The following is a 144,179-nucleotide window of genomic DNA, read 5'->3' as shown; positions in this document are numbered from 1 at the left end:
TTCTGAATTAGAGGAACCGTCTCATTTAAACTGAAGTTATAAGTATTTTTTGTGCACACACTCAGGTTTGAGCACAGCCACGCTTGAAGAAGCTTTGGTATCTTTCCCTCTCTCCATCTACTTCTTTGCCTCTATCTGAACAAGTCAGTCTGGAATGTTGCAGTCAAAAAAATTATAACAAGGAGGCTCTCTTTAATAAATGGTGCTGGGAAAACTGGGTTGTAACATGCAGAAAAATGAAATTGAACCACTTTATCTTACCAGAAACAAAAATCAACTCCAAATGGATCAAAGACCTAGATGTTAGACCAGAAACAATCAAATACTTAGAGGAAAACATTGGTAAAACAGTTTCCCACCTTACCTCAAGGACATCTTAGATGAATCAAACCCAATTGCAAGGAAGACTAAAGCAGAAACAAACAAATGGGACTACATCAAATTGAAAAGCTTCTGCACATCCAAAGAAACTTAAACAAAGAGTACCCTCAGAGAATGGGAGAAGATCTTCACATGCCAGACATCAGACAAGAAATTAATCACCAAAATATAGAAAGAGCTCAGCAAACTTAGCACCAAAAAAGCAAATGACCCCATCCAAAAATAGGCAGAGGATATGAACAAAACATTCAACTCAGAGGAGATCCAAAAGGCTAACAAACATAGGAAAAACTGCTCTAGGTCACTGATTGTCAGAGAAATGCAAATTAAGACAACACTAAGATACCACCTCACTCCTGTAAGAATGGCATACATCAAAAAGGACAGCAGCAACAAATGCTGGAGAGGTTGTGGGGACAGAGTAACCCTTTTACACTGCTGGTGGGAATGTAAATTGGTCCAGCCTCTGTGGAGAGAAGTCTGGAAAACCCTCAGAAGGCTAGACATGGACCTTCCATATGATCCAGTAATTTCTCTCCTGGGGTTATACCCCAAGGACTCCATAATACCCAACCAAAAAGAGGTGTGTACTCCTATGTTCATAGCAGCACAATTCATAATAGCTAAAACCTGGAAGCAACCCAGGTGCCCAACAACAGATGAGTGGCTGAGAAAGCTGTGGTATATATATACACAATAGAATACTATGCAGCTATCAAGAACAATGAACCCACCTTCTCTGACCCATCTTGGACAGAGCTAGAAGGAATTATGTTAAGTGAGCTAAGTCAGAAAGATAAAGATGAGTATGGGATGATCCAACTCATCAACAGAAGTTGAGTAAGAAGATCTGAAAAGGAAACTAAAAGCAGGACCTGACCAAATTATAAGTAGGGCACCAAAGTAAAAACCCTGTGGTGAGGGGTAGACATGCAGCTTCCTGGGACAGTGGAGGGTGGGAGTGGGTAGGAGGGATGGGTCACAGTCTTTTAGTGGTGGGAATGGTGTTTATGTACACTCCTAGTAAAATGTAGTCATATAAATCACTAGTTAATTAATACGAGAGGGGGAAAATTAATTGTATGTCTCGAAGTTTTTCAAAACACAAACTGAATCTTTTCAATATATAGGCTGTGTAATTGATATGCAGACTCTCTCAAAAGCCTAGACCAAGTAGATCAGAAGCAACCAATAGCACAGCTATATACAAGATACTGGGTACTGTACAGCAAACCCTAACAAAAGGACTTTTCAAAGTTAACCAATTAACAAATAATGTGATGATAACATTAACTATCGATTGTCTTTTTGAACCCTAAGACAGCAGGAACCTCACATCTCCACTATAGAGCCCCTACTTCCCCCAGTCCTGGAACCCTTGGATAGGGCCCACTTTCCAGTATGCCTCTCCCAATCCATATCAAATAATATTGCATATGCCGATCACAACCTAACCAACACAATGATTGCCTCAACATGCTTCACTTCAGACTATGTCCAGAGACTTAACGTGTGGAATGACAGCCCTTCAACTTCATTACTCGGGTGAGACCGTTCCTTTCATAGTATACTCTAATTTCATCTCAGGTGGTTCACTTTCTAACAAAGTCCCAAAACCTAGATATACACCAGTTTCTGTGAGAGAGAGCATATGTTCACACGTATCCATAAACTAGTGCAAAATATATACCTGAAAGCAGAAGTGCACTAGAGTTTGCAGTGAGTACCCCCCTAACATTTCCTCTCCACTATTCCAAGCTTTGGGTCCATGATTGCTCAACAATTTGTTTGGCTTCCTATGTTAACTCTCTTTTCAGTCACCAGGTTCCAGATGTCATCAGGATGCCGGCCAGGCTTCCCTAGACTGAAGATCCCACCAATGTGTCCTGAAGCTCTGCTTCCCCAGAGCCCCACCCTACTAGGGAAAGAGAGAGGCAGACTGGGAGTATGGACCGACCAGTCAACGCCCATGTTCAGCGGGGAAGCAATTACAGAAGCCAGACCTTCTACCTTCTGCAACCCACAATGACCCTGGGTCCATGCTCCCAGAGGGATAGAGAATGGGAAAGCTATCAGGGGAGGGGGTGGGAAATGGAGATTGTGTGGTGGGAATTGTATGGAATTGTACCCCTCCTACCCTATGGTTTTGTTAATTAATCCTTTCTTAAATAAATAAAAAATAAATTATAACAATGTAATTGGAAATATAGGTCTATAACTCTAACCACCATCTGATATTATATATGATGTAATTTTTAGTGGTTTTGGTGATGTCAAGTAGTCTGTTTACAATTTGTTCCTGCAGAGGTATATTCTCAGTGCATCCTCAATTTAAATTTTGGGCGTTTTGTTTGTTTGGGTTTAGCTTATTTGTTTGTTTTTTGCCTCCAGGCTTATCACTGGAATCCACTGCCCCTGGCAGCCTTTTTATTTATTTATTTATTGAATAGGACAACAAGAAATTGAGAGAGGAAGGGAAAAGAGAGGGAGAGAGGAAATAGACACCTGCAGACCTGCTTTACCCCTACTGAAGCGACTCCCCTGCAGTTAGGGAGCCAGGAACTAAAACCAGCATCCTTGCATGAGTCCTTGCACTTTGTACTATGTGCACTTAACCTGGTGTGCCACCACTCAACCTCCTCTCAATTTAAGTTTTATAAGTCATCTTATACTTGTAATAACTAGTTCAGTTCTGCTTTTCCTACACTCAACTTTTAAGTTCTACAAAGACAGTATTGTTCTTTGACAGAAAGGAAACCATTAGATGCCATACCTTGTATGTACCCTGGGAACAGTGCCAGGAAAGCTAGGTCTCAAGCTGTTGAATGAAGACATGTCCCTTTTCTCCAATGTCAGTGGTGAGAACCACACCAGAGAAATTTCCAGTGCATGGTAGTCAAGCTCTGTTACACCAATACAATGAATACATCAATTTAAATCACTCAGTTGACTGGGATGCATTGGATCGACCTTCTCGTGGTGCATCCCGTGAGTCCCCATTCATTGGGGAAACTGAGGATCCTTCCTAGCCGACTGAATCCACAGGGATCCCAGTCATTTTCAAAGCCAGCAACAAGCAGCTCCTGACAGCTTTCAACCTGATGCTATTGACTGACTACGGAAGAAGGGCAAACGCTAGAAGAAGAACTCAGTTGACTAATAGCATGGCTGTAATTAAACTTTGTAGTTCTCATTCCTATAGTTTCTCTCTTTCATATTCAACCACAACATTCACTCCTACTAAATATCTGCTCAATCCACCCTAATGTGGAACAAATTGTGCCATTATCTCAGGTATACTTTGAATGTGAGTTTGCCATTACTGAAAGTGTTATAAAGCTTTTGAAATATAGCTTGATATTTGGAAACTAGAAAGACTTAGACTCGGAAAATATCTAGCCAAACAGAAGTCCACTAATATTTTCTCCCTCTATTCTTAAATGCCCAGAGATGTATATCTTGTCAAGGTCATTAGAATTGGTTCTGAAATTAAAGATGCAGCTTATATGATTATATTTTAGAACTGTAACAAAAAAGTACTTATCTGAAAATTCTGAACATTAGGGACAACAATTTTTATGATGAATACATCTGTCATTTACAGAAAGCATGTTGGGGACCAGATGGTGGCACACTTATTAGAGAGCACATATTACAGTATGCAAGGTTCAAGTCCCATGTACCCACATACATACAGGAGAAAACTTCCAAAGTGGTGAAGTTGTGCTATAAGTCTCTTTCTCTTTCTCTCCCTCTCCCTCTCTCTCTCTCTCCCCACTACTCCCCCTCCCTCTCTCTTTCTCGTCTCTCAATTTTACTGTCACTATCCAAAATAGATAAAAATATTTTAACACCATAACAATGACCTTATTGTGTATGTCTCTCTCTCTTCCATTCTCTCTCTCTCTCTCTGTTTCTCTCTCGCGCTGTGTGTGTGTGTGTGTGTGTGTGTGTGTGTGTGTGTGTGTGTGTGTGTGTTAACCAGAGCACTGTTCAGCTCTAGTCTATGACATTTGTGAAATTGAACCTGGGATTCCTGGGCCTTAAACAAGAAATTCTGATGCACAACTGAACTATATCCCCAGTCTTGTGATTTTTTTTCTTAATATTTATTTTCATTTATAAGTGAGAAACTGAAGAAGAACCAGAGCAACATTCACACACGTGATACCGAGGATCAAATTCAGGACCTTATTATGGTTGAGAAATCAACACTTTGCCCACTACTGAGTCATGACCTTATTTATTTTATGTATTTATATCATTCTTTTTATCAGAGCACTGCTTAGCTCTGGCTTCTGATGGTGGAGAGGATTGAGCTGGGACTTTAGAACCTCAGGCATGAGTCTCTTTGCATAATCATTATGCTGTCTCCCCCACCCACATGGCATTATTTATTTATTTATTTATTTATTTATTTTCCCCTTTGTTGCCTTTGTTGTTTTTTTTTTTTGTTGTTGTTGTTATTGGTGTTATTGATGTCATCGTTGTTAGATAGGACAGAGAGAAATGGAGAGAGGAGGGGAAGACAGAGAGGGGGAGAGAAAGACACCTGCAGACCTGCTTCACTACCTGTGAAGCAACACCCCTCTAGGTGGGGGACATTTTTTTTTAATTTTTATTTATTCCCTTTTGTTGCCCTTGTTGTTTTATTGTTGTAGTTCTTATTGTTAGTGATGTTGTCGTTGTTGGATAGGACAGAGAGAAATGGAAAGAGGAGGGGAAGACAGAGAAAGGAAGAGAGAGATAGAGACCTGCAGACCTGCTTCCCCATCTGTGAAGCGACTTACCTGCAGGTGGGGAGCCAAGGGCTCAAACCGGGATCCTTCTGCCAGTCCTGCGCTTTGCACCACATGCACTTAACTCGCTGCCCTACCACCTGACTCCTGGGGGACATTATTTTTTTAATTAACTTACTTTGATGAAAACATATAAGTATTATCTCCCTTTATTAATGCTTTTGCTTCTTGACCAATTAAGTTCACTGAAATGTTGATTTGAAGACAGACATTTTTATTTCTCTTAATAGTTTCCCTCTTATTTTATTTCACTAAGTACCAATAATTACATTGCAAAATAAATCAATAAATATATTTTAAGTTTAATTAACTGAGAAGTACTATGTTATATCACTTCCCGTTAGTTGCTGATGAAATAATATGGGACTCACCTTTAAACAAAAAAAAAAAATCCAAGATTCCTACCATTAACAATAATGTAGTTTTGATATACTTCTCATTCTGTGTACTGTGCTGTACTGTGAAATCTAAAATCGGTATTGAAAAAACTAAATTATATGCCTCTGCTTATATAAATCATGTAATGATTCATATAGTAGATTATTACAGAATATTACCAATTCATTAGTTACAATAAACTTCTTTTCCAAAGAGTTATATAAAACACACATAGAATTACTTCATCTTGAGTTTTCCCCCACAGTATAAACCATTTTTCTCTTGCCTAAGATGTCACTATCTCTCCAGCAGGTTAATCCCAGGAGGTTTAGCAACTGCAATTACTACATTTAAATATTCCACATATCTGTCAAGATTTAAAAGAATTCTGTGGTGTCAGTTTAAATATAAATATATATAATTCTAGTTAATCATCACTTAAGGCAGTTTTGAAAACCACATTACTTGCTGCTGCAAATTTTAATGTTACATTTTGTGTGTGTGTGTGTGTGTGTGTGTATGTGTGTGTATGTGTGTGTGTGTGTGTGTGTGTTATAGTTTGCTACAATGCAACTCTCTATTGATTTATTGGTTAAGAACTGTCCATACTGATTCTTCCAGGCATAAATGTTCTCTTTATATAGAAAATACATAGTTTCTCAATGAGGTAAACTTGTCAAGATCATTTCATGTAATCGTTGAAGAGAAAAGAGCACCAGAAAAATCACTTTACATAGAGCTCAAAGTGAGGTTGAAAATCTCATATAAATACAGTATTTCAAGAAAATACTAGCAAAACATATTACAAGCTTTCCATTTGTTTCCCTTGCTTCTGTAAAAGACCTTTTTATTTACCAGTGACCATACTAACAGTCAATAGCTTTCATTCTTCTTTTGCCTTTTAATGTAAGTACAGATTTTGTGCATTTTTTAATTTCATCTTATAAACAGCCTCAATGACCCTACAATGAAAATCAAGCAGTTTCATGGTATAGAAACTGCACCTACATAATTTTATACCAAGATGGGTCACAGGGTTGCTATATTTACCTTTAAGTTAGTTTTGTTCATGTGTCTGTATTTATTTATCCTACCTGGATAGCCCTTACAGTGAAGATACAAGTGTAATTATTTTACAACAATACATGATTCAGGGTGCCAGAACCTAATATCCTAGTGCCCAGCAACCATAACTAGCACCAGTGAATAGCACTTCAAGGCTTTTAATCTCCATGACAACCTACCTTGCGTTCTTCTATAAAATACCACTTTGCATGCACACAAACATATTCTTTATGCATAGACTACTTCTTGTTAATAAATATCACCTGTGCTGAACACCAAAAGAATTTTTTTCCTTTTAAATAACTCTCAGTTCTCCCTATAAAACTAATTAATTGAACTGAGAAGGAACTTAATTTATATCTTTACATCTCTTTCACACCTACACATTAAACCACCAAAAGACTTTCTGAAATAGATGCTGAAACTGATACCTTCTTCAGTTTGAAATACTATAGAGACACTACTTCCAAAACCCTGTTGGGTATTGTATCAGTAGTACTTTCTTGTGGTGACTAGGTAGTTTCACTTTAGACCTGCCTGTTGCTTATATTCTACCATGGCGAGGAAGGGGTTATGGGGGAATCTTCTTTAAATATTCAAGTTTAAGACTTTGTTTTTACTTTAAAATAAAATTAAATTTAAAAGTCCTTTGTTTTAAAGGACTCCAGTTTTTAGGGTAGACTCGCAGATCTGTTGATCTAGTTCTTGACATTTTCTTCAGGTGACAACATTTTCTTTTTTTTTCTACTTGGTTATTACAATAAGATCAGATCAGGAAAACTCTGGAGACAAAATCTGAAATCTTCAGTAGGCTTTTTGTCTGTTTTATTTGAAGGTGCTGAGTGGAAGTTAAATAATATTTAAAGTGAGATTTGAAAGTGTCTGCTACTTTGGTTTATCAGTATCTTTTTTAAGAGAAAGAGAATTAGTACATTGCATGAAGCCTTATAATTAGTATAAAGTGACTTCTGTAGAAATCAGAGATCCATCAGAAGTGAAAGATCTTAGAAAGCTACCTGTATCTCACTTAACATGAAAAGCAACTTTTTATTGGACAGTATAATTGGGTTATTTTTCCTGAACTGACTGGTTGTGCATATACAAATACTTTCTAGGGTGATAATTATTACATGACAATGACAGACAACAAGGCAACATGTTTTTTTTTCAGGATTCTGAAAGTTTAGGCAAATAGGTATATTTTAAAAAAATATCATGAAGCCATTTAAGGCTTATCTAAGACCTTGATAAAACTGTGGTGGTTATCATTACTAACATGGGGGCACAGAATTCTGGTGGTAGGCATGGTATAGAACTATATCCCTAGTGTCTTGTAATCTTGTAAATCACTTATAAAAAATATACAGAAAAATCATCTAAAATATAAAACCTAAAGTATAGGGGCTCACATGGTTGAACATGAGTCTTGTCATGTATATGGCCATGTTCAAGACCTTGAATGAGGTATGTTTTGGGGTCCAGGGAAGCTTTGATGTGGTGAAGTCTCTTCCTCTCCCTGAATCTCTGTATATGGATATAAATGTTAGCCTACAAGCAGTGAAGTCACCAATGTAGAAGGCCAAAACTGAGAAAAGAAATTTTTAAAAATGTCCCACTTAAGCAATTTCCAATTGCTTTGATTAGTCCATTAAAACTAAAATATCAACATTTCTATTTTTGTGTCTTTAAATGTTGAAGGAAACCATGGAAAGATCATATGATTTTCTTCTGCCTTCAGGAAAAAACAAAAATAATAGGATGCTGTTATCTGAAAAGTCCCCAAAGAAAGAAACTTTAGGTGATTAATTGTGTCACACATTCTAGTGAATCATACTTATATAACCAAGCTGCAAATACTGTAATGCTAAAATGTAAACTTATCTTTTTTAAATTAGTCCTCACTGCAGCTAGTAAGACTTCATATATAAGGAATAAGATAATCCTCAGTTCTTGTATAACCTTACTTGGTCCTTATTTTGCTCAAAGGCAAAAAAGCCGAGAACTACAGTTATTCATTCATCCCAGAATTCATTACCCAACTAACCAGAAGTTTAATGTGTTCATTATTCCTAGTAGGTCATTTGCTAAAGTTGTTTGTGGCTGGTGGTGGGTGTGGTATAGAACCATGGGATTACCAAAATGAGGGCTATGTAAATGCATTCCCTTCCTAATCTCATATGTTTCTGTGGACTGGCTAGTTGTGTCTAAAGCCAACTGGTTATTCTTTCAATTTACAGAGATAATAGTTGTCTATGGTGTTTTGGTAAGCACACTCTCTAAAACTAAGCCCTTGTTTTGTTCATTTTTCCCACCTGACAGGGCTTTTTGGTGGGACTTGGAACACATATGATTCTACTCCCAGTGGATTTTTTGTTTGTTTTTAGAGGGAGAGAAACAAAGTGAGCAAGAGACAGAGGAGAGATACCACAGCACTGATCCACCCCCTTGTAAAGTGGGTATTGTGCCCATAATACCTTCTTGTGAAAAGTAGGTTATGTTCCTTTAGTTCTGGATGATGACTTTAGACCTGCATAGTGCTCCCATGTGATAGGCAGGGGTTCAAATTTGGGTTCTTGTGCATGGTAAAATGTGTGCTTCTGCCAGGTGAGCTATCTTCTGGCCCAAAGTTCTAATTTTGTTTGTTTATTTTTTTTATTTATTTTTGCTAATGGGGCTATCACTGGGACATAGAACCTAAACTATTTCACCATTCCTGTGAGCCATTTTCTCTTCTTTCTTTTTTATTTTTAATATTTATTTATTCCCTTTTGTTGTAATTATTATTGTTATTATTGAGTTCGTCATTGTTGGCTAGGACAGAGAGAAATGGAGAGAGGAGGGGAAGACAGAGAGGGGGAGAGAAAGATAGACACCTACAGACATGCTTCTCCACTTGTGAAGGAACTCTCCTGCAGGTGGGGAGCCAGGGACTTGAACCGGGATCCTTACGCTTTGCGCCATGTCACTTAAGATGCTGTGCTACCGCCCGACTCCCTTCTTTCTTTTTTTTATAGAAGGTGATAGATAAGGAGAGAGAGATAAGAGACATCTGCAGAATTTCTCTACCACTTATGATTTTTCCGACTCCCTTCTTTCTTTTTTTTATAGAGGGTGATAGATAAGGAGAGAAAGATAAGAGACATCTGCAGAATTTCTCTACCACTTATGATTTTTTTCCCCACAGATGAAGACTGGGGGGCTTGAATCTGGGCCTTTTTACATGATAAAGTGTGTGTTATGCTAGGTGAGCCCCCACCCAGATCCTCAAATCCTGGCTTTTAATGTTATCAGTTAGTGTAGTGTAAATTCTTCTGCTAGAGCTGATTTCTAGTTACCAGCATGCAGTCACTAAAAAGAAACCTGGGAAGAAAAGTGAATAATCAGAAGCTCTGAATAGAGAACAACTAGTTGGTTGCCAGTTATTGGTTGCATACCACAATTGGTTGCCAGCCAGCCACTGTCTAGAAATATTTTTTCTGATTGCAAAGGTAATAGGCATTTAAAATAATATTTAATAGAAAGAAGAAGTGGTGAAATACTCTGGAATTATAAAAGCCAAAGAAAGTCATCATTAGTATGCTACATGGCACTGCCATGATAATATCTACTTGGAATTCTAGAACATATGGGTTTATTTCAGTATACCTATTTGGAAACCATAGAAATTTCAATATATGTTCAAGCTGGAGACACTCCTGAGAATAATACCAGGAAAGGAAGAATTTAGAACTCAAATGAAAAAAGAAAAAAAAAACAGTTATGAACTAGTAGAGGATTTAGCAAATGAATTCTAACTGAAAGCTAGAAGAGAATAAACTCAGAAGTAGAACTATAGTTCTGCAGCTGTTTGCTCAACAGAACTAAGAAGAAAGAGATAACGACCTATACTTGGAAAGATAGCATTAAGACAGACATTGGATAATCTTACACATTGAGGAGAAAGTCTAAAAAATATGAGCCTACCTAGGCTGAGTTAATTAAATAATGATCACCCAAAAGATTTTTCCATTTCAAACTCCCAAATAACTACAGATCTCTGACACCAAAAACATGACCCTCAAACTAGGAGTTGACAGTTCTGACTCATAATATCACAATTAAGCACAAAAAATGTAATGCTTCTTATTGTGCATATTCTCTGCAACATAGCAAAGCAAATTTAAAGAGCAAGATGATAACAAAAACATTGTTACAAATTCAAGATATATAAAATGCCATTGAAATTATATTTGTCATGCAGTCTTGATTTTTATTTATTCTTTAATGAGTTTCAAAAACATCGGCAAAGCATTATGATACACACACATACACACACATAATTTTTCCATTTTATTGCAGGGTGGGGGGGGTAGGTGTTGATTTACAATACAGTTTCTAGACACTGATACCTCTCATCTCCCCAAAATAGGTGTCTACAGGGCACTGTCTCCCCCAACCTAGGTCCTTTTTATCATCATACACCAGGACCCCAGAGCCCCTCCATCCCCTTGTCTTCCTTCACTAAAGTCCTTTGCTTTGGTGCAATGCACCATACTCACACCAGTTTTCACCATGTGGTTTCTCTTGCTTCTTAGGTTCCACCTTTGAATAAGATCATTTAGTATTTGTCCTTCTCTTTCTGATTTATCTCACCCAAAATGATATCTTCAAGATCTATTACTTCTTACAGCTGCACAGTATATATATATATATATCACAACTTTCTTGTTGAGCATCTGGATTGCTTCCAACTTAAGGCTATTAAAAATTTTCCTGCTATGATTATAGGTATGCATAGGTCTCTTCAGATAAGTGTCTTTATTTCCTTCGGATAAATCCTCAAGAAAGGAATTCCTGAGCCATAGGGTAGGTCTTTTTATTTATTTTTTATTTAATAAAGGATAAATGAACAAAACCATAAGGTAGGAGGGGTACAACTCCACACAATTCCCACCACCCAATCTCCATATCCCATCCCCTCCCCTGATAGCTTTCCCATTCTCTAGCCCTCTGGGAGCATGGACCCAGGGTCGTGTGGGTTGCAGAAGGTAGAAGGTCTGGCTTCTGTAATTGCTTCCCCGCTGAACATGGACGTTGACTGGTCAGTCCATACTCCCAGTCTGCCTCTCTCTTTCCCTAGTAGGGTGGGGCTCTGGGGAAGCAGAGCTCCAGGACACATTGGTGGGGTCTTCAATCCAGGGAAGCCTGGCGGGCATCCTGATGGCATCTGGAACCTGGTGGCTGAAAAGAGAGTTAACATACAAAGCCAAACAAATTCTTGAGCAATCAAGGACCCAAAGGTTGGAATAGTGGAGAGGAAGTGTTGGGGGGGTACTCACTGCAAACTCTAGTGTACTTCTGCTTTCAGGTATATATTTTGCACTAGTTTATGGATACGTGTGAACATATGCTCTCTCTCTCACAGAACCCGGTCTATATCTAGGTTTTGGGACTTTGTTAGAAAGTGATCCACCTGGGATGGAATTAGAGAATACTATGAAAGGAAAGGTCTCATCCGAGTAGTGAAGCTGAAGGTTTGTCATTCCATACCTGAAGTCTCTGGACACAGTCTGAGCTGAAGCATGTTGAGGTGGCAATCGTTGCATTGATTAGGTTGCAATTGGCAGATGCAATATTATTTGATATGGATTGGGAGAGGCATGCGGGAAAGTGGGCCCTATCCTAAGGTTCCAGGACTGGGGGAAATATAGGCTCTATAGTGGAGATGTGAGGTTCCTGCTGTCTTAGGGTTCAAAAAGACAATGGATAGTTAATGTTATCATCAAAAAGGACAGCAGCAACAAATGCTGGAGAGGCTGTGGGGACAGAGGAACACTTTTGCATTGGTGGTGGGAATGTAAATTGGTCCAGCCTCTGTGGAGAGCAGTCTGGAGAACTCTCACAAGGCTAGACATGGACCTTCCATATGACCCAGTAATTCCTCTCCTGGGGTTATACCCCAAGGACTCCATAACACCCAACCAAAAAGAGGTGTGTACTCCTATGTTCATAGCAGCACAATTCATAATAGCTAAAACCTGAAAGCAACCCAGGTGCCCAACACCAGATGAGTGGCTGAGAAAGCTGTGGTATATATACACAATGGAATACTATACAGCTATCAAGAACAATGAATCCACCTTCTCTGACCCATCTTGGACAGAGCTAGAAGGAATTATGTTAAGTGAGCTAAGTTAGAAAGATAAAGATGAGTATGATGGAATGATCCCCCTCATCAACAGAAGTTGAGAAAGAAGATCTGAAAGGGAAACTAAAAGCAGGATCTGACTAAATTGAAAGTAGGGCACCAAAGTAAAAACCCTGTGGTGAGGGGGAGGGTGGACATGCAGCTTCCTGGGCCGGTGGGGGTGGGAGTGGGTCAGTGGGATAGGATACAGTCTTTTGGTGGTGGGAATGGTGTTTATGTACACTCCTAATAAAGTGTAGTCATATAAATCACTAGTTAATTAATATGAAGGGGAAAATTAATTGTATGTCTCGAAGTTTTTAAAACACAGACTGAGTCTTTTTAATATATAGGCTGTGTATTTGATATGCGGACTCTCTCAAAAGCCTAGACCAAGTAGATCAGAGGCAACCAGTGGCACAGCTATATAAGATACTAGGTACTATACAGCAAACCCTAACAAAAGGACTTTTCAAAGTTAACCCAATTACCAAATCATGTGATGATAACATTAACTATCCATAGGGTAGGTCTTCTGACTGGCATTCTGATGAGTCTCCAAACTGTTTTCCACAGGAGTTAGGGCAATTTACATTCCCACCACCAAAGTAAAAGAGTTCCTTTTCCTCCACAGCCTCTCCAAATGTTGGTGTTTCTGTCTTTTCCATGGTATGACATTCTTACAGCTACAAAGTGGTATCGTTTTTATTTGCATTTCCCTAATTATTGATTACTTTGACTTTTTTTCATGTCTGTAGGCCTTTTGGATCTCTCCTTTGGAGATGAGTCTGCCCATGTAGTTCCCCCCAACCATTTTTAATGGACCGTTTTTATTGCTGAGTTTGGTGAGTTATTTATGTATTTTGATTATTACCCTCTTATCTGATGTATATCATATAAATATTTTCTCCCACTCTGTGGGGAGCCTCACCGTTTTTGTGGTGATTCCTTTTGCTGTGTAGAAACTTTTCAGTTTAGTTTATTTATGGTTTTGTTTTCCTTGCAGTTAGACTTGAGTTAATAAAAATATTTTGAAAGCTTACCTCAAAAAGAATTCTGCCAGTGTTTTCCTCGAAGTATTTCATACTCTCAGACCTAATATCCAAACCATTTATCAATTTAGAACTTACTTTTATTTTTTTGCCTCCAGGGTTATTGTTGGGACTTGGTACCTACACTATGAATCTACTCCTCCTGGAGGCCATTTTTCCCATGTTGTTGCCCTTGTTACCACCCTTGTTATTGTTGTTATCACCCTTGTTATTTGTGTTATAGTTGTTGTTGTTAGATAGGACAGAGAGAAATGGAGAGAGGAGGGGAAGACAGAGAGGGGGAGAAAAAGAGAGACACCTGCAGACCTGCTTCACCTCTTGTGAAGCGACCCCTCTTGCAGGTGGGGAGCCAGGGGCTCCAACCAGGATCCTTGTGCCAGTCCTTGCATTTTGTGCCACCTGTGCTTAACCGGCTGCGTTTCCACCTGACTCCCTGAATTTCCTTTTTTAAGCAGTGAAATGTCGTGGCCCAGTTTCATTCTTCTGATCATTTCAACCCAATTTCCCCAACATCATTTGTTGAATAGACTTTCTTCTCCATTTTATATTTTGGGCCCCCTTATCAAAAGTTAGATATCCATTGGAGTAGGGGGCTTATTTCTGGGCTCTCAAGTCCATTCCACTGGTCTGTGTGTCTATTTTGGTTTCAGTAGCAAACAGTTTTCATTAAAGTAGCCCTGTGGTATGTTCTTAGCTCAAGAAGCATGATGTCTCCATTCTTAGTCTTTTCTATCAGGATTGCTTTGGTGGCCTAGTTATTTCTGGTTCCAAATGATTTTTTATCTTTTGTTCCCCTCTTTTAAAGGAATTTTGTGGGGATCACTCTTTTTTTTTTTGCCTCCAGGGTTATTGCTGGGGCTCAGTGCCTGCACCATGAGTCCACTGCTCCTGGAGGCTATTTTTTTCCCTTTTGTTGCCCTTGTTGTTTTATCATTGTGGTGGTTATTATCATTGTTATTGATGTCATTGTTGTTGGATTGGACAGAGAGAACAGGAAGACAGAGAGGGGGAGAGAAAGACACCTGCAGACCTACTTCACCGCTTGTGAAGTGGACCCCCCCACACCCCGCAGGTAGGGAGCCAGGGGCTCAAACCGAGATCCTTGCTCTGGTCTTTGCACTTCATGCCATGTGCACTTAACCCACTGCACTACCCCACCAGCTATTCCACTCTTTTAAAGGAATTCTGTGGGGGCCAGGTGGTGGCGAATTACAGTGTGTAAGGACCCAAGCCCCTGGTCCCCCACCTGCAGGCGGAATGCTTCACGAGTGGTGAAGCAGGGCTACAGGTGTCTCTCTGTCTCTCTCTCCCTCCTCTCTCAATTTCTCTCTGTCTTTATCCAATAATAAATAAATAAATAATACTTTTTTTAAAATAAGGGAATTTTATGGGACCTTGATAGAGATTGCATGAAATCTTTGTGTGGCTCTGGTAGAATAGTCATTTAGATGATGTTATTCCTTCCAACACATGAGCATGAAATGTTCCATTTCTAATGACTCATAGTTTTCAGAATATATTTCTTTTACTTCCTAAAGTTCTTTTATTTCCCTATATAGTCATCATAAATGAGGTTCACTTTCTATAGCTTCAAAACTATGGAAATTATTTGGTGATGCACTTCCTAACAAAGTTATAGAACCTAGTTTAGACCAGGACACATGAGATAGGGCACATACATGCACATGTATCCATAGGTTGGAGGGAAATATGTACCTTAACGTAATAGTGCACAATAGTCTACAGTGACTTAATAAATGCAGCAAGCAGATAGAAAGATTTTTAAAAGACACCATAAAGTACTTAATCAAATAATTACTACTTGGACCTAGATACCCTCCTCCTCACCTACTTCTTATTTCACTTCCCTCAATTACTCTAAGTCTAACTCTGTTAGATAAAACAAGGACTACAACAGCTGGATAAGGGCAAGAGACCAGCACACTTTAATGATGGTCCTTTTGGTCACTACCAGGCCATCCCATCACCAGGAGCCATAGTCAGAGAATCCTGGATTCCCACATAGATATGATGGACCTAGACCTCTTACAACTCCTCTTTCCACCATCTCTGGTCATCTCCGCCAGGAACATCATAAACTCTCTTGTGGGCCTCTTCAGGGCATTGCCTGTAACTCAGAACAATGGTGATGGGAATTGCCCCACTCTCTGAAGGGAGACTGGGTCAACATATTCTGAACACTGGTCTTGAAATGAGTGCAATCTAGAACGTTCCTAGCCATGACCATGGAATGTGAGCTCAGACCTACAGGGATGCAGAGGTTACACAGGCTCCTGTACTAAATATGAATAGACATGGGCCCTATGTCAGATTGATAGGGTTCACAGTTAATAGTACTTATATACTTTTCCCATATTTGGGAGCATATCTCTGCCCTGATCCAGCTTTCTAGTCCTATTTTTCACTCTTACACTATTTTCCCAGACAATACCCCTAGCCCACCTGCATGCTAGGCTCATGCAACAATTAGAGTAATGGGCCCATGGAGTATACCTAAAATAGAATTCCTAGCTCCTTCCAACATGAAGATCCCAAATTTCATCTGCTATATTCTTACCTTTAGGTTCTTGATTATTAAACAAATGGTTCTGTTTCATATCTTTTTTGGTTTTGTTTTGTTTCCTTTATTGGGGGATTAATGGTTTACAGTCACTAGTAAATACAATAGTCTTTACATGCATAACACTTCTCAGTTTTCCATGTTCTGCTTTATATCTTAATGCTTTTCAGCCACCAAGTTGCAGTTGCTACCATGACACCAACCAGACTTCCCTGGGCAGAAGAATTTACCAATGTGTCCTAGAACCCCACCCCCCCAGAGGCCTGCCACACTAGGGAAAAATAGAAACAGGCTGGGGGTATGGATCAACCTGTCAACACCTATGTCCAGTGGAGAAGCAATTACAGAAGCCAGACCTTCCACCTTCTGCACTCATGTTCCCAGAGGGATAAAGAAAAGGGAAGCTTCCAGTGGAGGGGAGGGGATATGGAACTCTGATGGTGGGAATAGTATGGAATTGTACCCCTCTTATACCACAGTCTTGCTGATCATTATTAAATCACTAGTTAAAAAAATTTTTTTAAACTATGGAAATTCTAATAAACTTAAGTTTCATCAATGAATATTGCTTTTACATATTTACCTCAAATTACACTTTTTTCTGATGTATTTTATTTATTACATATGAGTGAGAGAATTTACATGAAAGAGAAAGAGAGCCAACCCAGGGAACAAATCTAGTACAAGCAGCTCAGGGATCAAAAAAGAATGTCTGGCATGCAAGCCCAGTATTATATCAGTGAGCCAACTTCCTAGTCTCAAAATATTCCTTGCACTAATGGCCATTTATTCCTGAGATGATTCATTCTGTGGTATCTTTCTAGATTTATATAACTGAAACCTAGCCCATATACATAAAGAATCATTTTACTGAAGTTTAACAAGCACAGAGAAGAAATATATTACAAGACTGTAGGACAAGAGGGGTACAATTCCATATAATTCCCACCACCAGAGTTCTGCATCCCATTCCCTCCATTGGAAGCTTCCCTATTCTTTATCCCTCTGGGAGTATGGACCCAGGACCATTATGGGGTGCAGAAGGTGTAAGATCTGGCTTTTGGATTGCTTCTCCACTGGACATGGCCATTGGAAAGTCAACCTATACTCCCAGCCTGTTTCTCTTTCCCAAGTGGGGAACTGCTCTGGGGAGGTGGGGTTCTAGGACACATTGGTGAGGTCTTCTCTGCCCAGGGAAGTCAGGTTGGTGTCATGGTAGAAACTGCAACTTGATGGCTGAAAAAGCATTAAGATATAAAGTAGAACAATTTGTTTAATAATCAGGAACCTAAAGGTAAGAATATAGCAGTTGAAATTTGGGGTCTCCATTTTAGAAAAAGATTTTTCTATTTTAGGTATATTCTAAGGGGCCCATTACTCACTAATTATTGCCTGAGCCTGACAGTTAACATGCAGATGGGATAAATGTATTATCTAGGGAGATGGTGTCAGAGTTGGAAATAGGACTAGAAAGTTGGATCAGGGAAGAGTGCATAATTCTTATGTGTCAAAGTTCATTTGAGCACTCAAGTGAAGAAACAACAACAGTATTCATAACATCAGACTTGTTTGTGCCCTTACTAAACCCCTACTCTTAACGGTCCTCCCCAAAGATACACATCAATCAATTGCCATCTTCACAACAAACCTCATAGATTATTTTTTCCTTTTTAAAATGTTTATAGGGAGACAGACAATAATGTGCCTGGTTAAGCACACATAGTACTAAGAGCAAGGATCTGCACAAGCTTCCAGGTTTGTGCCTCTGTCCCTACTGCCTACAGGGGGTCAATTTCAGCAGCCTAGCAGGTCTTCAAGTGTTTATCTTTCGCTCTCCCTACCTCCCCCTTTCTCAATTTCTCAGTCCTATCCAATAAAAAATGGCCTCCAGGAGCAGTGAATTGCTAGTGCCAGCACCCAGCCCCAGCAATAACTCTAGAAGCAAATAATTTTTTTAAAAAATTAACTATATATAAATAAAGCCAGAGATTGTGCATTTTTTCATGTAACTGGCATTTTAATTTATTTTGGGAGAAAAATGAATGTGTGCATAACAGCAACTTTTATTTTTGTTGTTGTATAGAATTTCACTGAAAACTATTTTTCTCGATTTCTAAACAAAAAAAAATTATTTACTAACGAGAAGAAAAGAGATGTCTGGGTTCCGACTTGGAATCTCAAAACTTTTGAGTCCAATACTTTACCCAAGGTGCCACTTCCCAAAAATATCCCCTTTATCACTATTTTTAACTAAAATACATTTTCATATTTTATTTTTTGCCAATTATGTATTTTTACTCTTTCCTTGCAATTTATCTCTATTTTTCAATATGTAGATAGATCCCTTATAAATAGCATGTAACTACTTATTGTTTTAACTTAAACAACCAGACAACCTCTGCTTCTTAACTGAAGTATTTAATCCAATTGTGTTATTTAGTGGTAGGCCTAAAATTAACCACATTTAACATAGCGATTCTTGTGCCTGGATTTACACCTATCATTTTGCTATTTTGTTCGTTCTTATTTATCTCCAGATATCTTTCTTTCACCTTCATTTCTGAGAAGTAGCTTCTTTAGTTCCAGAATTCTTGACTGAGCCCTCCTTCCCCTCCTCTACATCTCCTTCCCCTTCCTCCTCTTCCTCCTCCCTTCCTCCTCTTCCTCCTTCTCCTCCACCCAGTGCTTTTATTACATTGTTTCATTGTCAACCTTGTCAACTGACCTCAGATATTACAAACAGGAAGGTAGTGAAACAAATTGCTAAGAGTTGTCTCCCTTTATATGTATATAATATATTCATTTCTCTCACTACTTTCAATATTTTTCTCTTTGGCTTTTATCAGTTTGGCTCTGATGTACTTTGGTGTGGTTTTCTTTATGATAATTCTTGGGGGCATTTTTTCTTGAATCTGCACATTTGTTTTCTAAATATTGTAAGTGTTAATCATTACTTCTTCAAATTGTTCTTTTCATTGTCCCAGTCTCTCCCCTCATTTTCTGGAACTTCAGTTTCAGCCTCTTCATACTATTCCACTTTACCCTGAGACTACTTTCTTACAATCATCTTCCCATTCTCTTCAAATTAATAATTTTTATTGTTCAATTTTCAAGTGTGCTGACTTTTTTCCTTCCATCCCTAATCCGTCTTCATCTCATCCAATGAATTTTTTTATTTTACATAATGTATTTTATGGATTATATTTTATTTGGTTATTTTACTTAAGTTTCTGGTTTTCTACTAAAAACTTATATCTGTTAAATCATTATGCTTACTTTTATATGTTAATGCATTTATATACAAAAGCTTTTGAATCAATTTATTTATTTTATTTTTTTATTTATTTATTGGCCTTCACTCAGACTTTACTGCTCTGCACTGACTTTTTCAGATAGAGACAGAAAGTGAAGAGGCGGAAAAGATGCCTTAGCACCAAAGTTTTCCCCAGTATAGTGGAAGCTATACTCAAACCTATGTCAGATGCATGGTAAAGCAGGCACCCACCTGAGGGAGCTATCTTGCTGGTTCTTCTTCTTTCTTTACAAATCTTTTTTTATTGTAATTGCAGCATTTTTTGCATTACATTTTAATTATTAATTTATTTTGTAACTAGAATGTTATAGTCTAATTCCTTTACACTTTTGACCACCTTTAAACCCCCACCATTGACAAATCCCAGCTGCGGAACTTGGTTTATTTTTGAGATTTTTGGTTTTCTTTTCCGATTTCATTGATGAGATCATAAAGTATTCATCTTTCTTTGACTTACTTTATTTAATGCCATGCCCTCAAGGTCCATCCATGTTATCTCTATTGGCAAACTTTCTTTTTGATGTTTGAATAATATTAGATATAATAATATTAGGTATATCCCATATTTTCTTTATAAATTCATCCATCAATGAAAATGGGTTGTTCCCATATCTTGACTAATTAAAATAATGCTACAGAGGCCAGGCAGTGGCACAAGTGGTTGAACATACATGCAGCCATGCACAAAGACCCAGGTTCAAAGCCCTGGATCCCACCTGAAGGGGGAAACTTCATGAGCAGTGAATTAATGCTGCAGGTGTTTCTCTCTTTCTCTAGCTCTCCATCCCTTCTAAATTTCTCTTTGTCTATTCAAATTTAAAAAATGGAAAAATGACTGCTAGTAGCTATACATTTGTCATTCAGGCACTGAGCTTCAGCAATAGATCTGCTGGCAATAAGCATTTTTAATTAAAAAATAAAAAAATAATGCTGCAATGAATATGGGAATGCATATATCTTTTCTAATTAGTGTTCCTATTTCCTTCAAATAAATACCCAGAAGTGGAATTTCTGGATCATATGGTAGTACTACTTTTAATTTTTATTACAATTTTCCATAGTAGCTACACTAATTTACAGTTCCACTAGTAGTTTACAAGGGTTCCCTTCTCCATTTTCTTTCCAACACTTGTTGCCACTTGTTTTTATTGGTAATAGTAAACCTACCAGGAATGAGGTGGTATTTCCTTGTGGTTTTGATTTGTATTTTACTAATGATTAATGATGTATACCTTTTGTGTACTTGATGCATATCTGTCATCTTTGTGAAACTGTCTATTGTTATTGTCCAATTTTCAGTTGGGTTAATTATAGCTTTTTTTTTGCCCTTAAATTATTTTAGAGTCTTTAAAGATGTATTTATTTTTGTGAGACACAGGAAAGAAGAAACTAAAACACCATTTTGCTCCAACATATATGGAACTAGGGATTGAATCCCTAGCATACAAGTTCTGCACTTGACCTGCTGAGTCAGCTCCCTTTTGCTGGTTTTGTTGTTCTTCGTTTTGCTTTGCTTTATTGCCACCAGTGTTATTGTTAGAACTCAATGCCTGCATGACTGGTAGATCATACCCAGTAACCCATTTTCCCCCATATTGTTTTCTTTTTCTTTCTTTTATTTGATAGAAACAGAGTAATAAAGAAGGAGGGAACAAAGAAGGGATTAAAAAAGAGAGGGAGAGAAACACCTGCAATACTATTTCACCAGTCTAAGCTTTCCCCCTGTAGGTGGGGACTAAAAACTTGAACCCAGGTCCTTGTGATATGTATTTTACCAGGTCATCCTCACCTAGTCCCATCTGGTTGCCATTTGAGTTCTTTACATATTTTGGATATTAACCTCTTAATAAATACATTATCTGCAAACATTTTTTTCTGTTGGCTGACAACCTTTTCATTATGTTGATTATTTCCTTTGCTGTGCAGAAGTTTCGTAGCTTGATACAGCCCCACCTACTCATATTTTACTTTTGTTATCTTTGCTTTTGGTGTCAAATTTTTTAAAAAGTCACCAAGACTACTGTCAAAAAGCTCAGAACCTTGTTCTGTCTTCAAAGAGTTTTACAATTTCAGGACCTTTGTATTATTTATTAAGGTTAATGGTTTATAGCACATTTATTGATACATAGGTATAATTTCTTTTATATATATTTAATGAGTTCACTTTTTAATTTTTATTTATAAAATGGGAATATTGACAAGACCATAAGGTAAGAGGGATACAATTCTGCACAATTCTCACCACCAGAACTCCATATCCAATGCCCTCCCTTGACAGCTACACTGTTCTTTATCCCTCTAGGAGTTTAGACCCAGGATCATTATGGGATGCAGAAGGTGGAAGGTCTGGCTTCTGTAATTGCTTCCCTGCTGAACATGGATGTTGGCAGGTGAATCCATACTCCTAGCCTGTCTTCCTCTCTTTCCCTAGTGGGGCAGGGGTCTCGGAAAGTGGGGCTCCAAGAGATGGTGGAGTCATCTGCCCAGGGAAGTCAGGTTGGCATGAGGGAACCTGGTGCCTGAAAAAGAGGTAAGATATAAAACAGAACAATCAAGGATTTAGATGTTAGACCAGAAACTAGCAGATACTTAGAGGAAAATATTGGCAGAACTCTTTTCCACATAAGTTTTAAAGACATCTTCAATAAAACGAATCCAATTACAAAGAAGACTAAGGCAAGCATAAACCTATGAGACTACATCAAATTAAAAAGCTTCTGCAAAGCAAAAGAAACCACTAGCCAAATCAAGAGACCCCTCACAGAATGGGAGATCTTTACATGCCATACATCAGATAAGAGGCTAATAACCAAAATATATAAAGAGCTTGCCAAATTCAACAAGAAAACCAATAGCCCCATCCAAAAATGGAGAGAGGACTTGGACAGAATATTCACCAGAGAAGAGATCCAAAAGGCAGAGAAACACATGAAAAAAATGCTCCAAGTCTTTGATTGTCAGAGAAATGCAAATAAAGACAACAATGAGATACCACTTCATTCCTGTGAGAATGTCATACATCAGAAAAGGTAACAGCAGCAAATGTTGGAGAGGTTGTGGAAGCCTCCTGCACTACTGGTCAGAATGTAAATTGGTCCTACTTCTGTGGAGAACAGTCTGGAGAACTCTCAGAAGGCTAGAAATAGACCTTCCCTATGATCCTACAATTCCTCTCCTGGGGATATATCCTAAGGAACCCAACATATCCATCCAAAAAGATCTGTGTACACATCTGTTGTTAGCAGCACAATTTGTTATAGCCAAAACCTGGAAGCAACCAGGTGTTCAACATCAGATGAGTGGCTGAGCAAGTTGTGGTATATATACACAATGGAATACTACTCAGCTATAAAAAATGGTGACCACCATTTTCAGCTGATCTTGGATGGACCTTGAAAAATTCATGTTAAGTGAAATAAGTCAGAAACAGAAGGATGAGTATGGGATGATCTCACTCTCAGGCAGAAGTTGAAAAACAGCATCAGAAAAGAAAACACAAGTAGAACCTGAACTGGAATTGGCGTATTGCACCAAAGTAAAAGACTCTGGGGTGGGTCGGGGGAGAGAATACAGGTCCAAAAAGAATGACAAAGGACCTACTGGGGGTTGTATTGTTATATTGAAAACTGGGAAATGTTATGCATGTACAAACTATTATATTTACTGTTGAATGTAAAATATTAATTCCTCAATAAAGAAATTTTTTAAAAATCAATAAAATAGATAAAGCAGAACAAACTATTGAATAATCATGAAACTAAAGGCAAGAATATTGCAGATGAAGATTTGAGTTCTCCATTTTGGAAAAAGCTAGTAGGTCTGTTTTATGTATATTCCATGGGGCCCATGACTTTACTAGTTTTTGCCTGAGCCTGACAGCTAATATCATGGGTACAGTTTCTTATCTCTCCATGACAGATGTCTGCAAAATACTCTTACCCCCACCTTGGGTCCTTTTCCACCATCATGCACCCAAAGCCACCTGCCCCAGTCCCCGCTCAGCCCTCCTTCCCCAGAGTTCTTTGCTTTGGTGCAATGCACTATGACCCTACAATTCCTCTCCTGGAGATACATCCTAGAGAAACAAACATACCCATCCAAAGAGGTCTGTATATACCTGTGTTCATAGAAGCTCAATTTGCAATAACCCAAACCTGGAAGAAACCTATGTGTCCAACAACAGATGAGTGGCTAAGAAAATTGTGTGAAAAAAAAAATTATATATACCATGGAATATTACTCAGCTATTAAGAATAATGAAGATACCTTCCTTCTTCACCTCATCTTGGATGGAGCTTGATAGTTCCAGGTCTTATAGTAAAATCTTTAATTATTTTCAAGTTAAATTTTGTATATTGTGTAAGATATTAAGATAGTGTCCAATTTCATTCCATTGCATGTGCCTGTGCAGCTTTCTCAGTAACCTTTGTTGAATAGATTGTTCTCTTCCTGTTACACATTCACTTTTTTATTATAAATTAAGTGATCACATATGAATATATTTACACATATGAATATATTCATATATATTAATATGTGAATATATTAATATATGTGAATATTCTCTATTCCACTAATCTATATGTGTTTTTATTTATTTTTTATTTTTTTATTTAAGAAAGGAGACATTAACAAAATCGTAGGATAAGAGGGGTACAGCTCCACACAATTCCCACCACCCAATCTCCATATCCCATCCCCTCCCCTGATAGCTTTCCCATTCTCTATCCCTCTGGGAGCATGGACCCAGGGTCTTTGTGGGTTGCAGAAGGTAGAAGGTCTGGCTTCTGTAATTGCTTCCCCGCTGAACATGGACGTTGACTGGTCAGTCCATGACCAGACTCCCAGTCTGCCTCTCTCTTTCCCTAGTAGGGTGGGGCTCTGGGGAAGCAGAGCTCCAGGACACATTGGTGGTGTCTTCAGTCCAGGGAAGTCTGGTCGGCATCATGCTAGCATCTGGAACCTGGTGACTGAAAAGAGAGTTAACATACAAAGCCAAACAAATTGTTGAACAGTAACGGACCTAAAGGCTGGAATAGTGCAGATGAAGTGTTGGGGTGGGGGGGTACTCACTGCAGACTCTTGTACTTCTGCTTTCAGGTATATATTTTGCCCTGGTTTATGGACACGTGTGAACATATGCTCTATTTCACGGGACCTGGTCTGTGTCTAGGTTTTGGGACTTTGTTAGGAAGTGAACCACCTGGAATGGAATTAGAAAATACTATGAAAGGAAAGGTCTCACCCAAGTAATGAAGCTGAAGGGTTGTCATTCCACACCTGAAGTCTCTGGACACAATCTGAAGTGAAGCATGCTGAGGTGGCACTCGCTGCGTTGATTAGGTTGCAATCAGTGGATGCAGTATTATTTGATATGAATTGAGAGAAGTATGCAGGAAAGTGTGCCCCACCCTAAGGTTCCAGGACTGGGGGAAATACAGGCTCTATAGTGGAAATGTGAGGTTCCTGCTGTCTTAGGGTTCGAGAAGACAATGGATAGTTAATGTTATCATCACATTATTTGGTAACTGGGTTAAGTTTGAAAAGTCCCTTTGTTAGGGTTTGCTATATAATATCCATCATCTTGTATAGAGCTGTGCCACCGGTTGCTTTTGTTCTATCTAGTCTAGACTTTTGAGAGAGTCAGCATATCAAAGACTCAGCCTATGTATTAAAAAGACACAGTCTGTGTTTTAAAAAGTTTGAGACATACAATCAATTTTTCCCCTCTCATATTAATTAAATAGTGATTTATATGACTACACTTTAATAGGAGTGTACATAAACAGTATTCCCACCACTAAAAGACTATGTCCCATCCCACCCACCCACCCCACCCCTGCCCCGGGAAGCCGCATGTCTACCCCTCACCACAGGGTTTTTACTTTGGTGCCCTACTCTCAATTTAATCAGATCCTGCTTTTAGTTTCCCTTTCTGTTCTTCTTTCTCAACTTCTGTTGATGAGTGGGATCATCCCATACTCATCTTTATCTTTCTGACTTAGCTCACTTAAGATGGGTCAGAGAAGGTGGGTTCATTGTTCTTAATAGCTTCATAGTATTCCATTGTGTATATATACCATGTCTTGTTCATATCCTCTGCCAATTTTGGATGGGGTCATTTGCTTTTTTTGGTGCTAAGTTTGCTGAGCTCTTTGTATATTTTGGTTATTAGTCTCTTGTCTGATATATGGCATGTGAAGATCTTCTCCCATTCTGTGAGGGGTCTCTTTGTTTGTGTAATAGTTTCTTTGGCTGTGCAGAAGCTTTTCAATTTGATGTAGTCCCATTGGTTTGTTTCTGCTTTAGTCTTCCTTGCAATTGGATTTGTTTCGTCAAAGATGCCCTTGAGGTTTAGGTGGGAAAGTGTTCCACCAATGTTTTCCTCTAAGTCCAGCTTTCTCAGTAACCTTTGTTGAATAGATTGTTCTCTCCCTGTTATACATTCACTTTTTTATTAGAAATTAATTGACCACATATGAATATATTTACACATATAAGTTTTTAACCTAAAGAACATTAGATCATTATAATAAGAACACATCAAAGAATACTACTTCAGTTCATTTTTTGAGAAGTATGTCAGGTGCCTAAAGCCAAGTAGTGAAAAATTGAATATGACAGCAAAAAAAATTTTTTTAGCAACAGCAATCAAAACATTTTTTTGATTATCTGGCAGATGCTATAAAATATACACATATACAATACCAAAGAAATACTATATTTGTGAATTTACTGCCTAACACACCTCTGTGCTACTCACTCCCTCCCCCATATTTTTTTTACTTCTTCTTTGACTCCTTCCTCATGTGGCAATGATTTGTTTTTTCAGCATTCTGTGTTATAGGAAAAAATACAGTACTGCTATGAGTTTGCACATAGAAGCAAAGATATGAAACAAGTCTTACATAATTGTTACCAACAGAGGTGAAGGGGGAATACATGGAACATTTGTGTTCATCATTGCTCTGTTGTCTACTGTATTCCTTTTAAAAAAAACTTTTATGTATTTATTCATTATTGGACAGAGACAGAGAGAAAAATTGAAAAAGGAAGGGGAAGATAGAGAGGGAGAGAGACAGAGAGACATCTGCATCCTTGCTTTACCACCCATGAAGCTTTCCCCCTGTAGGTGGGAACCAGGGGCTTGAACCTGGGTCCTTGTGCACTGGAATGTGTGTGCTTAACCAAGTGTGCCACCACCTGGCCCCTCAAATATATTCCTTATAGGAGGAAAAACATTCTTGTTGATTGGAGCCATTGAGCCAAACTTATAATTTCCACATATGCTATTGGGATGAAATTTTCAACAGGTTAGTCCTAATGTAGTTCTCCTCCACTACTCAGACGTTTACTGGCAGTAGCCTGTCAAGACTATCCCAAGCAAAAAAACAAACACTACAGGCCTAGAAAGAAAGGGCCTGTAGGACTCTGAACAGTGCTTACTCATCTAATTAACATTTCACAGAAAACTTGATAGCATGGAATTGTACTGTCCCTATCCTTTACTGAGAATAGTTTACAAGGAGCAGCATACTACTGTGAATCTACTAAACATGTCACAAAGCGGGGTATTTTCTTCCTGAGGAAGGTTTGTACTTTTGTAATGGTGTTTTTATGTCAGCAAAATTATGGAAAAAACTATTTATCTCCAGTAATTCCAGGTAATAATGTTTTGCCTATATACCCCCTTTCCTTAGAAAATTCTACTATTAAATACAATGAGCTAGTAGTACATACCAAATTCTAAACAACTGAGAGCATTTCTGTGTCCCTCGGAACACTAGTTTCCAACAGTGTTTATAATAGGTAGTAAAGAATATACTGCATACATCTCTGTATTGTGATGTCCTGAACCAAGTTTTCCACAGATGTACGTGCATATAAATATGGGAGAGACAGAAAGAGAGAGAGAGAAAAAGACACAGAGATAGAAAAAAAGACAAAGAGAGGGAGAGAAAGAAAGAGAGAGAGAGAGAGAGGAGAGAGAGAGAGAGAGAGAGAGAGAGAGTCTTCTCCATCCCAACAAGCAATTTTTCAATATCAGCAGTGTGTCTGAGAATACAACTCAATTCTCACATTGTCTACCATCTCCCAGGACCATCCTACACCTCAGACACTGTTACATACCCAAGCTACCAAATGGCCTTTGGCCACTGACTACAGATCTGAGGTTCCAAGACCCACCACTTATTATCTGTCCTATAAATCAGAGAGCGGTTCCTAGAACACCACAGTCAGTTTTGTTTAATTTGCTATAACAGCACATAGAACTCAGGAAAGATGTTTACTCACCAGATCACAAATTTATTACTAAAGGATAGAAATGACCAGCCAGATGGAAACAGATACTTCAGGCAGAGTATAGAGAAATGAGTAAAAAACTGTGTCCAGAGACTTCACGTGTGGAATGACAACCCTTCAGCTTCATTACTCGGGTGAGACCTTTCCTTTTATAGTACACTCTAATTTCATCTCAGGTAGTTCACTTTCTAACAAAGTCCCATAACCTAGATATACACCAGTTTCTGTGAGAGAGAGCTTATGTGCACACGTATCCATAAACTACTGCAAAATATATACCTGAAAGCAGTAGTACACTAGAGTTTGCAGTGAGTACCTCCCTAATACTTCCTCTCCACTATTCCAAGCTTGGGATCCATGATTGCTCAACAAATTGTTTGGCTTCGTATGTTAACTCTCTTTTCAATCACCAGGTTCCAGATGCCACCAGGATGCTGGCCAGGCTTCCCTGGATTGAAGACCCCACCAATGTGTCCTGGAGCTCAGCTTCCCCAGAGACACACCTTACTAGGGAAAGAGAGAGGCAGACTGGGAGTATGGACCGACCAGTCAACGCCCATGTTCAGTGGGGAAGCAATTACAGAAGCCAGACCTTCTACCTTCTGCAACCCTCAACGACCTTGGGTCCATGCTCCCAGAGGGCTAGAGAATGAGAAAGCTATCAGGGGAGGGGGTGGGTTATGGAGATTGGGTGGTGGGAATTGTGTGGAGTTGTACCCCTCCTACCTTATGTTTTTGTTCATTAATCCTTTCTTAAATAAAAAATTAAAAAAAAAAAAAAAAGAGAAATGAGTAAAAGCTTCACAGACATTGTTCTCTTCACATGTTCAACCCAGAAGCTTCCTGAAGTCCACATTCAGTTGGACTTTTATGGAGACTTTTATTACCTAGCCATAATACATTGACTTACTGGTCATTGAATTCAGCCTCCAGTTCCTCCTACCACTCCAGAGATAAGGGTTTAGGGTTAGAGACAGATTAGCAAGCAACCTGTCCCCAACCTTAAAGGTTTCCACCTCATCCACATGACAAAAGACACTTTTGTCATTCTAAACACTTAGAAAATGCTAGAAACAGTAAATGAAGGCCAGATTCTTATAAATCACAGTAGTGCAGTCTCTTTTCTTTGAAAGTCAAAAACACTGTATGTTTTGCATAATAAGTGTATTTAACACCACTTAATGAAGTTTTTCCCAAATTTGTTTAACACTGGATTCTATCACCTCTCTCCCCTCCCACTATCTCACACCTGTATTTCTGGCTGTAAGAGGGAGAGTTATATTAATAGGTTTTTTTTTCTTTTTTTAATGGAACTGCTATAGAAATAGTTATGATATATATAATATAGAAATAGTAATGATCTGTGGTCATGATTTGGCAAATGATCATGTTCAACAAAAGCAAAACTAATACTGAACGAATGATAAATTTTAGGTATGGAATTTTAGTCATATGAAGACTAAGTCTTCTCATAGACAATAAATTATATTAAGGAGACAGTTATTTGTCATTATTCAATATAAAGGCCCTGACTGAGTATTGCTTTGTCACTAATTCTAAAATGGTATGCCCCATAACTAATTTACTAATCCCTGCAAATGTCTGCACCAATGTGCCACACAGGAAAACTAAAATAAATGGTAAACCACAGACAAAATATTCTGTTTATTCATTGAATTTTATATGCCAATTTTCATGATATATGTAGTGGTGTGGGGTTTTTTGTTTGCTTTTTTTTTTTACTATAAGGTTATTGCTGGGGCTCAGTGTCAGCACTATGAATCCACTGCTCTTGGCAGCCATTTTTTCCATTTTATTGAATAGGACAGAGAGAAATTGAGAGAGGAAGGGGAGAGAGAGGGAGAGAGAAAATAAACACCTGCAGATCTGCTTTACCGCTAGTGAAGTGTCCCCCTTGCTGGTGAGGAGCAGGGACTCAAACCCAGATCTTTGCATGGGTCCTTGTGCTTTGCACTATGTGTATCACCACCTGGCCCCTATACGTAGTAGTGTTTTTGGCTGAGTAGTAATAGCCCTAAGTCCAACATTAGTTCACATTTATTATGAGAAATGCATAATATAATAACAAAGACTCTCTTTGACCAAACCTTAACCAGGCTCTTCTAAATAATTTTCTTAACATGGTTACAAGTATTAGACTTCCATATGTAGCTTTCTAGGACCCATTTTTAACAAAATTCTGTGGAATTAGTTTAGTAAGAATTAGGATTCATGCTGATCATCCTCCATATCTGTTCCAATTCTTCACACCCCTGAAGGTGATGGCAGATCATCCTAGTATGCCTTCTGAAAGAAGCCTCCCAATTTGGTTTAGCTAGAATTCACCTTACCCCTAGTGCTTACTCTTATTAAGTTTTCTTCCACTAGTCCAACATCCTACTTCTTGGTTGTAAATTCCCATTTAGCCACCCTGCAATTGGGATTGATCCTGGTTTTAAACTGCCATCTCTTTTTTCATATTTCAATAGTTCCTGAATGGAATCTGTCTTTGGTGCCTTTAAATATTATCCAGTTCTGTTTTTGTCTTTAATAACATGCAAAATTACAACAATTAATTTGTAACAGAAAGTAATGAACACTTACATCAACATAGGAAGGCCTCATTAAAAGTAAATGAATATGTTGAAAAATTAGACTTACAGCTTTGAAACACAATGGCCTCTGTTTATCCATAAAACATATATATGATTGCCATCAAAAATTCTAAGCTTCTGTTAGGAGTGAACCTCTGCCCTTCTAAAGAGTGAGAAGAGGGTTCAGATTTCAGGCCCATTCGGTTCTTGGCTCCTCTGCTAAGACTGCCAATTAGAGCAGTTCAGGATGTGGACATCTGTCCACTGGACTGAGACCAGCTCATTTCACAAAGCAGTTGTCAAATGGCATCAACTTCTGTGACAACCAGTGTTAGATTCAAACCCATGCCCTCGGTGATCATATAAGGCTTCCTCACCTATCACTTAATCCTTTAAATACCCAGAATGATGATCCACTAATTTTCAGAACTAACTAATTAAAAAAGGAGGAAGTCACCCTCATTTCCCCTAATTTGTAGAATTTTTGTTGATGTTTGAATTTATTGTGAAAAAAATTATGTACTTAATATTGTTTCAGTGAATGCTTTTTGAGCAATTACTACCCATCAGGTATGAAAATATGGTTAAGTTTCCATCACTTTTATGAATAGCTCTACTGAGTAGTTGAGAAATTTTACATCTTTATCATAACTAGTTCCTTCTGAACTTATCTACTGAATAGCTGGGAGATTTATTATACCTCTTTACCATAACTAGTTATTTTTCTTTTTATTCAGTAGAGTACAAGGTAAGAAAAGCAACAAAGTTTTTTGGGTAATGTTTGAAGTTACATTAGTTTGAATGTAATTTAGTTTCTCAACTACATATAATTACTTTGAAGGAGAAAAATCATAAGAATAGCTTTTATTGTTATATTTTTTGCCAGTGGGTGTGTGAAGCGATTTAACTTACAGGTAATGATTATGTAATTGTATTGATACAGGGCATACAACCTACCAAGCTTGGTGAATCATCTAAACTGACAAGAGGAGGTGTGAAACTTCTGCTTTTTTTGTTTCATATTCCTTCTATAAAGAAGTGAAGTCTTTCTCACAATTGAGTAGGCCAGAGATGAAGCACTGAAGTTTAAGGTCATAGATTAAAAACACATCAAGACAATGTATTAATTTTTATGGTATAATTTAAAAATTAATTGGGTCTCTGTAGCATACAGTATAGGTTGAACATAGGACTTACAGGCATGAGACCTTGGGTTCAATCTCTGCATTGCATATACCTGACTAGTAATATGGTTTCTCATTCAAATAAATAAATAAATCCATTCTTTAAAATAGGCTCCACAGATTTTTTTTTTTTCGGTCAAGGGGAGGGGGAAGGAGGAACATCTCCAGTGCTTCACCATTCCAGGCTGACTTTTTCAGATAGAGACAAAGAGGCCAAAAGAGGAGAGAAACTATAGCACCGAAACTACGTTCAATATAGTGGGAGCCTGGCTGGAACCCAGGTCACTCACATGGCAAAACAATACACTCTCTAAGTGAACCGTTTTTTCAGCCCTCAAGGTGGTAGCTTATAAACAAACAAATATATATATATATGGCTGGGTTCTGGCGAAATAACCCAGACCAAATGATGACTAAAGGATATGATGCAAATGTCTGTCAGTAGCTATTACCATTCAAAAATGAAGTTCAAAACTTTACAAAACAGAACTAAAATACAAATTAATCTCACTGAACTTTTGCATTTTGTTTTTCCCTGTTTTACCTCTTTAGGACACATTTGTTGCATAAACTAAACCATTTATTTGGACAAGAACAAGTAACACAAAATATAAAGGTCTAGTGGTAGCACTGTATCCTCAGGTAATTAAAATTTCTATTTTGCAACCAATGTCCCTTGCAGCCATAGCTGATTAAAAGTAGAAAAATTTAGATCTGTAGAATAATTGTGCCAAGGACAATGCTTGACCAAATGTAATTAGCTGAATTTAGATAAATTCTCAATCTGGCTTTCTTTAACTTGAATAGAAAAATTATACACTTCGTTGAGCATGAATGAATTTGAAAATGAACATTTGGATTATATGTGAGGATACTCTCCCAGAATAATAAGCCCAAGATTTTTTGATGTGCTAAGTAGAAACTCTTTGTTGACCCAAAGATTATATCAGCCTTCTGTTTTTACTTTCTAGTTCTATTTGCTGATTTTGTTAATATTTATAATAACAGGAATAGTAGGTGAGGGAAGCAGGAGAATAACAGATCCATTTAAATACTTACTCCTTGTTTTTTTCAGTGCTTCTTGTTCTTATTCTTAGGGATAATTGGAGATAAATGGCATGGTATTATATTTGCTCAGATAGCAATATAAAAATGCCTATTTCCATCATTTTCTGTAATAGACTTTCAAGCTATATTTTCCTCAAACTTGATCCTCATTATTCTAGTAATACTTAAGCTATTAATTTCTCCAGAGAGTGCTTTTTGAAAATGGTAAATTATAAGACAAATCCCAAAATTACATTTTCTTTAATTTACAGTATTGTTCAAGCTCTACTGTTAGCATAAATGAATAGTCTGAGCTGCAATCTGAAATAAAGCCTTCAGCATTAAACAGTTGGCTTGGAAACAGAAACATTAAGAATATGATTGAAATTTTTTATGGAAGATGAAATAACAGCATGCGCAAAAGCTCATTTATGATAATTCTAACATTTCTGCTAGAGTTATAGAAAAGTAACAACATTTACCAAGAAAAAAAGGAAGAAAGAAAGGTGAAGGGTTTCACTTTCTAACCAATTGCAATGATATCAATTTTGCCCTTAGTGAAAAGTAATTTTCACAGTTATATAGATTTCATTTTTTTTCTAAGTTGCAAGTTCACCTTTTGAAGGAACACAAAAGGCTTTTCAAAACAAAAGTCAATTGAAGTAAAAGTTGTCGCTTTTGATGTCTAAAATGCAGTCATAATATAAATACACAACAATAATAAATTCAGTCAAAAATCATGTTACTTTGAAAGACATTACAGTCTATAAGCATCAGAATATTTGTCTTAGATTATTCAAAGGTATTAGTTATGCATTCAATGAAACCATATAAAATATCTCTAAGTCTAAACGCATATTTTATGACACATTTTCTTCTCTGGTGTATTTCACACCAGTTATGCCTCTTAATTGTATCTTGTTTTGTCTTTGTTTAGGATGGAAATTTGAGAAAGGTAGAAAAAAACAATTATAAAGAAGACTAATCTTCTTAAAGATATATATAACCTGATGAATTTCCATCAATAACCACCTAAGCCTTAAAAGTATTTGTAATCTTCAAATTAAAAGCTTCAAATTCATTCAGACTAAGAAAATCACTTCCTCCATCTAGTGGTAACTGATTGTAACTTCCCCAAATTCTAAAATACATTCCAATTTTTTTTTTTTTTTTTTCTTTAAGAAAGGATAAATTAACAAAACCATAAGGTAGGAGGGGTACAACTCCACACAATTCCCACCACCCAATCTCCATATCCCATCCCCTCCCCTAATAAGCCTTCTCATTCTCTATCCCTCTGGGAGCATGGACCCAGGGTCTTTGTGGGTTGCAGAAGGTAGAAGGTCTGGCTTCTGTAATTGCTTCCTCGCTGAACATGGACGTTGACTGGTCAGTCCATACTCCCAGTCTGCCTCTCTCTTTCCCTAGTAGGGTGGGGCTCTGGGGAAGCAGAGCTCCAGGACACATTGGTGGCGTCTTCAGTCCAGGGAAGCCTGGCCGGCATCCTGATGGTATCTGGAACCTGGTGGCTGAAAAGAGAGTTAACATACAAAGCCAAACAAATAGTTGAGCAATCATGGACCAAAGGTTGGAATAGTGGAGAGGAAGTGTTGGGGGGGGGGAGGGGTGCTCACTGCAAACCCTAATGTACTTCCGCTTTCAGGTATATATTTTGCACTGGTTTATGGATACATGTGAACATATGCTCTGTCTCTCACAGAACCTGGTCTATATCTAGGTTTTGGGACTTTGTTAGGAAGTGAACCACCTGGGATGGAATTAGAGAATACTACGAAAGGAAAGGTCTCACCTGAGTAATGAAGCTGAAGGGTTGTCATTCCACACCTAAAGTCTCTGGACACAGTCTGAGCTGAAGCATGTTGAGGTGGCAATCGTTGCGTTGATTAGGTTGTGATCGGCAGATGCAATATTATTTGATATGGATTGGGAGAGGCATGCAGGAAAGTGGGCCCTATCCTAAGGTTCCAGGACTGGGGGAAATATAGGCTCTATAGTGGAGATGTGAGGTTCCTGCTGTCTTAGGATTCAAAAAGACAATGGATAGTACAATTCATAATAGCTAAAACCTGGAAGCAACCCAGGTGCCCAACAACAGATGAGTGGCTGAGAAAGCTGTGGTATATATACACAATGGAATACTATACAGCTATCAAGAACAATGAACCCACCTTCTCTGACCCATCTTGGACAGAGCTAGAAGGAATTATGTTAAGTGAGCTAAGTCAGAAAGATAAAGATGAGTATGGAATGATCCCCCTCATCAACAGAAGTTGAAAAAGAAGATCTGAAACGGAAACTAAAAGCAGGATCTGACTAAATTGAAAGAAGGGCACCAAAGTAAAAACCCTGTGGTGAGGGGGAGGGTGGACATGCGGCTTCCTGGGCCGTTGGGGGTGGGGGTGGGTGGGTGGGATGGGACACAGTCTTTTGGTGGTGGGAATGGTGTTTATGTACACCCCTAGTAAAATGTAGTCATATAAATCACTAGTTAATTAATATGAGAGGGGGAAATTAATCGTATGTCTCAAAGTTTTTAAAACACAGACTGAGTCTTTTTAATATATAGGCTGTGTATTTGATATGCAGACTCTCTCAAAAGCCTAGACCAAGTAGATCAGAAGCAACCAATAGCACAGCTATATGCAAGATGCTGGGTACTGTACAGCAAACCCTAACAAAAGGACTTTTCAAAGTTAACCCAATTACCAAATAATGTGATGATAACATTAACTATCCATTGTCTTTTTGAACCCTAAGACAGTAGGAACCTCACATCTCCACTATGGAGCTTCTACTTCCCTCAGTCCTGGAACCATTGGATAGGGCCTCTCCCAATCCATATCAAATAATATTGCATCTGCCGATCACAACCTAACCAACACAACGATTGCCGCCTCAACATGCTTCACTTCAGACTGTGTCCAGAGACTTCAGGTGTGGAAAGACAACCCTTCAGCTTCACTACTCGGGTGAGACCTTTCCTTTTCATAGTATTCTCTAATTCCATCCCAGGTGGTTCACTTTCTAACAAAGTCCCAAAACCTAGATATACACCAGTTTCTGTGAGAGAGAGCATATGTTCACACATATCCGTAAACTACTGCAAAATATATGCCTGAAAGCAGAAGTGCACTAGAGTTTGCAGCAAGTACCCCCCTAACACTTCCTCTCTATTCCAAGCTTTGGGTCCATGATTGTTCAACAATTTGTTTGGCTTCGCATGTTAACTCTCTTTTCAGTCACCAGGTTCCAGATGTCATCAGGATGCCGGCCAGGCTTCCCTAGACTGAAGACCCCACCTGGAGCTCTGCTTCCCCAGAGACCCACCCTACTAGGGAAAGAGAGAGGCAGACTGGGAGTATGGACCGACCAGTCAACGCCCATGTTCAGTGGGGAAGCAATTACAGAAGCCAGACCTTCTACCTTCTGCAACCCACAATGACCCTGGGTCCATGCTCCCAGAGGGATAGAGAATGGGAAAGCTATCAGGGGAGGGGGTGGGAAATGGGGATTGGGTGGTGGGAATTGTTTGGAACTGTACCCCTCCTACCCTATGGCTTTGTTAATTAATCCTTTCTTAAATAAAAAAATTAAATTAAAAAAAGACAGAATCAGAGACCAGCACCCTGTTAGCAAGAAGAGAATAAGTTGTAAAAAAATATATATAAAAATAGAAAACAAAAAAAATAATTAAATTACTGTATTTTTATATACAGACTGTCAGAAAATTATATTGATGTAAGAAATTATACCACATTGTATTAGTTTTCTGAAAGAAACATAATAAGTATTGTTGATATCATACTATGTCGCCCTTCAAGCAAACCTGTCTTACAACTAATCAGGAAAGCTTGACATATATGTATAAAGAAACGAATAAAAGAGAGCCTTTGAAATTAAAGGGAAAAAAATGCCCAGATACCAACAAAAGTGAAGAGATGAATTATCAGATACCAGGGTAGGTAGAAAAAGCAGTATGAAGAGTGAAGTTTATAGCAATACAGGCCCACATCGAAAACAAGAAATGTTTCAAATGGGAATTGGTCCAGCCTATGGAAAACAATATGGAGATTCCTTAAACAAATAAAAATGAAAATACCTTATTATTCAGCAACACCACTCTTGAGCATAAATCCAAAGGACAGAAAAACACTGATTCAAACAGATATATGCACCCATATGATTATGGAAGGAACCTAGATAGGCAGTGACATATTAGTAAATAAAGCAGTTATGGGATATATATTCAATGGAACACTACTGTGCAATTTAAAAAGATAACATTTGGGACAAAAATGGATGGCACCAGAGCTGATTCTGCTCAGTGAAATAAGTAAACAGGTGGACAGAGGGAGACACCATAATGGTTTTGCAAAACACTTTTATACCTGAGGATCTGAGGTCTCAGATTCAATCTCCAGCACCACCATAAGCCAGAAATGAGCTGTGCTCTGATCTCTCTCTTGCATGCTCTTTCTCCCTCTCTCCTGCCTCCTTCCCTCCCTTCTTATTTTATTCCTTGTTCCTGGACTGGAAGAATAAACATTATTAAAATGGTCATTCTACCAAAAGCAATCTAAGTTTCAATGCAAGAGCATAGTTGCACATCACACATCTGAAAAAAATGACTGATACCAAATAACTATATATATATATATCAACTAAAGGGCAATTATTGCCCCCTATGACAACCTCTCTTATAATCACCAGACAAGTAAAATGCATTAAAACTTAAGGTTAACTTAGATCCCACTTAAACCCTAGGTATGTTCCCTCCCCAACTTGAGGCCAGATCACATAAACCAATACCAGTTTGGATACAACAAATGGCACTCAATAATTTGACAACTGGGAGAAGTGACCAATAAAAAAAAACTACAAAAGCTGGATAAGGGCAAGAAACTGGCTTGCTTTAGGGATAGCCTTTCTGGTCAATATCAAGCCACCTGAACATCTGGGGCTCTAGCCAAGGAATTCTTATATTCCCACATAGATATGATGGGCCTAGTCCTCTAATAGATCCCTCTCTCCACCATCACTAGTCACTTCCAGCAAGAGCATCATCACAAGTCCTCTTGTGAGCTTCTCCAGGACCTTGCCTTCACTGTACAGCAGCAATAGGAGGGACTACCCATTCTCTGAAGGTAGGCTGGGTCAGCCTACTCTGCCGCTTGAGGAAGACCAGTCCTAAAATGAGTGCAGCCTAGAATGTTGCTATCTGTGACCAAGGAGTAGAAATAGTATTTGAGGAGATGACAATAATTAAAGAACTAGAGTGCCGGGCTAGCTTTGCCGAAGAGAGAGACGAGGAACTCATGGTGGCATGGTAATACAATTCTTTATTGATGTGGACGTCCCAGATTCGGGTGTAAACACAGCAGATTTAGGCCACGTGGAGCTAGCAAAATGGCCTCCTCCCACTATGCACGCCAGCCCTTTTCAGGTCTTCTCCAGGTCGGGATGCTGAAGAGAAAGAGAACGATACCAGGAACAGCAGTGGGCTTTACAGGGTAAAAACCGAAGTGGCAAGTCGGGAAGAGGATTGGCTAGGAAAGGGGGTCGAGAAAACAAGGCACTCTGGGAAGGTAGAAGGCTGGCAGGATTAATGTACTCTGCAGGCATGAGTGGGGATCTTTCAGGCAAAACAATGATTATGTAAATAGGCCATAGTATCAAGCAATGCAGGGGAGCTGGCGTAATGCCCACCACTAGAGAAGACTAAGAAAGGTTTTTCAGGTGGAAGGAACAATGACCAAGGAGATCAGGGAACAAGAATGCATCTGGCTCTGGCATTTTAGGAAGATGACAGATAAACCTATTCCCTGGGGGGAGATGGGGAAATGAGTTCTTTGTTTGTGGTTAAGAGAAGTGTGGGGCAAGGGAATGTGAGGGAGGTAGAGGGTGTAGGGTAGAAGGTAAAGTTGAGGGCTAGATAGTGGAACACCTGGTTAATCACTGACATTACAGTGCACTAGGTCCCAGGTTGAAACCCCTGGTCCCAGCCTGTAGGGGGAAAACTTCACACGTGGTAAAATAGGGCTTTAGGTGTTTCTGTCTATCCCCTTCTATATCTCCCCATCCCCTCTCAATTTCTCTCTGTCTTCATATATATATGAAAGTAAAGTCCATGTAAATTTATTATTGATTTAATAATGAACAAAAAGACTGTGGGATAAAAAGGGTACAATTCCACACAATACCCACCACCAGAGTTTCATACCCCATCCCCTCCACTGGAAGCTTTCCTATTCTTTATCCCTCTGGGAGAATGGATAAAAATTCTTTATGGGGTGCAGAAGGTGGAAGACGCTGCCTCTCTAATTGCCTTTCTACTGAACATGGACTCTGGCAGGTGAGAATATGACTCAGCAGAGACCAGTAGCTAAGTCCTTTAATGTACCCTGGTGTTTTCTAACATTTTCTAGCATACTATTTAAAAGATATTGTTCAGAGTGACTTATTAAAGTATTTGTAACCAAAAGTATTATGAAAATACTGATTCCTTTCTCTCCCAGTATTTAAAAATGCACATTAATATTTAAATCTGAGAAGTTCTGCAAGCAAAGAACGGTTGGGTAAATCTGCTCAAGATAGATTTTCTCAAACTTATTTGGCCAGACTAACTTAGTCAAAAACTTCTACCAATGAGTTGTAGAACATCATTCCATGTTTGGAAAGCACTGGCTATTCCAATGGCAGGCATATATAATCTACAATGCTACAAATAACTCCCCATCCTATCTTCCAGTGGAATTATTATAATAAGACCCTTCAGCAACCTAGAAAATTGAGTCTATCCACCCATAGGTATTTCATATGTTCACTTTTCCCAAATGACAGAGTTGAAGCATGGTGCATAAAAAATATGATCACAAACCTCATAGAGACACACAAAAATTATAAATCACAAATTGTAGAATAAATGTAACTGCTGCTTCAGTACTTTACAAAGTATCAACCGATTTTAAAATATAATTTCCCAAACAAAACTAATTAAAACAACTCAGAGAATAACAAATTATAAAACCATTATTTTTCTTATCAACTATAAATTGTAAAAAAAAAAAAAAAAAGTGAGAAGAGTGGGAAAGAACAAAAAAAAAAGCTTCACTGGGGTGCTAGTCAATCCTCTTACTTTGATCCCCCCTCTGTGTCACTTGGGGAAAAGAGCCTGTCAGGAGGTTAGCAGGGAACTTGGAATTCCATATCCTGAGGGGAGGGCAGGAGCAAATGGGAAATTCACCATTTGGGCACTCTGTCACACTTTCTTGAAGACTCTGTTTAAAACTTAGAAATTACATTTTGAGGGGGAGGGGAGAATTGTATTTGGGGCAGCTCTACTCATAAAGTCTTTTTTGAAGTTGCATCCTACCTACCATCTATCACATATGTTTAAAACCTCAAGTTTTCTCTTTCATCTTCTCTTTGGTCCCTGTATTCTTGGCACCCAAGTCTGAATTGACTGTTCTCCCTCTGGGAAACAGCTTGCGTGCCTTCTTATAAGCAAACACCACCTTTTTACTGGGGTAAGGGAGGTGGGTAATGGTTTACAGTCCAATCTTTTTGCACAACCTGTCATCTCCCCTTGATAAGTGTCTGGGAGTCACTCACTCCCCCAACCTAGGGCCTGCCCCCCCATCATACACCAGGACCCAAATGTCCCTTCATCCCACTCCTATCCCTCCTTCCCCAGAGCACTTTGCTCTGCAAACACTACATTTGTACCAACCAGTTTGCACAGTCCGGGTCCCTTACACATTGCTCTGTGTTTCTCCATACCCAGAGAAATTCTAAGATCTTGGTGGCCCAGGGTTACTTTAGAGGGTGCTCTGCTTCCTTCTCTGCAATTTGTCAGGCCAGTCCTTCCTTCTTTCTCATAGAAGATGTTCCTTCAGGGAGTTGGGCGGTAGCGCAGCGGGTTAAGCACATGTGGTGCAAAGCACAAGGACCCGTTAGGATCCCGGTTCGAACCCCTGGCTCCCCACCTGCAGGGGAGTTGCTTCACAGGCGGTGAAGTAAGTCTGCAGGTGTCTCTCTGTCTCTCTTCCTCTCTATCTCCCCTTCTCTCTCAATTTCTCTTTCTCTATCCAAAAACAAATAAATAACAAAATGCAAAAAGAAAACTTAAAAAAAAAAAAGATGTTCCTTCTTCCTGCATTTATACCACCTGAAAAAAATGACTCAACAGTTTTCTGAACTAGTTTCACTGGTGATAATGTTACTTGGGAGTTTAATGATATATGATATCCATGTGCTCTTCATATATTCTGTTTGCAGTTGAAGTTCATGACAAAAGTCGTCTGGGGAAAGATGATCCAAAACCTAGAGGGAAGAAACATAAGAATACCTTCATGTTTCAAGCTTACAAGAGTATTTGTCAAGTTAGCCTAGAGGAAAAAAAATATCCCTGTGATGTGAAACCCTAGAAGGAGTTTATCATGAGTGTTCTATTTATCATTTTTTGCTAACTTAATAGACAGTGATTTAGTTCTTGCTTTGTAGAAAATACAAAAGAGTTGATGAGATTCTTAGCTTTAAAAGAGATGGTCTCCCATTTTTATAGTTTATTTTGATGTATATGTATATATAGTAGTTATTGCAACTAACATTGCATAATGAGTGGCAAGCTCAAAGTGACAATAAATCATGCATAATTTATTCTTTAGAATGTCTATATATACAGTGTGAAGTGTTCAGCTTGTTATTTGATGCAACATCTAAATCAAATTGCTCTGATGCAAATGTTTATCTCAGTGTAATAATTGTGGCATGAATTCTTCTGAATTTACTTTGTTTGCAAAGAGCATTTTATTAACTAGTTACACTAATCTCAAGGATATTAGGTTGTTTTTTTTTCAGAAACATCCATGCCAAAATTTCTACAAATATAAAATTACTTATTTTTAACTTTTATTACTTATTTAATAATGTCTTACAAGATTGTAAGATAACAGGAGTATAAATCTATACAGTTCTCACCACCATAGTTTCATGTCCCATCTCCTCCATTGGAAACTTCCCTATTCCTTATCCCTCTGAGAGTTTGGAACAAAATTCTTTTGGGGGTTCAGAAGGTGAAAGAACTGGCTTCTATAATTGCTCCTTTGCTGGACATGGATATTGGCAGGTCAATCAATACCCCCAGCCTGTTTCTGTCTTTCCCTAGTGGGGTTGGGCTCTGGAGAGGCAAGACTTTGGGACACATTGGTGAGGTGGTCTGCCCAGGGAAGTCAGGATGGAATCATAGCAGCATCTGCAACTTGGTGGTTATAAGGCAGTAAGATATAAAACAAGACAAATTGTTTAATAAACAGGAACCAAGAAGTAGGAGTAGAACAGTGAAATTGGCGTCTTCAAGTGGGAAGAAGCTGCGAAGTTTATTTTAGTTATGTTACAAGGGACCCATGACTAGTAATTTTTGCCTGAGCCTGATAGCTAACATGTAAGTGGTGTTAGAGTTGAGAATAGGGCTACAAACCTGGATTAGGGGAGAGTAGCTCCCAAACATGAGGAAAGTATATAAATATCATTAACTTTTTGCCCCATATATCTGGCCTAGGGAGAAATGACTCATTTCTAAGAGAAGTTTTATTTTATTTTATTTTTTATTAGTGATTTAATATTTACTAGCAATATTGCAAAATACCAGGGATACAATTCCACATAGTTCCCACAACCAGACTTCAGTGTCCTATCCCTTCCATTGGAAACTTTCTACTTATCCCTCTCTGGGACTACGAACCAAAATTTTTTATGGGTGCAGAAGGTGGAAGGTCTGGCTTTTGTAATTGCTTCTCTGCTGAATATGGATGTTGGCAGGTTGATTCATAGCCCCAACTTTTTTCTATCTTTCCCTTGTTAGGTAGCGCTCTGGAAAGGTGAGTGTACAAGACACATAGGTGAGGTCATCTGCTGGGAGAAGTAAGGATGGCATCATCGTAGCGTCTGCACTTGGTGACTGAAAGGTGGTAAAGAAAATTTTTCTAATTTATTTATTTATAAAATGGAAACACTGACAAGACCATAGGATAACAGAGGTACAACTCCACACAGTTCCCACCACCAGAACTCTGTATCCCATCCCCTCCCCTGATAGCTTTCCTATTCTAAATCCCTTTAGAAGTATGGACCTAAAGTCATTATGGGATACAGAAGGTGGAAGGTCTGGATAAAGCAAATTTTTATAAACCCAAAGGTATAAACAGAGCAAATTAAACTAGGGGTCTTCATGTGGGAAGAAGCTAGGAAGTCTATTTTAGGTATGTTCCAAGGGGTCCATGTCTGAGCATGATAGCTAACATGAAGGTAGACTAAAAGTGTTGTCTGGGAAGTTGGTGTCAGAGTTGAAAAAATGGCTTGAAAGCTGGATTATAGCAAAGAATAGCTCCCAAATGTGGGGAAAGTATATAAATATAATTATCTGTTAACCCCATTGATCTGACTTGAAGCCCATATAAATTCCTATCTTTCACAGAAGCTTGTGTAACCTCTGAATCCCTGTCAGTCTAAGTTTGCAGTCCATAGTCACAACTAGGAACATTCTAGGATGGTCTCATCAGGACCAGTCTTCCTCAAGTGGCGGAGTAGGCTGACCCAGCCTCCTTTCATAGAGTGGGACAGTCTCTACTATTGCTTCTCTACGGTGAACACCATGGAGAGGCCCACAAGAGGTTTAATGATGGCTTTTCTGATGGAAGTGACCAGTGATGGTGGGGAGAGGGATCATTTAGAGGTCTAGGCCTATCATTATCTTTGTAAAAGAGTATTATTAAGTGATTTTTAAAATGTCATTTGGAAGATATAGATATTCTTTGGAGTATATTTTTCAAACATTTCTAAGTATTGAAGAAGTAACTGTTATTATTTTGTTCCTCATTATCATACTATTGCAGAGTTGAGGAAAGAAGCTGAGATCTCTCTCCCCGGTGGTTGCAGATTTGTCGTACTTAAACTTGGAAAAGAATTAAAAAGTATTATGCACAAGCATTTCTAAGCTTTGATTCAGGAAAAATGAGAGCTCATGTACAAGTTGAAGCATGGGCAGAGAAAGGGCCAAATGCCCATAATTTATTCTTTTTTTTTCTTTAAATATTTATTTATTTCCTTTTGTTGCCCTTGTTTTATTGATGTCATTGTTGGATAGGACAGAGAGAAATTGAGAGAGGAGGGGGAGATGGGGAGAGAAAGATAGACACCTGCAGACCTGCTTCACCGCTTGTGAAGCAACTCCCCTGCAGGTGGGGAGCCGGGGAGCTCAAACCGGGACCCTTACACAGGTCATTGCATGGTCCTTGACCTTCACGCCACATGCACTTATGCTGATGCACTATCGCTCGACTCCCCCATAATTTGTTCTTTTAAGCACCTGTAAGGCCCCACCTTCACTTCCTTTCTAATCCATGCCCACACCTATAATAACTTGTGGTGTCAGGCCTTTTGCACTTCTTTAAATTTTTCCCCATTTGGTATGGAGAACTGTGACAACACAAAACAAAATGACCAAAGAATCACAGCCCTGGATAACTAAGATCCCAGGCCTCCTGTACCTCAGAACTGTCCCTAGCACCAAGTTCTTCCTTTTGACAAACTCAGTGTCAGAATCTAATCTTTATATTTTAATATTATGAACTAAAATACTTAAGAAGTGTTACCTTATTATAAAATTGTGTGTAATTCTTGCTTTTATTTCATTCATATGTATCATTAAATTATCAGTTATAATTAATCTTTGCATAGGACCCATTTGTATCCCTTTAAGGGTATGATTTTCTTAAAATGCCTAAGTTTTCTGTGTTTTCTGATTTTTCCTTATTGTGAGCCTAAATGATTGAAAAACCTATATACAAAATTATTTGGGGGCCAGGTAGTGGTGCACCTGGTTAAATGCACACATTACAGTATGCAAGGACCTGGTTCAAGTCCCTAATCCCCACCTGCAAAAGAAAGCTTCACAAGTGGTGAATTAGGGCTGCAAGTGTCTCTCTGTCTCTTTCCCTCTCTATCTCCGCACCTCCTCTCATTTTCTTCTCCATCTCTATCCAATAATAAATAAATAAAAGATTAAAAAGAATGGGAGAGAGAATCTTTAGGAATATATTTTGAAGGGGCTAGGCAGGGGCTCACTGGGTTAAATGCACATGTCACCGTGCACAAGGACCCAGGGTTGAGCTCCCGCTCCCCACCAGGGTGAAGCAGGTCTTCAGGTGTCTATCTTTCTTCTTCTCTATCTCCCCCTCTCAATTTCTCTCTGTCCTATCAAATAAAATAACTAGAAAGAAAAAAAGAAAGGAAAAAATAGCAGCCAGGAACGGTGGATTCGTAGTCTTGGCACCAGCAATAACCCTGGTGGCAATAAAATAAAAGGAAAAACATTTTGAGGAGCAAATTTTTTTTAAAGATTTTATTATTATTAATGAGAAAGCTGGGAAGGGGGTGGGGAGAAAAGACACCATCACTTTGGTACATGTGCTGCCTGAGACTGAACTCAGGACCTCATGCTTGAGATGTCAGTACTTTATCCACTGTGCCATTTCCCGGACCACTTGAGGAGCAAATTTAAGTGACTGTGTTCAGAAAGATATATATTTACATCTAAAATTTGCCTAAGGTAACTACCAACCTGCAAAACTTTTCAGCTTGGGTTTTGGAGAACGGGATACACAATCAGTAGGGATTTCTGCTCTAAACTTACATAAAGGATAATTGTGGTTAATACTATTCAAGTGAGTTTTTTTTTTTTTCCTTTAGGATTTGTTTGTTTAAACCAAAACAGGAACATCCATTTAGTCTCCAGACTCCATCTTCCCTCTTGATCAAAATGATAACAGGATTTGTAGTGCCAAGATTCAAACCCAGGGTCTCTCATCTGTAAGACCTGTGTTCTACCCACTAAGGCATTGCTCTGACAATCTAGTGAAATATTTTTTGAATTAGTCTTTTATTTTATTTTTACCAGAGCAGAGTTCAACTCTGGCTTATGGTGGTGGTAGTTATTGAATCTGAGAGCTCAGAGCCTCAGGCATGAGATCCATTTGTATAACCAGTCTCTGGTGAAGTTGTTTGTTTCTTTGTTTTGAAAAAGAAAAATATAGCCAGCCCACATCTATGACCTTAGGAGAACTATAGTGGTTACTGGTGAAGGGAAATGGAGGCACAGATCTTTGGTGTTGGGAATGGTGTGGAACAATGCCCCTACTATCTTGTAGTCTTGTAAACCACTAATACAATATTTTTTTCTTTTTTTAAATTTGTAGATAAATCTACTGTTACTAATGACAACTTAGTAGTTGTCTAATTTATCAGCTTTCACAGATATATTCTTTTTTCCCTCCCCCTTTTCTGAGTCCTGATGTGTGAAGTGTTTTATATTGTTTCAGCTACATTCAAGACCAAAGCAAATTTGTCTTCTTCCTGTCTCACTCTACAGTAGTCAATTTTTATTTATTTATTTATTTATTTATTTAGAGAGCGAGACAGAGGCTGAGGGGGGAAAGGAGGTAGAGAGAGAGAGAGAGATGCCTACAGCTCTGCTTCACCGCTTGTGAAGCTTTCCCCCTGCAGGTGGTGATTAGGGGCTTGAACCTGGGTCTTTGGGTGCAGCAATATGCACTCAATCAGGTGTGCCCCCACCTGCCCCTCCTTTCCCCCTTGTTTTCTTTTTAAACCAATTTACCTTTCCCTGAGGATGCTGGGACACTGGGGAAAAGTTCTCTCCCCTCTGTGTCTTTTCCACACTGAGTGGATAATCCAAATGACACTATCACCTGAAGTCAGCAAAAGAAAAAGTTCACATTTTAATAATAATTTTCAGGGGAGGTGTACACTGAACTGTAGATGCCTATATGGCTAGAAGTAAGGGGTTATTTTTACTTGAGACTGAGCCTTCAGAAGTGTGGGTAGGAGGTCTACTAGAGACAGAGGGAAGTGACTGCAAGGGAGGCAATCTATAATCACTTCCTTTAGGAGGACTGTTAAAGCTATTCTCATTTTGTTAAAGAGGGAAAATGGAGTCTGGAGAATTCAGGTCTGCATTTAGCTTTAAATAGTCTGCATACTAAAAGTACCTCTTACTACCTTCTTTGTGTGACTTCCTGAGGTCTATTTATAGCACCTTCAAAGGTACCATCTATAAGGGACCAAGTTTTACACAGTTCATATCCAACATTTTGTGTTGCTCAAACCCCAGATTTTGTCTTCTGCTGCCTACGTATGTTGCATTGTAAAAAAAACTCTACAGACCACCAAGAATTGGCAGGTAGCTCTGGAAGTCTAGTGGCTCAAGTTCATCTTCAGATTTATCTCTTCTGGCAAATATTGGCCTTGGAAAGATGCCCTCATTTCTTTATATTCATACCTCTGTACCTAAAGGTAATATAATTTTACTCCATATTATCTTGTGCTCAGTATTATAAGCATTTCTCAAATGCCATATTACAAGGCCAAAAGGCAATGGCTTATACTTTTTCCCAGATGTTTAACATTTACAGCAATTTACTTTATTATTTTTCCCATTTTATGTGGCTTACAATACAGTGTTGACACATAAGTACAACCCACCACTGTGCACTTTTTAAATGCTAGTTGTAGCCAAATACTTTTGTGAATTACCCATAATTTCAGTTCTTCAGAGTTTCTTGCTAAGTTTCTGACTCAGTATTTCTGCTTCCATTCTGAAATTTGTTCCTTCCATATTCTCAGTTCCACCTCAAAGCAAATTCCTGTGTTACTTTTCTCCTTCCTTTCATGGCCAAATGTAATTTTTCACTTAGCCTGTATTACATGAGATTCTGCTCTTATCATCCTACTGGCAAGCACACATGAACTCTTAATTACAAAATCTCTAATTTACCTCAACATGTGCAGGAGGAGAAGAACTAGAGTATGGGGGAAAAGCACTAGTAACAACAAAAAGTTCTTGAGTTATTCTCTTTCTTGCCTTCTTACAGCTTTTGTACTTGAAATTGTCCACTGGAATCTTAATACCACTCTCTCATAGATAGACTTTAACCTTTCCAGCCCCTTTGTTCTTTTTTTAAATTATTTATTTATTATTGGATAGAGACAGAAAGAAACTGAGCGGGGAGGGGGAGATAGAGAGGGAGAGAGACAGAGAGACATCTGCAGCCCTGCTTCACCACTTGTGAAGCTTTCCCTCTGCAGGTGGGGAAGAGGGGGGCATTTGTCTTAGTTTCTTTCACAGAATCATTTATTTGCCAATAATTTTTGTGTATATCTTACAAATTTCCATCATGGAGCTTGTTTTCATTCTACACTTTTTCATAAAATGTTCTCATATGCATTTATAGCTTCAGCTTCTCATGCTGTAACCCCTATGTCTATCCTGAGTACCAGACTCATACGTCCAGCCTCTATTGTATAGAGGGGCCAGGTGGTGACTCACCTGGCAGAGTGCACACATCACCATGTGTGAGGACCTGAGTTCAAGCCCCCAGTCTTCACCTGCAGTGGGAAGGCTTGTATGCTGGGACAGTGATGCTGTTGCCTCTCCTCTTTGTCTCTCTCTTTCTCCCCCTCCCCATCTCTATTTTTCTTTACCTCTAATTCTCTATCAGAAAGAAAGATATAACATACCACTGGGATTGATGGAGTCATTTTATTGGTACCCCAGGGATAACCCTGAATAGGGAAAAAAAAAACAACTAGTGTATAGATCTACTCAGATGTGCTTATTAATTAACTTTTAACAAAGCTGAGCTTGTGTTTACTTCTCACCAAATCTACATCTCTTGAAAAGGCACTACAGGCCTCCTAGTTACCTATGTCAAAACAAACAAAGAAAAAAAAAAACCCTGGAAAGCAGCCTAGATTTTGAGATTTCCTTCACACATTTTTACTGCCAACTTGTTCAAAGAGTAGACTGGATTCATTGTTTTTACTTCGCTGCTCAAACTATTATATGGTTAAGTTTCTATGCTTATTACTATACTGATAGCGACATGCTACATATACTTATATATTGATTCATGGTCAGAATTACAGAGCAACAAGTTTAGTACTGAGCTAGCTGACTATGCACAATGTTATTTTAGCCCTTGTACTATGAGTACCTAGAAAGCTTTATTTCATTGTTGCTAGATTTTTTTTTTCTTTAGAGTGTTTTGCAGACAACTGTCACAGGGAAATGAGAAACTGTACCCAAGTGTCAACAATTGCATAATGTTCTTGGCACTGGGCAGTGGTACACCTTATTAAGTGCATACATGCAATGGGCAAGGCCTCAGGTTCAAGCTCCCAGTCCTCAAGTGCAAGAAGGGAGATTCATGAGCAATGAAACAGTACCACGGGAGTCTCTTTTTCTATCTCCCTATCTCCTCCTCTTTCTCTCTCAATTTCTCTCTTTTATGAAATAAAAAATAATGGCCACCAACAGCAGTGGGTTTATCATGTAGGCACAAAGCCCAGTGATAATTCTGGTAGCAATAACAAATGATCATTTTAAAAGATGTGTTTCTTTATTTATTTATGAGAGAAGAGAATGGGGAGAGAGAGCGCCAAAGCATCCTTCTGGCAAATGTGCTGCTAGGGCTTGAACTTGGGATCTCATGTTTGAGAGAGTCCAAGACTCCATCCACTAAGTCACCTCCAAGGTTGCTATACCAACAATTAAAAAAAAAAAAGATTTCATTGGAGCCACTTGGTGAGGCAGTGGGGTGATAGCATACCTAGTTGAGAGCACATGTTACAATGTGCAAGTACTCCAGTTTAAGTCTCCAGATGCCACCTGCAGGAGGAAAGCTTCAAGAGCGGTAATATGCGCTCTTGCTCTCTCTCCCCTCTCCCCCTAGATTTCTATCTGTATTCTATAATTAATTAGAAACTATTTTATTTTTTACTTCCTTTTTTAAATATTTATTTTCCCTTCTATTGCCCTTGTTATTTATTGCTGTAATTATTATTATTGTCATTATTGTTAGATAGGACAGAGAGAAATGGAGAGAGGAGGGGAAGACAGAGAAGGGAGAGAAAGACAGACACCTGCAGACCTGCTTCATCACTTGTGAAGTGACTCCCCTCCAGGTGGGGAGCCAGGGCTCGAACTGGGATCCTTAAGCCGTTCCTTGCGCTTCGCGCTACACACGCTTAAACCACTGTGCTACTGTTGGACTCCCTTTTTTACTTTGTTTTTAAATTGTATTTATTTTTTTATGAGAGAGAACTAGAAAGAGAGAGAGAGTCTGGAGCACTGCTCAGCTCTGGTTTATGGTGGTGCTGGGGACTGAACCTGGGACCTTAGCCTAAGACATGAAAATCTATTGTATAATATTATGCTGTCTCCCCAGACAAAAAGTATTTTATTAATTTGCTAATGAGAGAGATGAGGGGCAGGGAATACCAAGGCATCGTTCTGGTAGCTAGGCAGTAGGAGATTGAACTCTGGAACTCCTCTTTGAGACTCCAATGCTTTATTCACTGTGCCACCTCTACCCTGCACTTTTAAACATTTCCTAGGTCTCTTGAGCTCTGGATCCATGCATCAATAGTTCTAATGTTTTATAATTTAAAGCTTTAAATGTGTGGCAATTCCCCAAAAGGGCACCTCACTTTTAAATAAAATGTTCGACTACATTGTTGAAGATGATACTCTGACTGTAAAATGTATTTTCAGGAAGGAAAAACATTTCTTCTGCTTTCTCATGCTCGGTGTTCAGGAACTTATAAATTAACCTGAAAATATAAAGGTTAGCAAGAGGAAAGACTGATTTTTATTCACATATGTACAGGAAATATGTTCACAGAAATACATGACTTACCTCACTCATGGACAGAAGCTGAGAAATAAGAACAGAAAAGGAAAACACAAGCTAGAACTTGAACTGGGTTTAGTATATTCCACCAACGTAAATACTGGGAGGGGAGAGGAGAGACAGGGAACTTTCAGGTCTGATACATGATGATGGAGAAGGATCTAGGCTAGGGTAAGACTGTTATGCAGAAAAAAGAAAATTTACACATGTACTAACAACTATACCCACTGCAAACTATTAATGCCCCCAATAAATTTTTTTAATTAAGGGAGGCGAGCAGTAGCACAGCGGGTTAAGCACACGTGGCGCAAACTGCAAGGACCGGCATAAGGATCCTGGTTCAAGCCCCCGGCTCCCCACCTGCAGGTGAGTCACTTCATAGGCGGTGAAGCAGGTCTGCAGGTGTCTGTCTTTCTCTTCCCCTCTCTGTCTTCCCCTCCTCTCTCCATTCCTCTCTGTCTTATCTAACAATGACAACATCAATAACAATAATAACTACAACAATAAAACAACAAAGGCAACAAAAGGGATTAAATAAATAAATATTTTAAAAGATGTTTAAATTTTTTTAATTAAATACAATTCTATATGAGGCTTATGTAGCATCTCATTATGAGATAGAGAGTGGCAGAGACATTTCTCACTGCTTTTATTGTGTGTTGTGTTGTGCTGTGCTGTGTTTGCTATTACTAGGGCTTCTCCACTCAAGATTGGCTATTTCAGTTATAAAGAGAGACAAAAACAGAAAGAGAAGGGGGGGCCTGGCAGTGGGTTACTGCCGGGCTAGCTTCGCGAGCAAGAGAGAGACGACCAGAGACTCATGGCTAAGTGGGACGCAGTTCAGTCTTTACTGATGAGGAATTCAGTGCAAGCTAGCTATCTCTAATCACAATCCTGTCCTATATATATATCTCCTGAGGTGGAAGTGTCAGGAAGAGGAAGTATGTAGGATAGGGGATGGGGAGAAGGAAAAAGCGCAAACCAGTGGGGATTAAACCAATGAAAACAATGATTATGTAAATAGACCACAAGCAATGCAACAGAAGGGGTCTTAGAAGCAGAATTTAGAAGCAGACCAACATTGGTTACCAGATTAAGTGCACATAGTACTAAGCACAAGAATCTTTGCAAGAATCCAGGTTCAAGCCCCTGCTCCCCACCTGTAGGGGGGACACTTCACAAGTGATGAAGCAGGTCTACAGATGTCTCTCTTTATCTCTCTCTATCTATCTCCCCCCTCCCTTCTCAATTTCTCATTTCTCTCTGTCCTATCAAACAAAATAGAAAGAGAAGAAGAAAATAGAAGGAGGAGGAGAAGAAGAAGGAGAAATGGCCCCTCTGGGAGCAGTGGATTCATAGTGCCAGCACTAAGCCCCCGTGATAACCCTAGAGGCAATGAAAGAAAGAGAGAAAGAAAAGAAGGAAGGAAGGAAGGAAGGAAGGAAGGAAGGAAGGAAGGAAGGAAGGAAGGAAGAGGAAAGGCAAGGCAACACAGCAACAAGGCTTCCTCCAGAACAGTGAGGACTGGGTTCCAGCCTGTGATAAATATATGGTTAAGTAGGCACACACACCCCCAGGTGAACTATCTTGCTGGCACCAAACTACTTCTTAGAAGTGGGAGAGAAAAGGAAAAACAAATTACTTTTTTTGAAAGATAAATGAAACTTTTGATGAAGAAATAGATGGAAAAGCCAACCAAAATTCACAGAACAATCCTATTTTCTGTCTTCCTGCAATATCTTGTCTATTCTAGTGCCATTTTTTAAATCTCTAAGAAGAGAAGAACAACTGGCAGAGAAGGAAAGGAGAGACAGCTCCCAGACAGATTTCTGACCTGCTATGTCCTGAGCTGCCCAGCTGTACCTGAATAGTTACGGATAGTGGTGGTAGTGATCTTAATTATAAGGTGATGGTCCCTACAGTGGTTGGGTTGGGTTGGGTTGGGTTGGGTTGGGTTGGGTTGGGTTGGGTTGGGTTTTTGCAGAGCAGGTGCCTTGTGCATGTACAATTTCACCACTCTCAAAATACTTTTTAATCCATTCAGACAGAGAAGTAGGGAGAGACACTACATCACCAGAGCTCCCCCCAGTTTCATGGGACCTGAGCTACACATATGGCAAGACACTTGCCCTACCTACTCAAAGAGCTATCTCTCTCCCCTAATTTTCTGCTGCATTTATATTCAGACCTTTTGCTGCATTTTTATTAAAGGTATATTTAATTGGCATGGTTCTATAGGAAAATCTGTCTACAATTGATGCTCTAAGAGCTCCTGATATTCCTATCAAGAATCATAGTCACTTTCTTCTCATGCTATATAAGGCAAATAAAAGGTCAGAAATGAAAATATCAACCAATAGATTTGTTTCAACAAACATTCATTGGTAAGTATAAATAGCATCTCCTGGAAATAAAATAATTCAAGCATTAATGGACTCCCACAGGTGCATGAAAAAATGGCTAGTTGTCTTTCTAATGTGTCAATCTCAGATGTAAATCTGTGCCACTATGGGTAAGATCTTCAACACTGAATTATCACCTTGTGCCAGGGACTATTCATGCTCTGTACTCTACTCTGAACAGGATCTTCCTTACCAGCCAGGTGTTGTATAAAGCAGTCTCTCAACCCTACTGTTTGTACACTGTATCAAATCAAGTCTTCCAAACATTATGTACCCCAAAAAATTATTGGAAAAATCATCTACCAACAATAAACAGGGAGATATGAGGGAAAACTTCCGAACACGATTTAAGAATATTGTCAGACTACTGTGTCATTCTGAGAAAGACAAACCAAAGGGCATATGCTTAAGTAAATTATCGTTAGAGTAGCCCCAAAATAACCAATCTCTAGTGCCTAGTACAGTTGTGTTCAGTCATTAACTGGGAACAGCCCTTAAGAAGTATGAGCTGGGAGTCAGGCGGTAGCACAGCGGGTTAACCACACGTGGCGAGAAGCACAAGGACCAGCATAAGGATCCCGCTTTGAGCCCCAGCTTCCTACCTGTAGGGGAGTCGCTTCACAAGTGGTGAAGCAGGTCTGCAGGTGTCTATCTTTCTCTCCCCCTCTCTGTCTTCCCCTCCTCTCTCCATTTCTCTCTGTCCTATCTAACAATGATGACATCAATAACAACAACAATAACTACAACAATGATAAAAAAACAAGGGCAACAAAAGTAAAAAAAAAAAAAAAAAAAGCATGCACTCACCATAGGAAATGGCTCAGAAATATCCTTGCTCCAGGAAGGAATAATATTAGACCAGAGTTCTAGCTAGCTAGATAAGCTTTCATGTTAAGTGTTCTGTTTATTATTTTATGACCCAGGCTGTGAACCTAGGAAGCTAGGATTACATGTATAGCTCTAAATGTCAGCTAGTCATCTCCTCTTTGATTCCCACTTGAGGACCTAGTATAGAATATATAGAACTGGGGGATTGGGAGTAAACGCAGCAGGTTAAGTGCACATGTTGTGAAGCGCAAGGACTGGCTTAAGGATCCCGGTTGAGTACGCGACTCCTTACCTGCAGGGGGGTCACTTAGCAGGTGGTGAAACAGATCTGCAGGTGTCTGTCTTTCTCTCCCCCTTTCTGTCTTCCCCTCCTCTCTTAACTTCTCTCTGTCCTATCCAACAACAATAACAACAAGGGCAATAGAATAAGGAAAATGGCCTCCAGGAGCAGTGGATTCATGGTGCAGTCATCGAGCCCCAGCAATAAGCCTGGAGGCAAAAAATAAACAAACATAGAACTGAATGAATTATCTCACACATCTATACATACTACATACACAAAACAAAATATATAAAATGCATCCTTCTCTCTATATTTTCTATTTCATTTGATGGTAGAGGCATCATCTATTCACCAAGACAGAAAGCTAAGAAATAGCCTCTCCTTTACTTTCACTCCCCACTATTTAAGTTATCAGATCTTATCAATTCCATCATCAAAACAATCTCTTTGCTCTCTATCTCTCTAGTCTTTCTTTTCTTTTCTTTCTTTCTGTTTTTTTTTTTTTCCTCATTGCTTGTGAAGTTCCCCCCACCTCCTGCAGGTGGGGAATGGAGACTTGAACCCAGGTCCTGCTATTTGGTAATGTGATCATTCTACTGTGTGTTCCACCACCTAAACTTACGATCATGTTTCATTTGAATTCTTGATTAGTCATAATTTGAGATAGTGGCATATAACTGTGGTTATATAATGGACTTGTGGATGAGGCACTCAGTTGATGTGATCCAGAGGTTTTCACAGTAACTGACCAGAAGATGATCAGATGCACGACAAGTATTTTCTTTTGCACTTTGTAAATATCACTTTTTTTTTTTTTGCCTCCAGATTTATTGCTGGGACTTGGTGCCTGCACTATGAATCCACTGCTCCTGGAGGCTATTTTTTTCCTTTTGTTGCCCTTTAGTTTATCATTGTTCTAGTAGTTATTGTTGTTGTTGTTATTGCTGTCATTGTTGTTGGATAGGACAGAGAGAAATCAAGAGAGGAGGAGAAGACAGGAAGGGGGAGAGAAAGAATAGACACCTGCAGACTTACTTCACTGCTTATGAAGCAACCCCCCTACAGGTGGGGAGCCGGGAGCTCGAACCAGGATCTTTACCCAGTCCTTGTGCTTTGCGCCATGTATGCTTAACCCACTGTGCTACCGTCTGGCCCCCAATATCACTTATTTTTTTATCAAGGCTTTTATAGTAGGTTAAATTTGGAACTCCTGAAAAATACCCTAAGTGCAGATGGCTCAGCTTATTTGAAAAGAGATGTGTAAGATTTTTAAGAAAAAATGAGTAAGTCACATCTAAAAATACAATATTTCACTCTACCATCTCACAATGATCTTTCTTAACAACAGCCTGCCTTATGAATGCATTTTGCGAGACTATAGAGAGTTGATGTTCTTGGTGATCTCTGTTCACACAAGCACACTACTCTCCACTCAGCTCCTCTCAACAAAATGTGGTTACTTTAAGTCTCTGAGCAGTACTTTTTATTTTTCTTTCATTTGTTTTACATTTTTTTCCTTTATTGGGCGATTAATGTTTTACATTTGACAGTAAATACAATAGTTTGTACATGCATAACATTTCTCAGTTTTCTACATAACAATACAACCCCCACTAGGTCCTCTGTCAGGAGGACCTATATTCTCCCTGCCCCCCAACCCGAGTCTTTTACTTTGGTGCAATACACCAACTCAATTCAAGGTTCTGCTTAGTGTTTTCTCTTCTGATCTTGTTTTTCAACTTCTGCCTGTAAGATCATTCCATATTCATCTTTCTGTTTCTGACTTATTTCACTTAACATGATTTCTTCAAGCTCCATCCAAGATGAGGTGAAAACCATGAAATCACCATTTTTAATATCTGAGTATATATATTGTGTATATATACCACAACTTGCTCAGCCACTCATCCGTTAGCTTTCAAACTGGTCTGGCCTACCAAGTTTCAGTCTTTCCCATCTCAACTCATTCAGTTTGTTTTGCAAGAATCCTCTCATAAACAGACCTTAATAACAACATTTTCCATAAGGAAAAGCATAATATAGCTCCATATTATGTACAGGATACATTACATTATTTAAATAGCATAAAATTTCAGCATAAGCTTCACTTTTTTATACTGACTATATAACACTTTTATTGATTCAGTAAATATTCTTGAGTGCCTAGTCTGTATTCATAATTTATTTTAACTCAGAGTCATCTGTTATCATGCTGTTCTGATATCAAGCATGGTCATTCATGCTTCTTTGTTTTTGGAAGCATACTTCTTTTTTTTCTTTTACCAGAGTACTTCTCAACTCTGGCTTATGGTAGTGCTAGAGATTGAACCTAGGACCTTTGGTGCTTCAGACATGAAAGTGTTTTTACATAACTGTTATGCAATCTTCCCAGCCCTTCTTTGTTTTTACACATCATGCTTCTGATATTCCTGGCTTCAAACTGTCATTCAGAACCTACTTTAACTACCATATACTCTATAAAGTTTCTGTGACTGTGACTACCTTACTGTGTGTTTCTTCCCTTTTCTGTGCACCCTTAAATATTTGTATATAACTTAACACCTATGACAATAGAATATCCATTCCATTATTTATTCAGTGTTACATAAACAATACTAGGCATTAAGGTATGTGAATAAGAAATGGATTCTTCTGCTAGAAATGGACCTACCCTATGACCCTGCAATTCCTCTCCTGGGGATATATCCTAAGGAACCCAACACATCCATCCAAAAATATCTGTGTACACATATGCTCTTGGCAGCACAATTTGTAATAGTCAAAACCTGGAAGCAACCCAGGTGTCCAACAACAGATGAGTGGCTGAGCAAGTTGTGGTATATATACACAATGGAATACTACTCAGCTATAAAAAATGGTGACTTCACCATTTTCAGCCAATCTTGGATGGACCTTGAAAAATTCATGTTAAGTGAAATAAGTCAGAAACAGAAGGATGAATATGGGATGACCTCACTCCCAGGCAGAAGTTGAAAAACAAGATCAGAAACGAAAACACAAGTAGAACCTGAAATGGAATTGGCGTATCGCACCAAAGTAAAAGACTCTGGGGTGGGTGGGAGGGTGGGGAGAATACAGGTCCATGAAGGATGATAGATGACATAGTAGGGGTTGTATTGTTTTTTTTTCTTTTTTTATTTAAGAAAGGATTAATTAACAATCTCCATATCCCACCCCCTCCCCCGATAGCTTTCCCATTCTCTATCCCTCTGGGACCATGGACCCAGGGTCATTGAGGGTTGCAGAAGGTAGAAGGTCTGGCTTCTGTAATTGCTTCCTCGCTGAACATGGGCGTTGACTGGTCGGTCCATACTCCCAGTCTGCCTCTCTCTTTCCCTAGTAGGATGGGTCTCTGGGGAAGCTGAGCTCCAGGACACATTGGTGGTGTCTTCAATCCAGGGAAGTCTGGCTAGCATCCTGATGACACCTGGAACCTGGTGACTGAAAAGAGAGTTAACATACAAAGCCAAACAAATTGTTGAGCAATCATGGACCCAAAGCTTGGAAAAGTGGAGAGGAAGTATTAGGGAGGTACTCACTGCAAACTCTAGTATACTTCTGCTTTCTTACTTTGGTGCCATACTCCAAACTCGGTCAATTTCTGCTTTGCATTTCTACTTCTTTTTTTTTTTACATGCATAACATTCCCCAGATTCCCATTTAGCAATACAACCCCCACTATTTCATTCATCATTTTTCATGGACCTGTATTCTCCCCACACACCCACCCACCCCAGAGTCTTTTACTTTGGTGTAATACTCCAATTCCATTTCAGGTTTGACTTGTGTTTTCTTTTCTAATCTTGTTTTTCAACTTCGGCCTGAGAGTGAGATCATCCCATATTCATCCTTCTGTTTCTGACTTATTTCACTCAACATGATTTTTTCAAGGTCCATCCAAGATCGGCTGAAAACGGTGAAGTCACCATTTTTTACAGCTGAGTAGTATTCCATTGTATATATATACCACAACTTGCTCAGCCACTCATCTAGGGGTTGTATTGTTAAATGGGAAACTGGAGAATGTTATGCATGTACAAACTATTGTATTTACTGTTGAATAAAACATTAATTCCCCAATAAAGAAATAAATTTTAAAAAAACATTAAATATTATACAGAAAAAAAAAGAAAGAAATGGATCCTTCTATTGAAGCTCTTAGATCTTTTTTTTTTTTCTTTTCTATCATTTTCTTTCTATTGTGCTGTGCTGTGCTATGCTATTTGCCACTGAGGTTATCTCTTGGGCTCAGTGCCTACACAATGACTACAGTAGACTTTCTTTCTTCCTCTCTTGCATTCTTTCTTTTTCCCTTTCTCTATCTCTCCCTTTTCTTAACAGGACAGAGAGAAATAGAGAAAGAAAGGGGAAGAGAGAGAGAGAGAGAGAGAGAGAGAGAGAGAGAGAGTGTGTGTGTGTGTGTGTGTGTGTGTGTGTGTGTGTATAAGAGAGAGAGAGGGAGAGAGAGAGAAAGAGACAGAGAGAGAGGGATAGAGAAAGAGAAAGGGACCACCTATAGCACTGATCTACCACTCATGAAGATTCCCTGCTGCAGGTGGGGACTGGGACTTTGAACACTGGTCCTTGAGCATGGTGACATGTGCCGTCTACTGGGTAAACCACTGCCTAACTCCTATGTGTGTTTTTCTTTTTTTTTAAAGTTTTGGGTTTTGTTTGCTTTTTTGTTTTGTTTTTTGTTTTTAACATAAGAAAAAGAAAGACTTTTACATCAGACAAAAAGGACTCCTCCTTTTTGTAAGTAGAGTTCCTCTCTGGTATATGCAGTGCGTACCAGTGATTAAACTGGAAACATCAGGCAGAGCAAGTTGAATACTCTGCCACGTGAGCCATCTCCTCAGTCACATGTGTCTTCTTATTCATGATTCCATGGGCTTTCTAAGGAATTACATTATAAAATCAATAAGAAAATAAAAGAAAATGTAAGTCCTTAAAAAGTCCATGGAGGGCAGAGTGTAGATAGCATAATGTTTATGCAAACAGACTCTCATGCCTGAGGTTCCAAAGTCCCAGGTTCAATCCCCCGCACCACCATAACCCAGAGAAAAACAGTGTTCTGTTTAAAAAAAAAAGTCCATGGAATCATGAATAAGAAGACACATGTGAACTCTGGTGGTGGGAATTGTCCTATGGTCTTTTCAATACTTCCCAGCACCAGAGTTCAGCATCCCATTCCCTCCATTGGAAACTTCCCTATTCTTTATCCCTCTGGTAGCATGGACCCAGAAACACTATGAAGTGCAGAAGGTGGAAGATATGGCTTCTATAATTGTTTCTTTGCTGGACATGGGCATTGGCAGGTCAATCCATACTCCCAGCCTGTTTCTGTCTTTCCCTAGTGGGGCAGGGCTCTGGAGAGGTGGGGCTCCAGGACACATTGGTGGGGTCGTCTGCCCAGGGAAGTCAGGTTGGCATCATGGTAGCATCTGCAACCTGGTGGCTGAAGAAGAGTTAAGATATAAAGCAGAAAAAAATGTTTAATAATTAGAAATCTAAAAGTAAGAATAGAGCAAATGAGATTTGGGGTCATCATTTTGGAAAAAGCTAGTAAGTCTATTTCAGGTATATTCTAAGGGGCTCATGACTTTACAAATTTTTGTCTGAGCCCAACAGCTAACATGCAGGTGAGCTAAAGGTATTATCTGGGGAGATGGTGTCAGAGCTGGGAATAGGACTAGAAAGCTGGATCAGGGAAGAGAGTAGCTCCCAAATATGGGAAAAGTATATAAATGTTGTTAACTGTAAAACTCACTGATTTGATCTGGGGCCCATAATCATTCAGCACAGGAACTTGTATAACGTCCACATCCCTCTAGGTCTGAGCTTGCATTCTGTAGTCATAGCTAAGAACATTCTAGGCTGCATTTATTGCAGGACCCATCTTCCATTAGTGATAGAGTATGTTGACCCAACCTCCCTTCAGAGAATGGGGCAGTCCCTACCACTGTTGACCCACATTGAAAGCAAGGTCTTATAGAGTCCCACAAGATGGTCCACTATGTTGTTCCTATGGAGATGACCAGTGACCGTGGAGAGAGGGGTCTGTTAGACGACTAGGCCCATCATGTCTGTGTGAGAATCCCAGGACTCCCTGACTAGGGCCCAGTATGATGGGGTGGCCTGATACTGCCCCAAAGAGCCATCATTAAAGTATGCCAGTCTCTTGCCCTTATCCAGCTTTTGTAGTCCTTACATAGTCTGACAAGGTTAACCTTGGAGTGATTGAGGAAAGTAGGAAGTAGGTGAGGAGGGTATCTAGGTGTAAGTAGAAACTATTTGATTAAGTACTTTATGGAACCTAATTTAAAAAGTGTCTTTTTTAGGTTTTTCTATTTGCATGTATTGAGTCACTGCAAACTACTGTGCACTTTTACATTAAGGTATATATTTTCCCTTATCGATACATGTGCACATATGTTCTGTCTCATGGGCCCTGGTCTATATCTAGTTTCAGTGGCTTTGTTAAGAGATGCACCACCAGATATAAAATTGAGGAGATGGACTTACATTTTTAGTTCCTAAAATATAACTGTAAGCACCAAAGGTGAGGCCAAAGTGTAGACTTAGAGGGCTGAGAGTGAATGAACCAGGAAGGGCAAGATCCCTAACACACAAAACCATCAATGGAGCCAGAGTGAAAGAGGCCACAGGAATGCTAACTCTGCTTCCACTCATGAGCTTCCTCTTTTATTGGTGATCCAAATAGCTTTTGTACATTACATCAATCAGCATAAACTGAAAAGGTTAAAATTATATCAAGCAAGCAAGTTTTGAGTTAAGTTATCATGAGCTTCCGGGCATAGTCCTGTCCTGACAATGACAAATATTCAGCTGTTCAGAGGGAAGTACATTATAACTCTTGCTTTATTTATTTTTTTTACATTATATTTCATGTGCTTTTCTTCCAAAACTCTGTGTGATTCCAGGCAAGGAAACTTGGCCTTTAGGACCTAGAGATATTAGAAAGGTTATCCAATCTGCCTATTCAGTTTTCCACCTAGTAGATATTGACACCCTTCTTATCAAAAGGAGGCAACCAATTCTTCTCTTGAATGTAGGCCAGCCTTACAAACTTGCTTTTGATAAATAGAAGGCAGCAAAAGGGATGCTGCAGAACTTCGAAGACAAGGTTAGGAAAGGTAATATTACTTCCACCTGGCTCATTCTTGGAACCCAGCCACCACTGGGCTGCTGGCTCTGGGAACTGAACCACCATGCTGTGAGGAGACTATATGAAAAGGTCTTGTAAGTCATCATGGGACCACAACCACTGCCAAGGACCCAGCTGATATAGAGCGTCAGTTGCCAGATGTGAGTGACCCAACTTTCAGATGATTTCAGTCCTTTTAACTAATGCCAGATGGAGCAGATAAGAGCTGAGCTGGTGAGCCCAGCCAAAATGACAGATTTGTGAGCAAAATAAATCTCATTATTTTAAGTAACTAGTTTTGAGGATGTTTATAAGGTAACAATAGACAACTGAACTAATGCTGAAATGAATCCCAACCCAAATGCTTAGAGCAGCTCCTCAGAGAAGCTGCCAAATAGGTGTTTATTTTGCAGCCACAGACCCAAAAAATTCCACTATAATGCTGGTTCAGCTAAAACTTAAATTTATGCTCCAAATTTAAGTATGGTCATCAAAGCACAAAATGCAGAGTTTATCTAAAGCCTTTCTATCTCCTGTGCTGCTGGGGACAGAGTAAAGAGCTTCAGGCATACAATACCTAATTTGAGTGGCCTCTAGAATAAATCTGACTGAGTACAGAAATATATATCCCATTGTTCTAGTAAATCTCATCCCTATAGAAACACTGGAAGAGTTAACACAAAGAGACATAATAAAGCAATCTGTCCCTTAGGTCCCCTGCATTTAAGAAAATCTTCACTCTGTTTAGGAGTTGTTAATCTCCCATCCCTGGCAGGGTAAGAGCAACAGAGGCGAGCTTTCACTGTTGGGGCTCATCTATGGAAGCAATAATAGTAACATTTGCTCTTGAGTGTAGTAGTCCCATAATGGTCTTTCCTTTAATCAGTACTATCAGGAGAGGTTGCTTAGCAGAAATCTTTGTAGCCTCCAAAATATCAGTACTTCCAAATCTACCATCATCCTGGGGGAGGGGGCATTTGATGGACTCACACAGATATTAAAGGACATGCAGCCCTTTTCTTCACTCCTAGCTTTCCTGTGGCTCCTGATGATTTGTCCCTGCATATCATGAAAGCTGAATGTTGGTGAACAACATTTAAGGACTCATGCATGACCTGTGACACATGGCTTGCCTATTATCCCACTATAATTTTAGATTTTTATTATTTTTTTTTTTACTTATTTGATAGAGACAGCCAGAAATTGAGAGGAAGGGGGGATAGAGAAGGAGACAGAAAGAAACTTGCATCACTGCTTCACCACTTGTGAAGCTTTTCCCCTGCAGGTGGGGACTGGGGGCTTGAACCCAGGTACTTCTGCACTGTAACTTGTGTGTTTAACCAGGTGCGCCCTCCCACTAGGGGGACCCGGCCCCTCCCACTATAGTTTTTAAGAACCTAATAAATCTTCTGAATTTATAAATAGAGTCTTTAAAAATAAATTTTTATATATTTCTAGTGTCCACTTGCAGCATCTTTAAACCCACACACACACCTCTTTTTTGCCTACCTTTTGGTTTGATTTTAAGTCTACACTGCCCAACACCACAGTCTTATAAAGGGCAAGACTGGCCAATGCTAATAATTCCTGGTAAGTGATCTACATTTATTTATTTATTTATTTATGTTTATTTTATTTTCCCCTTTGTTGCCCTTGTTAACATTATTGTGGTTATTGATGTCGTTGTTGTTGGATAGGACAGAGGGAAATGGAGAGAGGAGAGGAAGACAGAGAGGGGGAGAGAAAGACAGACACCTCAGACCTGCTTCACAGCTTGTGAAGCGACTCCCCTGAGGTGGGGAGCCGGGGGCTTGAGCCAGGATCCTTATGCCAGTCCTTGCCCTTTGAGCCATGTGCACTTAACACGCTGTGCCACTGCCCAACTCCCTCTGCATTTATTTTTAAGTTTTCTCCTGCTTTCATCTTTTCTAAAACTCTTGTTATGGAAACTTTACATTGAAAGGAAGAGAATTTTCTCTTCTTTTTATTTTATTTTATTATTTATAAGAAGGAAACACTGACAAAACCATAGGATAAAAAGGGTACAACTCCACATAATTCCCACCACCAGAACTCCGTATCCCATCCCCTCCCTTGAGAGCTTTCCTATTCTTTAACGCTCTGGGAGTATGGACCCAAGGTCATTGTGGGATGCAGAAGGTGAAAGGTCTGGCTTCTGTAATTGCTTCCCCAATGAACATGGGTGTTGACAGGTCAATCCATACTCCCAGTTTGCCTCTCTCTTAAGGAAGAGAATTTTCACCCCAGATAACTGAAAGAAATATTAAGTCTATATAATATTCAGTGGTCCAGTGGACAGTTATATAATTTGTTACATGTAATTAAAACTGTCTCCATGTGGCATCTTTTTAAAAAATTTTATCTATTTATATATTTATTCCCTTTTGTTGCCCTTGTTTTACTGTTGTAGTTATTATTGTTGTTACTGATGTCATCATTGTTGGATAGGACAGAGAGAAATGGAAAGAGGAGGGGAAGACAGAGAGGGGGAGAGAAAGACACCTGCAGACCTGCTTCACTGCTTGTGAAGCAACTCCTCTGTATAGGTGGGGAGCCGGGGGTGCAAACCAGGATCCTTTAGTCTATCCTTGTGCTTTGTGCCACCTGCGCTTAATCCGCTGTGCTACTGCCCAATTCCCTCCATGTGATATCTTAAACACAGATTTTTATCAGTTACAACCTGGGAATGTATATGCAGATCTGTATTAAAATTTAAATCTGGGGAGTCAGGTGGTAGCCCAGAAGGTTAGGTGCAAGTGGCGCAAAGCACAAGAACCGTGTAAGGATTCCGGTTTGAGCCCTCAACTCCCCACCTGTAGGGGAGTCACTTCACAGGCAGTGAAGCAGGTCTGCAGGTGTCTTTCTCTCCCCCTCTACCTATGTCTTCCCCTCCTCTCTCCATTTCTCTCTGTCCTATCTAACAACGACAACATCAACAACAACAACAATAGTAACTACAACAACAATGTAAAACATCAAGGGCAACAAAAAGGGAAAATAAGTAAATATAAAAATAAATTTAGGTCTCGAGACTTCCTGAGGCGGGGCTACAAGCAGCAGCAGATCTCTTTCTCTCTTCTCCCTGATCAACTAGGAATACCAAAGGAGACCACCTGGGACCAAAACAAGACAGGACTAGAATGACTACAGGAACCCACCAAAACACTGGTGAGTGCAAACACGTGTGGCTGGTGACAGAGAGGAGCCTAGGGAGAGATTAAGTGGCTGGTAACAGTCTGGTAGTTTATCAGTTTAGACACCACCTCCAGTCTGTTCCACCAACAAGGGGACAGCTGAAGGGAGGAGAGGACTCCCCGGAGACTCACCAAGTGCAACTCTGAGTCTGCATTGCTACTGCCCTCAGAATCTGGAGCAGTAGGGCAGGGAGGGACACCAGGGGACAGAGATCTAACCAGGAAACTCAGGAGAAGACCTATACCTTGGTGGCATAGTGGTGGGGCTTTGAAAGTCTCTTTGCATAATCACTGGATTATCTCTGCCACCCCCTGCTTTATCTCTTGGTCAGGAGTCTGTAATTAAGCTAAGAAACCTACTTGTAGTTTAAAAGCCCTCAGGCTCCCATAGCCTACAGGGAAGAAAAAGAAAAAGAAAAAAAAAAAGAGGTTTTTAAACCACTGAGCTCCGGCTCAGGGATTAAAATACTATTGAAACAACTGTTAACTTCCACCACTGTGAACCCTTTAATTTCCTTACTTAGACACAAGTCAATCCAGAAAATAGTGATCAGTAATTTGAAAAGTACTGAGAGAGGGAACTTATATCATAATATATAAAATGGTTAAACCAACAAGAAGAAATATTAGAGAAACAAACCAGGACAAGAGTTCAGCTAAAAGCCCCCCAAAGGGTGAAGCACAAAATAACGAGTTCAACATCCAAACACTAGCTAAGGAAATAATCACAGGAGTGAGTAAAGGGTTTGAAAGAATTGTAATCAGAAATACAGGAACAACAAATGAGACTCTGGAAGAAAACACTAATTATCTCAAGGTTATTAGAGAGCTGAAAGCTGAAATAACTGAGCTAAGAACACAGCTAGCTGAACAAGCTAAAACAGTATCAGAACAAGGTAACAAAATAGATGAACTCCAGAAAGCAGTAGAGGGTAGAGAGAATAGAATCAATGAGGCTGAAGACAGAATTAGCAAGATTGAGGACAAATTAGAGACAACTAAAAAAGAAGTAAAAGATCTCAAAAAGAGATTAAGAGATGCTGAAAACAGCAACAGAGTCCTATGGGATGACTTCAAAAGAAACAATATATGCATTTATTGGCTTACCAGAGGAAGAAAGAGAGGGAGAGGAAGAAAGCATTCTTCAGGCCATAATTGCTGAAAAATTCTCTAGTCTAGACAACATCAAAGACATAAAGATGCAAGAATCTCAGAAGGTCCCAAACAGAATTAACCCAGACTTAAAGACACCAAGACACATCACACTTACAATGGAAAGGAGCAAGGATAAAAAAAGGATCCTGAAGGCTGCAAGAGAAAAAGAAAGAGTCACCTATAGAGGAAAACCCATAAGATTAGCAGCAGACTTCTCCACACAAACACTACAGGCCAGAAGAGAATGGCAAGATATCTATTGAATGCTCAATGAGAAAGGCTTTCAACCAAGAATACTATATCCTGCTAGATTGTCATTCAGACTAGATGGAGGCATCAGAACCTTCTCAGAGAAGCAACAGTTGAAAGAATCAACTATCACCAAGCCTGCCCTGAAAGAAGTTCTGAAAGATCTTCTATAAACAGTCAGACCACCATAAATAGGTCATATATTAGAACACTCTAAAACTCTACAAAAATGGCATTAAAATATCTTCAATCTTTGATATCAATAAATGTCAATGGCCTGAATTCACCTATTAAAAGACACAGAGTAGGAAGATGGATCAGAAAATACAACCCAATAATATGATGTCTACAGGAAACCCACCTAACTCAACAAGACAAACACAGACTTAAAATGAAAGGATGGAAAACTATCATACAAGCCAATGGCCCACAAAAAAGGGCAGGAACAGCTATTCTCATATCTGACACGACAGACTTTAAAATAAATAAGATTAAGAAAGATAGGAATGGACACTACTTAATGCTCAGAGGATCAGTCAATCAAGAGGACTTAACAGTTATTAACATCTATGCACCCAATGAGAAGCCATCTAAATACATCAAACATCTACTGAAAGAGCTACAGCTGTAAAAAATGGTAACTTCACCATTTTCAGCCAATCTTGGATGGACCTTGAAAAATTCATGTTAAGTGAAATAAGTCAGAAACAGAAGGATGAATATGGGATGATCTTACTCTCAGGCAGAAGTTGAAAAACAAGATCAGAAAAAAAAAAAAAAAAGTAGAACCTGAAATGGAATTGGCGTATCGCACCAAAGTAAAAGACTCTGGGGTGGGGGGGGGTGAGTGGGGATATAGGTCCAAGAAGGATGACAGAGGACCTAGTGGGGGTTGTATTGCTACATGGGAAACTGGGGAATGTTATGCATATACAAACTATTGTATTTACTGTTGAATGTAAAAACATTAATTCCCCAATAAATAAATTTTAAAAAGTTTAAGAAGAAAATAAATTTAGGTCTGGTCACAGCTAAACACGTTCACATCTATAACCTATGCCTCTTAGCTCTATAGCAGCTGCAGGCTTCTTTCCAACAACAAAGCTCCTCCAGAACTACTCCTTCTCTTCCTGGTTCCAAATTCACACTTTCACATTTTCTACTGGGCCAGAGCAAGCCACTTATCCTGTATACGGACCTCAAGTTCTCTCACAAAATTTGTTCTTTCTTATTTATCAATTCACAGGTTACCTGAGAATGGAGAGATCATGCCCTGTTGCCATATTGTTTCATTGTCACCATTTCTTCCTGCTGCCCCACCCTTACAACCTCTAGTCTATGGAAATCTATTCTCTAACCCCATCACCTCACCCCTATTCCTCCTTGCCCATGACTTCTTCCTCTGTCTTGCCTCTTCTGCTTACTCTTCCTGTGCCATCAGACTCCAATTTCCCTTGCCCCCCTCAACCTTCTATCCCATGTGACTCTACTTCACCCAACCCCTGGTTCTCTCCCTCACTTTCTCCTCCATGTCCATCTACCTCCATAGACTCAGACATCTCTCCTGCCATAAAACACTTTTCAAAAGTTCAATTGGTCATTGCTTTGAGGAAGGATGAAAACATGGTTTGTCTGATGACCTTCAGTCTTCCCATTTTCACTAAAGGGGAAGGGAGTGAGAAAAAATATGAGGCTTTGCCCTATCAGGTGCTTAAAGATCTTAGACAGTCAATTGAAGTTGTGTCTCATCTAGTGCAGTAACATTTTTCCTTCTTCCATATGATCTTGTAAGAATAGCAATGCCAAGTTCAGTGAGTTCTCTGTGATTACATGAGTACAATGAGATAATTGGGTTGAAACATGCAGAAGAATGAAACTGAACCCCTATATCTCACCAGAAACAAAAGTAAAGTCCAAATGGATCAAAGATCTGAATGTTAGGCTATCATATACTTAGAGGAAAATAGTGGTGGAACTCTTTCCCATATAAATCTCAAGGGTATCTTTGATGATACAGACCCAATTGCAAGGAAGACTAGAACAAAAATAAACCGAGGGGACTACATCAAATTGAAAAGCTTCTCCACAGCAAAAGAAACCATCACCCAAACAAAGAGACTCCTCATAAAGTGGCAAAAAAAATTAAGATTTATCTTATTATATATGAGAAAGAGACAGAGAGAATTTCACATGTGACAGAGTGGAGAGACAAGCCAGTGCATCACTCTGGCACATGCAGTATCAAGGATTGAATCTAAAACATCAGGCATGAAAGTCTCATGTTTTACTCTTTGAGTCACCTCCCCAGCCACCACAAAAGAATATTTTTCTAGCTACCTGGGAGATGGTGCAGTGGATAAAGCACTTGACTATAAAGTATGAGGCATTACTTGTGCCAGAGTGATGCTCTAGCTCTCTCTTTCATTAATAAACAAAACTGTTAAAGTACATATACATTAAATATTAGACAATAAATTCCCTTGAGAGATATAATGTACTGTCTGAAAATAATCTACTTTAAAAATTATTTTTAAAGGGTTAGGTGGTGATGCACCTAGTTAAGCACACATATTACAGTACATAAGGACCCAGGTTCAGGCCCCCAGTCCCCACCTCCAAGGGGAAAGCTTTGCAAGTGGTGAAACAAAGCTGCAGGTGTCTTTCTGTCTCTCTCCCTATCTATCTCCCCCTACCTACTCAATTTCTGGCTGTCTCTGTTCAATAAATAAAGATAAAAAACATACTTTGAAAAAATATTTTAAAAATATATAAACAAACATGGATACATTTCTCTGATTAGCTGGTCAAAAATGGAAAACAGAAACCAGATCTCTGGAGAATGTATCAAGGCTCTGAATGGAAGAGATAAATAACTAGTCTATGATCTACCTGAAACAGAATCCTGGGTGACTTTAATGTACTACTAGGCTGTTTCTTTTTTTTTAATTTATTTATTGTAATTTTTAATTTTAGTGATATATATATATATATGTAGAGAGAGAGAGAGAGAGAGGGAGAGAAAGAGAGAGAGAGAGGACAAGATTATTGCTCAGTTCTGACATGATGATGCTGAGGATTGAACCTGGGATATCAGAGCCTCAGACATGAAAGTCTTTTGCATAATCATTATGTTGTTTCCCTAGCCTCCAACCTAACAGTTCTAAACATAGACTATCACATGCTTCTGAGAAGAAAAAGAAGGGACTGTACAATTTGCCTAATTAAAATTACCATTAGAAATATTCTCTCCAGGCTGGGAGCATGGATTGATTTATCAATGCCCATGTTCAGAGGGAAAGCAATTATAGAAGCCATACCTTCCACCTTCTGCATGTCATAATGACCCTGGTTTCATACTCCCACAGGGTTAAAGAATAGGGAGCTATCAGGGGAAGGGTGGGATACAGAGCTCTGGTGGTGGGAATTGTACCCCTCTTTTCCTATGGTCCTTTCATTGTTTCCATTTTATAAATAAATAGATTTTTTAAAAAAAGAAAAAGAGAAAATACAAGAAATATTCTCTCATTTAAAGCTCACAACAATTCTACCAGGTAGTCATAATCTACATTTTATAAGTGGATGGTGATGTTCATTGCATTGTGTTCATCTTCATTTAATAGAGCTAAAATTTATATCAATCCCACTCTATCTAGATTACATGTACAAGTTCTTGACATTGTGCTACTAGTTGATCTCCTAAAAGAATACTCATAATGGTCTAAATTGAATATGGAATTTTGTCAAGAATAGATCCATGTTGGGATACAAAATAAGTGTCAATAAATTCATGAAGATTGAATTTATATCAAGTATCTTTTTGATCCAAATGACATAAAACAACATTATCTACAAAAAGGAATCTAGAAGAAATCTCAAACATGTAAAGACTAAACAAAATGCCACTGAAAATCTATAAGGTCAATGAGGAAATCAAAGAAGAGATAAAAATAATGGTAATAATTGGAAACAAATAAAAAATGAAGACATGAGCTATCAGACCATATGACTTTCAGCAAAACCGATACTAAGAAGTTTTATAGTGAGACAAGCCTTCATCAGGAAATACAGAACAATAAATAATCATTCTAACTTTACCTAAAGGCTTTAAAAAAAAAGAATAAGATATGAAATCAAAAGTCAGTAGTAGAAAGGAGCTAATAAGAGAGTATAGCGTGGAGGGCTGGAGGCATGGCTATGGAGTAGTAGCCATTTCAGACTTCTCACCTGTGAAACTAGGAAAAATAATGAAAAATTACCTGAAAATTCAACAAAATAAAACCAGGATTTCTTCAGAAACCCATTAAGCCACAGGTGAGTACAGACACTTTTGGACAGTGGGTGGAAAAAAGGGTGAGGAGATCCTTGAAACTCGAGGCTGTGCTTGGTGGAGGCTGGCTTCAGACCAGGAGTGGAGTAGCTGAGCACATTATAGACAGTGGGAGAAGACCAAGGATAGCGTTCTGGTTCCTTGTCAGACCTATCTCTCCAAAATTACTGGCTGTCAATCCAATGCTACACAGAATCTAGACATAGCTACTGGACAATAAAGAAGAGAATCTGGGGTCCAGCCCCAATTAGTTACATGCCTGTTGTGTGACCAAGTAATATCCTTGTATCTGACTCTATTTTTCCCTTATCTTATCTCTGTTATTTATTTGTTTATTTATTTACTTATTTATTATTGTATAGAAATAAAGAGAAAATTTTAGAGGGGAGAGGGAGATAGAGGGGGAAAGAGACAGGAAGAGATACCTGCATCCCTGCTTCACCACTTGTGAAGTTTTCCCCTGCAGATGTGGGTCAAAGGCTTGAACCTGGGTATTTGCACACTATAACGTGTGCGCTTAATCAGGTGTGGCACCCACCTGGCCCTCTGTTATCTCTATTATCTCTCTTAATCATTGGTGACTGATTAAGTCAAAATTCTATTGTTTATGCCCTCTCATCATTATGCCCACAGGATAACCAAGAGATCTTAACAATTATTAATATCTGTGTGCCCAATGAGGGGCCATCTAAATACACCAAACATCCACTGAAAGAACTACAAAAATATATCAACAGCAACACAGTAATAGTAAGAGACTTCAACACTCCACTCTCTCAAGTTGACATATCATATAGACAGAGAATTAATAAAGAAACAAGGAAATTAAATGAAGAGAAAGACAGACTAGTACTACTGGACATTTTCAGTCATTCACCCCAAGAAATTGGAATATACATTCTATTCAAGACCATATGGGACATTCTCAAGGACTGACCATATGTTAGGCCACAAAGACAGTGTCAGCAAATTCAAGAACACTGAAATCATCCCAAGCATCTTCTTAGACCACAGCAGAATTAAATCCATAAGTTAAAGGCAACTATATACCTCAAAGTAAAAGTGCTTATTACTTCTCTATGATAAGACTTAGATATACTAAGCTTGGAAATCTAGTAGAGTGGCCTAAAGAAGGCACTGTAAATTTTCTAATAAAAATTTATTACTTAGGCCTAGACACCCTCTGCTCGTACCCCTTACTTTATATCTACCCAACTAGGGAAAGATAGAAACAGTTTGGAAGTACAGATCGACCTGTCAACATCCATGTCCAATGGAGAAGCAATTACAGAAGTCAGAATTCCTGCCTTCTGCACCCCAGAAAGAACTTCGGTCCATACTTCCAAAGGTAATGAAATGATAGGGGGTAGATGACTGGAGGGCTATGAAACACAATTCTGTTAGGACCTGGAGATAGAAGAGGGGGGGAGAAAGAAGGGAGGGCGAAAGAAAAGGAGGAGAAGGAGAAGAAAGAGGAGAAAGGAGAATGGAGAAAGAAGGAGAAAGGAAAAAGAAGGAAGGGCCAGGATGTGGTACACCTGACTGAGCACACATACTACCAGGCTCACTAGTTCAGTAATGTAAATACAACCTCCTGGTCCACACCTGAAAGGGTAGGGAGGGAGAACAGGAGACAGAGGGTGGAAGTGAGGGGAGGGGAGGGGAGTGGAGGAGAAGAGAGGGGAGAGGAGAGGGGAAGGGAGGGGAGGGGGGTGGGGGAGGGAGGGAGAAAGAGAAACAATGACCTTGGATTCTGACTGCAGAAGTGATATTGATAAAGGGAATGGCAGGCAGAAAGTAGAAGTGCCCAGCTGACAGTGGTGTTTATACTTTGTTTCCATGCATATTGTGGTTTTATTTGAAGAGGTGTGAGGCTCTACTCCTAAAGCATATACAATGTTGTTATAAATTAACATAATTTCAGTAAACATGATGAAACAAGGAAAGATCTGATCTAAACATGAAACAAATGTCTGTTTACTAAATGGTAATTCTGTATCCTGGGCATTTATGAGAATTAGGAGTTTTCAACTCTCTCTGCCCCCCTACCCTCCTCATCAAGACATGCAGGTGAGAATTAGTTTCATTACAACTGAATCACTTTATCAATTCACTTGAGAAGTCGTTTTCCTCACGTATTCAGGGAGGGATTAAAAAAACCAAAGTACACAAAATAAAATAGTTTTGATTGCCAGCAATTGTATCCAAGAACTTTTAAGATTCAGTTCAAACATTTGGTTCATTACTTGATTCATTCTGGGTGGCATGACGAATGTGCCTGTCTGTATCTGGAGTAACACTTACCTAGAAAGAGGTTCTGATTTCTATGTAAACACTTCAGGCCAAAAGATAGCAATTAAGAAAAGCAATCCAGGCAGCCAGTTGTTGGTAACTTCAGCCTGGAGAGGACAGGAGCTAACATAAACATAGCAATCATACTTTTGACCTATATTGAAATTTTACTTCCCATGACTATAAGCAAACTTTGAGCCTTCCTTTTTAAAACCATGCCATTACCCAGCACCCAAAACACTGCTGTTAATAGTCCTACTTACTGTAACAACAACCCTGAAATTGTTGTTTTGGGTGGCTCTTCATGCTGCCACAAGATGATGTATTTGATTTAAAATACATCAAATCATGGTTAAATTAAAAATTATATCAAAACATTCACATAAGACACTGAGAAAATAAGTCTGGTAGCATGCAGCAACCTGCTTTTCCTAAAATATATTATTTAGGTTCAAAAATTGGCACATATAAACTGTTCAGGCAAGCTAGTATAAGGAACATTGAGTGTTCATAGTGAAAACCATTCAGAAGGAGTGGGGTGGTAGCACAGCATGTTAAGTGCACATGGCGCAAAGCTGGCTTAAGGATCCTGGTTCAAGCCCCCGCCTCCCCACCTGCCAGGGAGTCGCTTCACAAGCGGTGAAGTAGGTCTACAAGTGTCTATCTTTCTCTCCCCCTCTCTGTCTTCCCCTCCTCTCTCCATTTCTCTCTGTCCTATCCAACAATGATGATATCAATAACTACAATAATAAAACAAGGGTAACAAAAGGGAAAATAAATAAATAAGTAAAAATTAAAAAAGAAAACTATTCAGAAATGTCATAACACTGTTGACATTATAATAGATGCTTGGCAAATATTTATTGATCATATGGGGCATACACTAGTAAGTCATACATTTATTTTACATAAAATTTTATTCTTATAGTGACTTGTACACAAGAGATACTCATATAATAGGCTAATTACTCTTAGAAACTATGCAATATAAACTCTATAGCATTAATGATATGACTTGAGATGATAATTTATTCTGAAGTATTCCAATACTGCCAAGAATTCTAAATAAAAGTATAAAGGATAAGGTGAGTACAAAAATGAGGAAGCAAGTTTTTTGAGTTAAAAACAAAAGTACTAGTGAGTAAAATAGAAATAGTAAAGACAGGAAGTCGGGCGGTAGTGCAGCGGGTTAAGCCCATGTGGCACAAAGTGCAAGGACCGGTACAAGGATCCCCGTTTGAGCCCCAGCTCCCCACCTATAGGGGAGTCACTTCACAGGCAGTGAAGGAGGTCTGCAGGTGTCTATCTTTCTCTCCCCTTCTCTGTCTTCCCCTCCTCTCTCCATTCTCTCTGTCCTATCCAACAACGACGACATCAATAACTACAACAACAATGAAAAACAGTAAGGGCAACAAAAGGGAAAATAAATATATATTTTTAAAAAAAGAAATAGTAAAGACAAAATAAATGGGGAGAAGATAATCACTTCTACTCATACTTTCAGCTACTAGAATTATATGGCTGTCAAAATTTTGTGAAAGGATTGTGAAATATTTTTCATTGTACTTGCTAATATAGTAGCCACGAGACACAATTGACTGATGAAATCTTGAAATATGACTAGTACAAATTGTAGTTTTGGTGGCCAGGGAACTAGTGCATTTGGTAGAGTGCTGTGCTTGCATGCCTAAGACTGGGTTCAGTGCCCAGTGCTGCATGTACCAAAGTGATACATTAGCATCTCATATGCTTTCTGTCATAGTTCATATGACAAATTGAGATGTGTTATAACTATAAAATGTATAATAATTTCAAAGACTTAGTGCCTCTGAAAGTAAAATACTCAATAGTTTATTATGTTGGTTACATATTGAAATAAATATTGGGTTAAATATAAATGTTATTACAATTAGCTACACCATGAGTTCTTTAGAAATTTTTATATAATTACTAAATTGACAACTGTATACATTTTTTAAATTCTTTCTTTATTTTTTATATTTATTTTCCCTTTTGTTGCCCTTTTTTTTAAATTTTTGTTGTAGTTATTGTTGTTGTTATTGATGCCATTGTTGTTGGATAGGACAGATAGATGGAGAGAGGAGGGGAAGACAGAGAGGGGGAGAGAACGATAGACACCTGCAGACCTGCTTCACCACTTGTGAAGCGACTCCCCTGCAGGTGGGGAGCGTGAGGCTCTAACCGGGATCCTTATGCCGGTCCTTGCACTTACATTTTTCATTTATAGCTGACATTTGTACTCAACAGAACTGGTCTAAAGAATTATTGAGGGCTGGGAAGAGAGCATGATAGTTATGCAAAAGACTGCCATGCCTGAGGCTCTTAAGTCCCAGGTTCAATCCCCAGTACCACCTTAAGCCAGAGTAGTGCTTTGGTGAGAAATAAAAAGAAAGAAAAAGAATTGCTAAGGTATCTTAGGAGGTGACACAGTGCATAAAGCATTGGACTCTTCAGTATGAGGTCCCAACTTTTATCCCAGGCACTACATATGCCAGAGTAATGTTCTGGTTCTCTGTCTGTACCCCACACACTCCATTCATTAAAAATATCTTGAGGGAGTCAGTCGGTTGCACAGCGGATTAAGCACAGGTGGCACAAAGTGCAAGGTCCGGAATAAGAATCCCGATTGGAGGCCCTAGTTCCCCATCTGCAAGGGAGTCGCAACACAAGCAGTGAAGCAGGTGAGCAGGTGTCTTTCTCCCTCCCCACCCCCGTCTCCCCCTCCTCTCTCCATTTCTCTCTGTCCTATCCAACGACGACATCAATAACAACAACAATAATAACTACAACAATAAAACAGCAAGGGCAACAAAAGGGAAAAAATAAATAAATATATTTTTTAATCTTGAAAAAAATTGCTGATGATAAATGAAATAGGACTTGTTCTAGAGTTCCCAGAAGGATAAATAGACACCTTGCCTACTTTTTGGTCCCAGGGTTTTTTTGTTTTTTTTTTTCTTTTTCCTCCTCCAGGGTTATTGCTGGGCTCGGTGCCTGCACCATGAATCCACCGCTCCTGGAGGCCATTTTTCCCCCCTTTTGTTGCCCTTGTTGTAGCTTCGTTGTGGTTGTTATTATTATTGCCCTTGTTGATGCAATTCGTTGTTGGATAGGACAGAGAGAAATGGAGAGAGGAGGGGAAGACAGAGAAGGGGAGAGAAAGATAGACACCTGCAGACAAGCTTCACCGCCTGTGAAGTGACTCCCCTGCAGGTGGGGAGCCGGGGGCTCGAACCGGGATCCTTACGCCGGTTCCTGCGCTTTGCGCCACATGCGCTTAACCCACTGCGCCACCGCCCAACCCCGCCCCCAGGGTTTTTTAAACACAGAGGTTGAAAAACAGTAAGAGAGGGAGAGAGGAGAGGCACCTGCAGCACAGATCCACTGCTCATAAAGATTCCCCTCAGCAGGTGGAAACTGGGAGCTTCAGCCTGGAGTTTATGGGTGGCAATGTATGTGATCTACTAGCTGAGCCAGTATCCAGCCTCCATCTTTTGTTGTTGTTATTGCTGAACTTAACTTTAGTTATTGGAATATCACTGCATACAGTAGGCCAGTAAGCAGCATTGGGAAATATTGTATGTAAGAGGAGATTTTTTTCTCCCCTATAAGAATTTTCAAAAGTCTCAAAATATAAATCTTATTTGTAAGGTTGTAAATTAACAAAGTGAAATTTCTTAATAGTGTGGGTGTAGCCTAACTTACTCAGTTATCCCTTTTTCTTTTTTTTATTCCTTTTTATTTTTTTCTATTTTATTGAATAGGACAGAGTGAAACTGAGAAAGGAGGGGAGATAAAAAGAAAGAGAAAGATAGATACCTACAGACCTACTTCACCACTAGTGAAGCATCCCCCACTCCCACAGGTAGGGAGAGGGGGCTCAAACTCGGATCCTTGTGGGGGTGTTCTTGTGGGCAGGGGTCCTAGAACATAGAACTACTGCCCTTAACAAGGTGCACCACCACCTGGCCCCCAATTTTCTCTATCTTTTTAAAATTTCTTTATTTGGGAATTAATGTTTTACATTCAACAGTAAATACAATAGTTTGTACATGCATAACATTTCTCAGTTTTCCATATAACAGTACAACCCCCACTAGGTCCTCTGTCATCCTTTTTGGACCTGTATTCTCCCCACCCCCACCCCGCCCACCCCAGAGTTTTTTACTTTGGTGCATCATGCCAATTCCAGTTCAGGTTCTACTTGTGTTTTCTCTTCTGATCTTGTTTTTCAACTTCTGCCTGAGAGTGAGATCATTCCATATTCATCCTTCTGTTTCTGACTTATTTCACTTAACATGAATTTTTCAAGGTCCATCCAAGATCAGCTGAAAATGGTGAAGTCACCATTTTTAATAGCTGAGTAGTATTCCATTGTGTATATATACCACAATTTGCTCAGCCACTCATCTGTTGTTGAACACCTGGGTTGCTTCCAGGTTTTGGCTATTACAAATTGTGCTCCTAAGAACATAGGTATACACAAGTCCTTTTGGATGGGTGTGTTAGGTTCCTTAGGATATATCCCCAGGAGAGGAATTGCAGGTTCATAGGGTAGGTCCATTTCTAGCCTTCTGAGAGTTCTCTGGATGACTTTTAAAAGTAGAGGTATTAGTTTTTCTTTGAAGGTTTTGAAGAATTCACTTGTAAAAACATCTGGTCCAGGACTTCTTTTGGGGGGAAGGTTTTTGATAACTGTTTCAATTTCATTAGCTGTGATGGGCCTATTCATGTTATCCACTTCCTCTTTACTTAGTTTTGGAAGTTGGTAGGTATCTAGGAAATCATCCATTTCTTCCAGGTTCTCTAGCTTGGTGGCATATAGTTGTTCATAGAAGCCTCGCATGATATGTTGAATTTCTGCGGTGTCTGTTGTGATATCTCCTCTTTCATTTACAATCCAATTTATTTGGGTCTTCTCCCTTTTTTGTTTTGTGAGTCTGGCTAAAGGTTTGTCAATTTTGTTCACTCTTTCGAAGAACCAACATTCATTTTCATTGTTCTTTTGTATGGTTTTCTTATTTTCAATGTTATTTATTTCTGCCCTAATATTATCGATTTCTGTCCTTCTAGTTGCTTTAGGGTTCCTTTGTTCTACTTCTTCTAGGTCTTTAAGATGTGCAGTCAGGCTGGTTATTTGTGCTTTTTCTTGTTTCCTAGTGTGTGCTTGTATGGCTATGAACTTCCCTCTCAGTACTGCCTTAGCTGTGTCCCAAGTATTTTGACAGCTTATGTCTTCATTTTCATTGAACTCTCCAACATTTTGATTTCTTCCTTTATTTCCTCTTTGACTCAATAGTTGTTAAGTAGTGTACTATTGAGCTGCCACATTTTGAGGCTATTACTAATCTTTTGTTGATTGTTAAGTGTTAGTTTAATCCCACTGTGGTCTGAGAAGATGCTTGGGAAGATTTCAATGCTCTTGAATTTGCCAATGTTGTCTTTGTGGCCTAACATATGGTCTATCCTTGAAAATGACCCATGTGGACTTGAGTAAAATGTGTATTCCAGTTGCTTGGGATGAATGACTCTGAAAATGTCCAGTAGTTCTAGTTGATCTATCTCTTCATTTAGCTCCTTCATGTCTTTATTGGTTATCTGACTGGATGATCTGTCAAGTTGAGAGAGTGGGGTGTTGTCCCCTACTATGATTGTGTTGCTGTTAATATATTGCTGTAGCTCTTTCAGTAGACGTTTGATGTATTTAGATGGCTTCTCATTGGGTGCATAGATGTTAATAATTGTTAAGTCCTCTTGATTGACTGATCCTCTATGCATTAAGTAGAGTCCTTCCCTATCTTTTTAAATTTTATTTATTTTAAAGTCTATTGTGCCAGATATGAGAGTACCTGTTCCTGCCCATTTTTGTGGGCCATTGGCTTTTATGATAGTTTTCCATCCTTTCTCTTTGAGTCTGTGTTTGTCTTGTTGAATTAGGTGGGTTTCCTGTAGACAGCATATTGTTAGGTTGTGTTTTCTAATCCATCTTCCTACTCTGTGCCTTTTAATAAGTGACAGGCCATTGACATTTATTGGTATCAAATATTGAAGATATTTTAATACCATCCTTGTAGATTTTTAGAGTGTTTTGATATATGGCATATTTATGGTGGTCTGACTGTTTATGGGAGACCTTTCAGAACTTCTTTCAGGGCAGGCTTGGTGATAGTTAATTCTTTCAACTGTTGCTTGTCTGAGAAGGTTTTTATGCCTCTATCTAGTCTGAATGACAGTCTAGCAGGATATAGTATTCTTGGTTGAAAGCCTTTCTCATTGAGCACTCGATAGATATCTTGTCATTCTCTTCTGGCCTGTAGTGTTTGTGTGGAGAAGTCTGCTGCTAATCTTATGGGTTTTCCTCTATAGGTGACTCTTTCTTTTTCTCTTGCAGCCTTCAGGATCCTTTCTTTATCCTTATTCCTTTCCATTCTAAGTATGATGTGTCTTGGTGTCTTTAAGTCTGGGTTAATTCTGTTTGGGACCCTCTGGGCTTCTTGCATCTTTATATCTTTGATGTTGTCTAGACTAGAGAATTTTTCAGCTATTATGGCCTGAAGAATGCTTTCTTCCCCTCCCTCTCTTTCTTCCTCCGGTAAGGCAATAATGTGTTTATTATTTTTTAATTTTTTTATTTATTAAAAGGAAAGATTGACTAAACCATAGGATAAGAGGGGTACAAATCCAAACAATTCACACCACCCAAACTCTGTATCCCACCCTGATAGCTGTCCTATTCTTTAACCCTGCATCCCACAATGACTTTGGTTCCATACTCCCAGAGGGTATGTGCCTTTTTTATGTTACTACTTTGTTTTTTCTTGTGCTTTTTGATTATCATAGCTTTGTGGTTTTTCTATCTAGTTGGAAAATTGTCTTGTTCCAGACAATGTGAATATTCTTTTTCTAAAATATTTGTGTAATTCTTACATATTTACCTTCCATTTACAAATATCAAAATCACTTATATTTTCCAATTATATTTCTACAATCACTGGGTCCTAAATTTTTCTTTAAAGTTTATTTCCAGACATTTAACTATTTTTGTCACTTGAGATGGTTAATAAAAGACTCTTTCAAAGTTGTCATAACTCATTTGCTAAAGGACTTTGTATTTTTATTTCTCCCACCCTTTTGTTCCAGAGAGGTAGAGATGCAGAGAGAAAAAAGAGAGAAAGAATGCAGCAAGGGAAGCTTCATTTTATGTAGTAGAGCTTGCGGTAGAACCTGGGTCATGCTCATAACAAAGAAGCAAACTACCCAAAGGAGCTATTTTGCCAGCTCTGTATCACTGATTCTTACATATTAATCTGACCCTTGAATCCAATGGTATTTTTAATTTAAATATTTAAATTTTGTTTTCTACTACATATGCAGTGACTGTTAAGATGAAAGAATGGAGGAGAGAAATTAATATTAGCTGTGACTCAGATTTTCAAAAGATTTAGTTCTCAGTTTATTCAAGTTACTGAGGGCTTATTAAAAACTAAAAAAAACTTTGTCTTTTTTCTTTCTGTTTTTATCAAGTGAATACTTACAACAATATATTTCAGTTAATTACAATCATTAGGTATCAGATTTGTTAGATTTAATTATGTCCTTGAGGAAGTATTTTCTTCAAAATGTTTATATGTAAATCAAGTTCCTTGATTTAGTCAGCATTTTTTTTTTTTTGGTTTAATTTCTTTATTGTGGGATTAAGGGTTGTTGACATACAGTAGTTTGTACATGTGTAATATTTCTCAGTTTTCCACATAGCAATTCAACCCCCACTAAGTCCTACTCTGCCATCATGTTCCAGGACCTGAACTCTCCCCCCACCCCAGAGTCTTTAACTTTGGTGCAATACACCAAAGTCAGCAAGTATTTATTGAAGACCATTCATTGTTTGGGAACAGTTGATGCATTGCTTGGATACTGGTTGTATTCAAAGTTACCTACTCTCACACTGGGAGGGAAAAAAATAATGAAAAAAAAGACCATCAGTTCAAAAAATCCTGCTATTTCACTCAACACCAGAGTTAGATAACCTATACAATTAAGTCTAGATATTACTATGAAAAAACATGACTTTTTTCTTGTGTAAAGTCAGTGACTTTAAGGGACTTTCCACTGTTGATGATAAATTTAACTAGTTTGATGGCTGGACTGCTGGTAGTGAATATTTTGATGGAGGAACTTGAATTTATTAAGGATCTTAGGAAAAAACAATTAAAGGAAGTAAAGAAATATTTTATTTATTTATTTATTTAGTAGAGACAGAGAAATTGAGAGGGAAGGGCACACAAGAACCCAGAACCATGTTTTTTGTTTATTTGTTTTTGCTTATAAGTTTCATTAAAGAAAACCTCACATTCTGTTTTATGATGGGGGCTTTCCTTGGACAATTAGCGTATATTTGAATATATTTCACTTTTATTTCTTGTAAATTAACTTGAGAATTTTATTCCTGTAAAGGATGAAACTTAATAGTGGGAAAGTACATGGGGGGGCAGTCAGTGGCACATTACAACAGTGGGAAAGGAAAGACACCTATGAAAGACATGGGAAAATACATAGTTTTTGCCTTCTAGCAACTTGAGGGAACAATATATTTAATGGGGCAATATTAGATGGTGCATTAAACAATACAGCATATAACGAATGACAAAAAATGTGTGGTCATAACATCACTATACATTATTGAACTTATTTTAAATTATTTATAATTATTAATCAAAATTTAAATATTAGTTTATTAATTAATTTATTTATTGGAGAAAGACAGCCAGAAATTGAGAAGAAGAGGGAGACAGGGAAATACAGAGAGATACCTGCAGTACTGCTTCACCACTTGCAAAGCTTTTTCCGGGAACTTGAACTTGATCCTTGCGCATTGTAACATATGTGCTCAACCAGATGTGCCACCACCTGACCCCCTAGTTATTGAATTAATTCATAAATAAGTGCAGACTACTCAAACATTAACTGTTTACTAAACCTGATTGTATATCCAGAATATACTCAATATCTAACAATCTTCTTTAAAAAATGATATTGCTAGACAAAAACATATATATATCAAATGGTAAATCTATTCCCTTTCCCTAATTTTGACTCCCAGAGATAACTTTCTGCAGTTTGTGCATTCACCTGAGAAACTCTGAATGCCATACACATACTTTTTAAAAATACATTATATGTAGTTCTTCTAAAGTGGGTCTTTTGGTCTTTCTTATGTCCAAACCATATGATTTAATAGCTTTACACCTCTTTGAGTCAAATTGCCTGTACAGTATAACCCTTAAAATGTAGTGAATCTTTAAAATTGCAGTTTTGTGGTCCAGGTGGTTCCCCGAAAGCGCACCTGGGTTAAGCCCTGGTCCCCACCTGCAGTGGGAAGACTTTATGAGTGATGAAGCAGTGCTGCAGATGTGTCTGTCTCTCCCTCTCTATCCCCTTTCCCTCTCAATTCCTCTCTTTCCTACTAAATAAATACATAAAGTTTAAAAAAATTTAAAAGGGCAATTTTGACAGAGGTTTTGTTTTGCTGTTATTTAGTTTGAACTAATTCAGGTAAGTCGGTACTAAGAAGTGTGAAGCTGCTCTAGTGGCAAAGCAAAATCAGAGTTTAATTTCCTCTTTATTTTCCCTAAGAAAGTGATCTTCCTTTCCTATAAAGCTCCCAGGTATATCTCTTTAATTAGCGAGATGTTCACACTAAGTGTACATTGTGGGTCCTCGTATTAGGAAAATGACAGTTGTCCGAAGAATCTCACCAGACAACTAGTAGGTAGCCATCTTGCAGAAGGACCTTTTATCTGAGGGGAGCAGAGGCAGCTGGCTGGGAGGTAGGGGAGGACTTGCCATTCTTTTTTTTTTTTTTTACCCTGATATAGTTGACATCATGTAAGATTGCTTTTATTAACATCAAGGATACAGTTAACATCATGTATGACTGTTTTTATTAACATCAAGAATAACTTTAAACAACATTATTATTATTCTAAGTATGTTTTCCTTAAAAAGTTTCCTTGAAGACTTGTCATTCTCCTGAAACTCATTACCAAATTTTTATTTGGACCAGGAACTAGCCCGACCTCTTCCAGGATAAGGGTGAGCGGTGCACTTGGCATTTTGTCATCGTCAAGCAGAAGAGGGAAAGGTTCAAAGTCCTGTGTCGAGGAAAGAACTAAAAGAATCAGAAAACGCCGAGCTAAAGGGGGACCATCTCGGCTGGGTTGGTACTTGTAATTCTCTCGGTTTCTTGAAGGAATCGATCAGCACATCTCTGTCCCTTTCAAAAAGTAGGAAATCATTACAAGAGCTAACTGACATCGTAGAAAATCATTACAAGAGCTGACATGAATGCCGCCCCCACCCGCACCCCCCCCACACACACACACCTAGGACCGCAGAGTGCACTTTGGTATGGAGAAAGACTAAACAAAGCGCGGTGACCTATTAGCCTAGGCGAGTTCCAGGTCCAGCCCCTCCGCAAGCCCCGGCCCGCAGACTCGCCATCTTGGGGACGCCCCCAGGGGGCGGGGCCGAGCGCTCCTTCCGGGTTGCAACCGGAAGTGGCGAATTTGAATCGAGTGGGCCGTTGCATGGGGCCTGTTCGTGGTTGGCCCGAGGCTCAGCGCGACTGGCTGGAAGGGTTACGGCCTCTGCAACTTCTCGGCTCGCCTTGGTGAGTCAGTGGGGGCCTGGAAGAAACCGCTTTCCTGGGAGAGTCGCGGGGCGGCGAGAGGGTACGGAGGGTGGGGAGTTGCGATGGCGTCGCGGAAGCTTTTGAGTGAGTTGAGGGGTGAAGGCTGGTGGCTTGGGGAGTCGGGGCGCGCCACACGCTTCGGCTCGCGGAGGCCCCGCCTGTCAGGGGCGCCGGCGTTCTGCTCGGTCTGCTGAATGCTGCGGTCTATTCCGCCCGAATGCTGACGCTTCCACAGTCGCGGATCTCCTTGCAAAGCACCTTCCCTCCCCCGCCCTCTTCTCCAAGTCCGAGTCTTCCTTTTTCAAAGATGGAAGGTGGGGGCAGGTGCGGAGTGAAGAGATGCGCTGGCTGGCTCCCACTTCCCGCTCCAGGGGCAGCGTCCCGCGCAGCCTTTCTACTGCTGCTGCACCGCGGAGCACTGACAGGCTTGGGAATAAACGCCTGCTGGGGATTTAAACTGAAATCTGAGCATCCCTTGTAGGGAAAGCTCGGATATTTTTCTTTTAAGGTCTGACGACTCCTCCCCCACCTCCACCCCCAACACACACACACCCCGCAGGACCACACACACACACACGCAAAAGAAAGAAAGAAAAACCGAGACTCCTGCTCATTTCATCTGGATACAATAACGGTGTTGACTCAAAGGGGACTTCACAATAGGGATAAGATTTCCTTGTTTCCACGGACCTGCCTTTTCACCCTCCGCCCCCCTTATTCATTGACCTGCCGGGTTATGGTGGAGTCATTTCGGAAGCGCTCCAGTATTGTTACCCTCGTCGTTTTGTTTGCGGTTTCTGATGGTCGGGTTTTGATTGTTATTGTTGTTGAACTACCTCCAGGATCAAATTCACGCTTCCTGGGAGAGTTCGGTTGTGCAGCCAAGACTGAATGTGTGTGTACCTTACATGTGTGCGAAAAAGAAGGAAAAAAGAAAACGTGTCACTTGCTTTATTAAAAACTGTCAGACTGACTTTGTGTTGCTTCATGGAAATAGATATCTTATGTTCTTTGTTAAGATTTCAATACCGAGAGTTGTCAGTATAATATGTATTTAAAGGAGGATTAGTTCTGCTGAGAATAGATGGCCTTGGGTCCTATACTGGCTGCTGCCACTCTCCCTCCCTGCTAGTGAGTTTTTGTTGCATTTTTAGTTCTGAAAAAAAAAAAACTATTCGGTATACTTGATTATTGAAGTGTAATCATTTTTGTGTAAGACTGCAGCAAAGCATTAATTTAAAAAAAAATTCCAATCTTCACTTTAATCTTTCTCTTGCCTGGACTCTTCCCATTTTGCCCTATTTAGTAAGGTCAGTGGGTTTTGAGTTTTATTGCGCACCCATTACCTTAAGGAGTTGTTAAGTTCTGAGCCTGACTATTCACATCTGAGATTCTGGCCCAATAGATTTAGATTGGCCTAAGGAATCTGTAAATTTAGTCGAAGGTTACAAAATTAATCCTACAAATTCTTTATAACATATTACTAATGGGCATAGATCTGGGGACAGGTTGCCTGGATTTGAATTCTGTCTTTACAGCTTAGTAGCTGTGTGACTGTAGCCAAGTTATTTGAGTTTTCTGCTTCAATTCTGCCAACTGTATAATGGGGATAATAACAGTGCCTACGTTGTAGAGTCATTGTGAGAATTAAATGTGTCGATATATATAAAGAGTTTAGACTTGTGAGTGAATGGCAGCACATAGTAAATTATATATGTGTGTGTGTGTGTTCTGTTAAAGTTACTAAATATTGTATAAACCACATTGCATACATACACTGTCTCAGTCTCCATAATAACATTTTGATATGCTATTTTTCAGATAAAACAAGCGATAAGAGAGCTTTTGTTCTCAAAATGTTTGAACTAGGTCAGAAACGAGATTAAGTTAGAAAGCCTTCTCTAATGTAATACTTCTTGCCTTGCTCTGCAGTCTCATCTTCCAAATGTTATAACATAAAAATCTGATTTAGGGGGGATTGGGCGGTGGCGCAGTGGGTTAAGCGCATGTGGCGCAAAGCGCAAGGACCGGCTCCCCACCTGCAGGGGAGTCGCTTCACAGGCGGTGAAGCAGGTCTGCAGGTGTCTGTCTTTCTCTCTCCCTCTCTGTCTTCCCCTCCTCTCCCCATTTCTCTCTGTCCTATCCAACAACGAACAACATCAACAATGGCAATAATAATAACCACAATGAGGCTACAACAACAAGGGCAACAAAAGGGGGGAAAATGGCCTCCAGGAGCGGTGCATTCATGGTGCAGGCACCGAGCCCAGCAATAACCCTGGAGGAAAAAAAAAATCTGATTTAGGGGGTCATGCACCTGGTTGAGTGCACATTTAACAATGCTCAAAGATCCATGTTCAAGCCCTGGGCTCCCAGCTGTAGGAGGAAAACTGAATGGTGAAGCAGGTCTGCAGATCTCTATATCTATCTATCTATCTATCTCTATCTCCCCATTCTCTCTCAATTTCTGGCTGTCCATATACAATAAAAGAGATAATAAAAATAATTTTTAAGGGGGGGTCGGGCGGTGGCGCAGTGGGTTAAGTGCACGTGGCGCAATGCGCAGGGACCGGCATAAGGATCCGGGTTCGAGCCCCCGGCTCCCCACCTGCAGGGGAGTCGCTTCACAGGCGGTGAAGCAGGTCTGCAGGTGTCTATCTTTCTCTCCCCCTCTCTCTGTCTTCCCCTCCTCTCTCCATTTCTCTCTGTCCTATCCAACAACAAAGCAACGTCAACAATGGCAATAATGACCGCAACGAGTCTGCAACAACTAGGGCAACAAAAGAGGAAAAATGGCCTCCAGGAGCGGTGGATTCATGGTGCAGGCACTGAGCCCAGTAATAACCCTGGAGAAAATAAATAAATAAATAAATAAATAAAATAATTTTTAAAAATATTTATTTATTCCCTTTTGTTGCTCTTCTTGTTTATTGTTGTAGTTGTTATTGATGTCATTGTTGTTGGATAGGACAGAGAGAAATGGAGAGAGGAGGGGAAGATAGAGAGGGAGAGAGAAGGACACCTGCAGACCTGCGTCACTGCCTGTGAAGCGACGCCCCTGCAGGTGGGAAATCGGAGGCCTGAACCGGCATCCTTATGCCGGTCCTTGTGCTTTGCGCCACCTGAGCTTAACCTGCTGCTCTACCGCCCAACTCCCTAAAAAATAAATTTTAAAAATATCTAAGTTTACAAAAAAATTCTTGATTTCCCACTGTTTATCGTTTGTGATTCAGATTTATTTTTAAAACCCTTCTCAAATTTGTTCCAAGCATAAAATTCTTAATAGTCAGCCATTCTTTCTCATCCTGTGACGTTCTATCCAAACTGCTATAATTTCCCAATTTATTTTATTATTTTTAGCAGAACACTGCACAGCTCTGGATTATGGTGATGTGGGAAATTGAATCTGGGGCTCTGAAGCCTCAGGCCTGAAAGCCTTTTTGCATAACCATTATGCTATCTATTCCCCTCCCCAATCCCAACCCTGTCATTTTTTATGCATGCTTAGCCATCTACCTTTTTAAATTTCCCTTTAACATTTTACCTGGTGGGTTTCACTTTATTTAGTTATTGAGAGAGAGATACCCACTCTTGTTCTATGCACTGTCATGGAGTAAACCTGGAATCTCACCCCAGGTTGCATTACTGATGGATTCACTATTTTATGTCAGTTTTAGTTTCACAGAAAAGTTGAGAGTTAAAAAAAAATTCATGTGTTTTCTGCCCCTACAGATTTGATATACTTGATGAATCTCACTGACACATCACAATCACTCATTCCATAGTTGACATTACAATTTGTTCTTAGTGATGTATTATAAGTACTATGGGCTTGAACAAATAATGTTGGTCATGATTACGGTAACTCATACATCATTCACTATTCTGAAAATCCCTTTTGCAACCACTAATCTTACTGTCTCCATAGTTTTGCCTTTTTATGGAATAAAATGTGGCTGCTTCATGCCATATGTAGCCTTCTCAGATCAACTTCTATTACTTAGTAAGATGCATTTAAGTTTTCTGCATTGTCTTTTCGTGGCTTGATAGCTAATTTTATTTTAGCACTGAATAGTACTCCATTGTTTAGATGTACCACAGTTTATATGTCAGGTTACTGAAATATGCCTTTGTTGATTCCAAGAGCTTTCTTCCAGTTTTGCTAAGTATGACTAAACGTGATTTAAACATCCCATATGAAATTTTTATTAAGGATACAGATTTTCAACTATTGACCACAAATAAAAGAGCATGAATGCACAACTGGGATAAATTTCACTTAGGCATGGGTGTATAATTTTCTCTTTATTCATTATTGAATTTGATTTGCTAATATTTTTATTAATATTTTTGCATTATCTTCTTAAGAGATAGATGTAGATCTATAATTTTCTTGTGAAGTCTTTGTTTGGCTTTGGTATTAGGGTAATGATGACATATCAGAATGAGTTAGGAAGTATATTCTGTATTTTAATCTTCAGAAAGAGGTTCCAGAGATTTGCTATAGTTTTTTTTTTTTCTTATTGCTACTAGGGTTTTTGATTGGGCTCAGTGCTTGCACAGCAAATCCACTGCTCTCTCAGTGGCCTTTTTCTCTTTTCTTTCTCTCTATTTGATAGGACCCAGAGAAACTGAGAGGAGGAGCGGGACGAGAGAAAGAGAGCCACCTGCTTCACAGCTAGTGAAGCTTCCCCCTTGCATGTGGGGACCAAGGGCTTCAACCCAGCTCATTGCACATGGTAACAGGTGCACTCAACTGGGTGTGCCACTGCCTGGCCTCTATACTTTTTTCCTTAAATGCTCGGTAGAATTGTGCACTGAAACTATGTGGGTCTGACACTTTTAAAATTTTGTTTGAAAGAGTTAATGATTCAGTATTTTAGTAGATATAGTCATATTCAGGTCAATTTTTTTTTTTCTATGACTTTTGGAACATTGTGTCTTTCAAAGAATTGGTCTGTTTTATCTATCACATACGGGCATAGAATTGTTTGTAGCATTTCTTTATGATTCTTTTAGTGTCCATAGGCTCAGAAGTGATGATCCATCTCTCATTTCAGATACTAGTGATCTGTGTCTTTTCTCATGTTTCTTTATTTAGTCTGGCTAAGGGTTTCCTGGTTGTTTAGTAAATCAACAGGGCATTATTACTGGAGCTAAGCACCTGCACAATTCCTCTGTCCCCTGTGCTTTTTTAAATAGAGGGTGGGGCAGGGGAGTTGGCATAATAGTGACTGTGTGTCCTAGTACATGGTAAAATGGCCATGTAATAGCTAGGGACAATGGGTCCTCACACATGGGAAAATGTGTACTGTTGTGTGATCCATCTCCTGAGCCAGTTATTGACAGATTTATTATTGGTTTATTGTTTTTCTGCAGAGCCAGAGCCATGTAACACAATTTCACCACTCCTTGGCCACTGTTTCTCTCTGTTTCACAGATAGAGGAGGAAGGAGAGATACCACAGCACTGGTACTTTTTCCTGTGCCATAGTACCTCCATGTGGTGCCTGAACTTGAACCTCAGACAAGGCCTTACACAATCTATCAGGTCATCTCTCTCTGACCCAAAGTTTTACTTATTTTTCTAAAGAATTAGTTTTAAAAACTTTTCCAATTTCCCTTTTTATCTTCAATTTTGTGGATTTCAATGCTAATTCATATCACTTCTTCTGCCTAATTTGCTCTTTTTCTATTTTCCTAAGGTAGACATTTAAATGATAGACCTCACAGCTTTCCTAATGTATCCATTTGATACTTTGATTTCACTATATTGTGAATTTTTCTCTAAATATTTATTTAATCCTTATGCTACTTAACTTGTTTATTCAACACATGTTTCAGGGGTTTTCTATTTTCACATGATTTATATGCTTTTAAATCTGTTCGGTCTATTTTATGGCCTGGCATTATGGTCTCTCTCAATGAATGTCCTATGTAAACTTGAGAGGCTTGTATATTCTGCTGTTGTTAGATGACGTACTCTGTAGAATCATATTATATCCTGTTGATTGATGATGATAATTGAATCCATCTGTCTTGAGTCTGCCTAAGATGTCCAAGTCCTCACCTTTGATAATGGATTCATCAGTTTTCTCTTTGCAACTCTGTTACTTTTGCCTCACATAATTCAATGCTTTGTTTTTAGGTACATCATGTTACATAGTTCTTTTTTTTTATTTATTTTCCCTTTTTTTGCCCTTGTTGTCTTTTTTTATTGTTGTTGTAGTTATTATTGTTATTGGTGTGGTTGTTATTGGATAGGGCAGAGAAAAATGGACAGAGGGGGGAGAGAAAGATAGACACCTGCAGACCTGCTTCACCGCCTGTGAAGCGACTCCCCTGCAGGTGGGGAGCTGGAGGCTGGAACCCGGATCCTTACGCCAGTCCTTGCGCTTTGCGCCACCTGCGCTTAACCCACTGCTACTGCCCGACTCCCTACATAGTTCTTTAGAACTTGACTTCCTTATCATTCTATATACCTCTATTCTTGATAAACTTTGAATACTCCTCTGAAATTACTAATGCCTTCTTTTTTTAATGTGATGTTTTTTGTTTTTTGTTTTGGTTGTGTGTGTGTGTTTTTGGTTGTTTTTGTTTGTTTTGCCTCCAGGGTTATCCCTGGGGCTCAGTGCCTGCACTCGAATCCACTGCTCCTAGAGGCCATTTTTCCCTTTTGCTACCCTTGTTGTTTATCGCTGTTATTATTATTGTTGTTATTGCTGTCCTTGTTGTTGGTTAGGACAGAAAAATGGAGAGAGGACAGGAAGACAGAAAGGGGGAGAGAGAGACACCCGCAGACCGACTTCACAGCATGTGAAGCGACTCACCCCCATTCACCTCCCCCTACCTCCTACCTCCCCCCTCCCCCCACCCCCCTCCCCCACCCCCCTCCCCCCACCATACTAGGGCACAGTATTCTGCAGTGGAATAGCATAATGCCAGAGATGATGATCGTAGTGTGGAAGCGCTCGCGCCCCATGAGGAGCTGGCCAGTCTTGCAATGATGTTATTCCCCGCGCCCACCTTTGCTGCAGTTTTTATGAGATGTTCGTGAAATGACAGAGTGCGATTGAGAGTAACGCCAAGATAGACTGGCTGGGCTTCATGCTGGATTCTTGTATCGCCAAGCTGCACATTAAGCTCATGCGAGGCCGAGGCATGGTGTAGATGGAAAACATGATACCGTTTTTTGCAGTGCTAGGGATTAGTCGCCATTTTTTACAGTAATCAGATATCAGAGACGGTAATCAGATATTAGAGACGACCCCCTAATGCTTTCTATTAATAAGTATTTAGCTTGGTGTATTTTCTTCCTATACATTTATTTTAGGTCTATATTTTAATGTTTTATATTAGGTCTATATTAAGTCTATATTTTATTGACAAAATTTAATTGAATTTAATTTTGTTATCTGACAGATTTTTAAAATTTTATTTATGTATTTATTTTCCTTTTTGTTGCCCTTGTTTTTTTAATTGTTGTAGTTACTCTTGTTGTTATTGATGTCATCATTTTTGGATAGAGAGAAATAGGGGGGGGGGGGAGAGAAAGACAGACACCTGCAGACCTGCTTCACCGCTTGTGAATCAACTCCCCATCCATTCATTTTTATCATAGTGCAACCATACAGTGTTTGAATGTTAACACTTGTTTTTCTGGTACATGAATATCAAGACTTCCTAAGTAAAAGGAGGGAAACGATGTTACAGATTTCCAGTTAACAATCTAAGTATTTAACAAATAAATCTATTAATTTATTAGTGAGAGAAAGAGAATAAGAGCCAAAGTACCACTCTAGCATATGTGACACTGAGGGTGTCAAGGATGAAAGTAAGGACCTCGTGTATGTCAAGTCTGATGCTCTATCTGTTGCATTATCTACCAGGTTGCTGTAGCCAATGTCTTAACAGACTTAGTGTTAGAAATGTTGTCAAACAGTTCCCCTCCCTTTCTTGAGAAATCATTAACAATTTAGTGAAGAGTTCTAGAGAGCCATTACCAAAATGCATTCTCAGTCTTTTACATTACTTCTCTCCATGGGGTTCAGTTTGATACAGTTTGATACTCCACTCCCCCTTTGCCTTAACTGTAGTTATGCTTAGTAAATTTTACCAAAAAATAAGGCAGAATTGGCAATGTATGATTATGTTATGGAAGGTATTATGACTGTGCTAGAGAAGCTAGTCACTATGTCATAAGGACTTTTAAGTCAACTTTTTGGGAAGGTTTACTTGGCAGAGAACTATGTCCATTACCTACAGACTTGAGTTTGTCTTTAGGAGCTAAAATCTCTATTCCTGGTTTGAAAATACCAGGAGAGGAAGGAACAGAATATCTGAAACAAAAATAATGATAAAATAGAGTCAGGCACCAAAATACAGATGCAGGAAGTTCAGAACAGGATAAATAACAAAACACAGCACTTAAGTATTTCATTCGCAAACTAGAAGATATCAGCGATAAAAATAAAATAAAATAAAAACTTTTATAGGTATTAAAGAGAAAAACACATCTATAGAGGAACAAAGGGAAGAATTACTTCTGGCGGTTGCGCAGCAGGTTAAGCACATGGCATGAAGCCCAAGGACCCGTTTAAGGATCCCAGTTCGAGCCCCCGGACCCCCACCTGCAGGGTCGTCACTTCACAGGCAGTGAAGCAGGTCTGCAGGTGTCTATCTTTCCCTCTCTGTCTTCCCCGTTTCTCTCCATTTCTCTCTTTCCTATCTAACGACGATGACAACAATAATAACTACAACAACAAAAACGGGCAATAAAAGGGAAAATAAATAAAATTTTAAAAATTGAATGAACACAAAAGTTAACTTTTTTTTTTTTTACTTTATTGACTTACCACTGGTTTATAATACCATGTATTTTGTAAGTATAGCTCACACATACCTCACAACACCTACTACCACACTTCTAGTGCTACTCACAGTACGAACTCCTTCCACTCTTTGCTATCTGGTAAGCACCATTATTTTCAAGATTCTCTTTAAGTTTTATTTATTTTATTTTAATGAGCGATACAGAGAGGAAGAGAGATACATAACAGAACACTGCTCAACTCAGTTTTATGGTGTTGGGGCATGATCTAGGAACCTTAGAGCTTCAGGCATGAAAGTCTTTTGCATAACCAGGATGCTATTCTCCAAGCCCACGATTTTTTTTTCTCTTATTTTTTCTGTAGGGGTTGGGGTGGTGGCTCAGTAGAGTGTATATGTTGCCATGTGCAAGAACTTGCCTTTGGTTCTCACCTGCAGGGGAATTGTTTCACAAGTGGTGGAGTATCACTGTATTTCAGTGTCTCCAAAACAAAATATGATACCTCCATATTTTCCCCTTTTTCTCAGAAGTGCTTTGGTAATTGGGTCTTTTGTGGATGCACACAAAATTTTGGAGAAGTTGCTCGATTTTCTTGAAAAATGTCATTGGGGTCTTGATAGGGTTTCCATTGAAATTATAGATTGCTTTTGGTAGAATGCCCATTTTAATAACGTTTATTCTCCCAGGCCAGGACAAGGAATGTTCTTCCACTTCTGTATGTCCTTCTCTATTTAACAGTGTTCTATAGTTTTCACTGTGAAGGTCCTTCACCTCCTTTGTGAGATTCACCCCAATGTATTTTATCTCTTTGGTTCAGTTGTAAATTAAATTGAGTCTTTTATTTACCTTTCCTCTGATTGTTTATATTCAGGAATTCCACAGATTTGCATGTATTGATTTTGAATCCTGCTGCTTTACTGAATTATTTCCAGTATTTTTTTTTTTTTTGGTGGAGTCTTGGAGATTGTCTAAATCATCAGCAAATAGTGATAGTTGGATTTCTTTCTTTGCCATCTGTATGTCTTTGATATCTCTTTCTTTTCTGATTACAGTGGTGAGGACCTCAAGAGCATAATGTTGAATAATAGTGGAGATAGTGGACATCCTTGTCTGGTTCTCAATTTTAACGGGAAAATTTTCAACTTTCCTCCATTGAGAATGTTAACTGTGAGCTTGTCATAAATGGTCTTTATTATGTGGAGGAATTGTTCTTGTATTCCCAGTTTCTGGAGGGGTCTTTATCATAAATGGATGTTGGACCTTGTCAAATGTCTTTTCAGCATCAATTTATTTTTTATCTTTATTTTGTTGATATGATGAATTACATTAATTAACTTACCTGCTTCCCAAGGACTTGGTCTTGGTGAATTATTCTCTTCACATGTTGTTGGATTCGAATTGTCAAGACCTTGTTCCGGATCTTTGCATCAATGTTCATCAAGGTTATTATAGGTCTATCCTTTATTTTTCTGGTAGAGTCCTTTCCTGCATTGGGACTCAAATTGATGTTAGCCTCATAGAACAAGTTTGGGAATAATTGCACCTTTCCAATTTTCTGGAAGAATTTGAAGAGAATTATTGTTCCTTTTTTTTAGTTTAATTTATTTATAAAATAAAAAACAGAAAATATTGACATATTATAAGAGGGGTGAAACTCCACACATTTCCCACCACCAGAGTTCCATATCCCATCCCATCCCTTGGAAGCTTTCCTATTCTTTATCTCTCTGGGAGCATGGATCCAGGGTCATTATGGGGTGCAGAAGGTGGGAGGTCTGGTTTCTGTAATTGCTTCTCGGATGGACATGAGCATTGACAGGTTGATCCATACTCCCAGCCTGTCCCCATCTTTCCCTACTGGGTCAGGGCTCTAAAGAGTTGGGGTTCCGAGGTACATTGCTGAGGTCATCTGTCCGGGTGAGTCAGGTTGATGTCATGGTAGAATCTGCAACTTGGTGTTTGGAACGTGTACTTCCTTTGCTTCCTCCTTTCTTGTGGGACTTGTTCAGTAGTTCTTGTAAGGTGAGGTTGATTGTGGCAAATTCCTTTAGTTCTTGAATATTTGAGAAAACCTTTATTTCTCCCTCATATTTGAAGGATAATATTGCAGGATACAATATTTATGGCTGGAATTCCCTCTCCTTTAGAACTTTGAATATGTCATTCCATTCTCTTCTTGCCTCTAGAGTTTGTGAAGAGAAATCTAATGAGTCTTATAGCTCTACCTTTGTATGTAACTTCTTTCCTTTCCCTGGCAGCCACCAAATTTTTTTCTTTGTCATTGACTTTTGAGAATTTTATAATATGCCTCAGTGTTGGTCTTTTTGTATTTATAAATCTGCGTGATTGCTCTGCCTCTTGAATGAGACTGTTCTGATGGTTTTCTAAGTGAGGGAAGTTCTTAGCTAAAATTGCTCTTAAAATGGACTCTGGGTCTTTGGCCTTGTCCTCCTCTTCAAATTTACCCATCACTCTTATATTCCATCTTTTGATGGAGCCTGCAATTTCACAGAGAGTTGCTTCAGTCTTTCTGAACCATTCTTTCCCTCATCTTTGAGTTGAAAGAGTGAGCTGGCTGTATCTTCTAGATTGGAGATTATTTTTTCTGAATGTGTGGATCTACTTCCTAAGCCTTATACTTGGGCATGGATTGCAGTTAGAGTGTCTGTTATTCCCTGGATTTCTGACTGAAGTTCTTCTTTCAAGATTTGAAGATTCTTCAAAGGAGGTCTCGAAACTTTACATCAGGCTCAACCTGACGCTGTTAACTGGCTACGGAAGAAGGGCAAACGCTAGAAGAAGAAGAAGTGAACTCTGTTATAAGTTCCTCTCTTGTGTGTTTTAATTCCATAGTAACGTGCTCTTTTAATTCTTGCTTAAATTCTTGGAGAGTCCTCATAATGAGCTCTGTGTAGTTTGTCTCTGAGAGTCTAAGTCTAATTCCTTGCATTTCTTCTGATTCATTTCTGTCTAGCTGATATGGCATAGTTGGCTGTTTAGTTGTTTTTCTGTTTGCACATTTTTTGTGCTGGTTATTGATGCCCAGCAGGTGGTGCTGTTGTGGTCTCTAGGTTTCTCTTGTTTCTATGATCTGGGGCAAGTGGGATGGAGGAGTGGTTGTTTTGGGCTATCTTGTGGTCACAAATGCCCTGTTTTATGTTGTGTCCTTCCCTTAAATTCAGAAAGCTAGCCCCCCTCCTCCCTCAGTCAAAGACAGAGGTTTTAAGCCCCAGTTTCTTTTCTTCAGGCACTAGGAACAATGTTACTTGCTTGTACTTAAAGTGAAATCACCAAAATGGCCCAGCTCAGTGCCTGCTCAGCCCAGAGCTCTGATTTGACTTTGCTGTTCTTCAACCTGTGGTGCTACCCATTTCACTCTAACTACATGCAATCACCCACCTGAGGCTGCAAAACCTTCAACTGTAGATTATGACTTCAGTTGGATTTCTTGTTGTATTTATTTGTTGTTTTGGGATATTCCATGGCCACGCCTCCTGGAAGACCTGGTTAGTTCTTAACACTTTTGAAGGATAGTTTAGCAGGATACAGTATTTGTGTCTGGCAATTGTTATCCTTTAGTTCTTTTAATATTTCATTCCATTCCATTCCCTCCTTTCATCTAGGGTTTGTGTTGAAAAATATGATAAAAGCCTGGTGGTTCTGTCTCTGTGTGTGCCTTTCTACCTTTCCCTAGCAGTTTGCAATATGTTTTATTTTCTTGTCCTTAGTTTGGAATAGTTTTACTATGATGTGTTTAGGTGTATGCCATTTTGGATTCAAGATTAAGTGTGCATCCAGCTTTTTGTATTTATATGTTTTGAACATTTCTCAGGTGTGGAAATTTTCTGCTATAATTTCCTGTAAAGCCCCCCCCGGGGGGGGCAGATGGGTAATGGCCTTAAACCAGAGTCCTTGCACATTATCATAGATGCACTCAACTGGTTGCATCCCCCTCTGGAGATTTTTCTTATGATTAACTTATTGCCAGTGCTATTTGGAGGCTATTAGCATGTCTTTTGCATACTCCATTACAACTTTTTGTTATTGTTGCTCTGTCAGATTGATGTTTTCTTATATTTACTTGTAACGAGGAGAAAGTTCTTGTTTAATACAGAGTTCTAACACTGATAAAATTTAGAAAATTCAGAGACTGAGTGGTATTGTAGTAACTAACAAGTCAGACTTACATGCATCAGGTCCTGAGGTAGCTGACAAAATAAACAAAACTGAAACATTCATAATAAAGAGTATGTGGTGGGGCCAGGTGGTAGGTAGCTCACCTGATTGAGTGAACATGTTATAATGTGCACGGACCCAGGTTCAAGGCCTTGGTCCCCACCTGAAAGGGAAGAGCTTCACAATTGGTGAAGCAGGACTGCAGGTCTCTCTTTGTTTCTCTCCCTCTCTATCTCCCCTTCCCTCTCAATTTCTGGCCATCTCTACTATCCAATAAACAAATAAAGTTAATAATAAAATTTTTTTTAAAGTATGTGATTGATGTTTACACTAATGCCATTGAGAGAATTTTGCATATCTTTATTCATATTTGTCTACATTACAAATATTATTCTGAATAATAAATCTTTTTTAAAAAAGAAATACATGGAATTTCCCACTGACGGGATGAGAGTCATAGATAGTACATGTAAATCCATTGTGGATATGGAGTAGATACTATTTATAAATTAATATTTTTTGATTCTTGATAAAGTACTGTTTATGGAGTTTTCTGCAGTACATTTTTATGTATGGATAGATTTATGATATGCTGAATTAATCACTAGAAATTGAGTTATAATAAAATCCTAATAACAGAGGTAATTCATTTTTCTGTTTATTGTATTTCATCAATTTTATGATGAAATCACCCAGTGTTGTTAAAATTTTGGAAGGCTCTTGCCGGCTGAGTTAGCTTCGCAGTGGTGAACAGAGACGCGGAGACAACGGCTGGGCAGGGAAGCTGTATTTCTTTATTCAGGAACAACGATTCATAAACTAAGACAAACTAATCACCAAACAGAACTCTGCTGTCTCTTTGCGGCGGCGCAAGCACTCTTTCTTTTTCTCTGGAACTCAGGAACCCTCTCCCTTACTCTCGAACTCAGGAACTCTCGAACTCTCGTACTCGGGAACCCTCTGAAACTCTGGCACTCTGGAACTCTGGCAGGTTTCCTAGGGGCGGGGCCAAGCTGCCCGCAAAATTAACAGGACTGATCCAATTCTCTTGGCGGGGGAGGACTAGAACAAACCAATGTAAAGCATACGACAACCCAGGTTGTAATAATCAATTATACTTAAGTAAACAGTCTTTAGTCATTATCTGACATGGTTAACATTAGGAGTGCCATATACCTGTAGAGTGTAATCCGTCCATCCAAAAAAGGGGGGGAGTAAATCTAGGAAATAATAAAGGTGTACACCTTTGATCAAATCCTTTTTTTAAAAAAATATTTGGTATTAATAGTTTGATATGATTAATATATATATATATATATATATATATCCACACAACAATCCCTATCAAAGTTCTTACCCCCCCCCCCGCCACCCAAAAATACTACCATAGTTCTCCACATTTTACAGTTTGCTTGCTTCTGTTTTGTTTGGATTTTTTTTTTTTTTTAGCAAATTCATGTAAATCAGATCTCTAGATTCCACATATGATTGAAACCACCTGGTATTTGTCTTTCAGCTCTTATTTCACTAAGCATAATCACCTCCAGTTCCATCCATTTCATCCCAAAGAAAACAGTATCTTTTTGATGGTAGAGTAGTATTCTATGGAATATATACTTTGATCAGTTCCTATTGCAGAAAGTAGATAAGGGGCCAAGAAGTGGCACACCAGTTAAGGGCATATTGGACTATGCACAAGGACCTGGGTTCGAGCCCTACTCCTCACCTGCAGGGGGAATGCTTCACTAGTGGTGAAGCAGGTCAGCAGGTATCTGTATTTCTTTCTCCTTCTGTCTCCCTCTTCCTTTTCAATTTCTTTCTATCCTATCAAATAAAATAGGGGGGAAAAAGCCACCAGGAGCAGTAGATTCCTAGTGCCAGCACCAAGCCCCAGCAATAACTTGGTGACAATAAAGAACAAAAAAATCCCAACAGATTATAGATAGGAAAAGTAGGCTAGACCTACTTAACTGAAAAACCTATTTAAAGTGGGGCTCCTTTTGTTGTTGTTTCATTTTTTTTTTTTTTTTTTGCCTCCAGGGTTATTGCTTGGGCTTTGTGCCAGCACTACAAATTCATGACTCCCAATAGCTTTTTTCTTTTTTTCTTATTTCATATGACAGGGAAATTGAGAGGGAGATAGAGAGGAAAAGAGACAGAGTCACCTGCAGTACCTGCTTCACAACTTGTGAAGTACCCCCCACTGCCGGTGGGGACTCAAACCTAGGTATGATAGTGTGTAGGCTCAAGCCAGGTGTGCCACTGCCTGACCCCTCCTTTGTTCTTTAAAGAAATCCTAATCTTAATGGTGCAAATGGATTTATATGGAAGAACAGGAAGATATTGAAGACTTGAAATAAGTAAATACTGTAGCTTTTTATGGTTAAAACCTAAATGTTTTTCACAAGTATGAAATACAAACTTTTTTTTAAAATCTTTTTTAAATTTTTATTTATTTGCCCTTTTGTTGCCCTTGTTTTTTTTTATTGTTGTTATAGTTATTATTGTTGTTATTGATGTCGTCGTTGTTGGATAGGACAGAGAAATCGAAAGAGATGGGGAAGACAGAGAGGGGGAGAGAAAGACACCTGCAGACCTGCTTCACTGCTTGTGAAGCAACTCGCCTACAGGTGGGGAGCCGGGAGCTCCAACCGGGATCCTTATGCCGGACCTGCGCTTCGCGCCATGTGCGCTTAACTCGCTCCGCTACCACCTGACTCTACAAACTTTTTATTATTATTATTATTTTATTGAATAGGACAGAGAAATTGAGAGACGAGAGGAGACAGACGGGAGAGAGAAATGCTTGTGAAGCATTTCCCCTGCAGGTGGGGAGCCGGGGCTAGAACCCAAATCCTTGCTCGTGTCCCTGCACTCAGTACTATGTGCGCTTTTATTTAGTATAAAATCTATTCTTCTTATAAACTCTGGAGAATGAGAGTTTGTATAAGGAGTTGTTAAACAAGTAGAACCTGAAGTGGAATTGGCATGTTGCACCAAAGTAAAAGACTCTGGGGTGGGTCGGGGGTGCGGGGGGGATACAGGTACTAAAAGAATGACAGAGGACCTAGTGGGGGTGTATTAGTATATGGAAAACTGGGAAATGTTATGCATGTACACACTATTGTATTTACTGTTGAGTGTAAACCATTAATTCCCCAATAAAGAAATAAAAAAAAGATAGATAACTTGCCACTCTGTATACAATCCCTCTCCACATATACAGCAACCACAGTTATAAAATATGAATAGTATTGCTATTAATGTGATTCTTTTCCCAAATAGTGAATAAATCCTTGGTAAAATTAAAGAGTAAAATAAACTACTTTTTTTTTTACTTATGTATGAGTTGTAACTTAGCAATAAAAAAGAAGTATTTGTGTATAATGGGATTAGGTTCCAGGATAATACAATTATAAACAGGAGTTTTATTTCATTACTGGAATGACCAACTAAAATTTCAAAAGTCTAGACTATTCTTTATTGTGTGTGTGTCTGTTAAGTGCATGCCAAGACATTTTGCAATCTTGGCCCCTTTCCAGTAAATGCCAGCAATTATTTTGATCTTTTTGATAACTAAAAAAGATTCCCTTTGTTTTAAACAATGTCCCAAGACATTTTCCTTATGGAAAACTGCTGGTCTTAGATGTTTGCAAGATGGGGGAGTTTAAGTGTGATAGTAAGAAACTATTATGTAACTTATTTATAATCCTGTATTGACTACAATTAATTAAAATGGGGTAATTTGAGACTTAAATTAAGATGGCTATATTGTGTGTTCTTGTTTTTCCTAGTAAAATGAATGAAAATAAACCTGGTGAGTCACAGAATCTTGGTGAGTATACTTAAGTATTTTCAAATGTTATTCAAATATTACATTTTACTTTATTTTTTTTTAAGTACAGGAACTCTTTAGACTGGCACTGAAACAATAGGAATGAATATCTTAACCTAAACTATATCAGTCTTTGTCATCAACAAAAATCTACTTTTAAAAGAACAGTTTGCCAAATTTTATTTGATATATATCTGAATATGCACCAGGTCTGATATGTATCTAGATAAAAAATATTAATGCATTTTCACATTTTGTATAATTTTCCATAAGAAAGAAAAAATGCAATTGAGAACAATTTAAATATTACACAAAAGTTTAATGCTATTAATCTCAGATACCAATCTTTGATTTAGTACCTTCACTTATTAGTTTAAACAGTATATATTGAGGTTTTTTTTTTTTTACCATGGATGGTAAACATTTTAAATTGTTACTTTATACTCTTTTTTTGCTACTTCTCTTTTTTTTCTTTTTTTTAAAATATTTTATTTATTTATTTATTTCCTTTTGTTGCCCTTGTTGTTTTATTGTTGTAGTTATTGTTATTGTTGTCGTCATTGTTGGATAGGACAGAGAGAAATGGAGAGAGGAGGGGAAGACAGAGAGAGGGAGAGAAAGACAGACACCTGCAGACCTGCTTCACCACCTGTGAAGCGACTCCCCTGCAGATGGGGAGCTGGGGGCTCGAACCAGGATCCTTACGCTGGTCCTTGGGCTTTGCACCATGTGCACTCAACCCGCTGCGCTACCGCCCAGCTCCCGCTACTTCTCTCTTATCTGACTTTTAAAAGATATTTTTAATGTTTCTCAAAATATGACACTATGTTATGTTTTGAAAGTCTAATAGAGACTATCTGATAAATCCATATAATGTTAAAGAAATGTGTGCTCTTAAACTTTCTCTACTTTGTTTTCCTGTTTTTACCAGTAGACTTTTTACTAATTATGCTAGTAGTTATAAAACTTTATAATTCATGGAAATGTCATCTGTTTGTCAGATGCAAATGCTACTATATTGTTAATAAAAATGACTTAAAGTAAGATTGACTTTATTTATGTGCTTATCGCACTATTACTTACTGTATTAGGTGATCTTGATAAATACAATAAAGTCAGAACAATTTTAAATGATGAAGTCATCTCTTTTGCCTTATCTTAGATGAAGCTTGTTAAGTGAAATTAGCCAAAAAGAGAAGATGAATACCAGATGATCTCACTCATAGGTAGAACTTAAGAAACAAGGACAGAAAGGGAAAACACAAAATAAAATATTGGACTGTGTTTGATATATTCCACCAAAGCAGAATACTCTGGGGAGAGAAGGTAGGGAAGGGTTTGGGGGAAGGCAGACTTTGGGGTATTAGTGCATGAGGGTAGAAGTGGACCTAAGTTGCGGGGGAGTGTTTTATAGATATCTATTATGGGGAGCTGAGAAGTTGTTGTACCTATGTGTCAACAACTGTACTGTAAACCCAGGCCCCCCCCATGAAATGATTTAAAAAAAAAAAAGATTGGGGAAAAGGACTTTTAGTTCTGACTTGTTTCATTAGATTAAAATGCAGGAGGGCAAACTTGGGGTGATACTGTACATTGTTAAATACTAGCTTATGTTTTATTTATTATTACATTATTTGCCACCAGGATTATTGCTCCACTGCTCCCAGCTGACATCTTCCCCTTTCTTTTATTTGATAAGACAAAGAAAAATTGAGCTAGTGGGGGAGATGGAGAGGGAGGAGCAAGAAAGACACCTGCAGGGGGTCGGGCGGTGGCGCAGTGGGTTAAGCGCACGTGGCGCAAAGCGCGGGACTGGCATAAGGATCCCGGTTCGAGCCCCCGGCCCCCCACCTGCAGGGGAGTCGCTTCACGGGCGGTGAAGCAGGTCTGCAGGTGTCTATCTTTCTCCCTCTCTCTGTCTTCCCCTCCTCTCTCCATTTCTCTCTGTCCTATCCAACAACAAAGCAACTCAACAATGGCAATAATAACCACAACGAGGCTGCAACAACTAGGGCAACAAAAAGGGGGAAAAAATGGCCTCCAGGAGCGGTGGATTCATGGTGCAGGCACCGAGCCCAGCAATAACCCTGGAGGAAAAAAAAAAAGAAAGAAAGAAAGACACCTGCAGCACTGTTCCACTACTCCTGTAGCTTCCCCCTGCAGGTGGGGACCTGGGGGTTGAACTTGAGTCCTTGTGCTCTCAACGAGGTGCACCACCACATGGTCCCAGCTTATGCTATTCCTGAAATCTGTTTTTTGAATTGCCTGTTGATAAATATGTCTCTTCAACACACCTAGTCTATTCCTGGCTTCTTGAGTTCATTAAGGTAAATAATACTATTGTTATAATAAACCTTGAACAATTATAGCTTAACACAATTAAAATTTATTCCTGCTCATGTTAAGGTCCAGTGTAGACTAAATAGGGAGATGATGCTGATAGAACCTTTCTGTTCCATGCAGTCATAGTGTTCAAGCTCTATTGTTCATGTAGAACTGCCACTTGATATGCTTATCTTTCTACTCAGCTAGTGACTTTCTTATCCTTTTATTTGCATGTTTCTAGGAAGTAGTATGTTATTGGAAATTTTCTATACAAGTAAATATGGAAAAGATTACTACTTAACATATACTCAGTTCTAGCCATCTTGTTAAATAAATGCCATTGTATCCCATCATTTAGTCTTCTTATGGCATAGTTTGAGGTTGTGGTGTTTTGTTTGTTTCTTTTGTTTTGTTTTTTCCCCATCCTTTTCCTGTTGCTGGGGCCTCGCACATGTATATTTTACTACTCCCAGACTGGCCTCATATTCAGACAGACAGACAGGCAAACATACCCACCTTCCCACCTACCAATAGCACTGAAACTTTTCTGATGATGCAGTGATAGGTTGTAGTGCTGGAGCTTGAACCTGGACCAAGCACATGGCAAGGCACACACCCTACTGGGTAACTATCTTCAGTTTAAAACTATCTCCAAAACAGTCCTGTTGTTTTGTTTTGGTTAGAGCACTTTTCAACTCTGGCATATGCCGGTGCTGGGGATTGAACCTGGTTATTCAGAGCCTCACAAATGAAAGTCTTAGAGAATACTTTTTAATTTTTAGTATTTTATTTATCTGTTTATTGAGTTGTCAGAAAATTCATGCATTTTTGTGTAGTAGAGCATGATGACATTTCGACCATCCAGTATTTAGGACAGATACAGTGTGGAATTGAGAAGAAGTGAGGAGATAGAGAGGAAGGGAGAGGCACCTGCAGTGCTATTTTACCACTTGTGAAGCTTTGCCCCAGCAGTTGGGAACAAGGAGCTTGAACCTGGGTCCTTGCACCATGTGGGTGTGTGTGCTTTAAGTGCGCTACCACCCAGCCCCAAAAGCCTTTTGCATTACTACTATACTATCTCCCCAACCCCACTTTTAAAGCCTTCCCCCCCCCCTTAATTTGTGATCTAAAGTGGTCCACAACCACCACCAAAGTTCTGTGCTCTCACTATCCTAATAACTACCCTAGTTCTCACAAAGTCTTAGAATTTGTTTGTTTACTTCTAGGCTGTTATTTGTTGCAAGTTAATGTGTTTCAGTTCTCTAGATTCCACATGATTATAACCATCTGGTAGTTGTCTCTCACCTCTTTACTTATTTTGCTAAGAATAATCACTCCCAGCTGTATTCATTTTGTCCCAAAGGACATTGCAGAGTATATTCTCATATATATATAATATTTATTTATTTATTTATTCTTTTTTTGCCCTTGTTTTATTGTTGTAGTTATTACTGATGTCGTAGTTGTCGGATAGGACAGAGAGAAATGGAGAGAGGAGGGGAAGACAGAAAGGGGGAGAGAAAGATAGACACCTGCAAACCTGCCTCACTGCCTGTGAAGGAACTCCCCTGCAGGTGGGGATGCAGAGTATATTCTGTGGAGTATATATCCATAACTTCTTTATCTAGTCAGCCTTTATGGGCATTTAATCTGCTTCCGATTAAATTTTTTGGCTGTTGTGCATAATGGGGCTGTGAACATATGAGTTCTGACTTAACTGACTGTGAACATATGAGTTCTTTTTACTGACTTCTTTTTTGGCCTTTTAAGTCTGTCACTTATTTGCCCCACTACCTTTGAAAAGGCTGATACAGCTAATATATTTTAAAAGCTTTGTGGGGCTGGGTGGTGGCACACCTGGTTGAGCAGACACAGTACAGTGTACAAGGACCTGGGTTCAAGACCTTGGTCCCCACCTGCAGAGGGAAAGTTTCACAAGTGGTGGAGCAGGGCTGCAGGTGTCTCTCTGTCTCTCTCCCTCTCTGTCTCCCCACTCCTTTCAATTTCTGGCAGTCTCTATTCAATAAATAAAGATAATAAAAATTTTTTTTTTAAAAAAAGCTTTTGGCTAATGATCAGGCTCCAAACCAAAGAATGTTCTGAAGCAAGTGAAAGAAGGGTAAGCAGTTGAGCTCACCCTTTAGGGAGTCACTACACAGGTCAGAATACACAGTTACATTTCCTTGAGAATAAGCTCCTTCTTTTGGACAACCTATACCAGGTAAAATGGGCCACTGCATCTGACAGTTTCTCAGTTGAAGAGTGTAGGTTATAACAGGCAGGCAAGTTAAAATGCCATACAACTCTCACCAAAATAGAGTAACTTCTTTCTTACTTAAGTGCTTTCCTAGTTACTCTAAGTTTTAAAATTAGACTTTAGAGTTTCTGGAGTGTTGATTATGACAGTTTTTTTGGCAGCTTAAGCATTGGTTTCATGGAAGGATGAAGTTTTAGAGTTCCTTGATCCATTATTTTCAGTGATGTTACCCTACAAGTTACCATTTAAATGACACATTGAAATTCATGATTAAAGACTAATGAAGAAAAAAAAAGTAAGCTTACATTGTTTTGAAGTAGGTATTGAAAATTTTATGTTTTTGAAAATAATATATTTTGATCTGCACTCAGAAAGAATTAAGCACCTCTCTTGTGAGAAATGCCAACTCCATTGGGTTTTTTTTAAGTTAAAAAATTATATATATATTTACTTTTCTCAATGTTAGCTTGTGTTCTCTGTCGAAAAAATGATGACTGTCCTAATCAATATGGAGAAAAGAAAACTAATGAGAAATGGAATCTCACTGTACATTACTATTGTTTGGTGAGTATTATTTATGATTAAATATTAGAGATTTTATATTCTTCTAAAATAAGAGACCTGGTGACTGGCTTGTTTCTGAGAACTAGATAAGTCACTTTGAGAATTGGATAAGCATTTATTTATTTTCTCTTGATATCATTTCTTATACAAAGGCATGAAAATTTTATTTATCAAATTCTAGGATTCTGAAAGTAATATATAAAGACCTATTGTTGCTACTGTTTATTGTTTATTTTTATTTAACTCTTTAAGACTGAAGTTGAGAGAGAAGAGAAGAAAATGAAGTGGCTGGGTCTCTAAGGAAACTGGTCTTACCATTTTTGTTTCCACTGTTGTTAGTGATAAATCTCAGAGGAGACTTAATGTGATGATTGTTAGGGAATAGGAGAAAAGTATTATTTTTCACAGTGAGCCTGGAAGAGAAAAATTCTTTTCTTTTTCCTTTCTGTTATTGCCACCAAGGTCATTATTGGGACTCAGGACCTACATGATGAATCCACTACTCCTGGTGGCTTTTCTTTTTTTTTTTTTAATTTTTGAAAGAGAAGTTTAGATGAAAGGAGGAGAATGAAGAGAGAGAGAGAGAGAGAGAGAGAGAGAGACACCTGCAGTGCTGCTTTACCTCTCATGAGGTGAAGGACCTGCTACTTTGAATTCAGGTCCTTGTGCATGTTAACATTTACTCTTTACTGGGTGCACCACCATCTGGCCTCTGGAATAAGCTTCTAACTAAAAGTAATAAATATGTCTGGAAAGGGAAATAAGTTGATTTATAGACTATTCAGAAGAAAGAATGATTTCATATTGAGAGTTAACCTCAGGTGACCTCTTGCCTCTACCAACTTGTAAGCTTAGTGAATCTTAAGGTATTAGTGTTGGTATCACTAATGTCTAAACTATACTGACACATGCTATTACTGTTAATGGAAGAGAAACCATAGTACTACTCTACCACTTATAATTTCCTATTTGTTTTAGTCTTTGTTGTTTCTGTTAGTACACTGGAGAGCAAACTCACAGTCTCATGCATGCAAGGCATTGCTCAGTTGCTGAGCCAACTCATTGATTCCAATACTGTTCCTTAACATCATAACTTTATATTACTACCTAATAGTTTATCCTGCTTTTGTTTTTTTCTTTTTTCTACCAGGGTTGTCACTGGGGTTCCATGCCTACACAATTTCTCCACTTCTGACAGACTCATTTATTTTTACGATAGAGGGGAAGAAACAGGGATAGAGAGAGATAAGAGGAGAGACATCATAGCACTGCTACAGGCTTATGAAATTTTACCCGGGAGTCGGGCTGTAGCACAGCAGGTTAAGCGCAGGTGGCGCAAAGCGCAAGGACTGGCGTAAGGACCCGGGTTCAAGCCCTGGCTCCCCACCCGCAGGGGAATCACTTCATAAGCAGTGAAGCAGGTTTGCAGGTGTCTATCTTTCTCTCCCCCTCTGTCTTTCCCCTCCTCTCTCCATTTATTTCTGTCCTATCCAACAACGATGACAACAATAATAACTACAACAATAAAACAAGGGCAACAAAAGGGAATAATTAAAATAAATATTTTTTAAAAACTTTAAAAAAAAGAAAAAAAAATTACCCATCCAGATAACTTATGTATGGTGGCTGGGGGCTCCAGCCTTGATTTGTTTGCATGGTAAAGTTTGTTTGCTGAGGAAGCTAACTGGAGCCCCCAACATTTATTTTCTTAAACAAGTCTTAAGGATTATAAATATGATATTCTAAGTTGTGTAGCTTTATTTCAAGGTCTCTAATAAGGTTACAATTGAGATTCCACCCAGCCACCTAAGGCTTGAGTGGGCTAGAGAATCTACTTCAGACTTGCCTCCCATGTTTTCTTACCTCAGTTCCTATGTCTTCCTGACAGGAAGCCAACTTCATAGGACTACTCATTATATGGTATCTAACTGTGAAGACAGTGAAGAGAGGAATAGAGATACCAAGATAGAAGCATATAACCTAGTTTTCAGTCACATGCCACTATAACTTTTGATTCATCTGATTTGTTGGAAGTGAGTCATTAAGTGTATTTCACACTTAAGAAGTTGAGAGAAAATTGGGCGTATTGTTATTATTATTACTACTACTTGTTATTATTGCCACCAGGGTTATCCCTGGGGTTCTATGGCTGAGCAATGACTCCTCCTCACCTACTACCTTCTCTTCTTTCTTTTCTGATAAAAAAGAATAAAAAGAAAGGGGGATGTCTGCAGCACTGCTCCACCACTCAGTGAATGAAGTTTCCCCCCCTACTGGAGAGGGACAGGGTCCTTTCTCATGGAAACACGTGTTTTACTGGGAACAAATTTTTACTCCATTACAGCATCTAAGTTAAAACACTTTTAATGCCTCTTTGAGAAGCCATCTAACTTAATGATTCTCTAAGACTCCACTTTTGTGTTCAAAGTAAGCTTTAGGCTAAATAGACTTGTAGACTAACCTAGGAACCTAACTGCTTTGTATCGGGACATAAGCACATGAAGTTGGCATTCCAAATGTGTCTTTTTAAATTTTTTTAATATTTATTATTTTTATTTTATTTTTAATATTTATTTATTCCCTTTTGTTGCCCTTTTTTATTGTTGTAGTTATTGCTGTTATTGTTGTTGGATAGGACAGAGAGAAATGGAGAGAGGAGGGAAAGACAGACACCTGCAGACCTGCTTCACTGCTTTTGCAGGTGGGGAACTGGGGGCTTGAACTGGGATCTTTACACCGGCCCTTGAGCTTTGCACCACCTGCGCTTAGCCCACTGTGCTACCGCCTGACTCCCTCCAAATATGTTTTAAGGACTCTATTATATTTTGTTTCACAGAAGAAAGCTGTTTCATTATTTCTAAGTTTATTTTGCTTTTTATGCAATAGAATTATAATTATTTTATTAGTGGCTACAGTTTTTAAAATTAATTCTTAAATCACTTGGGTTTTTTATTTATTGCTTTAGTCATAAATGTGAAATATATCTGAGTTATTTAATATACTTAAGATAATCATATAAAAATTTCTTCTACATTCTGTCTTATTTTATAAATGAGCATCATTTAAGAAATAGTGATCCAAGATACAACACTTTCGCAATTCTATTTCATTTTGTACAGGAAAGTATACTAATGTTACAAATATTAATGGAATGTTAGAGCTGAAAGGCTTAGAGGCAGTAAAGTGCTAGGATTTAGTTTTTGTTTGTTCACAATTATAGATCTAATTAAGTTATCTGCTTAGGGTTCCAAAATGTTGGATGTGGTCTAGCTTGTAAACCAAGACTTTACTATTCATAGTTTCATGTTTTTCGATATATCAGTTCTATGAAGTCAAAATCGGATTATAAATATGCAAATATTTGGGAGTCTGGAGGCAGCGCAGCGGGTTAAGTGCACGTGGTGCGAAGCACAAGGATCAACCTAAGGATCCCAGTTCAAGCCCCCAGCTCCCACCTGCAGGCGAGTCGTTTTACAAGTGGTGAAGCAGATCTGTAGGTGTCTTTCTTTCTCCCTCTCTGTCTTCCCCTCCTCTCTTCATTTCTCTCTGTCCTATCCAACAATGATGACATCAATAACAATAACTACAACAATAAAGCAAGGGCAATAAAAAGGGAAAATAAACAAGTATATATACATTTTTTAAATGCAAATATTTAGATTACCTTTTAAATAGATTTCACTACAAATATGCCTTATCTTTCTCAGAATCTAGCTAGATTTAAAGTCAGCCTGAAATATCACCAATAGCATCTCTGTAGTATCTCTATTACCTTTATACCTTTTAGTATTTTTCACTTTTTTTCCTGAAGATTAATTATAGGTGTCTAGATTTTCTTTGTTTCTCTCTTTTTTCTTTTTGGTTACTTCTCTGAATACTTTCAGAGTCCAGTATGGTTATATAAACTATTAATACTACTAGTATTAACAGTGTTTTCCAAATCAGAGTATGCAGGTAGCCACATACTTTGACCATGAAAAAAAATGTAATTTATAGATAAGAGGACCTTGAAATTTGAGTTGCTTTATTGGAATACCGGAGTTTATTGGAACATTCATATATGTAGGTAAGATAGCTTCTTTGAGTTCATTTTCTAATTGAGAATATATTCATAGTTGATGTCAAGTGGAATTTGGCAGAGAGGCAAAGAAGAAGAAGGAGTTTATGGTTTTCTAATAGAAGACATCAGGAAAGAAGTGAATAGGGCTTCTAAACTGGTAAGTAAATTCTTTTACTCATTAAACTAAGTATCATAAATTATCACGTCTTTTCCATTGTTTTTTTATTAAATTTTTTTCACATTTGACTTTATATTCTATGTTGTTTTATATTCTATGTTGTTTTATCAACTTTAGTAAGCTTTAAAATGTTTTGCATTTCTGCAAATAAGAGCTTAACTTACTCTAGATAAATATATGTGACAATACTGATTTCTCTTTCTTACCTTACTCTAAACTGTGAGTGATTTCACCCATTCTTCCCATAACAATTATGACCACACTGCCACTCTGCTCTTCAAGCCTTCTGTTCTGAGTCAATGTAGCCATTCACTGTTCATTCTTATCCTTCATTTATTGTGTTGAACTAGTTGGTTTAGATGAAAATTACAAAATTATGTAGGCTGGTAATTTATGATCTTCATATCAACTCTTGTGCCCTTTCTATAACGCTACGTTCCTTTGTCCAGTGTTTTCTCCTGGTCTCTAAGATGAGTATTCTAAACTTTAATCTTTGTTTATCCAATTACAATTTGTGAAACTTCCATTTGATGTCTGCTATATGGATGTGCAGAGAAAGGATTGTGGTGCCCATGTGATCTGAGTGGAATTACAAGAGTTAGAAAATGAAAAGGGATTTGGAGATGAAGGAGTTGTAGGGAATATGATAATGGAATTGATCATTTTCTTGGTGGACCAGTTTTGGGTGTTAGAAGAAATCATTCCGCTAGGAGAGAGAGAAAGGGCATTGCCACTGGAGAAGTTAAAAAAAAAATTTCCCATCAATGAAATTTAGAATGATAGAAAGAAACTATAGAAAAAAATACCAAAGTCTTAAAGTGATGAAGTTACTTAAAATTAGTAGGTTATAGAAGGGTAGAGGTTACTAGACCCAAACAAGCTGATATTTTAAAGTATGAGGACAGATTAGAAGCAGAGTCGGTAAGAGAAAACTTAAATGAAGTTCTCTTTGTCCCTTCCTCACCTTTGACACTCCCTTCCCTTGCCAAATCTGGAAATTAAGGAAGATAGAAATAATAAACAGTTTCATTCAAAAAATTCTAAAGAAGCATATAATGCCCTTTATTTTAGTCAAGGTAAAGTATGGGTGCAATTACTTTTAAGATGCTAAGGATGTAGGAGAGTTGATGGTAAAATAGAAGCTCCAGGATACAAGGGAAAACCTTGGGAGAAAGATTGACAGTATGAGAGTTATTAGTACTCTTTCTTAAACTATCAAAATTCCCTTTTGACTATTTTGTGAATCTTTGGGTTTAACTTCATACTGAAATTGAATTTTCTTCATTTGTTGCCTTGCCTTAGAATTTTGTCAATTTTCTGGGAGAACCTTAGATTGACAAGGTATTTTTCTATGATCTGGTTGTATTTGAGGGGTCAACACTAGGACTTTGTAATTTCTTCATCAGTGAATATTATAATGTCCATCTCAAAGGGTCCAGGATATTTAGCACTACTTAATATTGTTGTAATAACAGAACCATCTTTCTGTTTTTAAAACTTTTTATTATCTTTATTTATTTATTGGATAGAGACAATCAGAAATTGAGGAAAGTAGGTGATAGGGAGGGAGGGGCTCAAACCTGGGTCCTTGCACATTATAGCATATTCACTCAACCAGGTGCGCCACCACCCAGCCTCCATCTTTCTATTTATATGCCTCTTTTAAATATTATTTAGTGGCATTGATAATATATTCATTTTCTAGGATTATCACATACTAGCTCACATAATAATTCATTGAACCAGAATTTTCAAATCAAGCTGTCGAAGGATTTATTTCTTCTGAAAGCTTAGGGGTAATCTTTTTCATGCTTCTGAGCTTATAAGTAGCATTTGGCACCTTTCGTCATTTCTTGGTTCGTGACAGTAGCAGGATAATTCCAATCTCTGCTTACATTATCACATGGCATTCCTTTCTATCTGTATATCCCTGATTGAAATTTTCCTCTCCTGTATCTTGTAAGGATGGCAGTCATTCATTTTAAGAAATAGCCAAAGTCTTGGATGAGCTTATCTTGAGGTCTTTAACTTAACTAATCCACAAAAACCCTGTTTCCAAATAAGGTCTCAGTCATGGGTACCCAGCATTAAATTAAATTCAACCTACATGGTTATTTAACACTTGTTCATTTGATTAGATTAGAGTGAGCCTAGCATTTATTTTTAACAAGACAGTTTTTAGTATTGCTCTTCCACGTTGTTATATATTTATATTGAAATTTGTTTGAGATATTTACTTATAGTCACTCTGTTTATAAAGTCAGAAAATTAAAATAGAAGGAAAGCCTCACTTATCTGCACATCGGATTCAAGCTATTTCCTTAATCAGAAATTGTTATAGGAATGAGTCTTTGCTGTCAGATTGTTTCACGTTGAACAATTTTTAAATACATTTAATACATTTTCTTTAACATGTTATCAGATGTTTTATGAAAATAACTATCAGATTCCCACAATGTAAATTAACATACTACATATTAATCTTTTGCTGTTTGTCTACTTAGAAATTTCTATAGGATAAAATAATGGAAAAATAGCAAAATAAATAAAGGCATATATATTTATACCTTGGTTGTATGCTACTCAAATTTTGTATATAATGAACACTACTTTCGTATTTCCTTCTAGAAGTGCTGTGTTTGCAAGAAAAATGGTGCTTCAATTGGATGTGTTGCACCCCGGTGTAAACGAAGTTACCATTTTCCATGTGGACTTCAGAGAGAGTGTATTTTCCAGTTCACTGGCAATTTTGCGTGAGTTAACTGTTGCATATGAATTGTGAATGTTAAAAACTAGTGGATGTAGGTATCCCATTCCTTTGTAATCTTTCCATTGCAGTTGTATTGAGTTTCTATACCTAAATTATATAATTTCTTTTATTTTCTTTTATCAAGGCATTCCCATCTACAGTCTTGAGAATTCCCTTATCTGAAATGGACTTTTTGATTTTTTCCATTACCTTTAGGGCATAATGTGGGGCTATTAATTTGTTTCTATTCAGTAAAAATGTCTACTTATACAATTTTTTTTTTCTTTTCTCTTTTTGGTCACACTTTGGTTTTAGTAATTTGCTCCCCCTCCACTGCAGTAGGGCCTTATATATTTCTGATTGAGTGAAATGAAGACATATGTTTGGTGGAGTTCAAAAAATAAATATGCCCTGTGCTACTCCTGCAAATATTTGTGTTATGACTTCATCTTTAAGCATCACAGTTTTCTGAATTTTGTTATTGTTTTAGTCTTTATGTTCTTGACCTTATTATTTTAAGAATTTGTTTATTTGTAAATACAAGAGAGAGAGAGAAAAAAAAAAAAAGCATCATTCCTGCACATGGGATGCCAGGGATGGAACTCAAGACCTCATGCTTCCAAGTTGAGTACCCTACTCATTGTGCCAGGTTCCTATATCTGTATTTTAAAATATTAGAGAGAGAAACAATATCACTGTGGTATATGCAGTGCTGGGAATCAGTCGGGATCTAAATGCAGGCCCCTGGGCTGGGGGATAGCATTATGACTATGTAAAAGATTTTCATGCCTGAGGTTCTTTGATCTGAACTTCAGTCTTCAGCACACCACAAGTCAGAGCTGATCAGTGCTCTGGTGTGTGTTTCTCTCTGTCTCTGTGTGTGTGTGTGTGTGTGTGTGTGTGTGTGTGTGTGTGTGTGTGTGTGTGTGTGTGTGTGTGTCTCTGTCTGTCTGTCTGTCTATCTTTTGCTCTCTTTTTCATTAAAAAAGAAAAAAAAAAAGAATGGAGGTCCTGGGACAGCAAAATAGCTCACCTGAGTAGTGTATCTGCTTTGCAATGTGCTCTGCCCAGGTTTGTGCCTAGTCCCCACTGTATTGGAGGAAACTGTGTTGCTGTGCTGTCTTTTCTTCAACCTGCATCAGTGAAAGCCTGGTTGATGGAAAAAAGGAAAGGGAAGGAGAAAGGAGAAAAAAGAGGAGAAAATACAAATAAATTTTTTTTTTTGTCTAACATTGAGCTGCCTCCCATAGCCGATTAATTAATTAATTGGGAAAAGGTAGAAAGAATCAGAGCATTACTCTGGTATATACAATGTTGGGGCTCCAACTCCGTATCTCATACTTGAGTGGACAGAATGTCTTATCCACTGTGCTACTTCCCTGGTTGTAAAATTCTTTATTTTTAACTATAAATTTCTTCCATATTAATTTTGTACAGTAATGAATTACAGTCACCCAGGAAGTGGTGCAGTGAATAAGGTGTTGGACTCTCAAGCTTGAGACCCAATATCTAAGCCCTGCATTATATGTGCCAGAGTAATCTCTGGTTCTCTTTTTTTCTCTCTCCTCTTTATTCTTAAAAACAAATAAATCTTTTTAAAAATACTGAGTTACAAATGGTTTATATGCTTTGTTGCTAGCATTATTTAGGGCTTGTACATTATTAGGTAACTAAAATTCTTTGAGATAAGTCTCAGCACCAAAATATTTACATTTTTGAAAGTTCACTTTTCTGATGCCAGATGGTGGCATGCCTAGTTGAGTTGAGTGTACACAATACAGTGTACAAGGACCCAAGTTCAAGCCCCTGGTCCCCTCATGCAGGGTGGAGAGCTTCACAAGTGGTGAAACAATGCTGCAGGTCGGTCTCTCTCTCTCTCTTTTCTCTCTCTCCTTCTCTTCCTTCCATCCCAGTAACTAACCCCTTCTCTCAATTTCTTTCTGTCAGATTAAAATTTTTAAAAAATTGTTGTCTTTTAAAGTATATATTTATTTTTTATGAAGACAGAGATTAAATGAGAGGGGACATATTGAGGGAGGAAGAGAGATACCTATAGCTTTACCGATCATGAAGCTTCCCTCCTGCAGGTGGTAAAAAAAAAAAAAATTTTTTAAGTTGTTTTCCTTACTTTTAGGTTTGAGGCTTATTTATGCTGTGAAAGTCCAGTCTGTTATAGGTTAATTATGACAAAGATATGGTGGCTTTTGTTTTACAAATATAAATTGTAATATTATAATATAGTTGTGCTTCATTATTTTAACTTGTCAGATAATTTTTATTTTTAGATCATTTTGTTGGCACCATCGACCAGTTCAGATAATTGCATCTAATAATTATGGTGACTCCTTACCATGCACCATTTGCTTGGAATTTGTTGAACCTATCCCAACTTACAATGTATTACGAAGTCCTTGTTGTAAGAATGCTTGGTTTCATAGAGAGTGTTTACAGGTAAGATATTTTATCATTTTTTTCTGAATAAAAATATTTTTTATTTGAAGATTTGAAAAATTGACTTCTCTGTGTGTATATTTTTAAACATATTTTTATTTGACTTATTTAATGAGAGAGAGAGAAATACAGAGGGAGAGAGAAAGAGAGAGAAAGACACCAGAGTACTGCTTAGCCTTGGCCGGTATGGGAGATTGAACCTGGAATTTTAGAGCCTCAGACATGAAGTTGGTTTGTTTTTTTTTTTTTGCATAGCCATTATGCTATCTCCCCTGATCTTTTCTTTTTAAGTTCATTGATATACAGGTTTTCTTTTTCTTTGTAATGTAGTGGGATAAAGAGGGGGGATAAACCCAGGCTGTTTCGTTCATGTTGCACGTGAATGATAATCACTGAGCTGCCTCCCAGCTCAGTATTTTATTCTGTTTGGAGATAGTGAGAAAGAGGGAGAGGCATCGAAGCACTTCTCTCCCACTCATGCATTTTCCTTGGTGCTGTCTCTGGCGTTCTCAGACATGCCGGAGATTAACCAACAGCATCATTCATAGGAAGTCATGTACTCCAGTCACTGAGATACCATCTGGACTTCTCATCTATAGATTTTAGTTCTTAATACTTAAACCTTTTTCAAATAGCTTTGTAATGAAGCATATTTTGCATATGATACTCACCCTGATGGAATGTACAGTTCATATGACTTTCTTTTTTATAAGAAAGCTGTACCATACCACTCTTACCTGTGGCACAGAGGATTAAAGCCTAATCTTCACCCATTTCGGGTATGCACTACATACTTTCGATACTGCTCTCTAGTGTCTCTTCACTTAGATTTTTTTGTTGATTTTATTTAGTGTTTTGCATAAAACTGAGAAATTGACACACGTACCAACAACTATATTTACCATATACCATTAATCCCCCAATAAGAAAAAAATACATGCTTCCTAGAGATGTAACAGAATTCTTACTATTTTATTCACAGAAAATTATGGGCAGCACAGTGTGTAGAAATAGAAATGATAATTAGGTATCCATAATTGCAATTAATATATTAGTGATAAATATAAATCCAAGAGCAGTTAATTTATTAGCTTAATATTCTTGATAATAGGGGGAAAAAAATCTCCAAATCTGAATGATGCGGTAAGTTTATGAAAGCCTGAGAACCACTGACATAGAAAATAAGTTGTCATATTAAGTGAAAAATAGCACATTCTGCTAGCTATGAATTCATAATATGATGGTTTATTCAGTTGTTAACAATAGACTTTTTATTTTCCACTGTAGGTTCAAGCAATAAATGCAGGAATGTTTTTCTTTAGGTGCACAATATGCAATAATAGTGATGTATTTCAGAAAGAGATGTTGAGAATGGGAATTCATATACCTGAAAAGTGAGTAACATTGAGACTTTGACAAGAAAGTGGCCTTAAATGTAACATTTAATAACAAAAGAAGTAAACATTAATGTCTGGTTAAGTTACCTTGGGCAATCATTCCTTTTAAATGAGGAAAGACAAAATTGGCCCTGCCTCTTTCTCACCAAATTGCAGTCCCTGAGCTAGATACTTAACTGTAATTGGTTTATTTTAGTTAATTTTAATCATTTGTTTTTCTTATATTTGATAAGGCAGAAAGAAATTAAGAGGGGAAGAAGAGATAGAGAGAAACCTGTAGCCTTGCTTCACCACTCATGAAGTTTCCCCCTACAGATAGGGCCGAGGGCTTAATCCCACACCTTTAAACATAGCCTTGAGGTAATATATGCTCTCAGGCATGTGCATTACTGCCAGGCCCCTGGTTTCTTGATAAGCTTCTCAGTTTTGTGTAATATTAGTTGATACATAGTATAATAGGGTCCCAAAATGGTATGTATCCAATTCTCTATAATGTGGTTAAGAATCATATAAAATAGTACTAGGCATTAAATTTGAAAATTAGAAGTGAAATACTACAAAAAGTAATTTCTAGAGAAAAAAAAATTTTTATTTGGCATTTAAAAACTCATTTTGAGAATGACAATAGTGAAAATGAACAAGTGATTTTACACCTTAAAGAGAATAACTAATCTTAAAAAGAATGAATTTTATTTTAACTAATAAGTCAGTGGTTTATAGTTTTAGATTTATTATCCTTTGGTAACAGTTTAGATCAGTTTTTATTTTATCTGTTTCATTTACAGAGATGCATCTTGGGAATTGGAGGAAAATGCTTATCAAGAACTTCTGCAGCATTATGAGCATTGTGATGTCCGAAGATGTCGTTGCAAAGAAGGACGCGACTATAATGCTCCTGATAGGTATATCAAGGTTCACTTGTGCTTAATGTTCTTAACTTGAACTGAGAATATAGTTTTTCGTTTTTATTATTAATTTTTTTATTATCTTTATTTATTTATTGGATAGAGACAGCCAGAAATCGAGAGGGAAGGGGGGATAGAGAGGAAGAGAAGCAGAGAGATACCTGCAGCACTGCTTCACCACTCGCAAAGCTTTCCCCCTGCAGGTGGGGACCGGGGACTCGAACCTGGGTCCTTATGCATTGAAACATGTGCATTCAACCAGGTGTGCCACCACCCGGCCCCATTTTTTTCGTTTTTTATATATTTTATTTATTTATTTATTCCCTTTTGTTGCCATTGTTGTAGTTATTATTGTTGTCGTTGTTGTTGGATAGAACAGAGAGAAATGGAGACAGGAGGGGACGACAGGGGGGAGAGAAAGATAGACACCTTCAGACCTGCTTCACCGCTTGTGAAACGACTCCCCTGCTGGTGGGGAGCTGGGGGCTCAAACAGGGATCCTTACGCCAGTCCTTGCGCTTTGCACCACGTGCACTTAACCTACTGCACTATCGCCCAACTCCTGAGAATATAGTTTTTCTAATAAGTAAAATAGAGTTTGGGACTTAAGATGCTTGAGGTTTTAACTTGAAATAAAGTATATTTATTAAATATTATGTTCATCTTTTTACAGAGAAATTATTATCGTCAGTATGGTTATTTGTTTCTGTAATGTATTTTCATATGGCTTTGTTGTTTTTGTAAAATTTATTTAATATATCAAAACACTGCTCTGCTCTGGTTTATACTGGTGCCTGGGACTAAACCTAGAACTTCCAAGCTTTAGGTGTGAAAGTCTCATACTACTATGCTATCTCCCCACCCTGAAGGTTCAGTTTTGTTGAGCATGTGGCTATTACAGATTTAAGATTTGAGATGTGAGACTTAAGAGATTTAAGATTTGAGATGTGGCTATTACAGATTTAAGAAGTGTCATGCTTAGTATTGAAATGAGTTGCTTAAAGAACAAATATTTGTTTTCTCAAAATTCTAGAAACTAGAAGTTCAAGATTAGGTTTAAGATGTAGGCTTGGGGGCGTCAGGCAGTAGAGCAGTGGGTTAAGTGCAGGTGGCTCTAAGCACAAGGACCAGCATAAGGATCCCCGGTTCAAGCCACCTGTAGGGGAGTCACTTCATAGGCTATGAAGCAGGTCTGCAGGTGTCTCTCTTTCTCTCCCCCTCTCTGGCTTCCCGTTCTCTCCATTTCGCTCAGTCCTATCCAACAACAACATCAATAATAACTACAACAATAAAACAAGGGCAACAAAAGGAAATAAAAAAGAAAAAACAAAAAAAAAAGGTGTAGGCTTGGTTTCAACTATGATAGCTCCTGGTTATTTTATTTCTTGGATAGTGACAGAAAGAAATTGAAAGGAGCTATAAGCAGAGAGAGAGACTTGCAGTACTTCTTCACCACTTGTGCAGGTGGGGACCAGGGATTTTAACCAGGGCTCTTGTACATTATAATATGTGCACTCAATCAGGTATTTCTGTTTGAATGGTCATGGACAGTGACAAAGGCCTCAGTCAAACTTGAGTACTGAGGTTCAGCCAACTTGTGTAGTGAGCAGAAATTTGAGGTTGCAGATGCTTCCTAGCTTAATGTGAATAATAGACTTTGACAGACTTTGCAGCCCTAGCTTCTCCTTAATTGTTCCAGGAGCCTCTTATTAAAACTGAATTCTAGTTCTAGTATGACTGCATCCACCAAACTGCAGGAATCTGCCAGAAAGATTGCCACTGCAACTCCTACTTTATAGCTTTTATTTCCCATTTCCAATGTAGTAAAGTTGTAGACAAAGGTTTGCAATAGGATTGAGGTACATGACTTTCAGTTCAACACATGCCTTGCTCTTTGATTGAAGTTCTTTATCTTATGAGTTTTATCCAATATGGAATAACTTTTAACCTTTGGTGGGAATATTTCTATGTGTCCTCTCTATCTGGATACTATGTTTTTGTTATGCTATAGAAGCTCGTTTGAGATCTGTGCCCAATTTTATGCTGAGGTTTTCCACATATGTTGTGCTGTGTTGTTGGTCACATTGGCCCCAGCCTGTATTGTGTGACTATTGACTGACACTGTTCTTAGAAGTTAATTTTGCTAAATTAATCTAGAATTGTTTCTTTGGGGTCACTGTGAAAATAATTTGGCATTTTAATTTTTTTGATTACTTTTGTAAGGTCAGTAGATTTTTTTACTTTGGTCTTTAGCAGTTATTTTGTGTTTTCAGTGTTAACACTGTCCTTTATTGGATGTTGCAAGTCAAAAATATCTTCATTATTTAAGATGTAAAGTGTAGCAAATTCAGTTTTGCTAGTATTCATATTGGAAAATTGAGTCGGTTTCCTCCCTGTTAGACTATCTTATTTATCATGGCAAACTAAAACTTGAAAGTGCAAGACAAAATTATCTCCTTAGAGAAATAATTCCTCAGAGATTCCTGTCTAGAGAAATAACCTAAGAAATAATTTACTTAGAAATAATTGAAAAGATAATCTAAGAAAGTAATTTGATGAGTGAACAGTTCAGAAGACTGTGTTTGTAGTATTCAAAGTGAGCTTTCAAAGTTTCTTTTTAAAAAAATTTTTTTTTCCCATTATTAGAGATAGAGAGAAACTGAGAGGGGAGAGGAAGAGAGAAAGGGAAAGAGACAGAGAGACACCTGCAGCCCTGCTTTACCACACATGAAGCTTTTTCCCTGCAGTTGGGGACCAGGGGCTTGAACATAGGTCCTTGTGTACTGTAATGTGTGCACTTAAACAGATGTGCCACCACCTGGCCCCTCAAAGTTTCCATTAAATGATTCTACCTATTCTTGAGTTACTATTCTAGGTTGGGTTTCCTCATCATTGTATTTATTATAACTAGCATTATTTATGTTTATCCTTTTTATTAGACTATAAATTCTCTAAAGGCAAAGATCTCATTTAAGATATGAAATGTGTATTCTTGCCTGTGTTACATGGAATACTAATTATTAATTTGTATACACTAATAATACCTCTTTCGAGGTTTATGATCTGCTATATAAATGGACTTTGGAAACAGTAATACCCTGAAAGGTCTAAGGAGCAATATATTCACTGATTCTGATATTTTAATGTATTCCGGGCTATGTTTGTGTACATATATCTTGTATACCATTGGTCACCCAATCATTAGCTACCAAGTATCTTTTCTTTCTGGCTGCTACTTGAGATTTCTCCTCCTTGCCTTTTCTCCTCACACTTGACTATCTACTGTCTAAATGGTTTCTTTATAATCCTACTTCCTCTTATCCTAGTGTTAGCAAGACAATTTTGCTGAAACTCATCTTAGTGTACTAATTAGGAGTATGGGACCGAAGCTAGGTAAACTGGGATTAGAATTTTCTTTGAGACTTACAAACGATGTAAACTTTGTTGGTCAGGTTATTTACTTTTCTATGCTTTTGCTTCTTCCTATTTACTCAGTTTGTGTGTTGGGGGGTGGTTATTTATTTGACTGATTTTTTGTTTATTTGTTTTTTAAGCTGGGCTTACCACACACATCCAGTTTGACCACTCCTGGCTGAATTTTTCTAGCTGAATAATTGGGTTAGCGAGTCAGAGAAAAATATATACCATACCTTTAGAGCTTTCCCCAGTACACCGTATGGTTCTGGGGCTTGGCCTAACCATGTTCATGGGAAGTCACACACTCTACCAGTGAACTCTTTCTCTAGCCTGGATTTTCTCCTCTTTAAAATGAAGGTAACAGTGGTTTTACCTCACTTCTAAAATTGTGAGGATTAGAGAAAAAAACTGGATTTGATGCATATTAAACACTTAGTTCTTCTTTTTCCATGAATTGGCAGTATTGTCTACAGAAACAGTGGCATATAGAAAGAACACAGACCCTATGTTCCCATAGGACGGTATCCATCTTCCTTTTGTGTGTTATGCCAGGAAATGAATCAAAGGTCTTGTGCATGCACAGTACCACTACATGGCCTTCCAGTTTCCTATTTTATATGCTTAGAGGTAGACAGAATGGAGAGAGGCAAAAACACTTAGGTGCTGTGTATGGTGCTCCCACATGGTACAGTCAGATCCAGGTATTATATACCAGAACATGTACATTCTACACATTGACTATTTCACAGCCCTTCCAGCAACCTTTCTTACCACACACATATCCACATATCCCTGAGTATTTATAAACAAACAAAGAGGCCTTATAGCTATGTTCATACCCATCTCTATACAGAAAATTTCAATATATCTTGATATATTCATTATAACAGCAGTGGGAAAGCATTGGGGTCATGGGTGACAGGAAACAGGTGAGAGACTAGTGTTTGAATAAACTAATAAGTTAACACAATAAGAAATACTATGGGAAATGTAGTTTCAAAGCATGTAGTTTCCCTCTTTTTTGTAACAGGGTTAGCTGTATCTGTGAGACAGACTTGTAGCTCAGCTGGTGGTTGGATTAGATTAAGTTAACACTAAAATGTAAATATTATCTTTTCTTAATGTCCTCAGCAAATGGGAAATAAAGCGCTGTCAATGTTGTGGTTCTAGTGGAACTCATTTAGCCTGTTCCTCACTGAGATCATGGGAACAAAATTGGGAGTGTTTGGAATGTAGAACTATTATCTACAATTCAGGTAATATTTTATAGCCCTAAACATTTTTACTCAACTGCTATTAAGAGTTTCTAGTCATATATCTAACAAGCTAACTTTTGATTTTTAATTCTGTAGGGGATTTCCAAAAAGCCAAAAAGCATACATTAGTCAGTGCTAATAATGTGGGAATCACTGATTGTTTATTGGAAGAATCATCACCTAAATTACCCAGACAGTCACCTGGATCCCAGCGTAAAGATGTGCTAAGGTGTGTATTTTGAGTTGCAGAAACTTATAAAAATCTGTTTTGGGAGTTAGGGAGATAGCGCTATGTTTATACAAAAAGACTTTTCATATGTGAAGCACCAGAAGTCCTAGGTTTAGTCCCCGGTACCATAAGCCAGACCCAAGCAGTGTTCTGGTAAAAGAATAACAATAATACTAATAAATAAAATGTGTGTGTGTGAGAGAGAGAAAGGTTGACTATGTATTCTTATAATATTAAGTTATATTATAGTCATATGGAGCAGTGGTTTTCAAACTGCAAGTACAAACAACTGATCACAAAGTCAGTGCAACCAGCACTAAAAAGAAAAAAAGAGTAGGGTAGAATAGAATATAAAATATCAAAATAATACTGTATATAAAATAAATCTATATTAAATATACTGTTTATTTCACTCTGAATTAATTTTATTATAGTTCATTTTCAAGGCAGTTTAAAAAATACTTATCTGGTGGCCTGGGTTGGGTGAGCAGTGGGTAGAATACTAGAATTGCATAAGTGGGACCCTGCTTTCCATTCTGGTATTGCATATGCTCAGTTTCATGTAATAAATAAATGAGCCTTTTGAAAAACGCTGGTTTAGGAAATGTCCTTAAAGAGTTACTTGAGTATAGGCTAGGGAAAGAGATTTAAACTATAAAGCATGTCATGTTACTTTCTTAAAAAGAAGGAATCATATTTAATATAGATGTGATTATTTTGTAACCAGTTGTTTGACAAAACTGGTTTTGACTTCAGTGGTTGCCATTGTCTGCATTTGGGTAGGGGTTGGGACAGAACTTACTTTTAAACATCTTTTTCTTTTTTTACTGGACGAATAACTACTGTGGCAAAGTCCTTTAGTGTACTTATCTCTGTTTCAATTCATGTTTTATAGGCAAGGCAACAAATATAGAAAAGATATTTCAACCATATTAACAGAGTTAGCATTCCAAATTAAAAAAAAACCTAGACGTATATGTATCAACAAAGACGATATCTGGAATAGTGCCTTAGAAGGATTTAGAAATCAAAAATTTAATCCTGTATATACAATTGAAGTAACATATATTAATGAAAATGATCATTTTGGAAGAGATTATCCTGGATCAAAGCAAGAGTTTCTGAGTCTTTTGATGCTACATCTTGAGAACTCACCATTGTTTGAAGGATCCTTGTCAAAAAACTTGTCTTTAAATTCTCAAGGTAACTATTTTATTACTGTGCATACTGAATATGTCATGTATAAAGAAAGATAACTGATTGACAATGGATACTCAATACCGCTAGTTGAAATGCATAACTTATACTGTTTGTAAAATACTATCAGAAAGGGATGACTGACATAACTCCCTTTGATAGTGTGCCTTCTTTGTTATACTCATAACCCAGGTTTTAGCCCAGACTGCCAATATATTGGAGGAAGCTTTGATGCTTGTTTTCTTTCCCCCTCTCCCTATCTATCTATCATCTATCTATCTATCTGAAATAGTTCATTGAGAGTAGTAAAGTTTAGACAGTGGCAAACTAAACAAAAATCACAAGAGGAGGAGGAGGGAAATTTATTAATTTTGCCACTAATTTATTAAATGTGCCTGAACCATTCCATACTTCCTGGTTACCATTTTTTCCCCTCTCCCACTCCCTCTCTACCCCCTCCATGACAACATATTCCTAAAATCTTATAATATTATAAACCAGTATTAAGTTGATAAAATAAAATTACTAATAACAAAACAAAAATTATCAGTCTGTCATGATGTAAAATAAACTGGTAGGAGAGGACAGAGAAGATAGCATAGTGGTTACAGAAAGAGAGTCTTATATCTGAGGCTCTTAGGTCCCAGGTTCAATCCCCTGCATAGCTAGCTATAAGCTATAGCTGAGCAAAGCACTGGTGAAAATAATAATAATAATTTCTAAACTGAGGGGCTGGGTGGTGGCGCACCTAGCTGAGCACACGTTACAATGCAAGGACCCGGGTTCAAGACCCTAGTCCCCACCTGCAGGGGTTAGGCTTCACAAGTGGTGAATCAGGGCTGCAGGTATCTCTCTTCCTCCCCCCCCCCATTCCTCTCAATTTCTGGCTGTAAAAAGATAATTTTTAAAAAATTTCTAAACTAGTAAGAGTAAATTTATTCCATTTTCAGAGATTAATTATCACTATATATAGTTATTTAAATGTGTTCATGTCTTTTGGACCACACATACATATGTAGGAATTTATCCTAATCATATAATCAAAAGAAATATAAACACGGATTTGTAAGTAGATATTGACAATAACATTTCTCTCAGAACAAGAAAATGCCACTCGACCAAGGCAGTAATTAATAAGGAAGTGGTTTACATAGTAGCATATCTATAAATTAGTCTTAGTGTTTTCATAACTATAAGTTTAAAAAGTTTTGACTAATACAAGAAAACGTTTACAATATGATAAATGGAAAAATGATAAATCAAACTATATGCATACACAAGATGCAGATATACCAAAGTAATGACCTTTTTTGTACATTTTATGTGATGTTTTTGTTTAATACATGATTATTATTTCAATGAAGTGATTTTATATCTAGGGCTTAGTGTTTTAATTATGTATACTTTTTGCAGTAAGAAATAATATATTTTTATCTGTATTTACAGCTCTTAAAGAAAATCTTTACTTTGAAGCTGGAAAAATGGTTGCCATTTCTTTGGTTCATGGTGGGCCTTCACTGGGTTTCTTTTCTAAAACATTATTTAACTGCCTTGCTTATGGACCAGAAAACACACAGCCAATTTTAGAAGATGTTTTAGACTTTGAGGTGGCACAAATTATCATTAGGGTAAGAAATTATCTTTTTATTAAAATATAGACTACATTCTTGCATATTTGACTCTAAATTATATATCTTCGGTGGAATATTTGTTTAACTACCAGTTGAGAGATAGGTGTAATAGTCAGCTAGAGAGCAAAGTGCCACTGTTAATGTTGATAAAACCAGTTTTGATGACTTTTGTATGTAGTCAAATGATTTCTTGCATTCTACAACTAGATAAATTATTCCCTCTATTAGAGATAAGGTAAAGTATATATAGAGATAAAGTAAAGTATTCCTTACTATGTGCTGATAGTGAATGAAAGTGTACTTTCATGTTGAGATAAATGTGAAAAGTCAAAGGACTTGACTTCTCCTAAATTCAGAAAATACAGTCATATACTTAATGGAAGATAAGAGAGCAGAGAAGGGCTAAATGTGTTCTATATAGTAACAATGGACAAGTCTTATTGTTGCCACCTAAAAAATAGTTAACATTCATTGTTCCCTGTACTGAACATTACATTTACAAATTTGTTTTCTTGCCATAGTACCTTATGAGATAAAAATCATTGTTCTTTTGTCATTGCTTTGGTAGCTTGGTAGAATTTATTCAACTATTTTTTCCTTTACCCTTTTCCCTATGTAAGTCTACTGTATCTGTTAATAGTATGCTTAATGGTCAAAAGAAAAAACTTAAAATTATACCCTTTTTCTAATCCTTCATTTCTTTAACTTCTGTATCAGTGCTCTTTGAACTTCTCTTTGCTATTTTCTTTAATACTGTTTATCTATTCCCTCCTGCATTTTACTACCACTGTGTTCTTTAATGATTCTTCTTGCTCCTGACATTTAGGCATTTTTCATTGTTGTTTGAATAGCCCTCTTTCTATCAATGTATAACTTGAAAATAGGCAGGTGTGTGTGTGTGTGTGTGTGTGTGTGTGTGTGTGTGTGTGTGTGTGTGTGTGTGTGTGTGTGTGTGTGTGTGTGTGTTTACTACCAGGAAGTAGGCTAGATGTGTCACTTGTGCATGTCAGTTTCTGGAAATGACTCCTGTCACTACACAACACCAAGGATAGCATCAGAGAGACGCCATGAATGATGGAAAGGAGCTTTAGGTTGTCTCATCCTCCTACATCAAAAAATATAGCATACAAATTGGACTGGGAAAAAGTCCATGAGAGCAGATTTAGAGAAGTGTTGAGAAGTTCAACAAAAGCAAGGACAACAATAAAAATAAACCAGTTGGATTACACCAAACTGAAAAGCTTCTGCACAGTAACTGAAACTGTCACCATGTCAAAAAAAACACCCTTCTGGATAAGGGAGGATGCTTGCACATCAGGCAAAGGGCTAATAATTATGACTGATAGTAATCATAAGTAGTAACTGACATGTGGTGAGGCATGTAGAGTACTTGCTGAGTCACCTCTCTGTATTTTTGAGCCCTTAAACACTTACATTTGGGTAAGATCTGGGTATTGTTAGTATATTGAGCCCCACTCATTTTAAGTCAGAGTTGTTTTTTCCCCAGAATTTGTTTTTATTTCCCTAATTTTCCTTTTATTTTTGGTAATTTACTAGCCATTCTGGAGAGTCATTTTAATTCTCCTACTCTCAGCTTATTAGTATGTATCAAGTCATATATCTCATAAGTGGCCTTTATTCAACTTTTCTTATTCCTAGTGTGTCTGTCACACCAAATTCAGATTATATCTGGGCTTAGATAATTGGGATTTTATTCGGTGATTCTTTGAGAAGGAGAGTTTGAACCATTCTTTAGAAATTCTCAGTTACCTCAGTTAACAAAATTCAGGCTTTTAATTTGAGCATTAAAAACTTCTAACTCTCGGGGCTGCATCGTGGCATGCGTCCAGTTCAAGCACCTGCTCCCCACTTGCAGGGGGCAGCTTCATGATTGATGAAGCAGGTCTGCAGGTGTCAGTTTCTCTTCCTCTCAATCTCTTCTCCCCCTCCCAATTTCTGTCCTGTCAAATAAAAAAATATATGTACATATATACATAGATATATATACATATATATATATGGATATATATATATATATATATATATATATATATATATATATATATATATATATATAGTGGCCACCAGGTGCAGTGGATTTGTACTGCTGGCACTGAGCCCCAGCAATAGCCCTAATGGAAATAAAAAACATACCAACAAAAACAACTTTTAGCTCTCCTAAGGGCTTTCTCTACTTTCTGTACTCTTATATTTATTCATTCACATAATAACTACATTGAACCTGTATCATCTTTATAACAGATAGTGAACCAAAGTTCTGTTCTTAAAATTTACATTTTAGATAGAAGAAAGAAGATAAGCAAATAAACATACAGTCATGCTCTCCATAACATGATTTGGTCAATAAATAGATAGTGCTCCCCGAATTTCTGTTGTCTAGTAACACATAACTGTCCTGATGTTTTATAGCACCTTTTACCAGATTAGAGATCATCATACATGTCATGTTTGCCACATCTGTTAATAATAACGTTTCCTTGTACTTGATTTAATTTTGAATTGTTGTATTTATTTTATTTATTTTTGCTTCCAGGGTTATTGCTGGGGCTCGGTGCCTACACCATGAATCCACTGCTCCTGGAGGCTATTTTTTCCCTTTTTGTTGCCCTTGTTTTAGCTTTGTTGTGGTTATTATTATTGTTGTTGATGTCACTGTTGAATAGGACAGAGAGAACTAGAGAGAAGAAGGGAGACAGGGGGAGAGAAAGATAGACACTTGCAGACCTGCTTTATACCACCTGTGAAGTGACTCCCCTGCAGCTGGGGAGCCAGGGGGATCAAACCGGCATCCTTACGCCAGTCCTTGTGCTCTGCGCACGCGCGCTCAACTTGCTGTGCTACCACCCGACCCCCGAATTGTTGTATTTATCACAACTCCATAGCATGTAAAACCCAGAGCTGGGGCCAGGTTACGGTGTACATTGTTGAGCACACATGTTATAATGGGAAGGACCCAGGTTTGAGCCCCCAGACTCCATCTGTAGGGGGAAAGTTTTGCAAGTGGTAAAGCTGTGCTGCAGGTGTCTCTTTCTCTCTCCTTCTCTCTCTTCCCCCACCATCTCAATTTCTGACTGTCTCTATGCAGTAAGTAAAGATATAAATAAATAAATATACAGAGCTAATGATTCCAATTAAGAGGCCCCATCAATGTGGCCCAAAGAGCAACAGCAACCAAAAGATCACACCTGGGGCAGAGGGGAGACAGAAACAAATAAATAAAAGAATACCCAGAATCTCACAGTCCAGCCTACAAAGTCTGAGGACTAGCTGTGTACCAGCAGATGTGTGGAAGGTGACAGGCAGAACATTGTGGAGCAGAGGCAGCTCAATTACCAAGTTACAGCTGCAGGGTGAGGGAACCATCTTGATTTGTAGATACTGAGCGCCAGGTACATTGCAGGGGAGAATGCACAATAAAACCTCCACACTCAGAGAGCAAACAGTTGAAAAAGAAAGGTTTACCAAAAAGAAAAAAAGAAAAAAGAAAAAGGAAGAAGCAATCCTCTGAGTTAGCAGACTCCATCAGAAGGAAGATGTGAAATTTTCAGGGCTCCCTGAAGATGGAGAGAGGTGCAGAAAGCATATTCAAAGCAATTATTGCAGAAAGGGTTGGGCATCTAGATAATGAACAAAAACTAGATACAGTAGAATCTGAAAGGAAGCCAGAGCTACTAAATCCTAAACAAACAATCCCAAGAAATACCATTATATAGTAACATTGTCCACAAGTAGGACTAGGTAGAAATAGTGCAAGCTGCAAGGGAAAGGGAGAAGCTGACATACAGAGGCAGAACCATCAGGCTCTCACCATATTTTCAACACAAACCTGAGAAGCAAGAAAGGAATGGAATGACATTTCTGCAATATTAAGAAATAATAATTACCAACCACATGTACTATATCCAGCCATATCCTTTGAGTATGAAGGAGAAATCAAAAGCTTCCCAAACATAGAGAAACTGAAGGAGCTTACTACCAGCAACCCTATCTTGCATGAACTATTATTGAAAGGAGTACTACAAGGAAAAAAGTAAAGGAACTCTTAACTCCAAATGAGGTAATCTGTGGTAAAAAATAAAACTCAGGAGGTAGCACAGCGGGTCAAGCATTGGTGGCGCAAAGCATAAGCACCAGCTTCTAAAGATCCCTATTCAAGCCCCCAGCTCCCCACCTGCAGGGGAGTCGCTTCACAAGCAGTCAAGCAGGTCTGCAGGTGTTTCTCTTTCTCTCCCCCTCTCTGTCTTCCCCTCCTCTCTCCATTTCTCTCTGTCCTATCCAACAATGACAACATCAATAACAACAACAATAATAACTACAACAAAGATGGAATAACAAGTCAACAAAGGGGGGGGGGGAGCCTCCAGGAGCTGTGGATTCATGGCGCAGGCATCGAGCCCCAGCAATAACCCTGGAGGTAAAAAAAAAATAAAATAAAAAAATGAAACTCAAAACAAAAGCAACAAAAGGACCAACTATATAGGAACAGGAAGGGCAGAAAGGACAGCATGTATGACCAATGTGAGTAAACCTAGGCCAACCATCAAAGGCATAGACAATAGAATAGAAACTCTTAAATCTCAATCTTTGCCTCACCTTTGCTGAAAACATAAGAAAAATTGTTGAATGAGGTAGATCAAGAAAAGAAGGATGAATATGAGATAACGCAGTGTGTAAGTAGAACTTGGGAGACAGAGTTAGGAAGTATGGAATATAGGATGAGACTTGAACTGGGGGAAGGGTATTGTAAGAAAGCAAAGGATTCTGGGAAGGGAAAGGAATAAGGGGTCTGGGGGTAGGGGGGTTTTAGGCCTCTGATGAGGGGTGGGATGTAAAACTGTGAAGCAGACACCTGTTAGGCAGAACTGGGAAACCATACATGTGCATAAACAGATGTACTATATAATTCATTAATTCCCCCAATTAAAAAAAGTGACTCCATCAAATAATTTACCCTGAAACAAAATTAACAATGATTAATTATGACAAAAAATAATAGTGAAAAATCAGTAGTGATTCTTGCTGACCAGTCAGGCATGTACCATTTCACAATAGCTATGGTCTTGATGAATAAGAACAAAATGCTAGAAATTGCTGAAGAATCTGTTTCACTGAGAACATCCACAGTAACAAAAATTTCAGGAGAGCCTATATGAGATATAGAGAAACATACAATAACGTGAGTTAAAGACCAGATAGTCTCTCAATATCATACCTTTCACAAAGGAAAAAGTTAGCTTACAAAATTGAAAGAAAGAAAAGGCTGAAACTTACTGTAGTGTTGAATTTACTGCTGTCTCAGTGGCTTAAATGATTCAAGAGTCATGGATTTAGTTAATATGAAAATCAGTGGTGAATCCATTCCATGATTGCTGCTGATTTAAAGGCAACTGAAGTTTTTCTGTATGCTCTAGTTAAACTGGGAGAAAAGTATTTGCTAGAGCAAATCTTCAATTTGTTAGAAACCTCCTTATCTCGAAACTGGTATCTGGAAGGACTTATCCATAAGGAGACTAAATCAAGGCCAAATTTCAAGGTTTCTTTAGTCTTGGCTTGGGGAGAAAGCTGCAACCTATAAATGTAATCACATTGGGAAGTGGCATAATGAGAATACCAAGACCTTCAAACATTAATAAGAACACTCAGTTAATGCACTATAGGAACAATAAAAAGTCAAGGATGACTCAGCTTTTCTTTATATAAAAAAACTCATCTGAATTGTCTTAAAGCATATTAAATACTTGTTAGGGAATAATAAACATTTCTTTTTTTCTTTTAGCTATTTTTTGTTACTTGCCACTAGGGTTATCATTGGGGTTTGGTGCCAGCACTGTGAGTACACTGCTCCTCGTGGCTATTTTTTCTGTTTTTACTTGATAGATCAGAGAAATTAATAGGAGAGAGGAAGATAGGGAAAGAGAAAGATAGACACCTACAGACCTGCTTTACCACTTGTCAAGAGTACTGTCCCCTGCAGGTTGGGAGCAGGGCTTGAACCCAGGTCCTTGTGTATGATAATATATGCACTCAACTGGGTCCACTAATGCCTAGCCTCTGCCCCCTCTTTTTTTTTAATTTTAATTTGACTTGTTTTTTGGTTTTGTTTTGTTTGTTTTGTTTTTTACCTGAACTCTGATTTCTTGGTAGTGATGGGAACTGAACCTGGGACCTTAGGTGCCTCAAGCTTAAAAGTCTTTTTGCATAATCATTGTGCTGTCTTCCCGGCTCATTTCAAAATTTTATTTGTTGATAATTTGCCCAGATAAGTACAAAACCACCTAACACTCTTCCCAAAACATATCCCTGCTGCTGATAGAAGACTGTAGCAGACTCATTGTGATATACATTAGAAAAACAAAACAGAATAAGAGAAGGAGATAGTGCTTGTGGTATAATAAGTTAGAACTTCAGCTAAGTTTCTTTGACCATGAGATCCCAAAAGACAATGATAGTTATTTTCCTCTGAAAATCTTGTGTCTATGTTTAAAGTAAGGAATACCAAATTATGGTTTGTGAGCCAAGTCTAACTTGCTGCCTCTGTTTATAAAATTTCTCTAGAGTGCAACCTCATATAACCATTGTATTTCTATGCATGCTTTCATAGCACAATAGAGTTGAGTAGTTGCAACAGTAGCTATACATTCCACCAAGCATAAAATGCTATCTGGCCTTTACAGAAATAGCTTCTATTTCCAGGGTACAATTATGCTACCCCAAATCATTGGATGCCCTCCTCATTATGTAATCACTTGAATATAAGCTTCATCTGATGACTGAATCTTGCTTTCAAGGAGAAAGTAGAAGAATGCAGGGAAGTTTGTACAGTCCACTCATCCCACTTGTCAACACGTAGTCACATATAGCTACATCTAGCTGTGAGGAAAGTTTGACTATGTTTTCAGTTAAAATTCTAGCCATGTGATTTTGGGAGGCAGTATCCTCTCAATTATTAATCCCTGACAGATTATGATGGCAATATTTTAAACAGAGTAGTCTTGAAAAACTTCTGAGATTTCATAGAAATTTGATGTGAATTAAGGAATCATGCAAATCTCTGGTAGAGGAGTTATTTAGGAAGAAAAATTAGTAAGGAAATTTCCATTCAAAAATAACTATTCACTGCCTCGTTTTTAATTTTCTCCATATGTAATAGGCTAACCTATTTGCAAATGTTTGCCACAAATGGCCAAGTTTTCCAAGTATATGTTCTCTGAAATACTATTTGTTTCTAACCATCTTTTCAGTTTTAGTTGATAATCTTCTCTTTCATGAAATCTCGTCATCTCTGGCTTCTGTAGTGCTATATAACTAATTGTTCAGTGTCAATCATTTCCTTTTATGTTATTACTGGCCTGTATAAAGATGGCATTTATTCTAGAAAATATTTCCTGAGACATTTTTACTCCCATCTGGTCGATAGAGTTGAGTATAAAGTAATACTACTTAAAGTATAAATATTGTGCACAAGTAACAAGATTGTATTTTCTTCATTACAGATAAATACTGCAACAAATATGAGTGACTTAAACTCAATAATAAATGAATATTGTAACTACTTTGAGCTTATTGGGTGTCTAAGAATTGTAACATCATTAAGTGACAAATATGTGTTGGTAAAAGACATACTTTTTTACCAGGTAATTAAAAGAGTCCAAGCACCCTTTGAGAGGTAAGTTATTTGTATGTGAAAAATTCTCTCAGATTACATGCTTAAACTGGCTACTTATCTTACAATATGAGATACATTTGATAAAAATTTAAATGGCAATTTGAAATAATGCTTTAAAACCAATCTTTAAGATGACTACTAATGCTTAGTTGGGGAAAATAATCCTCTTAATTTGTGGTTTTCCTAAAAAAAAAAAAAATCAGTAAAAACTCATATGAACTTACTATTCTAATCCACTTATTTTTATTATATTTATTTATTTATTTTCCCGTGTGTTGCCCTTTTTTTTTTTTACTGTTGTTGTAGTTATTGTTGTTGTTATTGATGTCGTTGTTGTTAGATAGGAGAGAGAAAAATGGAGAGAGATGGGGAAGACAGAGAGGGGGAGAGAAAGACAGACACCTGCAGACCTGCTTCACCGCCTGTGAAGCAACTCCCCTGCAGGTGGAGAGCTGGGGCTCCAACCCGGGTCCTTATGCCGGTCCTTGCGCTTTGCTCCACGTGCGCCTAACCCACTGTGCTACAGCCCGACCCCCATACTTATTTTATAATTATATATTGAGCACTTGTTATCTGCTGGGCAATAACTACTGAGTATTCCTTGATTAGCAATGTAGGTAAGATTCTTGTCATTTAGGTTAGATTTTGTTATTACAACTTTCATCCTTAATCACATTTATTTTCTATTTCCTCATGAAGTAATCACTTTAGCATTTTTTAAATATTTATTTTCCCTTTTATTGCCCTGGTTGTTTTATTGTTGTAGTTATTGTTGTTGTCGTTGTTGGATAGGACAGAAAGAAATGGAGAGAGTAGAGGAAGACATAGAGAGGGAGAGAAACTTAGACACCTGCAGACCCGCTTCACCGCCTGTGAAGGGACTCCCTTGCAGGTGGGGAGCTGGGGGCTTGAACCGGGAACCTTATGCCAGTCCTTGTGCTTTGTGCCACCTGCGCTTAACCTGCTGAGCTACAGCCTGACTCCTCACTTTAGCATTTTTGTATATCTTTAGAGTCGTGTTTTATTTTGTTTTGTTTTTTGTGCAGCCCTGGAGAATAAGCTCTGGACCTCAAACATATGTAATACTGCTAAATGGCCTCCTGGGTCCAATTTATCATTCCATTACTTATAGGGGAAAAAAACTAAGAGAAGTTGAGAAATAGAGAGTAGAATTACCACAGCTCCACCTCATATTTTATGGAGCTCTTCCAGTGTTACTAGTGGTGCTGTGATAAAGGTCATTTGGTCAGGGCCTCCACATAGTAAGGTATAGTCTACAGAGTGACTGTCTCCTGACCATGAATATTATTAAAGATAGCGGATGTGTGTGTACATTTCTTGATTAGATAAATAGTAACATAGTATCCACCCTTTTTTCTGCTTATTTTTTACTTGAAAACATATTCTGGAGATCATTTCATGGTAGTATATAAACATACTTTTCATCCTGTTTTAGGATTCTATAACTCTTGTTTGAATCTTGTACTGCTTTTTCATTCACTTCTCTATTTGATGGGCTTTTGGGATGTTCTATAGCACTTTCCCACAATAAAATATAATGCAGCGAACATGACCTTAAATTGTTGCTGATGATATTATTTCTTTTTCTTTCCTTTTTTTTTCCCCTCCAGGGTTATTGCTAGGGCCTGGTGCCAGCACTACAAATCCACTGCTCCTGGTGGCCATTTTTTCTTCCTTCCTTTTATTTTCTTTTTTCTTTCTCTCTCTCTCTTTTTCTCTCTCTCTCTCTTTATTGGATAGGACAGAGGAGGGGAGATGGGGAGAGAGAAAGACACCTGCAGCCCTGCTTCAACACTTGTGAAGCGACTCCCCTTCCAATCCTTTGCAGGTAGGGATGGGGGGTTCAAACTGGGATCTTTGTATGGATCCTTGCACTTCATACTATGTGTGCTTAACCCATTGCACCACCACCTGGCCCCCTCATGATATTATTTCCAATATATAATTTAAAATAATACTGTTATATAACTCCTTTAAATATACCCAGACTACAGTCTAATGATGTAATTCTTTTATTATTATTATTTTTTTTTATATGACAGAAGTTGAGAGGGGAGGGGAAGATAGAGAAGGGGAGAGAAAGATAGACAACTGTAGGCCTGCATCACCACTTGTGAAGTGACCCGCCTGCAGATGGGGAGCCAGGGGCTTGAACCGAGAACCTTATACCAGTTCTTGCACTTACTATGTGTGCAAGTACTATGTGTGCTTAACCCGGTGTGAATGAAAATTTCATTTATAGTGAAATACAGTTCATTTATAATTATAATTAACATTAACACAATCCAGATATATATATATATTTTTTTTTTTTTCTTTTGCCAGTGGAGCTTTATGCCTGCTCATTCCTACCACTCTTGGTACACTATTTTTTCAGATAAAGGGTGATTCTCAGCACCATGGACAGCACCCTGTGAACTTCATAGATGAGGAAGTCATGTCTTGGTCTTATTCACTCTCCCATTCTTTCTCTCACTCCCTCCCTCCCTCATATCTTTAGAAAGATTGAATAAAAAAAAAATTGAGTCAGGTGATAGCTTCAGTGTGATCATATATGTGTGAGACCCTGGCTTCATTTCCTGATAACTGCATTCACTTTTTTAAAAAATTTTTGCAATATATTTACTTTATACTTACTTATATTTTGCCACCATTATTATCTTGGGGCTCTTTACTTGTATGACTTCTATATTCCCACACTCTCCTTATTTATATTTTTTTAAAAAGTTGATATTTATGAGAGAGAGAGAGAGAAGCAGAGCATCACTCAGGTTTATTTAATTAATACCAGGGACCAAACTCAGGACCTCATGTTTGAGAGTCCACTCTACCACCTCCCAGGTGGTAATCATCATCACCATCACCATCATCTTTCACTTATACCTCTGTTTCTCTTCCCTCCCCCTCCTTTACCACTATCTTTTCTTTAAGATAGAAGGATAGAGAATTAAAAAGGAAGAGGGAAGGAGAGATACCACAGCACTGCCCCAATGTTCATGAAGTTTTCTCCATGCAATGCTCTCATGTGGGGGTTGGGGACTTGAATTCTAGTTCCCATACATGGTAAAGTGTGTATTCTACCAGATGAGGTATCTCCTGGGCCTATGTTCTGTCTTTTATTGAAATGGGTATACACAAGTATTTCATTTACCTGAAGATGGATTTTTCTCATTGCTAAGTCACAAAGTTATTGTTGCTCATTTTGGTTTTTTGTTTGTTTGTTTTTTTAATATTAATTCACTTTTGTTGTCCTTGTTGTTTTATTGTTGTGGTTAGTATTGTTGCTGTTGTTGGATAGGACAGAGAGAAATGGAGTGAGGAGAGGAAGACAGAGGGGGAGAGAAAGACAGACACCTGCAGACCTTCTTCACCTCTTGTGAAGTGACTCCCTGCCAGGTGGGGAGCCGGGGATCGAACCTGTATCCTTATGCTGGTCCTTGCACTTTGCGCCACTTTTGCTTAACCCCCTGTGCTACTGCTGACTTTCTTGGTTTTTGTTTTTTAATATACACGTGAATAATCTACATTCAGAAAAAGCTTTTCCTTCAATTAAGTGGTGTTTAATTTAAACCTGAATGATACTAAGAGTTTAGTAGATAAAAATGAAGAAGGAAATTTTTTTAGTTTATTTGTTTTTATTTTACTTATTTATTCCCTTTTGTTTTCCTTGTTGTTATTATTGTTGTTATAGCTGTCGTCATTGTTGGATAGGACAGAGAGAAATAGAGAGAGGAGGGGAAGACAGAGATGGAAAGATAAACACCTGCAGACCTGCTTCACTGCCTATGAAGCAACTCCCCTGCAGAAGGGGAGCCGGCGCTTGAACCGGGGTCCTTACGCAGGTCCTTGTGCTTTACGCCATATGCGTTTAACCCACTGTGCTACCGCCGACCCTCCCCCAGAAGGAAAATTTTTTTAAATACTCATTCTTATATAAAAGGTAAAATTTCGGGAGTCGGGTGGTAGCGCAGCGGGTTAAGCGCACGTTGCGCAAAGTGCAAGGACCAGCCCAAGGATCCCAATTCAAGCTCCCGGCTCCCCACCTGCAGGGGAGTAGCTTCACAGGCGATGAAGCAGGTTTGCAGGTTTGTATTTTTCTCTCCCCCTCTCTGTCATCCCCTCCTCTCTACCATTTCTCTCTGTCCTATCCAACAATGACATCAACAATAACAACTACAACAACAATAAAAACAAGGGCAACAAAAAGGAAATAAATAAATAAATATTTTTAAAAGGTAAAATTTCATGTAGTAAAAGTCTTTAATACACACATCTTATAGATGTCAAGAAAAATAGTAAGGAAACTAAAAACCTGAGTGATCATGAAAACAAAACTCAAACTTGCCCTAAACTTTGGTTTGATATCCTATGTAGAACCCAGTTTGATCCATAGTACTATCTATAGTACCAGGCAAAAGCAAGTATTTAACACCTATGTAGGGAAATTTCTACTGTCTGAGTAAGCCTAGTAGAAATGCCAAAGACATTACTGCTGAAGAGTTTCCAATAAAAGAGAAAACAGTACTGCCATCCATAGAAGCAAGTATTGGACCTAGAACCTCAAGGAACTAAATAAAAGAGCAAACTGAAAAGAAAAGAGAAGAAAACAAGGACATACTCAATGAGATAATGAAATATTTTTTACAAAAATTTAAAGGAGAAATCAACAGGAAAAAAAAACATAACGTGACAATCAAATAGTAATTCTTACTTGGAAAGTGATCCTGGACTTTGTATCTATGTAATATAAATATACTTCTCTTTATTGCTTTTATTTAAGACAGCTAAAAATCCAGTTCATTATATAGAAGATGGATATAAGACTTTGAAATGTAGAGAAATGAAGACAGAACATCTGTCTATGAAGACCCAGTGAATAGCAGAGAGAAGATAGAAAAATAGATACTGCCAGATGAAGGAAAAATAAGAGAATTTGTTACTACTAGATAGATCTACCAAAAAAAAAAGAATATGTAGAAAGTTTATGAAACAGAAAACAAATTATCAAAGACAGACTGATCAAACATTAGAAGCAGCAGAAGAGGGCGTTGGGCAGTAGCGCAGTGGATTAAGGGCACATGACTGGAAGCACAAGAACCAGCATAAGGATCCCGGTTTGAGCCCCCAGCTCCCCACCTGCAAGGGAGTCACTTCACAAGTGGTGAAGCAGGTCTGCAGGTGTCTGCCTTTCTCTCCCCCTTCTGTCTTCCCCTCCTCTCTCCAATCCAACAACAATGACATCAGTAACAACAACAATAATAATAACTACAAGAATAAACCAAAAGGGGGGACAGGAGAATAAGCTGATACTTCCTTATTTGTTTTCCCAATTGATGGGTGAGGCAAAAATTAGAATGTTTTCTATTATTCACAATGTATAGAAATATTATTCAGGAAATAACAGTACAGAAAGGAAAAGACCTGGGGCCAGGTGGTGGCACACCTGGTTAAGTGCACACATTATAGTGCACAATGTCCCGGGTTCAAGCCCCTGGTCCCCACCTGCAGGGGGAAAGCTTCACGAGTGGTGAAACAGGGCTACATGTGTCTTTGTCTCTCCCCCTTTCTATCTCTCAATTTCTCTATCAATTAATTAATTAATTTTTTAAAAAAGAAAGGAAAAGACCCAGGGACTTAGTGGGGTATAAAATTCCTTTCCTTGAATTGATAAAATGCTGGTACCAGTTGTTGGCAATCTTTTTTAAAATCTATGCAAAATTAAGTATTCAATGGGAATTAAAAATGTTCCTGTTAAATGCTAGACAGTTGAGAAAACTGATTATCTTTGAGAACAATGAGACTGAAAACAAAGTCATGAAAATAGAATAAGAGCACCCATTCAGATATTTAACTAGAAAACACGATGAGGGTAGGGCAATATTACAGAGAATGCTATTTGAGAATGGGGCGGGGGTGGTCATAGGCTTAAGGAACCAAAGTGTAGTATGCCATGTGATAGAATTGCATTCTCAACAATAATAATAATAATAAAACATTATTTATACTAAAATTAGGTCTTTTGGAAACATCCTTGAAAATAGCCAGGGTAATAACTTCACAAAACTAGTTAAACTATCATTCAACAGTGAGGAGGAGGAGGGTTGGGGAGACTGTACTGTGTGTATCCCGCAGGACTTTCATGCATGAAGAGGTTCCAATTTCTGTTCCTAGTATAACTGAAAACTACAGCTAAGGAGTGTCCTGAGTGGTACTTTGGTTCTCTTCTCTACTTCATTCAGTTGGCCTCAAGATGACTGACAATATTAGGGTTTATTTCTGGCACACTTTTGTGACTACAAAATAGAAATGAACTTGGTGATTGATATTTCTGATACAGTAGTTTCTCTGCAAGAGATTATAAGGACATTTAGAGAAATGAGTAGATACAAAGGATTTCAGAAAAGGAAATTTATAGGACTGATGGGAAAAAACTGGTTAGTTTTCTGTCATATATAATTTATTATGTGGTTAAAATGTATCACTCTTGGGGCTGGGTTGTGGTGCACCTGGTTGAGCATACATGTTCCAATGCGTGAGGACCCTCCCTGGTTCGAGCCCAGTCCTCACCTGCAGGAGGAAAGCTTTGCAAGTGGTGAAGCAGGACTGCAGGTGTCTCTCTTTCTCTATCCCTCTCTGTCCCTATCATTCTTGATTTATGGCTGTCTATCCAATAAATAAAGATAATTTTTAAAAATAAAAAAAATATTTAAAGAACAATGTACCACTGGTTGAGGACTGAGGAGTTAGCATAGTGGTTATCCCAAAGAAGCTTTGAGACTCTGAGGTCTCAGGTTTGACCCTAGGTTTTACCATAAATTGGAACTGCGTAGTGCTCAAGTAAAAAGAAAGAAAGAAAGGAAGGAAGACTGTAAACTAAATAATACAGACATGAAATATTCAATTTATATTAATGTATAGCTTGTTATGAATTTGTATGTAAAATTTTACATATGGTTTAATCCTTATTTTCATTTGTTTTCCTCACATCTAAGTATCTATGTCAGTAAATTACTTGGAAATATTAAATCCCTGTTGTAATATCAAACATATGAGCATTGGATTTTTTTTTTTTCTTTTCTCATAAGTTTTAAGCAGGGTCTGAAAACTCTTGGAGTTTTGGAGAAAATTCAGACTTATCCAGAAGTTTTTTGTGACATCTTTTGTCATAAACCTGAGAATCTTTCTGCAAAAATCCTCAGTGACCTTTTCACAGTGCATACATTGTCTGATGTACAAGCTTTGAATTTTTGGAACAGTTACTTAAAGGCTGTTGAGGGTATGTGAATATTCTACTTTTATTTTACTGTTAACTTTTATTTTACTTCATCTTGATGTCTTCAAATGTTCATGATACTAGTTTCTTTCATATATATATCACTTTTACCAACTTTTACAAGTGAAAACTTTAAAGCAACTTTATATGGCTGAGTTGAAAGTGATAAGATATTATAGTTATATATAGTTTGCAATTTGTTTTCCCTTAGATAATTTGAGGTTAAAGGCAAGTCTTCCTAGAAAATTCTTTAAGTAAATGTGTGATTACCTTAACATAGGATAACCTTAAAAAATAATCTGCAGGCACATCTCCTTTTATTATGCTTAGCAGATGTATTTTTTTAAGATCCTCCAGCAAAATGATTATCACTTACTGAAGGAAAGCTTACATGATGATTAGTATTTTTTTAAATATTTATTTTATTTATTTATTCCCTTTTGTTGCCCTTGTTGTTTTATTGTTGTAGTTATTGTTGTTGTTGTTGTTGTTGGATAGGACAGAGATAAATGGAGAGAGGAGGGGAAGACAGAGAGGAGGAGAGAAAGACAGACACCTGCAGACCTGCTTCACCACCTGTGAAGCGACTCCCCTGCAGGTGGGGAGCCGGGGTTCGAACCGGGATCCTTATGCCGGTCCTTGTGCTTTGCGCCACCTGCGCTTAACCCACTGCGCTACAGCCCGACTCCCCGATTAGTATTTTTTTAACAAGGGTTTTTTTAGTTAAGGTATGTACATTTGCTCTTTATTTTTAGTCTTAATGCTATTACATACTTAATAGACTATATTACAGTTTAACTTTTATATATACTAGATAACCAAAAAATACTTTTAAAATTATCCAGTGACTCATGCTATAGTTATGTTTGCTCTATAATAGCAAATATCTATAGAACTAGACCCATTGTCTGGTATACAACAAAGAAAAATATTCTAATTTAACACAAAGCATTAACAGTATAAAGTCATTCATTTAATAGAATAGGAAATAATGACTTATTTTCTTTTCTCTTATTTATTTATTTATTTTTGCCTACAGGGTTATCGCAGGGCTCGGTACCTACACTACAAATCCACTGCTTGTAAAGGCCATTTTCCCCATTTTGTTGCCTTTGTTGGCGTTATTGTTATTGTTGTCATAGCTGTTATTGTTGCTGTTGGAGAGGACAGAGAGAAATCGAGAGAGGACAGGAAGACAGAAAGGAGGAGAGAAAGATAGATACCTGCAGACCTGCTTCACCACTTGCAAAGCGACCCCCTGCAGGTGGGGAGCTGTGGGCTGGAACTAGAATCCTTGCGCCTACCCTTGAGATTTGCACCGAGTGCACTTAACCCACTGCACTACCACCCAGCCCTCGGAAATAATGTATTTTTATATCTTGTTTAGCTTTGGAGGTTGGTTGGCGAACATCATTTCACTTTTATTTCTGCATTGGATTTTTTTTTTCCCCAATAGTGATGATGTAGAAGTAGTTTTAAATTGTTTTTAGTACCATATCCTGAAAAGTTGAGATTTCCAAGCTCATAAAAACCTCTTGGACTGTATGATGCAGCAGGCATTCAGCATATAGTTAGAAGTTCTACTAAATGACATTATGAGTCCTACTTTGTTATTCAAAGAAGTCTTTATTGAGAGTCGGGTGGTAGCGCAGTGGTTAAGCGTTAGGTGGCACAAAGAGCGAGGACCGGAGTAAGGATCCTGGTTCAAGCCCCCGGCTCCCCACCTTCAGGGCATCGCTTCACAGGAGGTGAAGCAGGTCTGCAGGTGTCTGTCTTTCTCTCCCCCTCACTGTCTTCCCCTCCTCTCTCCATTTCTCTCTGTCCTATCCAACAATGAAGACATCAATAACAACAATAATAATTACAACAATAAAAAAGGGCAACAAAAAGGGGAAATTAATAAATATTTTTAAAAGAAGTCTTTATTGAGTGTACTACTTTTCTGCTAATCCTCTTGAATTAGTGATTAGTTTTCCCAAAATAAGTGTGACTGTCTTTCTCTTTCAACATTCCTAGACTAGTTGAGGAAAAGTCAGTAGTAATGGCAAGATAAAATTTGTATTTATTTTCTTTCTCTCTCCTTATCTCTTTCTCTCTCAACCCTTTTTTCCACTAATCTTTTCAGATGGCAAATCTACAACAACAATGGAAGACATTCTTAATTTTGCAACTGGTTGCAATTCTATTCCACCTGCTGGCTTTAAACCCACTCCTTCAATTGAATGCCTACACATGGATTTTCCTGTTGGCAACAAATGTAGTAACTGTTTGACTCTTCCAATCACCACTACATATAAAGAATTTCAAGAAAATATGGATTTTGCCATAGGAAACACTCTAAGACTAGAAAAGGAAAAAAGTTCCCACTACATTGGACCTTAAACTGTTTAAACAAGGAGATGCTTCTTTAAAAGCTGCTATTGCCACTTTTTGTTTCAGAAATTTGCCCATCATCCATCTGAACTTGCTTTAATAAAACTTATATGAATATTAAATGTTTATTTAAGCTAGAAACTTTTTGTTAATGTGTGCCAGTCATAGGTGATATTTTTCTATTTTCTTAATATACATGCTTCATAAACATCAGTGTAAATACTTTCAGTATGACTATATAGTAGTTCCCATACAATCTTTTTGTAAATTAGAATTAGCTACAAGGGGCAAGATGGTTTTCCTAGGTGTAATGCAATTTTCAAACAGCCATTTAATGTTTAGAACATTAAATAGGAAATCTAATTCATAAATCCTATTCCTTAAATCAAAAGGTATATATGTATATGTATATGCCAAAGATATGTGTTATCTATATCCTTTTCTAGGATGACACTAAATTGGCTACACTGAATCATCATAAAATAAACACACTGCAATTAGATTATACCTAATGAAAAGTATTATAAAATAGCAGAATTGCACAGATATTCTGGACTCCATGGACATTCCATAGATTTTAAAAACACTTCTGAGGAGTTTAAAATGTATTTGAAAATACCTAAGAAGTATATTCTTTAAAGCCTTGGCTTTAATCATGGAATTTTGTTTTCCTTTATCACATGTGTGGTATTAAACCGTAGTATTTTTGATCCATAGTCATTTAAGTATCCAAATGATCTCTGGATTGCCATGTGGTTAGTTTGACTGTTCTATGGTTATTTATTACCAAGCAGATTGTATGATAGGTAACCCCACATGATTGCATTATAGTTTCTTATTACTGTTGTAAGGTATGTTGTTATATAAACAATGTAGAAATGTATAAAGAAAAGATGCAAAAACCCATTCTAATGTAACATTGCCAAGGTAATTACTGTTTCTGTGTATCTGTTTATAAACACTTAAGTTTCTTTACTTTCTTACTAGTGCTACTAAAAGCTAACAATAAACTGTGCATAGCAATTTGAAGATAAATAATCCCTATAGTCATGATCCCATGTCTGTACTTTTGCTAAAGAGAAAATTGAAAAGTCTGACTTCCTTAGCCTATCATCAAATATAGACAAGTTTTTCTCCTGAAGTAAAACATGAGAAGTGATCATGAGAGGTAATTTGCTTGGTTTTAACCACCTTTTTCTTGACACACAAAGCATATGTTAGCCATCACACCCTTCACCCTTCAAAGGAAGCTCCCTTAAATCATTGATATTTTCAAGAGGAATTAAATTATTGATATTTTTGTTTTTAAAATTTTTCATTATCTTTATTGGATATTGACAGTCAGAAATCAATCGGAAGGGAGAGACAGAGAGGGAAAGAGACAGAGAGACTCCTGCAACCCTGCTTCACCACTCGCAGAGCTTTCCCCCTGCAGGTGGGGACTGGGGGCTGGAACCTGGGTCCTGACGCATTGCAACATGTGCACTTAATCAGGTGCGCCACCACCTGGCCCCTAATTATTGATATTTTAAAGGAAAAAATATAGAAGGAGTAGATAGCATAGTAGTTATGCAAACAGACTCCAAAGTCCAAGGTTTAATTTGCTGCACCACCATAAGCCAGAGCTAAGTAGAGCTCTGATAAAAAATGAATTGATACTACAATATATCATTTAGTACCAGTAACAAAATATAATGAAAACATAGGCCTAGTATAATGTTTTGTTATACTTAAGTAAAAGACCCAACAAATCATGCTCCTCTTCAGCTTGAAGTTTTAAGAATATTTAAAAAGCTCTTTTTTTTGGGGGGGGGGGGGTCCTCAGGTTGAATTCTGTTTATCAAGCACAAGAAAATGATTTAATTATTCAAAGGAATTTGAATAATTAATAAAAGCCTTTTACATGCTAATAATTGAAGTTTTGTTTTACAACCAACCTAATTTTTATAAAACTCTGAACTATCATTAAACTTACACAAACTATAAGAAGCTAGTTAAAACTAGCAATGAGACTCTTTTTTTTTTTTGAAAGGAAACACTGACAAAACCATAGGATAAGAGGGGTACA

General features: G+C 38.2%; 1 protein-coding gene and 2 long non-coding RNA genes across 12 annotated transcripts; 1 reads left to right on the top strand and 2 right to left on the bottom strand.

Annotated features, from left to right (window-relative positions):
* Window positions 1-82,486: 82,486 nt before the first annotated feature.
* Window positions 82,487-83,128, bottom strand: LOC132533466 (uncharacterized). The gene is made up of 2 exons (XR_009545359.1): window positions 82,994-83,128; window positions 82,487-82,884 (listed from the first exon to the last, which is right to left on the bottom strand). It is a non-coding gene; the product is annotated as an uncharacterized LOC132533466 (long non-coding RNA).
* A 33-nt stretch (window positions 83,129-83,161) lies between these two features.
* Window positions 83,162-143,951, top strand: G2E3 (G2/M-phase specific E3 ubiquitin protein ligase). 10 transcript variants are annotated; one of them, XM_060175241.1, is made up of 15 exons: window positions 83,168-83,280; window positions 100,101-100,141; window positions 105,190-105,287; window positions 109,403-109,504; window positions 112,154-112,278; window positions 114,560-114,725; window positions 116,013-116,119; window positions 116,908-117,024; window positions 121,576-121,700; window positions 121,797-121,929; window positions 122,825-123,132; window positions 124,573-124,754; window positions 132,413-132,444; window positions 139,551-139,741; window positions 141,864-143,951. In XM_060175241.1, exons 1-15 carry the CDS (start codon window positions 83,198-83,200, stop codon window positions 142,118-142,120), a joined length of 2,067 nt encoding a protein of 688 aa, XP_060031224.1. In that variant the 5' UTR covers window positions 83,168-83,197; the 3' UTR covers window positions 142,121-143,951. The 10 variants fall into 10 exon arrangements, with proteins under 10 accessions (XP_060031225.1, XP_060031224.1, XP_060031222.1 ...); XM_060175239.1 differs by having other exon boundaries at window positions 132,272-132,444; XM_060175240.1 differs by having other exon boundaries at window positions 83,197-83,280; window positions 100,101-100,123; window positions 132,272-132,444.
* LOC132533468 (uncharacterized) lies at window positions 101,649-102,349 on the bottom strand. Its single transcript, XR_009545361.1, has 2 exons — window positions 102,264-102,349; window positions 101,649-101,895 (listed from the first exon to the last, which is right to left on the bottom strand). It is a non-coding gene; the product is annotated as an uncharacterized LOC132533468 (long non-coding RNA).
* Window positions 143,952-144,179: the final 228 nt, after the last annotated feature.

The sequence above is a fragment of the Erinaceus europaeus genome, chromosome 16, assembly GCF_950295315.1.
Source record: "Erinaceus europaeus chromosome 16, mEriEur2.1, whole genome shotgun sequence".
Lineage (NCBI taxonomy): Eukaryota > Metazoa > Chordata > Mammalia > Eulipotyphla > Erinaceidae > Erinaceus > Erinaceus europaeus.
The sequence above is the reverse complement of the archived record's forward strand: the minus strand, read 5'-3'. Positions and strand labels throughout refer to the sequence as shown.

Coding starts and splice junctions, on each gene's coding strand:
- G2E3 (XM_060175239.1), top strand. CDS start 83,198: ATGGGGCCTGTTCGTGGTTGGCCCGAGGCTCAGCGCGACTGGCTGGAA. Junction 123,133..124,572: donor CTTGTCTTTAAATTCTCAAG/GTAACTATTTTA, acceptor CTGTATTTACAG/CTCTTAAAGAAAATCTTTAC. Junction 132,445..139,550: donor GTCCAAGCACCCTTTGAGAG/GTAAGTTATTTG, acceptor TTTTCTCATAAG/TTTTAAGCAGGGTCTGAAAA.